This window comes from Ailuropoda melanoleuca, chromosome 15 (assembly GCF_002007445.2).
Source record: "Ailuropoda melanoleuca isolate Jingjing chromosome 15, ASM200744v2, whole genome shotgun sequence".
In the NCBI taxonomy this organism is placed as follows: domain Eukaryota; kingdom Metazoa; phylum Chordata; class Mammalia; order Carnivora; family Ursidae; genus Ailuropoda; species Ailuropoda melanoleuca.
The window spans coordinates 69,754,833-69,899,011 of record NC_048232.1 but is presented as its reverse complement, the minus strand read 5'-3'; the positions used below and the strand labels follow the sequence as shown (position 1 = coordinate 69,899,011).

Sequence of the window (144,179 nt, the reverse complement as noted above, 5' to 3'; positions counted from 1 at the left end):
TTAATTTGTTATCTGGTCCATTGATTTTTGTCCTAAGAGAATGCGATTCATTTTCAGCATTTCCACCTATTAATTGCTCCTTGTACCATCAGCGGATTCTCCAAGCTGACTTCTGTTGACGCCTAATGTATTTTCTGAGTCACGCAATATTCCTGTGGTTATTGTAGTGCTTGGTCATGATGGTTTCATTCTTATTTCCAGACTCTCTAGAGTGTTGCCAATATAGAAGCCAGAATATTGGCATTATTCATAATAGAAGCTCGATGGGAGGGTAACATGTACGGTATTAACCAAGTGGGGCTGCAGCCTGGATTGGACCATTTCAAGCACCAAATTCCAGGCAGAAATGAACCAGAAAAAAACCTCCACTCTCACCCACCCCCCTGCCTACCCCACAGCTTCTGCAATGCAGCTCAGAGTAGAACTTTACTCCCTCCCAAGAGGGATAAGGGGAGAATTCTTCCTAAATTTACCAGTCAGGTAAGTTGCTAGCTCCCCAGCGTGGCGTGGGGAAAGGGAGAGAGGCCAGGTGTCAAATGACTGAGCACCTTTCATGGGAAAGAAACATCAGGAGATGAGAACAAAAGCGGTCCCACTAAAAAGATGCACATTGAGAAGCAGTAAGAGGAACTGGAAAGCAAAATGTTTGGCATTAGTCCAGATTTGCCTGTTTTCCAGCCATGGGGACCTGAGCAAACAGCATCTCCCTGAGCCTGTTTTTTCACCTGGAAAATGGAAGTAACATCTGCCCTTCTTATCCTTCAAAGTGTTTATGAGATGACATAGAGTAATGCAACATAAGAGACTCTTAGCATGACGGTATGATATCAGCAGAGAAAAACTTACACACTCCTACCTGAAAGTCCCTGGATCAAGAGTTTGATCTCTCAATGGATAGTTTCCTTCTCTCAGCCTATAAGCAGCATGCAACTGTTTGTAGACTTGTTTCTTAAAATACTCCCAAGTTCCTTCCCCTTCCTCCTGTGCATTTCTCATTGTAACTCTAAGGTGACAAGAGTTCCCCAGGGGCCTCCAGGCCAGTTTCTCACTCCAGCCCCCATCTCACTCCCTGCACAGTGTGAGCATTCTGCATTCCCACAGGGTATGGAGAAAACTCTGCACTGGTTCTTGAATGAAGCAAAGGACGCGTCCTCCTGTTACACCTGAGGCTTCACAACAGCTTGCCTCTTCTTCAAGGATGGGCAGGAAATCCAAGGCAAATCTGTTCCTCCCCCAGTGTCACCAGCTCCGGAAGTGGCAGCAGCAACTCTTCAGTTACTCAGCCAGAAAAAATCTGGACTTCATTGCTGGCTCCTCCAGCACCCTCCACTTCCCACACGAAAATAATAGTTATCCCGTATTGACACTCTCTCTGAATTAGGCGTTCTTTTCAAGGCTTTATGTGTCTTGTCTCTTTGAATGCTCAGTACAGTCTCATGAGATAGGCCCCAACTTTTCTTCCCATTTCAGAGGTGAGGAAGTTAAGGCCCAGAGAGATAAAATAACGTATGCAGGCCCCACAGCTGGTAAGCAGTCTTGCGGACATTTGAACTTCCACATTCTATCAGTTGCCAAGTCCTGCACATGTGTTCTCCTGTTTTTCAAAATCTGTTCCCATCTCTTCCCTCTTACCATCTTTGTGAAATTGGGGTCTTTGTCATCTCTTTTCCAGATTGTTGCAGCTTATAACTGAAATGCCCTTCCCTCTCTCGGTGGCCCCTGCCCACCTCTTCAAATGTATCTCCTCGAACTCTACTCACCTGCATCCTCCACTCGTCCCGCGTGTTTTCAGTTCCCGGAATTTAGTATGTGGTTTCAAGTTTGCATGGTTTGCAACTTTTTCCAATATTTCTACTTGTCAAACACCTGCTCAATCTTCAAGACCCAGTTCACATGTCTTCTCTTCAAAGGCTCCCCAGCCATTCCAAGCACGGTTGACCAGTCCCTTCTTTATGGTTTATAAGTGTTTGTGTATTTAAGTATTTCTTTACCTGTTTGTCTTCCCAAATCAACATGATCTCCTGATGACAGCGTCAACTGATGATAATAGTAACATGGGGAGCTCTGATTTATTCAATGCCTACCATGTTACCAGATACTTCCCTAGGTACTTTTTAATCTTCATCTCTACTCTTTACAACTCCTTTGCATGGTATATACTATGATTCCCATTTTATAGATGCAAAATTAAGACTTACCGGACTCTGCATAACTACGTTTAGTACACTTCTGGGCTGAGGAATTCAGTAATTGTTGAATTCAAAATATAAATAAATGACTTCATAATCCCCAATTATTTATCTTTGTAGAAATATTGTACTTAAATACATAAACTCCAGCACAGACAGAACCTCAGATTTATATAGAAATGTCCTATAGCTATAATATGTTAATTTTTTTGTGTCCTGTTTAACTTTATCCATTTCATATATTTTTCAGTTTTATCTTCTCTTATACACTTTGATTTTTAAAAATCAAATTAATTGATTTCCAGTCACAATAGAGAAGTAAGAGGACATGAACTCTTTCCTTTCCAGCCCAGATACATCAAAATAATAGCTTATATATTTTTAAATTTAAAAATATAGTCACAATTAAAAATAAAGTTCTGATGGAACAGGAACAGAATCATCCATAGTAATGAGTGAGAACTGAGGCTACAAGCTTACAAACTAATCAGCTGATCCAAACCCATGAAAGCCAACAAACCAAACAAATAAGAAAGTGTATACTCAAGGAAATCGATATACAGCAATCCTCAAGGGATTGACTTTTAACTATGTTAAAATCTTGAAAGAGATAAAGGATGTGGGTTATAATCAAGAGCAAAAAATTATGAAAAACTACTAATTAAAAAAATTCTGGAAAATAAAAAAAGTAATCATTGACATAAGAAAGTAAAACAGTTTACAGTAAAATTCAGTTAAAAAAGCAGCGATTAAAAGTGAGGACATCATTCAAAATATAGCACAGAGAGATGAAGTGACAGGAAATGTAAAAGTGAAATAAAGAGAACTGACAGACAAACTGTAAGGCTCTGACATTAGTCTGCAGAATAAAAAGGTCTATCAAAGGTATATAAAAATGTATACCAAGGCATATCAAGTAGGACAACTTTTTTAAAAGCTTTCACTCTTAAATACCTTGTAGAAGCATAATTACAGAACATCAAAAAAGAGAAAATTCTTAAAAGCCACCATATAAAATTACAAAGAATGACAATTGGACTGATGCAAAACTTCCAATCAGCAGAAGCATACAAGAATAAACAGACCTGTCTCCAGAGTGCCAAGGAAAAGCAATACTTGATCTAGAATTCTATACCTGACTAAAACAACTTTTAGCTCACCTGAATTTTGTATCATGTGAAAGTATTCCTTATTCCCAAAAGTAAATATAGTAAAAAATTTTTAAAGAGAAAATAAATTATTATCAGGCAAAGACTAGTTTATTATCCAAAGATCTTCCCTGATAAAATTACAAAAAGAAGGAGGAGGAGGAGGAGAGGAGAAGAAGAAGAAGGAAAATCTCAAGTAATAAATCCACAAGTAAGGTGAGGAATACAATTATTGACTATAAAATAGAAATCGTTATTGGTGGCAAAAATAGAAATAATAATTATTTTTTTCTTATTTGGAGACAAGATGGAACCTAAAATTCTAGATTATAACATGAAAAATAACCACAGATGGGGCTAGGAGGGAAGATAAACGTAGCTAATTCCTTGTTTTCTTTGGTTGTTGTATTTTGCCCTGTGTTCAAATGTTTAATGTAACCCTTAAAAGAATAAAACCAGAATGTTCACAAACTGGGACAAAGCAGAAGGGGAAAAGAGAGCAGAAGGCAGGAATGGAGGAAAAAGAAATAGAAGAGAAAGTATGAAAATAGAAACTCAGAGTAAAATAGCAGAGATAGTCCAAATAACACCCCCAATCACAATAATGTAGATGGATGAAATTCACATCATAAAGAAACTCCTAGATTGACTGGAACCAGCAAAATAAGGTATCTGCGTGTGACATACTTGAATCTTTCCATTTCCTCTGAGCGGAGTGTGTATACGTTCGAGTCTGTGCTGTGTGTATGTGTTGGGGCGGGGGGAGAGAGGATGCTAATTCAGTCTATAGGCTCTTTGTAAAAGATTTTGGTGGCACTACAAAGTTTCGTGGACCCAGCAGCACAATTTTAACTTTTGCCTATGTTCTTTTACAAGATGTAATTCAGTTAATTACATTTTTTCATTGAAAGTTCATCTGAAATCTGCAGAATACTGAACGGGAAGCAGATGAAAGTGAATATTCAAAAAGGTGATCTCTATGAGAACAATTAAGAGACACCCCCAAATATCAGCTGGTTTATTCACTGTATGAGAAACAGGTCAACATTACCACGTTATTCTAAATACAGCCATTAAAATTCCAAGGAGGGAAAATTTCACATATTACTGTTATTCATTGGATAATTTTAGCCAGAAAGATCATTCTTTCCTAGAGCTTGTATAAATCAATTGTAACAAACTATGCAATTACCACCCTTGCAATGGACTGCTTTGTGGCAGATTTAAACTCCATTTTGCAAGTCTGCCAAAAACTCTCCTTTGCCTCCTAAGCTCAAAAGCCAGAAAGCAGCTGAAAGATGGTCACTGCTTTGTTCTTGAATGGAGCTAATTACAGAGATGTCTGCGGCAGGATGGGCGCTCTGCAGTCAGTGTGTAAATAGGGACAATTAGAGCTCATTTCAGGCAGACATCACTTCTAAAAAAAGAAACAGAACTTCAGATTTTAATTACTCTCATAGGAATTGTTACATTAAACAGAACCTGACCATTTTTTTCCCCTCACAATTTAGTTCAACTATCATGACAATTCTCTGTCATAAGAATGTTCTAATTTTAACATTTCTACAGATGGGTTGGTAAGAATGTGAGCTTTATTCCTTCCTTCTTTCCTCACAACATTTATTTTAATCCTACATCACAGTCAGTTTAAAATAATTTGCATCGTATTGAAATATGTATTTCATTCCTACACCTTTTTAGAGTCGTTATATTTTTAATTTTTAAAATTCAACTATTCTACCATTTATTAAACCCTATATATGTTTTCCAAGCATTGCACTCAATGCTTTGGAAACATTTTCTGTCTTAATCCTCATATGTACCTTATGAGTGTTATTCTAATTTTATTTTTTTTTAAAGATTTTGTTTATTTATTTGAGAGAGGGACAGTGAGCACAAGCTAGGGCAAGGAGGGGCAGAGGGAGAAGCCGACTCCCCACTGAACAGGGAGCTGGACGTGGGGCTCAATCCCAGGACCCTGGGATCATGACCTGAGCCAAAGGCAGATGCTTAACTGAGGGAGCCACCCAGGCGTCCCATGTTCTCATTTTATAATTGAGGAAATTGAGGTGTGGTATTTGAACAAGTTCACACACCCAGTAATTGGTTGCGCTGTGATTTAAATCTAGCTTCCAGGGCGCTTTCCTGCCAGCAGAATTTAGAAAGCAGTACCAAACATTGTCTGCCCCCAGGGAACTTGGCTAGGAAGACTTAAGATAGTATCAGGCAGTTTAGGAACCACTGTAGGAATTTTGGCTCTGTGTGTGTGTGTGTGTGCGTGTGTGTGTGTGTCCTTCTGGAATATGCAAGGTTATGGAGACCAGGACTGGGAGGGTACAGTGGTGACAGATGACGTAGCCTGTGCTCTTGGCAGTTTTTAGGTTGACCTTTCTTTAGGATCTGTTATGCTTCTAGAGAGAGGACTGATTTGAGATGCTCATTCTTTTCTTCATTTACTTCTATTCTGTGTCATGTTCTAAGCCTGACCATGTGCATAATCTCCTANTATCAGGCAGTTTAGGAACCACTGTAGGAATTTTGGCTCTGTGTGTGTGTGTGTGTGCGTGTGTGTGTGTGTCCTTCTGGAATATGCAAGGTTATGGAGACCAGGACTGGGAGGGTACAGTGGTGACAGATGACGTAGCCTGTGCTCTTGGCAGTTTTTAGGTTGACCTTTCTTTAGGATCTGTTATGCTTCTAGAGAGAGGACTGATTTGAGATGCTCATTCTTTTCTTCATTTACTTCTATTCTGTGTCATGTTCTAAGCCTGACCATGTGCATAATCTCCTAATTTTCTTCTCCTCTCTATTCTAACAGTATTTGTTATCCACATTACATGAGTTAGTGAATCTTTTTTTTTCTTTAGTGATTCATTATATACTGTTTTAGACTGTTTTATTTTATTCCCAGAGTGACACAACTCAGATGGAATCACCTGTCCTCCTTGAATAATTCATTTGGTGGAAACAACAAAACCATGTGCCAAACAAAAAACAAAAAAACAAAAACAAACCATGTGCCAGAATGTTCTCTAACCCACAAAATTCCTCTAAGGAAAGGAAAAATTTTATCATTCTGTTGTTCATTGAAAATTAATCAGTATTTCTTTTTCCTTTTTTATAGCCAGACTCTGTTTAGCCACACCTCAAATTCTGCGTAGCATGTTGGCTTGAGATTTTTAAACAAAATGGGATACAAGGAGGCGTAGGGAGGTGTTAAAGAAAAAAAATAGAGGCAGGGGGGTTACATTTACAATTGTGATCTCAGTCTATCTCTCTCTCTTTTTCCATCCATCTCCTTTTCTGGAAGGACAGTACTGCAGGTCAAGTTACCCAGGGAAATCAACTCCTAGGTGGAGACTTGCATGCGTCATGTTTAGTGGGGAGAGCTCTCGGGTTGGCACCTGTAAGGGAAGGGAAGGAAGCGTGATTGGGCGGAAGTAGTAGTTGGACTGTGATGATGTCACAACTGACATCTCAGCTGATCCCAAAGGGAGCTCTGGAGCCTGGATGGTCCTTCAGAAGGGTCTCAAATTAAGGAAAGAGGGATGGACCCTTATGCCCAAGTGTCAGTCACTCATTGGCCGCAGGCTGCCCCCATAGGTGAAGGGGTCTATTCTAACAAAGGCAATTGGGAATTGGGGAACTTCAAAACTCAACTGGGAGTCAGGTGGTGAACCTGCCAACACTCTGGGCAGCTGGAGGAGTGAGTGCTCCAGTCCCAAAAGAAAGGGGTGAGTCTGGGTGGCACACAACAGCAACCACAATAGGAGATTTTTGGGGTTTTCTTAATTATGAAATAATTCAGATATACAAATGGAGAATAATATAACAAACACCTGTATACCCATAATCCAATTTAAAAAAAAGAGAACATTACAAATTCAGCTGAATTATACCCAGTGTACTTTTACCCAATTCCACTTCCTTCCCTCCATCAAGAAGTAATCACCATTCTAAGCTTGACATTTCTCTTTTTCAAGTAAGGTGACCCATCGTCTTGGTTTGCCTGGAACTGGGGGCCAGCAGGCGGCAGGCGGGGGGGTGGTCCCAAAATATGAAACTTTCAGTAATAAAAGAGTAAGAGTTGCAGGCAAACTGGGACGGTTGGTCACCTATCAGACATATTTTATACTTTTTCTACACATGTATCAATTCAGAAATAATGTTTTATATTTCATGTTTAAACTTTATATAAATGGGATCATGTTTCCTTATCACTCTACAATTTGCTTTTTTAAAAGCTAAATATAATATTTGTGAGATTGAGTCATGTGGATAANAAGTTGCAGGCAAACCGGGACGGTTGGTCACCTATCAGACATATTTTATACTTTTTCTACACATGTATCAATTCAGAAATAATGTATTATATTTCATGTTTAAACTTTATATAAATGGGATGTTTCCTTATCACTCTACAATTTGCTTTTTTAAAAGCTAAATATAATATTTGTGAGATTGAGTCATGTGGATAATTATAGCTCAAGTTCATTCATTTTCACAGCTCCAGAAGATTCCACTGCTTGGATACACCACAATTTATTTATCCATTCTGCTGCTGATGGGACATTTTGGTTGTTTCTGGCTATTCATTTCAAACCATGCTACAAGCGGCATTATTGCAGGTATCCCTCTGAACATGTCTGAGATCTCCCATGCTAACCTGTTCTGCACACACATCTTCGCCTTCACTAATAACCAGAAAATTGCTCTCTGAAGCGACTGTACTAATCGTCCTCCCCACTAGCCACGTTTGAGGGTTGCTGTTGCGGCACATCTTTACCAAAGTTTGCTATTACCCAATTTTGAAAATGTTGAAATCTTAGAGATCTAAGATTCTTGTTCTCTTTTTTAAAAATCTGGATTGTTCCCTACTGATTTGGGGTTATGTTAAAATGTAAATATTCACTAGATTTTTATTCTGTAGAATAATGATTTTATTCTCACTTTGAACTTGAGGACATACTCCAGGTCTAATCAAGTTTTGATTACCCAGAAACCATCACAATGCTTGATCAAATTCATTAAGTGTTCTATTTCTTTTTTTTTTTTCATTACATGAATGAGATTTATTTATTTATTTATTTANGCAGTGAACAAAAAAGACAAAACCCCCTGCCCTTGTGAAGCCGGAGCTCCAGTGCCATGTACTTAACTCCGAGCTGCAGTAGATGAAGAGACAGCAGATCAGTCAGGCACAAAGTGGGCAGAGAAGGCTGCATGGAGGAGATGAAGCTTAAGCTAGCCTCCAAGCATGATGCACTGACGATCTCAAGGGGAAACGCCGGGGCACTGAGGCAGAAGGGAATGGAATGTGGTATGACACAAAAAGAGGTGAGCAGAGGGATTCAAAGTGGAAACCATAGAGTAGATCCAACAAAGGGCCCTGGAAGGCAATTTTAAAATTCATATTTGTGGAGTAAAAAACACTGACTCAAAGTTTTGGAGCAAAGAAGCAACATGGTAAAAGATCTGTTCAGGGAAGATAGGTCTGGTTGTCACCTATAACAACAGGATGTGTTTAGTGTGAAAAGTCTGAAGCCTGGGGATTGAATAAGGCTGCTTCAAAAAGCCGGAAGCTATGGAGATGTCTAGACTTTCCCCCCAACCCACACACACTACCTGCATCCAGGGAGTAGTTGAGTTCCTTTAATCCTGCCTGTTTCGTAGCTTCTGGAGTCACAGTGTTGGTGGATGGTTTTCCTAAAAGGCAAATCCAATCATGTCACTGCTGTTTCACATCCATCAATTGCCTCCATACACCTTACAATAAAATCCAAGCTCTAAAACATGGTCCACAAGGCCCCACATGACCTAGCTTTGCACACTTGTTCCTATGCCCTCAGAGCTCTGCGTTACAAACTCTGAATGATGTTTCACGTTTCCATAACTCAGCATCCTGCCACTCTTTCTACTCAAAGCATGTTTCCCCAAATATTGGGAAACTTGCTTTCCCTTTGAGTTCCAGCTACTGCATTAGTTTCTTAGAGGAGCTTTCTCTGGACTCTCATCCACAATGAACGCCTTCATACACTCATCACATTGTGTTTGTGGTCATAAGTTTGTCTTCTCCGCTAAAGAGGGAGCTTTTTTGACAGCACAATGTGTGCCAAACCGTAGACATAGATGACTTCCATTAGATGCAAGTTCCACGAGGAGTCCACCCATCTCTATTCTGTTCATCATTATCCAAAGATGAATACACGTAGACAATTAATCAATCTTTGTTGGATTCATGGAAGATAGAAAGTACTTAATAAACATTGAGTGGATGAATTGCAAGTATTATGTCATGGGAGGGGAACTGGACTAAATTTTCCAAACACCTAGGGATTCATACATTTTTACGTACTGCCTGTTGATTAAAAGTGGTAAAGCTAGCCGCCTATAGAAACTCAGTGGATATGATAGGATGTCCCCTTGGCGACATGCCTCATGTAATATGGCTCACAATCACACATTTAGTTGGTGCATCTGTGTTGTTGAAGATGACGATGATAAACTTAATATTAAATAGCAGTTTGTGATTAAAGAAATGGAAATGTCAAGGGGCTTAATAACTAACTCAATCTCACCCCACAAAAATGCACACTCTCCCCCTCCCCAAGAGGCATTTTCCTTTTCAGTCCACACTTTATACTTATTCACAGTCCACCAATATCAGTGGCAAATGAGCTCAAGCCATTTAACTTCAAAGCCAGTCAAAGCCTATGACCTTGAGATTTAAAACCACAAATGAGTACAAAGTGAACAACCATTTTTACCACAGATCTCTTTTCAGACCAAATGTCATTACATGGAGTGCTCTCCTTCAACTTCAGAAGGGAAATATTAGAATAGCCCAAAAAACGACTCCGGTTGGCATACTCTAAAACCCCAGCACAAGGCCCAGCTCACAGCAGGTCCTCACTTGAACGAATGAGTGCTCATTCCTAATTTCTCTTATAAGTATCAAAGATGGCAACCATATAAAAATTAGGAAAAAAGCAACTCTATTTGTCATCTTTATTCTTGAAGATTGTTTCACTTTGCACCTTGCTTTTGTTTGAAAAGAGTCCAAGCATTTCCTTCCTGTTTCTGACATTTTTAATAGCTGTAAATAAATTATCTTAACTCTTTCTTTTTCTTCAATAACTTCCCTTTTGCTTCCCAAACAAAGGCCAAATTCTTGAGCTAGGCCTTAAGACTTTACAGTGGGCATCCTATTCCCCCACTGTTCCTCTGAAAGCACCTTGCATTGCAGCCCAGGGGAACTCTCTGCTATTTCCATACATGTTCTAGAATTTCCCACCTGTGCCTTTGCTCACACAGATGCTCCACCTGGGATGCTCTTTCATGCTGGCTGCAGCCTCGGGTAGCAGGATCCAGAGCTTCAGCTACGGTTCAAGACAGGCTGCACCACTCACCGTGGTATGACTTTGAGTGAGTTACTGTGCTGGTGGTCTGCCTGTTTGTTCTTAGAAACACTCCTTCCTCTTCCCTGGCTCCCCCGCTGAGCCCTGCAGGCTGTGTTTCCCAGACTCTGGGGTCAGCCGTAGGGAGGCACCAGTGGAGCAGCCCAGGACAGGGAAAGGGAGAAGCTGGAGTATTTCTTCTCTCCAGCTGCCTTGGGCAGCCTCTCTGCCAGCAGCTGCACCTCCTCCTTGGCTCTGGCTACTGCCAGATGGGCCTGCCGTGATTTCAGCTTCCAGGATGGAAAGAGAGGGAAGGAATCCCAAGGATCTCACTTGAGCCCTGCATTCAGCTCTGCCTGAAGCAGTAGGGTGAAACCTCTGCAATTCTCATTTGTGTGAGCCCATGTGTTCTCTTTTAAAACTTCAGCCATTTGGATGTGGGGTTTTTTCACCATAAGCAGCAAATAGTGTTTATTAATTTAATCCCTCAAACTTCTCACTTATCAAGTACATAAGAGAAAAACTGTTCTTAAATCACTATGATGCAGGGTAGGAAATACCACTTGGTGTAGGAAAGATGTGAGTTTAGAAGAGGGAGAGTGACTTCCATCATGACCTGTGGGGGGTGGAGCCAAGGCATTCAGGTTGAAATGGGAAGCCAAGGAAGGTTTTTGAACCGTGGTTTGTCAAGGTTTAAGCTGAGCTGTAGACAGATTACTATGGGCACAGTGGGGCCTGCAGAGCCACTGCATTGCATGACACCAGGGGGTGCCATCCACCTAGAATGGTGCTCCCTGGAGTTGCACCAGGTGCAGCCTTGAGCCATGGAGAGAAGCTGGAAATATGGTCAAAGAGCTTCTGTCCTCCTGGAGAGAGGTGCCAGGAACTTGGGCAGTGATAGAAGGCAGTGGATGGGTTTAAGACACATCCTAAAATAATTTGAAAGTTTCAATGTGGGGAAAGGAAGAGGTGTCAACAGAAAGAGGGGAGTTGGGAGGAAGAGTAGATTTGGTGGAGATAGAAAGTCCCTTTTCAGACAAGAGACTTTAAGGCAGTTATGGGAGGAGGCTGGTGGCTGCTGACGATGGAACTGGGGCTCAGGGAAATGGGGCTGAGAATACAAATTTGGAAATCATTCACACGGAGATGGTACTGGAAAGCACAGTTTGGAAGAAATTGCCAAGAGAGAAAATATGTGTTAGAAGAGGGCCAAGGAATGTTCCTTAGGGAGTAGCTACATGGAAAGGGCAGAGAGGGAACATGAGTGAGAAAACTGGACTGATGAGGGAGGAATCAGAGAATCGTGAGAAAACTCAGAGTCATGTCAGGAGGACCAAGGACAAGTTTCAGAAAGGAGGGGCTGGACATTCCCACACCCCATTCTCCCTCCAACTGCTCAAGTGTTTGTCAAGGGGCACCTGGGTGGCTCAGTCGGTGAAGCATCCAAGTCTTGATTGGGGCTCAGATCATGATCTCAGAGTCGTGAGATCGAGCCCTATGTCCTGCTACTCACTGGGCTTGGAGCCTGCTTGAGATCTTTCCTTTCCCTCTCCCTCTGCTCCTCCCTCCATTCCCTTCCTCTCTCCCTCTCTAAAATAAAATAAAATAAAACTGAAGTGTTTGTCAAAATGAAGCTTCCATCAGCCTGGGTCCCTGAACAACTACGATGAGCAGAGACCCACATGACCCGGATGGACGTCTAGCATGAGTGAGAACTAACCTTTGTTGCTAAAAGCCAAGAGGAGTGTTTTACCGATTCTGTAGCAAAGCCCAGCCCATCTTGACCAACACATGGTTGCCACTTGGGGATGAAGGAGTAGGGAGAAAAAGCATAATCAGAGGTCATATAGCATGTTTGTAGAATTAGGGGGAAAACTGGTAAAAGAAACTGAAGATGTAAGAGAAGGTAGAGCTGGTTGCTCTTGGCTCTGGGGGAGGGTCAAGGGCTGTGTTATTCCTATGCATACCTGCATACCACAGACCAGGCTTGTTGGATATGTGGCCAACACACTAGGTCTTCCCAGGATGCCTCTGGGTTCCATGGAGCTATAGGCCAGCAGGGAAGATGCTGCAAAGGCCCAGAAGGTGTNGCATAATTACAGAACATCAAAAAAGAGAAAATTCTTAAAAGCCACCATATAAAATTACAAAGAATGACAATTGGACTGATGCAAAACTTCCAATCAGCAGAAGCATACAAGAATAAACAGACCTGTCTCCAGAGTGCCAAGGAAAAGCAATACTTGATCTAGAATTCTATACCTGACTAAAACAACTTTTAGCTCACCTGAATTTTGTATCATGTGAAAGTATTCCTTATTCCCAAAAGTAAATATAGTAAAAAATTTTTAAAGAGAAAATAAATTATTATCAGGCAAAGACTAGTTTATTATCCAAAGATCTTCCCTGATAAAATTACAAAAAGAAGGAGGAGGAGGAGGAGAGGAGAAGAAGAAGAAGGAAAATCTCAAGTAATAAATCCACAAGTAAGGTGAGGAATACAATTATTGACTATAAAATAGAAATCGTTATTGGTGGCAAAAATAGAAATAATAATTATTTTTTTCTTATTTGGAGACAAGATGGAACCTAAAATTCTAGATTATAACATGAAAAATAACCACAGATGGGGCTAGGAGGGAAGATAAACGTAGCTAATTCCTTGTTTTCTTTGGTTGTTGTATTTTGCCCTGTGTTCAAATGTTTAATGTAACCCTTAAAAGAATAAAACCAGAATGTTCACAAACTGGGACAAAGCAGAAGGGGAAAAGAGAGCAGAAGGCAGGAATGGAGGAAAAAGAAATAGAAGAGAAAGTATGAAAATAGAAACTCAGAGTAAAATAGCAGAGATAGTCCAAATAACACCCCCAATCACAATAATGTAGATGGATGAAATTCACATCATAAAGAAACTCCTAGATTGACTGGAACCAGCAAAATAAGGTATCTGCGTGTGACATACTTGAATCTTTCCATTTCCTCTGAGCGGAGTGTGTATACGTTCGAGTCTGTGCTGTGTGTATGTGTTGGGGCGGGGGGAGAGAGGATGCTAATTCAGTCTATAGGCTCTTTGTAAAAGATTTTGGTGGCACTACAAAGTTTCGTGGACCCAGCAGCACAATTTTAACTTTTGCCTATGTTCTTTTACAAGATGTAATTCAGTTAATTACATTTTTTCATTGAAAGTTCATCTGAAATCTGCAGAATACTGAACGGGAAGCAGATGAAAGTGAATATTCAAAAAGGTGATCTCTATGAGAACAATTAAGAGACACCCCCAAATATCAGCTGGTTTATTCACTGTATGAGAAACAGGTCAACATTACTACGTTATTCTAAATACAGCCATTAAAATTCCAAGGAGGGAAAATTTCACATATTACTGTTATTCATTGGATAATTTTAGCCAGAAGAACATTCTTTCCTAGAGCTTGTATAAATCAATTGTAACAAACTATGCAATTACCACCCTTGCAATGGACTGCTTTGTGGCAGATTTAAACTCCATTTTGCAAGTCTGCCAAAAACTCTCCTTTGCCTCCTAAGCTCAAAAGCCAGAAAGCAGCTGAAAGATGGTCACTGCTTTGTTCTTGAATGGAGCTAATTACAGAGATGTCTGAGGCAGGATGGGCGCTCTGCAGTCAGTGTGTAAATAGGGACAATTAGAGCTCATTTCAGGCAGACATCACTTCTAAAAAAAGAAACAGAACTTCAGATTTTAATTACTCTCATAGGAATTGTTACATTAAACAGAACCTGACCATTTTTTTCCCCTCACAATTTAGTTCAACTATCATGACAATTCTCTGTCATAAGAATGTTCTAATTTTAACATTTCTACAGATGGGTTGGTAAGAATGTGAGCTTTATTCCTTCCTTCTTTCCTCACAACATTTATTTTAATCCTACATCACAGTCAGTTTAAAATAATTTGCATCGTATTGAAATATGTATTTCATTCCTACACCTTTTTAGAGTCGTTATTTTTTTAATTTTTAAAATTCAACTATTCTACCATTTATTAAACCCTATATATGTTTTCCAAGCATTGCACTCAATGCTTTGGAAACATTTTCTGTCTTAATCCTCATATGTACCTTATGAGTGTTATTCTAATTTTATTTTTTTTTAAAGATTTTGTTTATTTATTTGAGAGAAGGACAGTGAGCACAAGCTAGGGCAAGGAGGGGCAGAGGGAGAAGCCGACTCCCCACTGAACAGGGAGCTGGACGTGGGGCTCAATCCCAGGACCCTGGGATCATGACCTGAGCCAAAGGCAGATGCTTAACTGAGGGAGCCACCCAGGCGCCCCATGTTCTCATTTTATAATTGAGGAAATTGAGGTGTGGTATTTGAACAAGTTCACACACCCAGTAATTGGTTGCGCTGTGATTTAAATCTAGCTTCCAGGGCGCTTTCCTGCCAGCAGAATTTAGAAAGCAGTACCAAACATTGTCTGCCCCCAGGGAACTTGGCTAGGAAGACTTAAGATAGTATCAGGCAGTTTAGGAACCACTGTAGGAATTTTGGCTCTGTGTGTGTGTGTGTGTGCGTGTGTGTGTGTGTCCTTCTGGAATATGCAAGGTTATGGAGACCAGGACTGGGAGGGTACAGTGGTGACAGATGACGTAGCCTGTGCTCTTGGCAGTTTTTAGGTTGACCTTTCTTTAGGATCTGTTATGCTTCTAGAGAGAGGACTGATTTGAGATGCTCATTCTTTTCTTCATTTACTTCTATTCTGTGTCATGTTCTAAGCCTGACCATGTGCATAATCTCCTGATTTTCTTCTCCTCTCTATTCTAACAGTATTTGTTATCCACATTACATGAGTTAGTGAATCTTTTTTTTTCTTTAGTGATTCATTATATACTGTTTTAGACTGTTTTATTTTATTCCCAGAGTGACACAACTCAGATGGAATCACCTGTCCTCCTTGAATAATTCATTTGGTGGAAACAACAAAACCATGTGCCAAACAAAAAACAAAAAAACAAAAACAAACCATGTGCCAGAATGTTCTCTAACCCACAAAATTCCTCTAAGGAAAGGAAAAATTTTATCATTCTGTTGTTCATTGAAAATTAATCAGTATTTCTTTTTCCTTTTTTATAGCCAGACTCTGTTTAGCCACACCTCAAATTCTGCGTAGCATGTTGGCTTGAGATTTTTAAACAAAATGGGATACAAGGAGGCGTAGGGAGGTGTTAAAGAAAAAAAATAGAGGCAGGGGGGTTACATTTACAATTGTGATCTCAGTCTATCTCTCTCTCTTTTTCCATCCATCTCCTTTTCTGGAAGGACAGTACTGCAGGTCAAGTTACCCAGGGAAATCAACTCCTAGGTGGAGACTTGCATGCGTCATGTTTAGTGGGGAGAGCTCTCGGGTTGGCACCTGTAAGGGAAGGGAAGGAAGCGTGACTGGGCGGAAGTAGTAGTTGGACTGTGATGATGTCACAACTGACATCTCAGCTGATCCCAAAGGGAGCTCTGGAGCCTGGATGGTCCTTCAGAAGGGTCTCAAATTAAGGAAAGAGGGATGGACCCTTATGCCCAAGTGTCAGTCACTCATTGGCCGCAGGCTGCCCCCATAGGTGAAGGGGTCTATTCTAACAAAGGCAATTGGGAATTGGGGAACTTCAAAACTCAACTGGGAGTCAGGTGGTGAACCTGCCAACACTCTGGGCAGCTGGAGGAGTGAGTGCTCCAGTCCCAAAAGAAAGGGGTGAGTCTGGGTGGCACACAACAGCAACCACAATAGGAGATTTTTGGGGTTTTCTTAATTATGAAATAATTCAGATATACAAATGGAGAATAATATAACAAACACCTGTATACCCATAATCCAATTTAAAAAAAAGAGAACATTACAAATTCAGCTGAATTATACCCAGTGTACTTTTACCCAATTCCACTTCCTTCCCTCCATCAAGAAGTAATCACCATTCTAAGCTTGACATTTCTCTTTTTCAAGTAAGGTGACCCATCGTCTTGGTTTGCCTGGAACTGGGGGCCAGCAGGCGGCAGGCGGGGGGGTGGTCCCAAAATATGAAACTTTCAGTAATAAAAGAGTAAAAGTTGCAGGCAAACCGGGACGGTTGGTCACCTATCAGACATATTTTATACTTTTTCTACACATGTATCAATTCAGAAATAATGTTTTATATTTCATGTTTAAACTTTATATAAATGGGATCATGTTTCCTTATCACTCTACAATTTGCTTTTTTAAAAGCTAAATATAATATTTGTGAGATTGAGTCATGTGGATAATTATAGCTCAAGTTCATTCATTTTCACAGCTCCAGAAGATTCCACTGCTTGGATACACCACAATTTATTTATCCATTCTGCTGCTGATGGGACATTTTGGTTGTTTCTGGCTATTCATTTCAAACCATGCTACAAGCGGCATTATTGCAGGTATCCCTCTGAACATGTGTGAGATCTCCCATGCTAACCTGTTCTGCACACACATCTTCGCCTTCACTAATAACCAGAAAATTGCTCTCTGAAGCGACTGTACTAATCGTCCTCCCCACTAGCCACGTTTGAGGGTTGCTGTTGCGGCACATCTTTACCAAAGTTTGCTATTACCCAATTTTGAAAATGTTGAAATCTTAGAGATCTAAGATTCTTGTTCTCTTTTTTAAAAATCTGGATTGTTCCCTACTGATTTGGGGTTATGTTAAAATGTAAATATTCACTAGATTTTTATTCTGTAGAATAATGATTTTATTCTCACTTTGAACTTGAGGACATACTCCAGGTCTAATCAAGTTTTGATTACCCAGAAACCATCACAATGCTTGATCAAATTCATTAAGTGTTCTATTTCTTGATAATGTTATATTTCTTAAATATCTATGGAGAACCTTAGCCATCACTAATTCACTCAACAAATGTTTATCAACAACCTACCATGTTCCAAGTGTGGGAATATAGCAGTGAACAAAAAAGACAAAACCCCCTGCCCTTGTGAAGCCGGAGCTCCAGTGCCATGTACTTAACTCCGAGCTGCAGTAGATGAAGAGACAGCAGATCAGTCAGGCACAAAGTGGGCAGAGAAGGCTGCATGGAGGAGATGAAGCTTAAGCTAGCCTCCAAGCATGGTGCACTGACGATCTCAAGGGGAAACGCCGGGGCACTGAGGCAGAAGGGAATGGAATGTGGTATGACACAAAAAGAGGTGAGCAGAGGGATTCAAAGTGGAAACCATAGAGTAGATCCAACAAAGGGCCCTGGAAGGCAATTTTAAAATTCATATTTGTGGAGTAAAAAACACTGACTCAAAGTTTTGGAGCAAAGAAGCAACATGGTAAAAGATCTGTTCAGGGAAGATAGGTCTGGTTGTCACCTATAACAACAGGATGTGTTTAGTGTGAAAAGTCTGAAGCCTGGGGATTGAATAAGGCTGCTTCAAAAAGCCGGAAGCTATGGAGATGTCTAGACTTTCCCCCCAACCCACACACACTACCTGCATCCAGGGAGTAGTTGAGTTCCTTTAATCCTGCCTGTTTCGTAGCTTCTGGAGTCACAGTGTTGGTGGATGGTTTCCCTAAAAGGCAAATCCAATCATGTCACTGCTGTTTCACATCCATCAATTGCCTCCATACACCTTACAATAAAATCCAAGCTCTAAAACATGGTCCACAAGGCCCCACATGACCTAGCTTTGCACACTTGTTCCTATGCCCTCAGAGCTCTGCGTTACAAACTCTGAATGATGTTTCACGTTTCCATAACTCAGCATCCTGCCACTCTTTCTACTCAAAGCATGTTTCCCCAAATATTGGGAAACTTGCTTTCCCTTTGAGTTCCAGCTACTGCATTAGTTTCTTAGAGGAGCTTTCTCTGGACTCTCATCCACAATGAACGCCTTCATACACTCATCACATTGTGTTTGTGGTCATAAGTTTGTCTTCTCCGCTAAAGAGGGAGCTTTTTTGACAGCACAATGTGTGCCAAACCGTAGACATAGATGACTTCCATTAGATGCAAGTTCCACGAGGAGTCCACCCATCTCTATTCTGTTCATCATTATCCAAAGATGGATACACGTAGACAATTAATCAATCTTTGTTGGATTCATGGAAGATAGAAAGTACTTAATAAACATTGAGTGGATGAATTGCAAGTATTATGTCATGGGAGGGGAACTGGACTAAATTTTCCAAACACCTAGGGATTCATACATTTTTACGTACTGCCTGTTGATTAAAAGTGGTAAAGCTAGCCGCCTATAGAAACTCAGTGGATATGATAGGATGTCCCCTTGGCGACATGCCTCATGTAATATGGCTCACAATCACACATTTAGTTGGTGCATCTGTGTTGTTGAAGATGACGATGATAAACTTAATATTAAATAGCAGTTTGTGATTAAAGAAATGGAAATGTCAAGGGGCTAATAACTAACTCAATCTCACCCCACAAAAATGCACACTCTCCCCCTCCCCAAGAGGCATTTTCCTTTTCAGTCCACACTTTATACTTATTCACAGTCCACCAATATCAGTGGCAAATGAGCTCAAGCCATTTAACTTCAAAGCCAGTCAAAGCCTATGACCTTGAGATTTAAAACCACAAATGAGTACAAAGTGAACAACCATTTTTACCACAGATCTCTTTTCAGACCAAATGTCCTTACATGGAGTGCTCTCCTTCAACTTCAGAAGGGAAATATTAGAATAGCCCAAAAAACGACTCCGGTTGGCATACTCTAAAACCCCAGCATAAGGCCCAGCTCACAGCAGGTCCTCACTTGAACGAATGAGTGCTCATTCCTAATTTCTCTTATAAGTATCAAAGATGGCAACCATATAAAAATTAGGAAAAAAGCAACTCTATTTGTCATCTTTATTCTTGAAGATTGTTTCACTTTGCACCTTGCTTTTGTTTGAAAAGAGTCCAAGCATTTCCTTCCTGTTTCTGACATTTTTAATAGCTGTAAATAAATTATCTTAACTCTTTCTTTTTCTTCAATAACTTCCCTTTTGCTTCCCAAACAAAGGCCAAATTCTTGAGCTAGGCCTTAAGACTTTACAGTGGGCATCCTATTCCCCCACTGTTCCTCTGAAAGCACCTTGCATTGCAGCCCAGGGGAACTCTCTGCTATTTCCATACATGTTCTAGAATTTCCCACCTGTGCCTTTGCTCACACAGATGCTCCACCTGGGATGCTCTTTCATGCTGGCTGCAGCCTCGGGTAGCAGGATCCAGAGCTTCAGCTACGGTTCAAGACAGGCTGCACCACTCACCGTGGTATGACTTTGAGTGAGTTACTGTGCTGGTGGTCTGCCTGTTTGTTCTTAGAAACACTCCTTCCTCTTCCCTGGCTCCCCCGCTGAGCCCTGCAGGCTGTGTTTCCCAGACTCTGGGGTCAGCCGTAGGGAGGCACCAGTGGAGCAGCCCAGGACAGGGAAAGGGAGAAGCTGGAGTATTTCTTCTCTCCAGCTGCCTTGGGCAGCCTCTCTGCCAGCAGCTGCACCTCCTCCTTGGCTCTGGCTACTGCCAGATGGGCCTGCCGTGATTTCAGCTTCCAGGATGGAAAGAGAGGGAAGGAATCCCAAGGATCTCACTTGAGCCCTGCATTCAGCTCTGCCTGAAGCAGTAGGGTGAAACCTCTGCAATTCTCATTTGTGTGAGCCCATGTGTTCTCTTTTAAAACTTCAGCCATTTGGATGTGGGGTTTTTTCACCATAAGCAGCAAATAGTGTTTATTAATTTAATCCCTCAAACTTCTCACTTATCAAGTACATAAGAGAAAAACTGTTCTTAAATCACTATGATGCAGGGTAGGAAATACCACTTGGTGTAGGAAAGATGTGAGTTTAGAAGAGGGAGAGTGACTTCCATCATGACCTGTGGGGGGTGGAGCCAAGGCATTCAGGTTGAAATGGGAAGCCAAGGAAGGTTTTTGAACCGTGGTTTGTCAAGGTTTAAGCTGAGCTGTAGACAGATTACTATGGGCACAGTGGGGCCTGCAGAGCCACTGCATTGCATGACACCAGGGGGTGCCATCCACCTAGAATGGTGCTCCCTGGAGTTGCACCAGGTGCAGCCTTGAGCCATGGAGAGAAGCTGGAAATATGGTCAAAGAGCTTCTGTCCTCCTGGAGAGAGGTGCCAGGAACTTGGGCAGTGATAGAAGGCAGTGGATGGGTTTAAGACACATCCTAAAATAATTTGAAAGTTTCAATGTGGGGAAAGGAAGAGGTGTCAACAGAAAGAGGGGAGTTGGGAGGAAGAGTAGATTTGGTGGAGATAGAAAGTCCCTTTTCAGACAAGAGACTTTAAGGCAGTTATGGGAGGAGGCTGGTGGCTGCTGACGATGGAACTGGGGCTCAGGGAAATGGGGCTGAGAATACAAATTTGGAAATCATTCACACGGAGATGGTACTGGAAAGCACAGTTTGGAAGAAATTGCCAAGAGAGAAAATATGTGTTAGAAGAGGGCCAAGGAATGTTCCTTAGGGAGTAGCTACATGGAAAGGGCAGAGAGGGAACATGAGTGAGAAAACTGGACTGATGAGGGAGGAATCAGAGAATCGTGAGAAAACTCAGAGTCATGTCAGGAGGACCAAGGACAAGTTTCAGAAAGGAGGGGCTGGACATTCCCACACCCCATTCTCCCTCCAACTGCTCAAGTGTTTGTCAAGGGGCACCTGGGTGGCTCAGTCGGTGAAGCATCCAAGTCTTGATTGGGGCTCAGATCATGATCTCAGAGTCGTGAGATCGAGCCCTATGTCCTGCTACTCACTGGGCTTGGAGCCTGCTTGAGATCTTTCCTTTCCCTCTCCCTCTGCTCCTCCCTCCATTCCCTTCCTCTCTCCCTCTCTAAAATAAAATAAAATAAAACTGAAGTGTTTGTCAAAATGAAGCTTCCATCAGCCTGGGTCCCTGAACAACTACGATGAGCAGAGCCCCACATGACCCGGATGGACGTCTAGCATGAGTGAGAAATAACCTTTGTTGCTAAAAGCCAAGAGGAGTGTTTTACCGATTCTGTAGCAAAGCCCAGCCCATCTTGACCAACACATGGTTGCCACTTGGGGATGAAGGAGTAGGGAGAAAAAGCATAATCAGAGGTCATATAGCATGTTTGTAGAATTAGGGGGAAAACTGGTAAAAGAAACTGAAGATGTAAGAGAAGGTAGAGCTGGTTGCTCTTGGCTCTGGGGGAGGGTCAAGGGCTGTGTTATTCCTATGCATACCTGCATACCACAGACCAGGCTTGTTGGATATGTGGCCAACACACTAGGTCTTCCCAGGATGCCTCTGGGTTCCACGGAGCTATAGGCCAGCAGGGAAGATGCTGCAAAGGCCCAGAAGGTGTTGTTCTACAATTTACAGCAAGAGCAGATTTCCTCTGTCATCTGCTGGGGCAAGGCACTGAGATGTCCAATCCCAGGAAGCATCTCAGAACCGCACACCCGGACATGACAGAGGTGGCTGGAGGGCGACCAGCCTTTTCCATGCAGCCGCGTGGAGAGCTCCTCTCTGTTCCGTGGTGCACTTCACACTGAGGTGGAGCTTAGTGGAGGGGGTAGGAAGGAATCAAGCACAGGAAATACTCCATAGGGTAAGAGAAGCAGCCCTGTGTCAAAGATTTGTTTCTTGATTTTAAGTAATGACTTACCAAGAAAAAGCTCAGGTCCCTTTCCATTTCCAATCCCTTGTTTAGACTTGATTCTTACTGCTCTATTTTTTTGAGTAACAGTTGATGGTAAATGACCCTTGTTCTTGAGGCTCAGGTGCAAATACCAAATTTCCATTTTCTTTTATAGGCTCCCAGTCTGAAGCAATATGAGAAGACAAGGTATTTTATCCCCTGGGTAAAATAAATCACAAGGAAAGAATTGAGTGGACTATAGTAAAAAAAAAAAAAATACAAATAAAAAATTTTTTAAAAATCACACTTTTTTTTTTTAAGCCACTTGAACGAAGATTGTCATCTCCTGGAGAGCAGTGGCCGGGCTTGTCGCTGTGTCCCCAGCCTGTAGCTTAGTGTCTGGCGCAGAGTAGGCACTGAGAAAAACCGTTCACTCATGGAGCAAATGAACGAATGAGAGTTTTACCTCATTGTGGTTGTTTAGATCGCTTTAGAAAAGAATCACAGTTACAGCTAATACAAGGAATCTTCTGGGCTGGACCCAATGTGTTTAGGACCCATCAAAGGGGCCACTGAACTGGGATAATTCATAGACCCGAGGGACAACTATCTCTGCCACTTTGACCTGACTCTGCAGCTCAGGGGTTGGGCTCTACCGACAACAAACTCCCTGGCCTGAGTTTCCCCATCTGCTCAGCATGAGGACTGAAGTAGTTGGCAGCAGGACCCTTGTTAATCTCGGTTACACTGAGTATTCTCCCACATCCCTGAAAATACGTGTTTTTATTTTTTTTATTTTTTTATTTTTTTAAAGATTTTATTTATTTATTCGACAGAGACAGAGACAGCCAGCAAGAGAGGGAACACAAGCAGGGGGAGTGGGAGAGGAAGAAGCAGGCTCATAGCGAAGAGCCTGACGTGGGGCTCGATCCCATAACGCCGGGATCACGCCCTGAGCTGAAGGCAGATGCTTAACCGCTGTGCCACTCAGGCGCCCCTGAAAATACGTGTTTTTAAACAAAAACCTGGCTAGTAGGTTGGGAAGTTTCTAACATTTTTCTTCTGTGAAACTGTAGCAATCTGTTGTTAACGTAATGAAAGAAATCCATAACCTCAAGGCCCCTCTTACTGCCCTCTTCCCCTCTCCTCTCCCAAAATGAGCAGGTCATGTCTGCAGACTTTTTCAAAGTCTACGCTGACATTTTCTCTGGCAAACCCTTTCCCAGTAGGTGAGTCTACAACATGAAGCAAGGGGTTCCCTTTACACACACGGATGCTTATTTCCCTCAGTAAAAGGGCATTTCCTTCCCTTCTTCCCTCCTTCCACAAACATTTAGGCATTAAATGCAGGCACTAAATTCGGGAGATGCAACTATGCATCCTAGGTTTGGTCAGGGATTTAGATAAGTCAGCGGGAGATTGGTGTTTGGTGCAATCTAATGACAGGAAAAGTGTGAGTTGGGAAGAAAGTACACTGGACACATCGCACCCAGGGTCGGAAGGTCTGCGTTTCTGAGTGAGTGATGCTTATGCTGTGACATGAAGGTTCACTGTGAGCCAGGTGGAGGGCTGGGGTGAGGGAAGGAGCGGGCAGTCAGAGGAATAGCTTCTCCCCTCTCTGGACACCGAACTATGCTCCCTTCTTAACTGGCTCTCTGAGCTTCACTCATCTCAAAGGCTGTAATTTCCAGGAGTATTGACTTTTTTTCACCTCTAAGGAGACCTGGGACTTCATGGACTTCAAAAACACTTTTGCTGACACCTAAGATAAATGGAAACTACTGCACATTGCTGTTCAAAGGCACTTGCCTTCCAAGGTGCGGAGAAATAGGAACCCTGGTGCGCTGTTGGTGGGAGTGCAAACTGGTGCAATCACTGCGGAAAACAGTATGGAGGTGACTCAAAAAATTAAACTATAACACCGTATGTTAACTACACTGGAATTTAAATTAAGTTAAATTAAACTAAATTAAATATAATAAATAAATAAAGGCACTTGCCTTCATTTTACCTCAGTGCTTGAGATTACAATGTAAAATGTCACATTCCACTCCTCCTCCAGTAAACACCACAGGTTGGCCTGTTCTTCCACAGCTACTTACTGGGTTCCAGAGCACCCAGCACAGGGCAATGAATTATTGGAGAGATGACTACATGATGCAACTTTGTCACACATTTGCGTGAGAGAGATCTATTTATTCGTTTTGGAAGAAGCATATGAAACCTGTTCATTCAGAGAACAATCACTTATTTTCAAAAGATTTTTTTTGTTGTTTCTATTTTTTTAACGGAGTTTAAGGACCATCTACAATATGGTATCTTTTACCAATATCTATTTCCCTTACACTGTCAGGAAATTGATTTTAATTGCTAGTTTTAGTATTTTGTACTAGATTAAACTTATTTTTCTTTTATTCATTCATCCAGCATTTACAGAGCACCCCTACTTCATCACATTGTCCTCCATCCAATGCTTTGAACATAGTCAAGAGCTTTACAACTATTAAACTAAAGACATAAAAATATACTAATCTCTAAATCTATTCAAGCTTAGAATACTTAAAGAGTAATCCAAAAACAATTAAATCAAGAAGAATTTTCTCAGAAGAAATAAAAAAACAAGATGTTATGTTTTGGTGGATTTTTAAAAAGACATCACCTAAGTCCTACTTTCTTTATCATATTAACATAAAGAACAAATGAAATTTATAGCAAAGTGTAAATAGGTAAAAATAAATTTATCCTTTAAGTTCAGTTAATCAATCCTAGTAGGTATTTTTTTATATTTACTGTCAGTTTTCTTGAACCTTATTTTCCTCATCTACAGAAAGAGAGTTCACTCATTAATTTACCGACAAACATGTACTGAACGCCTACTATGTGCTAGGCACTGTTTCAGGCTTTGGGAACACGGCAGTAAACAAAACAGACACAATTCCTGTCTATATGGTGCTAATATTCTCATGAAGATAAGAATACTAAGATGGGATAGCTCGAGAGATCAGGCATGAATGTAACTAAGTGTTCTGTGAGTTGCAAAGTGCTTTGTAAACCCAAGGTTCCTGCAAGTGAGAACTGCTTTAGTCGTTGTTCTATCTCCACAACTCAGTAGGTTTGCATAAGCGGTGATCTGAGTAGATACAAGTGCATCAACACTATCACCTTTGACCACTAGAGGTCCTCCACAGTCATACCCAACATTAATCCATTCTATTTCATTCATTCCAACTTAACCAAAAGTAATTTAAGAAAGTTGGTTATATTAAATAAAATGCAGTATATGAAACCCTAAGGGACTCTCCACAGAGATTAATTATATTAACCCAGATATAACATCCTATGCAATAAGAATTGTGTTATCCCTGGCTGAACACCAAAAATTAAGAAAATACTCTATGTTAATGTTTTATCACAGCAGTCTCGCAAAACAAACCACTTCACCACCATACATACTTCTTTTAAGATAAATCAATGTAGGGATGCCTGGGTGACTCAGTCAGTTAAGCGTCTGTCTTTGGCTCAGGTCATGATCTCAGGGTCCTGGGGTGGAGCCCCGCATCCGGCTCCTTGCTCGGCAAGGAGCCTGCTTCTCCCTCTGCCTGCTGCTCCCTCTACTTGTGCTCTCTCTCTCACAAATAAATACATAAATTTTTTTTTAAAAAAAGATAAATCAATGTCTACATCACTTTTAATGGCTATATCGTATTCTATTTTATGGTTATACCAATATTACTATGTGCTATAGTTAACAAACGTATTGCTTAATCTTTGCATGCATTATTTCTTCAAGATCAAGTCTTGTGTTTTCCTATAAGAACAAAATAGTATATGTATAGGAAAACAGCTTAAATTTAATAAAATATTTGTCTTTATATTTTCATATTTACTGGCAATTGTTTTTTAATGTTTTCCTAATATTCCCCCAAATTTCATAAACTCATGAATTTAAGTTTAAAATTTTACACGCAAATTTTCCCCACAAATAGGAAAATATAATAAGAATTTTGCCTTAGTAGTGTTTTCCTGTTTCTTTTTGAAACATCACAGGAAATACATATTAAATACATATTGAACTGCTTTTTATAATTGCTCTGATCATGAATATACAAAAACATGAGTATTTCAAGACTCTTCTCACCGTGTCTGAGTGTGAAATCAAGACAAAATTACAGGAACTGGAAATTCCTGTCAGGAGCCTTCCACGAACCCAAGACTGGTGTAATCTATAGAACTGTGTGTTCTAATAACGGACAAATTACTTCTATTATCTTGGTGATTATTAAAATGAGCCTTACTGAGACAACCTTCTAACAGATACAGCAACTTAGGGAACAAATACTACTACTTAATGGCAGAATCTCACAATCTCCTGGGAGCAGTGAATTCCACAAGTGTGAAAAGGGCGGTTTAAGTAGCAAAATCAAAACTATTCTCAAACTATGAGAGCTTAATATATGCAATTTCTCACATGAACCGAGTGATCAGAATGCATTCACAACACACAAAAAAGCACACTGAGAACTTGTTGCATATGTTTAAGTTTTAATACTTGAGAAAATAGAAGTTAAAATCTGATACAAACACTGCTGCACAAGAAAAGAATGTATAAAAATTTGGATTCCAATGGAGTCAGTATGTGAACCTGGATGTACAAATGTAACAAAACAACCATTTATTGAAGGCTTTTAAAGAAGTAATAGATTTTTAAATCACGTAGAGATTAATAGATTACAGAAGGAACAGTAATTGTTTCTCAAAAAATTTCCCTTATCCGTTAAGAACTGTAAACTCCGTGTGGCGAGGAAAGTTAGAGGTCACATAATTCATCAAGGTATTTTGAAGACTTAAGACATAAACGCCCGCTGTAAATCCAACCAATCTAAAAGTAACCAGTATTTCGTTTTCCTCCGAAGATCAGTTTGATACACCAGTTTGATTTTATGAAAAATAAACTTATTCCATTTTTTTTGAAAATACACGTTATTTCTTCCGCCAAGTGCTTTAGTAATTTAAGCTTAATTCATTTTGTTAAATATGAAACATGAAATATCTTCTAAGACCTTGCACTCTTAGTAAGAGGAAATGAAAACTTCTTTCCAACTTCAACAATGTTATTTTAAAATTTGTGAAAATGATTAGAAACACCAGCCCTTTAAGAGCATTTCAAAATATATTTGAAGAAAGTAACTTTCAGCTGTTGTTTATTTTTAAAAATCTTTATCTTGAAAGGGTAAGCTTCAAGGGTATCTTGAAAGGGATCATTCAACATCAATATAATTAGAGAAATTCCCTACTGATGAAGAATAGGGTCATTTATAAACTAACTTCCAATTTTCCAAAAAATTCTTGGAATTTGTGCCAGGTGCCTGAGGGATAATTTTATTCTTGCTTACTCTCAATACAAAAGATACTGTTTAATATTGTAAAATCTACTTTATTTCATGGGTTGGTTGGATTATCATTGCTTTTCAATTTCTAGAAGATACCAATACCTAAGTACCGTTTGATCTTATGACGGAATAAACTCCTTCTTGAAGGTTAAATTCTTCCTCTTTGAAAGATGCATTAAATACTTCCGATCACTAAAAATGTAAAGCTTCTAGCACTTCTTGAACACTGATTTCACTTTCCAAAAATGTAAATATTCTCTCAATGCCCAGAGCAACAGAACTAAACCAAGTATTTGGTGACTGTCTCTTTTAAGAAGAGACAGTTATTATTGTTATTATTATCAATTATTTCGAAAACTAGCCTGCATATATCTCTGATTTTAACTGTATTCCTCAGACAAAAGATCATTTTGTTTTATACAAAGTTTTCTTGCTTTATAATCTATAGAATGTTAGTAGTCAGCTTAAGATGCTTATCTTATAATTGCACACTTGTGTAAACCATTATTTTTCTTTAGAAAACACATTTTAGCTTAAAATAGGGAAACACAAACCTCAATATTGAATATAATAGCCTATGATAACCGATAATACTACAAAGTTATTAAACACACCCCTAAAAACTTCTGAAAGTACATTAATAATTTTTTAAATAGCCACAATTCCTTAAAAAACAAATTATTTACAAATACCTCAGAGCAATGGAACCTATGCAGTCGTTACATGATGTGGGCATGTTCCTCGGAGAATCTGCCTACAGAGAAGAAAATGCTGCATACATACTGTCCACTTGCCATTGGAAAACCGAAAGCAGCATGACTTGATTAAAGAAAATTAATGTAGTTGGAAGGATCTAATTAAAACTGGCATTGTGCTATCTAAAGAAAAATAACAATCACACGATAGAATTTTTTATATAGCACCACCATAAGATTCTTTAATAACACCTTAATTTTAAGATTGTTAACACATAATTCTGATGTTAAAACATTATTTTAATGTAAAAATTCATATCTGCACTCAGAGGAAACTATATTAAACATAGCTGTAAAATGCTAAAAGATACTAAATCAGTTTCCCCTTTCACATTGCACAATATCCATCTAAAATATAAGGTGTTCGTGCTTATAAATAATATATAAAAATTCTTTTTTTAACCAAATTTCAGTTTATATTTCAATATCTTGTGGTTTTTTTACCAAAAATATTACAAATTTTTTACAAAAAATATTACCAATGTTAATATAAGCCAGTCAAAAATCAGTTCCTTCTGATTTGGAAAGCTTAAAAAATTTTAAGTAACAGGATTCTACCAACCCTAGAGTAACATCAAGCTAATTAGCAGCAGCATGGGTACTTAGTATTGTTCAATCAGGTAATCCTGATCAAGAATTAAATTAGGTGCCTTTTGTAAGACAAGTGCCAAACCGTTGCTATTTTACTAAAATGCAATAACTAATATTACCTAACTAATACCATTGCTATTAGCCGGTATATAACCTCCATATTTAATACATATTCTGAAATACAGCAACTATAATTATAATTCTAGTAGTGTTATTTAACTCTACATTTCCCTTAGAGGGCAGACATTAACAAAGATGCTATGTACTGAAAATCATATCAATGTGCATCATTAATAACAACCTTATGGCGATTTTACAACTGTCTGCCTCAATAGGGTACCTTCCGGCGAACTCAGAAATGTGAATTCTGATGCACCCTCTACTCCCATCCCCAACTTCCAACCCCCACCCTACTGTGCCTAATGTCTGAACCTATTTGGACAAACACAAACTGGAGAAACTTTTAAGACATGATGCTAACACATTCATTCTCTTCCTTTCCTGTTTTCTTAAAATGACACATCTATATTTATTTTCTAGGTTTCTTACTTCCAGTCATAACAAAATAATGGTCATCGTCTTCCTTTTTCTTTGCAGTAGGTTTTTTATCTACACTCACCGCTTCCTTACCAGATGAGGGTGGTTTCCTGGTGGAAGCCGGGGCTTTGCCACTTCTTGGAGGCCCTTTCGCTGAATACTGGCTCTTAGTGGCAGTCTGTGCTGGCTTTGGTGCGGGTTGTGTCTTGACAGAGGACTGGGGAAGACTCATGAGGGACAGTGGGGTACGGCCAGGGGACTTCGAGGAGCTGGGTCCTATCTTCTGGGATGTACTTTTATTCTGAGGCTGCTTTTTGGCAACTGAAACCATATTCTTATCTTTTGATTCCTGTGCAGCTTTTGTGGGTACAACTGAGGATATGGAGAGCGGCTGGTTTACATTTAAGGCTGACTTAAGCTTCTGTGCTGGCCTTGCCCTGGCTTGTAGGGCTCCATCAGAGGGCTGAGACCACGTTCCTAGACTTGTGGGTATAGTTTTGGCACTGGATTTTGTTATTTTTGCAGGAGAATGGAGAGAGGGGGAAGGTTTAGACCTTACGTGTATATTTGCTTTAGGCGGCTTTGGTGATGAATCTGAATGTGCCACTGAGCGAGACTCTGCGTTATCCCTGGAAGGTACAGGAGTGTGTTTCAAATGCTTTGGTTCAGTTTTCCCAGAAGCCTTCTTTGGCAAAAGTGCAGACTCAGGCGCATCTCTGGGCCTCTGGGCTGTAACAAGCTTGGCCTTAGCAGTATTGGGTGATGAGATACGTTTTCTCAATGACTGAGATTCACAAGGTGGGGTTCTTGATGAAGCGGGTGAAGAAGTGCTTTTACCTACCGCATTGTTTGAAGGAGCCTGTGGCTTCTTGGCTATGCCTTTTGAAGATTTGAGCTTAAGATGAGAAGACGCTGCTGGAGAATTCGGCAATTTGGAACGGACTGACACGGAGCCCAGATTCCCTCCTTTCAGGGAAGATGCTGACAGCAACCCACCCGGTGGACGTATCTGCTTTTCTTTGCTTCTTGGAATACCAACTGGTGTGCCAGGTTTTGATTTTTGTTTCTGAAACATGCTAACGGCTGACAAAGGATTCATTTCAGGAGGCTGAGGTGTTCTGGTGGATGAATCAGGTACACTTTCGTTGGAAACTCCTTTTTGAAAGGCTAGAATTTTTTGTTCTAGTGTAGCAAATTGTAATATTCGGCAGGGATCATATTTAAGCAAAAATCCTTGAAGAGTATCCCAGCCTCCACCAACACGGACCATGACATGTTTTCCATGAAGCATCTTTTCCCCCAAAAGAAAGTAAAAAAAAACAAAAACAAAACCGTAAGGTCCACAGTTATAATTCATTGGCAGTCATAATTTGTGATGTTTATGATCTATGAAATTCAGAGCGTTTGCCAGCAGCTTCACTATAAATTGATAGCCTATTTCTTATATTATGAAAATAATCAATGTAATTCATATTGAATCATACAACTAAATATAGGTGCTCTGATTTTAAGAAAAAATTTTGCACATAATTTGCATCCTAAAAATCCAAATTACAAATATACAGAATTGCAAGGGCAATATTGTTCAATAAAGAGGAAGATAAAGGAAAGGAAAGGGGGAGGGAGTGGAAGAGAAGGAGAAATGAGGACTTACAGAAACTATGCCTCATAATAGAGAAAAAAATTATGGGGAAAGACAAAAACAACTAAAATTTGTATTTTACAATTTAATAAATTACTTTCACATATATTTTAGCAATTTAACCTTTCAAAAACTTTGATATAATTTACGATTTAGTTCCTCTTTGCAGACAAGAAAATTATGGCTCTGCAAGGTTGAGGAAACTGTCTCAAACCACACAGCTTTGGCCTGGCCTCAAACATACCAGACTGCACAACCCAAATGGCACTTTTGTGCAGACAGGATGCAGCCTGGGTCAGTCAGCACAACCCCAGCCGATCTTCAGGCCCCTATCCATTCAGCAGACAGCTCTGCCCCATTGTAGGAAATTGCCCTGCAAATTTTAACTCCAAATCCCACTCTGTGCATCATCATTACATCAGACTGCCTTAAAAAAAGAAAGCTAATTAAAAAATAGAAAGTCTTGGAAATGTTTTTATGTGAGTTGGGCGGGGTGTGATAATGATAATATATCAGTGTCATATTATCATAGGGAGGTAATGATAATATATAAAACTTAAAAATATGGATGGTGAAATATTTTTAAATACTTTAGTATTATATTCCTAAATTGGGAATAAAAGAGCTCTTGTATCAGAAGTGGACAGAATGCTGAACAGGTGAAACTTCAATCTCTTTACCAATCAAGGGTACAGTTAATCACCTGCGGATCACAGAAGGGAGAAAGGAAGGGAATGAACACGCACATCAGCACACTCCTAAACACACTGATGCTACGTCAGTGAAAGAAGTTTTATACTTAAGACCCAATCTATACATTATTACAAACTTCAATGTTTCCACCTCCTTTTCTGATTATTGATATTTAATCTTATTACACGTATTGTTTTAGCTTTTTCTTCTTATGATCGGAAATTATGCCTTTTCAGAAAATTTTAAAAATGGAATAAATTAGCTGAGGTATACAAACATTTTTTTCCACACAATGATATTAAATGTCTGAATAGTCTTAGCAAACCTTACCCAAACTCATTATATACTCATGAAAGCAAGTATTCCATATTTTTCCTGTACAGTAAAATTCTTCCACTAATAACACTACCTATTCCAATTTTTTAAAAAGTAAAAGGGAAGTGAAAGGAATTTGGTAAAATAATAAATCCAATTTCAAAATAAGATCTGTATGTACATAGGATAAAAATGGTGGACTTACTCTTATAAACAGTATTTTATCCCCAAGTCGGTACCGTCCTTCAGATAAGTACTCAATAGAGAATCGATGGGAACAACTACAAGGAGGGTCTTCAGCAATATGTTTAACCTAAGATTAAAAATAAACAAAATTTAGTGCTTGTGACAAGACATTTAACACTAAAATGCAAGGTTATTTGATAGATGGGAAAATCAAACTCAAAAGATAAAAATTTAAAGGCAGTTGAACCATTTAGTATCTCTCCTTGTTGACAAATACTGAGATTAGGATTTTTTTTTTTTTAAGTAATCTCTACACCCAACATGGGGCTTGAACTCATGACCCTGAGGATCAAGAGTCACATGCACCACAGACTGAGCCAGCATGGCTGCCCGAGAGATACTGAGATTAGACATTAACTAATCCAATCAAAGCTGACAGTGACAAAGTCTTTTTTTTTCCTTTTTTAAAGTAGGCTCCACACCCAATGTAGGGCTCAAACTCAGGACCGTGAGATAAAGAGTCTAAAGAGTCGCATGCTCTACTGACTGGGCCAACCAGGAGCCCCAGTGATGAAATCTTGAATCTTCTTCTCTCCCTCCCTACCCCACCTCTTCTTCCTCTCTCTCCCTCTCTCTAAGTGCAGTCAGGATCCTAGTGCATTCACTGACTGCTGGATGTCTGTGAAGGTCTGTGAATGTGTACAACAGGGAAGCCAATTCAAAACACATTCATTAAGTCATAGGAAACACATGAGTTCATTATTAAACTTTAGTAGAAATTCTCACTTGTCCCTTAAAACTATGCTAAACTAACATTTGGAGGGGGATATCTAGATTATTCCAAAGGTACTGTTAAAATAATCAGAGGCATATTATTTACATCTATTCACCCAAGGTTGGGTGAAATTTTAAAGAATTCAATTCAAGAGGCATTTTTCTTAAAGTGTTCACTTTGTTTCAATAGTCTGCTAAGGAGATGAGAATCGGAGAGAAATCCCTACTTCTATCCCTCAAGGAGCTTACAGAATCTGTAACTGCAGTAAACGTCTAAAAAATTATAAAAATGAATATAAAAAGAAATTCAGGAATTCTATACTTGAAATGTGGAAATTATAATAAACTGATTAAAAGTAAAAATATCAATTGAGATGTTTGACTGAAAAAAAGTTGTATATCAGTCACCATAGAAAATATTTTGTTTTCCTAAAATCACATTTTTGAAAAAGCAAGGCCATGAATATTTTTCTCAATTATTTGTCACACAGAGTATATCTACGCAAACCCATTTAATTTGAATTTGGGTATGATGCTAAACCAAAGTCTCTTCAGATATGCCTAATTTAACTAATAGAAATGCATGATTGTCTTATCTACCCAAAATGAACAGCCACAGGTGGATTCACCAGGACATGATCAGAAGGGTCCAGAATTTATCTCCTTACATCAATCATTTAACAAGATAATATGATCATAAATAGAACCGATTTTCATAAGACATTCAATTAAGCTTCTCTCGTTCATGGTCTGGTATATTTGCTAATATATGTGTACACGCACATTCACGCACACACGTGGCACATTCACGCACACACGTGGCACATGTGTGTGTTCTACTTTTTAATCTCCCTTCAATTACAATAAAAATGAAAGAGGAACATTTTTATGGATCTCGATATCCATTTGTCAACTTATTTTTCAAAAGTTTACATCATTTTCAATCACAAGTAGCAAACCCTAAGTATAGTTTTACCAGAATTTACCAGCACCACGTTTCATAATTTTAAAAAAATTTTACTAATAAGGCAAATTGTGTATCTTAAATCCTTGATTCTCAGCAAGAATCAGCACTGTATTTTCCTCTTGTTGTGAACAACACTCCTTGCCCATTTACCTTCTGGAAATGCTTTTCTTATCAAACTGTACATGGTCTTTCCTATTCAATAAAAAATACTTTACCAGTGTTTTCTTCTTTATTTAATTATCATTACTTTAGGTTATGTAAGATTTAAAGTAAGTTTTATTTTTTAACCTACTGCATTATCACTGTGTCACATACTGACATTGACAGTCATCATACAAATCATTAATATAATATAGATAAATATATTTTGGCCTAGCAAAGAATATTCAGGCTGACATTTTCTTAATCTGTCTTGCAAGGATATGCAAATCTTTTACTATAGACTTTTATTATGTTAAACAAAACAATCAAAGCAACACTTTCTAAATGTTTATCAGTAATGACTTAATCGTTATTTCTTAAAATAATTTTGTACATTAAGCACTTTCATAAAATGCAACAGTCTGAAAAAGACCATAATTCTAAGCAACAGTGGAAGCAGAAAAAAAAGTTTGCCACTCAGTTCACCTCCCTCACTCACTGGACTGTAGTCTCTACGGAAGACACAGCCGGGACAACAGCAGCTCTTATGACCTTTGCATAAGGACGACCAGGTAAAGCTCAAAGATTTCCCAGCTGAGACCCACCATCTAAAAGTCTGCATACATTCTGTCAGGGGGATATTCCCAAAACCCCATCAATTTGCTCTCACAACTTTGCCTCCTCCTATACTTTCCAAGTACCAGTGTACCATTTATTTAGAAACCTCAAAAATCACCGTAGGTTTTCTCCCTCCTTATCAGAATTAGGATTCTTCAATTCTACCTCCTAAATATGTCCTGTTATTGTTCCTTTTGCTCCATCTTCACTACTGCTGCTCTAGGTCCAGTTCTCATCAACTTACACCTGGATTACTATAAAAAACCAACATAACCGCTACACGACCATGAGAGTAAGCCTTATAATTTGCAGATTGGATTAGAACATTACCATGTTTAAAAAAAGAATCAATGAATTCTTGTGGCCTCCAGTACCCTTCATGACGGATTCCAGCCTATTTGCCTCCCCACTCCTCAATTACACATCCATTCCTCACCTTTAACATACAGTGCCCTAAACTCACCAGGGAGTGGAAGTTAGTGCTGTGTATGTTCTGAATAAGAAACAGTCTCTTTTAAACACAGCATCACCTGTGGTAAACTATGAGACCCTGACACATCACAGCTGACAGAAAATACAGAGATTACTTACAGCCTCATGCAGCTCTTCATGCTGACAGCATGATTTCGGAATGTTAATGGAATCTTCAGGCCCAGAAGTATTAAGTAAGGTCTCTTCCAGTTCAATTTCTTTCTCAAGTTTTACTAATACTGGTGGCTCAACCCCATATCTGAAAACCAGTTAGGAGATCTCATCATTCAAGAAAAGTCCGACCCATTCACTTCCCTGAATATCACAATAGGTTATGTTTATTTTTAAAGTGAAGTCTATTTGACTCTCTTCTACCAACCGTTTCACTGGAACATCTGGAAATGCTTTTTAATGTCCCACAGGCTGTGAAAAATTCAGGATATAATCTTCACATTCTAACATATATTGAGATTACCGGATGCTCCAATATTCAACCTGGGATCCTGAAAGTCAGTCACCTTTACAGTCAGCTTGAGAATAAAGATGGGCCTGAGCCAGGTATAGAGGACACTAAGCCTCTGCCTTCTTACCAGATCCTCTTTGCTTCTAGAGGATTTGCCTTGCCTTGAACTGCTAAAAGACTTTTACATGCTCTTACCCTATTCTTAGTCTAAAAAATTTAAGCAACCACTTTTACAGTTTAATACTAAATGATGGCAAAGTATATGGGGTGAGCAGATGTTGACACATGACACAGCTCACGCAAACAGAACAAAGTTAATTAAAAAACAAAAACAAAGAAAGAAAAGATAGGAAATTATTTTATTTGAATCAAGATTTTCTTTTATTTATAGAAAATAGTGTTCTATCTAAAATAAAACAGCTTTTAAAAAATCAATGACATAGAAATTCTGAAATAATGTGAAATACACACCTCGACACAATTCGGCCAATTTCAAGAAGACAAAGATAAACCTGTCTTGGATCTTTGTGCAAAACTGTGAAAAAATAAGACCACATATTTTAAAGGGCAACATTAAATAGGGAAATACATTTCTGGCATGGAAGAAGTAAAAAAAAAAAAAAAAGAATAATGAAGACAGTAGGTTTACTTGTTTGGAGACTTAGAAAAGACATTTTCTCTACTTATTATCATCATCCATAAATTAAAAAAAAAACTGGCTAATAAGAAGAGGATGAAAACTTAGCATGTACCCTAATTTATAGCATTTTAAATCTAAAAAATTAAGGGCTTAGTAACATTAAATAATTTGTATTTCAGATTTCACAACAGGAGATATTATTTGAAGAGATAATCATCTCAATTTTATTCTAAACTATCTTTAGCTTAGGACTATGTGTTAATGGCCTTCTCTAACTTTTTCAAAATCAGAAAAGAAGGAGTACTTCCTAACTCATTCTATGAGGGCAATATTACCCTGATACCAAAGCCAGAAAAATCTATCACAAGAAAACTAAAGACTAATATCCTTTATGAATACAGATGTAAAAATATTCAATGCAATACTGGCAAGCTGAATCCAGCAGCAAGTGAGAATAATCCCAGGAATGCAAGGTTGGTTCAACATCTGAAATCAATGTAATCCACTATATTAATAAAGGAAAAGAAACACACAATTATCTCAGTAGACACAGAAAATGCATTTGACAAAATCAAATACCCTTCTCGTGATAAAGAAAAAAAAAGACTCAACAAACTAGGAATAGAAGGAAACTTTATAAATCTGAAAATAGATATCTATGTAAAACCCATAGTTATCATCATTCTTAATGGTGAAAGACTGAGAATCTTCCTCTTAAGATTAGGGAGAAGACAAGGATGTCCACTCTCACCTCTTTTATTCAAAATTGTACAGGAAGTTCTAGGCAAGAAAAACAAATAAAAGGCATCCGGATTGGAAAGGAGGAAGGAAAAACTATCTCCACTCAGATGACACTGTCCTTTGCATAAAAATACCCTAAGGAATCTACAGAAAAAAGTATTAGGGCAAACTCCAGTTGAGCAAAGCTGCAGGATACAAGATTAATATACAAAAATCATTTCATTTTATACACCAACAAGAAACAATTTGAAGATGTAATTTAAAAAGCAATTCAATTTACAACGCTTCAAGAAGAATAAAGTACTTAGGAACAAATTTAACCAAAGAATTTTATGACTTGTTTATTGAAAACTACAAAATATTGTTGAAAGAAGTTAAGGAAGTTACAAATAAATGGAAAGACATCCTCTTCATGGACTGGAAGACATAATATTGTTATGACAAAACTCTTCAAACTGACTTACAGATTCAGTGCAATCCCTATCAAAATTCCAACAGCCTTTTTTTACAGAAATGGTTAAGCCGATAAAATTCATATAGAATTGTAAAAGACAGAATAGCCAAAACAAGAACAAAGTTGCAAGCCTCGCAATTCCCAATTTCAAAACTTACAACAAAGCTACAGCATTTGAGACAGTGTGTTACTGGCATAAGGATAGACATATAAACCAGTGGAATAGAGCTGAGTGTCCAGAAATAAACCCAGATGTTTGTGTTCAATTGATTTTCAAAAAGGGTGGCAAGAGGGGTGCCTGGGTGGCTCAGTCGTTAAGCATCTGCCTTCGGCTCAGGTCATGATCCCAGGGTCCTGGGATCGAGCCCCACATCGGGTTCCCTGCTCCACTGAGAGCCTGCTTCTTCCTCTCTCACTCCCCCTGCTTGTGTTCCCTCTCTCGCTGGCTGTCTCTCTCTGTCAAATAAATAAATAAAATCTTAAAAAAAAAAAAAAAAGAGGATACTAGCACAGTGTCCCTTAGAAGTTTAAAAAAAAAAAAAAGGGTGGCAAGACAACTCACTCAATAAGGAAAACAGCAGTCTTTTCAACAGACGGTGCTAGAACTGGATATCTACATGCAAAAGAATGAATTTAGACCCTTACTTCACAATATATACAAAAAAATAACAACATGGATCAAAGACCTAAACATAAGAGCTAACACTATAAAACTCTTAAAAGGAAAAAGAGGTGAAAATCTGTGTGACCTTGGATTAGGCCATAGTATTTTAAATATGACACCAAAAGCACAAGCAATCAAAGAAAAGATAAATGAGCTTAATCAAAATTTAAAACTTTCACGCATCAAAGGACACACTAACAAGAAAGTGAAAAGGCAGCCCAAATACTGGATGAAAATATTTGCAAATCATATATATGATAAGGGCAAATAAAAAACTCTTACAAGTCAACCAAAAAAGACAAAAGACCCCCTCAAAAATGAGCAAAAGATTTGAATACAGATTTCCCCAAAGAGACACACAAGTGGCCAATAAGCCATGAAAAGATATTCAACATCGTTAATCATTAAGGAAATGCAAATCAAAACCACAATGAGCCATCACTTCTCACATCCACTAAGATATCACTTAAAAAAAAAAAAAAAAGAAAAGGGGCGCCTGAGTGGCACAGCGGTTAAGCGTCTGCCTTCGGCTCAGGGCGTGATCCCGGCGTTATGGGATCGAGCCCCAATCAGGCTCCTCTGCTATGAGCCTGCTTCTTCCTCTCCCACTCCCTCTGCTTGTGTTCCCTCTCTCGCTGGCTGTCTCTATCTCTGTCGAATAAATAAATAAAATCTTTAAAAAAAAAAACAATAACAAGTGTTGGCGGAGATGTGAAGTTGTGCGTTGCCAGCGGGAATGTAAAATGGCATAGCCACTGTGAACAATTTGGTAGTTCCTCAAAAAAATAAACATAAAATTACCATATGATTCAACAATTCCACTTCTAGGTATATCCCTGAGAGAATTAAAAACATAAGTTCACTCAAAAATCTGTAAACGAACATAGATATTATTATGCATATTGACCAAAAAGAAAAAACAATCAAAATATCCATCAGATGATGTTTTTTAAAAATGTAGTATATCCATACATGGACTCATTCAGCCACATAAAGGAACGAGGTACTGCTGAATGCTATGACATAAATGAAACATGCTAAATGAAAAAAGCCAGACACAAAAGCCACATACGGTATGATTCTATTTACTTAGTGTCCAGAACATGCAAATCCATAGATGCCAGGAGATGCCAGGACTAACTGCTAAGAGCTATGAGTTTTCTTTTGTGAATAATGAAAATGTTATGGAATTAATTAGTGGTGATGGTTGCATAACACAGCAAATATATTAAAAACCACTTACATGTACATTTTGAAATGATGAATTTTATGTTACGTGAAGTACATCTCACATCAGAGTGCGAGCGAGAGAGCCCGCGTGCGCAAGTAGGGGGAGGAGCAGAGGGAGGGTAAGCAGACTCCACACGGAGCACGGAGCCCAATGCGAGCTTGATCCCATGATCACAACCCAAGCCGAAGTCAAGAGTCAGATGCTCAACCGACTGACTGAGGGGCCCCAAAGTATATCTCAATTTTTAAAAATGCTATAAATAAAACAAAACCTACTATGCTTAAAATGTTTAAGATGGTAGATTATGATGGTATATTTACGCTAGCACGTTAGGAAATTTTGTTTAATTTTTTTAAAGGAACTCAAATACTAATCTAATGATTCAAACAAAGATCTCTAATAAAAAATAAAGCCAGACAAACAAAAAACCCTGATTGTTAGAACTCGGCTAAATGCACCAATATGGTAGTTGTGATCATCTACCTTTCTGTTCCTGTCCTTAGAGTTAAAAGTTCTAGGAAACTTCGGAACCCTAAAAGAATACTGGTGTGTATGTGTGATGAATAACATGCACACTGACTCTCCCAGTGAAAATGGCAGTTGTTGTTTGATTTATGAATATCATCTATCATATACCCCAAGCACAAAGTATACCCTTCCAAAGCAATAAAAAGGCCTATATTTGACTTTAAATTTCATACCAAAAGGAATTTGTCCTGCAACTTTTATTCAACTTGTTTCTCTAAAAGTAGCTTTTAAGCATAATTTAAGCATAGCACTATTTGTTTTTTTTAATTACTTTGACTTCCTAGCAAAATGTAAAAATATAGAGGCTTATCTCTGAAACCTTCAGAAATTAAAAATATTAGCTCTTCAGTTCAATGCCTAGAAATTAATTAATGTTATTGGCTGTGCCTTATTTAGTCCTTCACTGACCTTCAGGACAGTCAGAAGATGCCTTCTACTGACAATGAGAAATATACAATTTTATATCCTTTCAGAAACAATAAACTGGAAACTAGAGAATTCAAAGCCTTTTTTCTTTCCTTTGATCTCTACAACCTGCCTATGCCATGAATCAACCTCATTGTCAATAACAATCAGCACACCTGGATTAAAATGAGGTACAAAATGGGAAGTAAAATAGTAACCCATTACATTTTTTTAATTGTATACTGGACAGGAATATCCAGAGGAGTATCAGATGGGTGGCAGTGGGAGCAGGCTAGCCTGTCCTGTGTGCAGGCAACAAGCATATGCATAGTCAGAGCATTTTATTTTACTTTGTTCTGTTTTTAGTTTATTTTCTTAGTTTATGTTTGGTACGGAACTATGAGCAGATGGTTACCTAATAACCTGAATCTTTGCTTAAGGCAGTGAACTAGTTAGTCCCTTTTTTTTTTAATTCAGAGAATTTTAGAACTATAATAAAACCACCTAAAAATTTGTTTGTTTTTTATTTTCACCATGAAACAGCAATTCCAAAAAATGTCAGTGATAAAGTACTTCTCTCTACCAGGGTACGGTACTACTCCCATGATCTCGGCCCACCCTTGGTATGTTACTGCTCCTGTCAAAACGTTATAAATTCTATGTGTGTATGTATATACAAATCTGAATGCTCTAAGGAAATATATATATATATATATAGTAGTCTAAAACTTAGCTAGCTTCCACGTTAGTCACTGTGCAGATGCTTCTATTGACCGAAAGTAAATGAGTCAATATGTCAATAATTCTTCAGTAGAGCATGACTTTTTAAAATGAATTGTCGAAAACATGAATCCGTTTAGATAATCAACTCGGCAGCTGCTGTGTACCAGGTAAATCTAAATACCATGAGTCTATGTCAATTGGCCTTCTGTTATTTCTATAATTATCCAGTTAAAAAGAAATTACTAGTAATTTAGACTTTGGTAGAGCAATTCTTGATGAAAACATTAATTAGCAAAGCATTAGTCCAGAACCTTTCCTTGGCCAACTCATTTAGGAAGTAAAACATTTCTAGGGTGTTCTAAATATATAAGATCTTTAACTATAAATGAAAAGCTAAATATATATGGTTTAGAATCTGATTCTCCAATTGTTTTACATATATTTAAAGTATAAATTTTTCTAGGAAAATGAGATATGGCATTTGAGTCCTTATTTGGAAAAAAAATCAGATGTGAGACATACAAAAATACCCTAATAAACAATTAAACACAATGATGACAACAACACTTACCTAAACCTTCAGATTCAAAGAGGTAAGTCTCATCGACCCCAATGTGCCTGCACCAGTGAAGGAAGTTTGCAGTATTGTCTCTAGCAAAGAATGAACCTGAGGCAGCATCCTTCTTACAGGGCACTTTTCTCATTGGAAAATTCTGGAAAAGATGAAAAAATAATTTCAAAAATTCCTATCAAGGACATTTTCATTAGATATCCATTTTAATATTACTAAATGTTTGGTCTATTGAATATGACTAAAAAGTACACAACATTAAGAGGAAAAGCTATTTTCAAAAATTTTGTTTGTTCCAGAAAATGACTCCTAGGAAATCAACCTAGTCAAAATTAGCAGTAGGATCAAGCATCTCTAACGTCTTTCTTCTTAAAACGACACAAGAGTCTTAATTAAAATAAAAAATGACAGTCTAATAATTCCAAAGCACATCTCTAAATGTCTCTCCATACAGAGTTCAATACAAACACAAAATTATTGCTGTTAAAGGTTAATGGACATGCTCATTTTTGCTTCCTTCCTTATTTGCAGATTCCTAAATATGGTTCTGGGTTTCTTGAGACTGTCAAATAAGGAAGTAGTACCCATTCTTAATTGAACTTCTTTGAAAATTAACAGTCTAAGTTTTATATAATCCTAATTTTTTAACTATCTGGATCAAGAATAGTTAGATAATCCTGCTGAGGCAGAGGGGTTTTAGTTCTGTTTTAAATTTTTACTTGAAAAAGCAATTTATGCCTAAGATTTTTTAAAATGCAATAGGCACAATAGGGCATAAGTCTGTCTCCCACCTCTACCACTCAGTTCCTCTCTCTTCCTAGAGATGACCACTATTACCAGTTCCTTATATACCTTTCCTGTTGTTGTACTTTCCAGAATTAAAATGGCCTTGTGAGTTTCTAATTGTCAGCTGAAATCTTTGCACTCATGTGTTAGTAAGCATCTCTAGGCACACGGGTACGCATATCTGCACCTACAGAATGCTACACAAATGTGCTAGCCCGCAATCTGATCTGTGTGTGTATTGTGCATACACACTTAACAACAGGCTGTGGGCATCTTTTGGGGGTGCAAAATAACAGATTAAGATAGTCCTTTCTAATGAATGGATAACACATTTCACTCAGTTTAGGTACATAATTAATTCTTAACAACTTCTTTATTGATGAGCATTTAAACTGTTCTTCAATTTTTCTGCACAATCATTTTTGTGAATTTGTAATTATTTTCTTAGAATAAATTCCTAGGAGAATTATGTTATGTATCAAAAGATGTGCTCTACTTTCAATGGAATATATATCACCCACTGTCTCCCAGAAAGATGATAGCAATTTATATTTCTACCAACACTATGTGAATATCCAGATGCTGCACCCACAGACCCCAGATCTCATAGGTGACCAATGTCTGAGGAAAACTTATCTAGTTCCAATCATGATTTCAGGGCCAACGGAGGAAAACTGCCTAAAAAAAATCATTATTCATTCAAATTATAGAATTTACAAGACAAAATATGGGGAATATAAAGATGGTGATGATGATGGTAATAATAATAGTAGTAAAAATAATAACTGTGCATCAGAAACCGTCACAAGCTCTTTTCTCATTTAACTCTCAGAACGAATGACAGTATTGTTCTCAAGGAGAGATAAATACTTACTGGATATTTACTTACATTAGGCACTAATCTAAATACCATCCATACATTACTTCATTTAATTTCACCAAATCTTTGCAAATAAATCTAACAATGTAAATGTTAATTCTCCCATTTTAAAGCAAGATTAGGTAAATTATCTAAGGTCTTATACATAGTTGGTGGAAGTTTGCAACCTTTCAGATACGATAAGAAATGTACATAAACAAATTAATATGTACCAAGGTATAAAATCGCCTACTGTCAGGGCGCCTGAGTGGCTCGGTCGGTTAAGTGTCCAACTCTTGGTTTCAGCCCAGTTCATGATTTCGCAGGCATGAAATGGAACCCCACGTTGGGCTCTGTGCTCAGTGTTGAGTCTGCTTCAGATTCTCTCTCTCCCTTGCCCTCTGCCCCTCCCCCTGCTTGCTCTCTCAAATAAATAAATACATAAATAAGTAAATTTTTAAAAATCACCAACTGTCAAACATGTTCTTACCCCAAGTTCTTCAGAGTCGCAAGCTTTCACCATGTTTTGAAGAACATCAATCAGCTGGCATAACAGTACTCCATTATCAAGCTCTTCCAATAACCTTTCTGCCTTAACTTCAATACCTAAAAACATAATTCAAAGTTAAGATTCTACTAGAAACAGTAAATTCAAACAATATGGTTAAAATTTAATAAATGTAACTAGATTTTAGCTGAAACACGAGACCAATATTAGATCGGACTCCAAGTATTCACTCTTAGAAGCTACAGTTAAAATAGATAATGCAAAATTAAGTAAAAGACCACTGAAACAAAAATGTCTGTGATGTAGAAGAAAAAATAAAATGACATTTTATTTCATTTCTTCAAAACCAGAATATTTTACATTTCAATTTTAACTGTTAAGGTTAAGTTTTGGTTCACTGCATATTACTACTGCTTGCAAAAGAAAAAAGATTCTCCATAAATAAGATGGACTTTGTTATGATTTTAAAATTAAAGATAATAGCGTAACAAACACCCTGGGAATACCAACTTTTTGCCCCTAAAACCCTTTCTTTAGAACCATTATTATTACATAAATAACTTTTTAAAAAATTATCCAACTCATCAAATTGATATGAGGTAATTAGAGCGTGCAGTGTTTTTAATTATCTCGGGAAGGCCATATATGAAATTCTGTATTTAAAAGAGAGCGTTTTTCTGGGGAGAAAGTTCAGAGCACTCCTAGTCTCTAACTGAGTAAAGAAATATGAAGGCAGATATTCTCCAAGCTGACACCTTCTCCTAGGTTTCACATGCCTCTGCTCCTCAAGGCCTCAGAAGTAGCAATCATATTAACTACGATACATATTCCACTCAGAATTTCATGCTTTACATGAGATGCGGGGGGTACATCGGTAATAGAGACCCCAAATCAGACCTATACACTTTAAAAAGAAAAGGTTTTAACATTGGCAGTGAAAATGTTGATTATTCAAAGATTACTACAGACCTCTTCTGTTAAGCTTCAAACTTCCTTACCATCCAAGCCCTAAGGTTCGGGGTGAACTGGAATATCTCCCCAACTGGAATGTGAGAACAAGGATATCAAATATTCCATTCACTAGAGTATCCCCAGCCTGGAACAATCACTCCTCGACAAAGAGTAAGATTCTCAATAAATATTTCGTAAATAAAAACTACAATTCTGAATATCTTTTCAAGCCTTACCTAATAAACCAGACAGCCAGATTGACAGATCTTCCTGCATGGGCAGCAGGGTGGCTTCATGCCTCACAGCTATCCACTCATCATACTGACAGACATCAGCCAAACCTGGCCCGTGTCTGGGGGTCAGAGGACTCCGTGGACTTAGAGGCAGGTCTTCTCCAAACCAAACCTAGAGAAAACACCCACTAAATGCATGCAACCTTTTTAAAAGTTAGTATAATCCACACTTATACTTAAATGAATTATAGACCATATATAATACACACATGTATAAAACTGCAGCAGTTCACAGAACGTTTATAAACTAGAAGCAAACTATTAATCTCGAAACTTGAGACACTTTCAATATTCAATACTGTGGTAAATATAAGTGAATCCCTAAGCAATGAATGGGTTCTACTATCAAACTAGAGGGTAACAGTCAACAAGTCATATTTTTCATTCATTTGCTAGCTAAGTTTAATAAATTACTTGAACCACAGCTTCAGCCTCGCAGCTATAAAACCAGTCAGTTACCTGCCTTACAAGATACATCCTTGTAGCATCTAGTATTGGGCCTAGCAACATTTGTTGTATAATGGATAAATGAATTAATGAATGCATAAATGGCATTTGATAACTTCTGATCATAATAACAGTGTTAGCTTAAAAAAAAATCTAAATAATCTGTCATGTCACCTGATTTTTGCATGTCCCACAATCTAAGAATGGTTTTTACATTTTAAAATGATTGTTGTATAAGTACCTACATAATAGCCTCAATTTTGCCTACTGACTTTCAAAGCCAAGAATATTTACTACCTGGCCAATCCCTCATTAAGAATAAAAATTGACATAAACAAGGGCGCCTGGGTGGCTCAGTCGTTGAGCGTCTGCCTTCGGCTCAGGGCGTGATCCCGGCATTCTGGGATTGAGCCCCGCATCGGGCTCCTCTGCTGGGAGCCTGCTTCTCCCTCCTACACTTCCCCTGCTTATGCTCCCTCTCTCGCTGGCTGTCTCTATCTCTGTCAAATAAATAAATAAAATCTTAAAAAAAAAAATTGACATAAACATACTATCAAACCAACACTTGCAAAATTTTGAAATACAATTAGATATGCTTTAATATAAGATTATTTAGAGAAAAGACTTTCACTTCTCAATTCAGGAAGGTGTATTCGAGCGCAGGTGAAGCGATGAGGGATGCTCACTGGAAGGAAGCTTGAAATGAAGGGTCAGAGCTTGAGTAAGATGAGAGAGTATGCACACATGGGGACAGCCTTGTGCACAGTATCAGGCCCTGAGTATGAGGAGGGTGTCCCCAGGGGACGATGGAGTAACATCCCAGTGCAGGGTGTCAGAGCCCAATTGAGCTGAAAAAGCCATCAACTCAGGGACGGGGTGGCAGCAACAATGGAAGACTGTGATATTGACAGGGATTATTGAATGGAAGAAACTGGAATTTTGACGAGGAATGAGATTTTTATATAGTTTCAAAGTACTTCCCTAAAAAATACTTATTACAAAGAGAAGAAAGAGTAATTTTATAGTGGAGAAACCTGACAGACAGCAACTTAACCAAGTGACAAAAGTAAACACCATCAATAATGGGACAAATCAAAATCACATTCCACCTGAGAGGATGCAAAGAGAAAACATAGTATCCCTCTGTGATATCCCTGCCAAAGATGCATAACCTGAACCTAATCATGAGAATATAACAGGCAAATCCAAACTGAGGGACATCCTACAAAATAATTGGTCTATGATATTCAAAAGTGTCAAGGTCATTAAAGAAAGCAAAGATACTGTTCTAGACAGATTAAGGGACGTGACAACTAAATGTGGCATGTAATTCCGAACTGGACATTATGGGAACAACTGACAATACTTGAATGTGGTCTGAGTATTAGGTGGCAGTACTGTACCAATGTTAACATCCTGGTTCCAATCATTTCATTGCAGTTGTGTAGGACGATGTCCTTTTTTGTGAGAAGAACACACTAAAGTATTCAGAGGTAATGGGGCATCAGACTGGCAACTTATTCTCAAATGGTTCCAGGAACAAATATCTATGTTCTACACTTAACAGCTACTTTGCAGGTTTGTGATTACTTTAAAATAAAGGTTTTCTAATTTTTTTTAAAGAGGTATGAGTACAGGTAATACCAAGTGGATCTATTCCCTTCTTGATTTTTAAATGTAGATAATTTTCCCTCTAAAATATATTAAACTTATTGAGGTGTATTTAAGGCAAGTCATACTACACCAAATCAAAATCCATAACACCATTGTTAATCCAGATAAACTCTGGAGGAAAAAAAGAAAAGAAAAGAAAAGAAAAGAAAAGAAAAGAAAAGAAAAGAAAAGAAAAGAAAAGAAAAGAAAAGAGCGGCTTCCAAGTTCCTTTGATGAGAAACAAACACATTTAAAAAATCCCAAATGCAAAGAAAGAATAGGAATACATACCACAAGAGGCAAGCAGGAGTAGTGAAACTCAATAACAATATCCAAAGATAAAAAAACAACAACGCATAACTTATTTGAGGGCCATTATTTCAGGAACTAAGGGTAGAGGCTAGGAAATGAACTCCTAAATATATAAAGATCTTATAAAGTTTTAGGAAAAAGACAAGATGTCTTTTTAATTTATTTCCCTGAATTCTCTTAAAATTATTTCAAAGGGAGTACAGCAAAGATTTACTATCTAAATTTTCCTTTCATAAGTATGTCTTACTTCTGTTCGTAATCCCAGAACTCAGTATAAGACATAGCACATGGTATTCAGTTAAATATTTGTTGAATAATTGAGGACATTAGCAAGTGACTCTTTGCACCATCAAAATCAAGATGCATCTTACAGTTGAAGGTATTTTATAGACAATAGAATGTTATTTGTCTTAACCATTTGGCTGAGCTGAAAAAAGGCAGAGCAGTTGCAAAAGTTTGTCAAGGAAAGATGTGCAAGAGTTAGAAGGGTGGTTTTGGAAAAAATCACATGTGTAAATGGAGAAGCGAACATTAAGAGAAGCCATTCTAATTTCTTGCCACATTATGGAAAAGAGTACTTGGATTCTCCTACTCTTGCCAACAAAAGACTCTATAATAACCTGGGCTAGTCCATAGCATATTAATGTTGTTAAAAGTTAGATGTCAAAGCAAAAACTGCATGTATAAAGTTTGTTCTCAAACATGTGAAAGCTGTCATATTGCAAAGATTCTTAATCCACAGACAGTCTATAGATGAACTTGAGTATGTACATAAACTTAACTTACAATTAGGTAAAATTTTATGCCTATATACAAATGGGTCTCTTCTCAGTTCATAGCTTTTCATCAGATTCTCAAAGGGGACTATGTATGGCCCAAAAGAGATCAGGAACTATATAGTTCATTGATTTTTAGGCTGTATGTTTATTTACTAATCAGAATGAATGATATTAAAAAAAAGGGAGACAAGGAAGATCTTAATGTATTTAATTAATAAGAAATCAATTGATAAGCTATCTACTGGATGGCTCCTCTCTACAAGGCACTTATGAAAATACATAACTGTCTAATATAATTAGAAAAGAAAGAGGTGAAAATCCTACAAAGTTTTCACACTCATCAGGGAGGAAAGCAAAACGTCCATGACCAGATGTCAAGAGTATTCTTGGAGAAGAATTAATAAAGATGGATCTGTAGACACTAGATCAGAGAAAGTTTCATGGAACTATAAAACAGAACTAAAAAGAAAGTCATCAAGTTAAGAAAATATTAATGGCATTAGGGTAGAATGAGAAAAACATAGTCAATGCAGAAATTATAAAAAGCACCCTATAAAGAATCAAGAAAATATAATTAACATGAAACTGATGATGTTTCTGAGACTTAGATAAAGAGAGGACAAATAGAAATAATCAGATAAAAAATGGTTTTGAGTAATAAAGGAGTTCTGAGCATACTCAATATGGATTTGAGAGGACCCCAAGAACAAGAATAAGACCTTTTGGGAGACTGCCATGTACTCCCAAGTCCCAAAAGGAAAAATGTATAATATATCTCTTTATTAATATAGAGGATATAGCTGCATAACACACATAGGACGGACTATAAGCAGGATTATATTCAGAATTGTTGTTAACATTTGATAAATAATCTTTAGTCTTCACTCACTGTCATCTTGATAAGCCTTCTTTCAAAAGAAAGAAACAAAGAAAGGAAGGAGAGAAGAAAGGCTTTCATGACACAGGTATAATCTCCAGTTTTATATGTGAAGAGTTTTGTTATACCAATGATACAACCAAATTTCTGAAGTGTCTACTATGCGACATACATTCTAGCAGGCACTTTGCTCATGTTCTCTCGTTGATTCCATTGATGTCCTGAACAATGACCCTGAAAAATAAGTGCTATTATATTCACCTTGGAGGTGAGGAAGGAGAGGTAAAATAAATTGCCAGAATCTCACAATCAGAGTGGCAGAACCCAAACCAGAAATGATTGATTCTAAAGTTCTCACTTTGCGAGGCAAATTTTATTATCAGTTGCTTACGTATTTATAGGTAGAATTTCAATGTGATTTTTATCTTTAAATTAAGATTCAAATATATTCTAGTTATATCAAAAGAAAACTTTTGAAAGAATACAAGAACAATATAGCGAATACCAATTCTGGAAATCATTCAAATGTAAGATTATTCTGGTTTATCTAATTATCTCCACCTTGCCTCCCCTCACCAAAAAAAACCAAAAAAACACTTCACATTTTAAGTTTTAATGCCTGGTCATTTATAGGCATTAGAGGCCACAGGCATAATTATCTAAAACAAATAATTTATAATTGTTTTCATTGAGAGTTCTTTTACTTTCAAATACATACTAAATTGTAAGGAAAGGAAAATGATAAAATGTTCCAATTCTCTTCCCAACGTAGTGTAAGTAAGATGGACTCACCAATTCTAAGGAATTTTTGACTCTTACAAATAATTTGTATAAATGAAAGCTTCAAATTAAAATCTTTTCAGAACTAGAAAGTTAAAATATAGTAATTCCTGTTATTAAAATCTGATGCTTAAAAGAACTAGTACAGTAAAAACATTTCGGGATACTTTTAGTATTCTACTAATTATTATAATTTTATATAATCTCATATAATTATTATCTCATAATTTAAATACATAGTTTTCCAAGAAAAACACTTACTTGAATTGCAGGTTGCATGGTTGTCATCTATATTGAAATGAAATTGCTTTTCTGAAAATAGAACATAACATTAATATGCAAATAACAGTAGCTTTCCTACTCCCCAAGCCCCCAAATTACAAGGAATCTGCTTTAGTCTGCTATTTGTCTGAAAACCCAAAACTTTTCTTCTATTTGGAATAGTGTGACTGTAGCTGAATTCAATAATCACTCCTAGCTTCTCACTTATGAAAGTACTCCTCATTTGGAAGAGGAAAACCTGAAACACATTTAATATGCAGTTTCTGGCACTAATATCAAGGTAATTCCGGAAGCATCTGGCTAGAAAAATAAAACTGACAATAAAACTTAGCACATATAAAAGTCTCCCCAAATTTTCCCCTGTAAACATATTGTAAACTATAATGCAAACACCAATAGCACAGCAACTGATACTGAAGTCAAGTATCTCTCATCTGATTTTTATAAAGAGATCACATAAGTTCATCTGGACTTTGTAGAAATTCACAAGCTTAGCCATTAGCTTCTTCTGCCAGACAACAAGGTAATAAAGACAGACGTCAACTTTAACTATAAAACAATACAATGCCTTTCCATAATAATTTTTCATAAGCTATTTTCTCCATTAGGTGCTAAAGACGAAAAGGAAAAGAAAAAAGAAAAGAAAAGAAAAGAAAAGAGCAATTTTAACTCCAAAGTACTATTTTTGAAATCTATAGAAAAAAAATACAATTTTAATTAATTAGGTTAATACAATTATTTAATGTTTTTTTAGATGGGGGGAAAAAGTGAAGAGTTTAAAACACTCAGAATAATAGAGACTATATAAAACCTAGGATTTTTGATTGCTTAAAACAGCATAATATAGTAGTCTATTTTCTATTATAAACCACCATTAAAACATTATAAGAAAAAAATAAAAATGGTCTATAATGCTGTCAATTTCCAAGGAAAAGTTACTTTCTCCTCTAAGTTATACCAAACATACCTCATGCACAGTATCAACTACATATACCACTTTCCTTTCAGGAACATTTCTTCTGGTCGAACTTGAGCTAATTCTAACTGAAAAGTCTAATATCACATCACGTTTTCTTTGCGGGAAGGCAAAGGACAGCAGAATGTCCTTTTTGATGTCATTTTTCCTTCTCTCTACCACAGCAAAAGGCCAAAGTACAATTGAGCATTACTAATGAGCTTGTTATGCTTCCCACGAGCTAATTCAGTGGGGAATACATTTTCCTTTAGCATAAATAATCCTTTGTCCTCAACAAAGATCCACAGTAAGAAGCTTCCGAGACCATTTTTTAAAAATGCAGCAAAGAAGCTGCTGCCATTAAAATAAGGAGTCCCACATAATCAGACAAGAGCTTTAACAGTTGGAACTGCCAACCCAAAACAAAAGAAGGCCTAAATTATAAGGCATGTGCAAATCAAGAACAGTGACATATTCACAAAGAAGCTATCACAAGAATGTTTAGTAGTTGCACTTTTTATGGAAAACCCAACAAAATCGGTTTTACGAAAGAAATGAAGAATTTGTGCACAACCTGCAGTCACTTGAACTTTTAGAAGAGTCTTTTATATACATATTTTTCAAAGCATTCTTCTTGTGTAATGCAAAGAACGACTTTAAAGATGAGAAAAATATAACCATCTGAATTACCTTTAAAAAGAAATTCTCTAATGAAATTGTACTCAGATAAGCTATAAATGTATCTTCATATATGAAAAACTATCACATATGCAAATATATGTTCTTATTGGGAAACCTCTATAAACTGATGAGATGGCATCAGTGAATCAATTAATTAATGATTACTCATCATGTTCCTGGATCCTGAGAGCCAGTTATTGATATTTTCTAGTCATTTTTGTGTCCTTGAGCATTTAACCCAAAAGAGTAAAATCTATTCCACAGTTATCCCAACCCCAAGTCTGCATCACAACCACAGTTCTTGCCTCTCACTCATTTTGTTACTACTCATTTTCCTCTTTTCTATCTTTCCCTAGAAGTCTCAGTCTCTATTTTTCTCACATAAACCAATTATGTTGAATCAGCAACATGTCATTTTTGGAGCTGCGTCTTAATCAGCAAATCATTGTCTTTTTTTTTTTTTTTTTTTTTTTTTTTTTTTTTTTTTTTTTTTTTGCTTTTGTCTTTCTCTCTTTTGGAAGGAGCCTATTTCAATTCTTTGCCAACTTCAGGTCTTTTCCCTTAGATTTGGGCAAAAAGACCTCTCATGTGACCAAGCCCAAACTATACTGTAACCCTGCTAGAAACCATTCACAAGACCAGGAGTTTATACAGAGATCTTAAAGGAAGAGTATATACTTAACTTATAAAATCTGAGAAAAACAGAAACACAGAAGGCATTCACTCATCCACCTGGAACCTGAACAGGATTTGGACCTAACCCACTCATCTCAAAAACAGGTTCAGCCATGAGGTCCTCAAGATCATTTATGGTTAGCCTCTTCGTACTAATTTGACTTCAGATCACAATGGGGGAAAATGCCAACCTATTGAACAGATCCTTTTTCCCATAGCTGTAGGCTTTGAAACTGAGTTATCCCGCATCCACATTATAAGATATGATGGGAGAGCATAAGGTAGCATAGCGCATTCCTGGTACAAATGGAGGGGGGGGAGAAAGAATGGCAAAAAAGCAAAGAAACAAGTTTTTTTTTTCAGAAAAATAATGACATTAACTGCCACTGAACCACATTTAGCCCTCAGACATGAGATTACTGCCAAAATACATAAGCTGCAGGGATATGATAAATGCCAAAATTGGGAAAGTGGAATAATGCTTACTGCTGAGGAGAAGGAGGAAGATGAGACTGGGAAGGAATGCACAGAAGCCTTTCAACTGTACTGGTAAGATTTTATTTCAAGATAAATGGTGAGAGCACAGGTGTTATTATACTAGTCTGTATGACTTTCTGTATGTCAAAAACCATTTCATCAATTTTTAATGCTTCATTTAGAAAAACAACTGAAGAAAATAGCCTCTCTGATTTACTTGGGGTTGGAGGGAACTTTATTAGTTTTAAAATTCTGGGTTAAATATTTCCTAATTGTCTAATAGGGAAAACAGAAATGCTATAGCCATACCAAAGATATTTCATTTTTTTAAATGTGTACTAAAATAACTCAACATAAAGGCACCAACTATGGTAGTAGAAAGTAGCAGACACATCCGGTTTGAAGTCCAGGTCCAGCATATTAGCTATATGACCTTGGGGTGCTTAACTTTTCTGATTCTCAGTGTTCTCATCTGTAAAATGGGATATCACCACCTCCTTCATATGGTTATTACAAAGATTAAATAAGATGATACACATGAAGTAGCTGACACATAACTATCACTTAACAAATGAGTTGGTATGATTAATGCTTTGATGAGATATAATTATAGTTCATTTAATATAACTTATCAAATTAAAAAGAAGTAAGGCTAATAATACCCAGAAATCATTAAACATAATATGGGAAGCTTCTTTTACTAACAGATAAATAAATATAGTTATAAGTGAAAGCAAAAGCTTTAAAATAGCCATGTCATCATGGGGAGGATACTCAGGTATGAATTTGTGACTCACAATTCTCTTTGCTAGAATACAAGTCTTCGGGAACTTATGTAACATCAGCCCTTCACTCCATTCAGCCTGTCTCCTCGTTGTCCTCCCTCAGTTTTGTTCATTTTTGTGGCTACATCACTGCTCAGGCTGTATGCTTTTCCATGGGATGTACACTCAGTCACTGATTCGACAAGCATCTACTCTTCCTCTTTAATGAACTAGCACCACAGCCAAGAGACACAGTAATGAACGCAACAGATATGTGCCTGCCCTTATGGAATTAATACACCAGTCGGAAAAATTTTAAAAAGCAACCACACAAATGAATACACAGTGTTAAATCATGATAATTTTACTTTGAAGGAAAGAACAGGGAAGGAAACAGCAGGGGCCTACTTTAGACTTAGATTGAATGATTAGAAATGGTTTTCCTGGAGGGAAAACATGAATTTGAAGAATGGTAGGAATTAGTCAGGGAATGAGAGGAAGAGTTCTAAGTACAGAGAATAATTTTTGTGGAGACTCTGAGGAATGTGGCCCATTCCTAGAATGGAAAGAAGCAGGTATGGCTGCAGCATGGACAGGGTGTGGCTTAGGAGGGGGTGGAAAAGTTAGGCAGCAGCCTGGTCACACAAGGCCTGCTGAAGAAATTAGATTTTATTCTAGCTGCAGTGAGAAGCCATGGGAGAGCTTTAACCAAGGGAAAGACAATCTAATTCCGAGTTTCAAAACAGCTCTTTGAGGGGGAGAGAGGAACACAATAGTGAAATAGTGATGGGTTTAACAGAGAAAGGGGGAAGGAAACAGAATGGGGATGGATAGAGATGCAGGGGAAAGAACCAGGGGAAACAATGAAAGAAGGAGTCACAGAGAGGGTAGAAACAGTGAGACCAAACAGGAAATGGGAGCATACAGGAAAAGAGATGGAGAGGAGCCCGGCAGAGGAAGAGTTAGAAAATCCACGGGACTGCAGTAGTTCGGTGACCAATGATGGTGACTGATCTAGAATGCCAACATTGTCTCCACTCAAGAGAAGTGGATGGAGTTTATATCCACTTCAGTCAGAACCAAGACCTGATGATGGTTATAGAGGAAGGGTGGAAGGGAAGGATGTAAGAGCAGAGTGAAATGTCAAGAATGACTCCCAGGTTTCTGGCTTAAGCAACTAAGCAAATACAGAGTGGGAGCATTTATTGAGCTGAGGATGATAGGAGTATGAACAAATCGAGGCAGGGAACACAGTACTGATCGGTCAAAAGTGCTGAGTTTTGATCATGTTTAATTTGGGAAGCCTTTAAAGACATCCAAGTGGAAGTGTCTGTCTGGCAGTTGGTAATACTAATCTAGAGCTGAGAAGAAAGTTCAAGAGGAGGTAGAAATTGTCGGCAAATACTTGGAAGGTAAAGCCATTGAGAAGAATGACATCTGAGGAAAGAAATGGAGAAAGCAGTGATAAGGGCCTAAGAATAAGTACTGAGAAAATCCAACATTTAAACATGAGAGGAGTTAGCAAAGGAGATAGAGAAAGAATAGCTGAAAAGATTCTTCATCATCTCAACTAACCCAGGCTTATAATTTATTTGACTTACCTCCTCCCAGTAGCCCTTCCTGACTGGCCTGAATGACTTCTGATTTTATCTTTAGCTCTTGAATTCAAAGAGCATTTCCCCAATCACTTGCCTTTACACTGCTTCATACCATTTTGTGTTATTTTTGTACATTGCTTTGCCAACTATATTGTAAGTTCCTGGACTGCTGCTGGAGGTAGTACTGAAAGAAGTATTCAAGTCTAAAGTTTAGGAAACACTTTTGGTAGGAGAAATATCAAACTCTCTAGGGAAAATTGGGTTGTCTCCCTTCTCCACAGTGTTTCTGCTCTGGAACAAAATGTGACAGCAGCTTGGAAGCAGCTACACAGTAGACAAGTGTCTACTAGGAGACCTTTTTTTGGTATTCTTTCTTATTTTTATTTATTTTGTGACATCAGTTGAAAAATGAAAAATTGGAAAGGATGAAATAAAACTGTCACTATTTGCACATTACATGATATTATATATAAAAAACCCTAAAGACCACCAAAAAACTCTTAGAACTAATAAATGCATTCAGCAAAGTTTCAGGATTTAAAAATCAATGCATAGAAATCTGTTGTTTCTATACACTGGTAACAAATTATCAGAAAGAGAAGTTAAGAAAATAATCTCATTTAGAGTTGCATCAAAAAGAATAAACTACCTGGGAATAAATTTAACCAAGGAGGTTAAAGACCTGTACAAACTGAAAATTATAAGACACTGATGACAGAAATTGAAGAAGATGCAAATATATGAAAAGATATTCCATGCTCTTAAACTGGAAGAAGCAAATTGTTAAAATGTCCACATTACTCAAAGTAATCTACAGATTCAATGCAATCCCTCTCAAGATTCCAATGGCATTTTTCACAGAAACAGAATAGAACAATCCTAAAATTTATATGTAACCACAAGACTCCAAATAACCAAAGCAATCTTAAGGAAGAACAAAGCTAGAGGTATCACTCTCCCAGTTTTCAAACTATATTACAAAACTGTAATAATCAAAACGTGTGGGGTAAATACACTTGTGGTAAACATAGCATAATGTATAGACTTGTGGAATCACTATGTTGTACACTTGAAATTAATGTAACATTGTGTGTTACATACACTTCCATAAAACAAAACAAAACAAAACAAAACAGAGGCACCTGGGTGTCGCTCAGTCCGTTAAGTGTCTGCCTTTGGCTCATGTCATGATTCTGGGGTGCTGGGATTGAGCCCCATGTCAGGCTCCCTGCTCAGCTGGGAGTCTGCTTCTTCCTCTCCCTCCACCCCTCCCCCTCACTCATTCTCTCTCTCTCTCTCAAAAAATAAACAAAATCTTTAAAAACACACATTATGGTACTGGCATGAAAACAGACACATAAATCAATGGAAAAAATTAGAGAACCCAGAAATAAACCCACACATTTATGGTCAATTTATAACAAAGGAGTCTAAAATATGTTATAGCAAATGGATAGTCTCTTCAGTAAATGGTGTTGGGAAAACTGGACAACCACATGCAAAAAATGAAACTGGACCATCTTATACCATACACAAAAATTAACTCAAAATGGATTAAAGAGTTGAATTTGAATGTAAAACCTGAAACCATAAAACTCCTAGAAGAAAACATAGGTGGTAAGTTCCTTGACATCAGTCTTGAAGATGATTTTTGGCTCTGACTCCCAAGGCAAAGGCAACAAAAGCCAAAATAAATAAGTGGGACTACACGAACTAAAAAGCTGATGCACAGCGAAGTAAACCATCAACAAAATGAAAAGGCAACCTACAGAATGGGAGAAAATATTTGCATATCATATATCTGATAAGTAGTTAATATCCAACTCAACTCAATAGCAAAACCAACAATCCGATTAAAAAATGGACAGAGAACCTGAATAGATATTTGTCCAGAGACGACATACAGATGGCCAACAGACACATGAAAAGACACTCAAAATCATTCATCATCAAGGAAATGCAAATCAAACTCACAATGAGATACCACCTTACACCTGTCAGAATGACTTTTATCAAAAAGACAAGAAATAACAAGTGTTGGTGAGGATGTAGAGAAAAGGGAAACCTCATGCACTGTTGGTGGGAATGTAAATTGGTGCAGCCACTATGAAAAACAGTATGGACGTTCCTCAAAAAATGAAAAACAGAACTACAATATGATCCAGCAATTCCACTTCCTGGTATTTATTCAAAGAAAATGAAAGCACTGATTTGAAAAGCTATACACATTCCCACATTCACTACAGCATTGTTTACAATAGCCAAAATACAAAAACAACCTAAATGTCCACTGATGGATGAAGGGATAAAGATGTGATATATGAATACAATGGAATATTACTCAGCCATAAAAAAGAATGAAATCTTGTCATTTGTGACAATATAGATGGACCTCAAAGGCATTATGCTAAGTTAAATAAGTCAGATACGGAAAGACAAATACTGTATGATCTCACTGAAATGTGGATTCTAAACAAACCAACCAACCAAGCTTATATATAAAGAGAACAGATTGGTGGTTGCCAGAGGTGGAAACTAGGGGGTGGGCAAAATGGGTGAAGGGGTTCAAAGGGTGAAAACCTACAGTTTATATGTCATAGGGATGTAATACATAGCATGGTGACTATAGTTAATAATACTGTATTGCACATTTGAAAGCTGCTAAGAGAGTAGATCTTAAGGGTCCTCATCACAAGAAAAAAATTATAACTATGTATGGGATGGATGCTAGCTACATTTATTATGGTGATCATTTTACAACCTATACAAATAACAAATCATGTATGTTATACATCTGAAACTACTATAATAGGATATGTCAATTATACCTCAATAAATACTTTTTTTTAAAAAGAGGGACGCAGAAAAGTCAGAGAATGATGTGAGAAGCATAGAAACAGATTGAGTTGCATCACTGTCAGCCTTGAAAATGGAGGAAGATGCCAAGGAACACAGATGCCCTCTCCAAGCTGGAAAAGGGAAAGAAATGGACTTTCCCTTGGAGCCTCCAGAACAAAGGAAGCCCTGATAATTTTTTTTTTTAAAGCTCATTTAGGGTTTGTGACCTCACAAACCATAAGATAATAAGTTTGTGTTGTTTTCAACCACTCAGTTTGTGGTAATTTGTTCCAGCAGTAATAGGAAAGTAATACACATCTTAAGTGGAGAAAGGAAGCTGTGCCCAGAGGGTCAAGACATTTGGCCCCAAGAAAGCAATATGCATGCAGAACATGATGGGAAGATATAGTGAGCCCAACATATTGAAACAACGAGAAAAATGGCAACAGTTTATATAGTACCCTAAAACATAAATAAAACCAACCAAACAAAAACATGCAAAATTTATACAGGTAAAACCCACTCTGCTGTGTGCTCTCTATCGTCGTCGTCATCATCATCATCTTCAAATGGCCCTGCTTTTGTTTAACTGAGATCATTTATTCATATACTCACTCATTTAAATATTTACAAAGGCTTCCTGTGTTTACTATTTCAGGGAACAGCACCAACATTCACCAAGTTAAATAGGTCATCCATGATTCCTTCCTCTCCCACATCTCCACTGCCTCCTTGCATCCCTCAGTCAAAACAGTGACCATATCTTGTTGTTTCTACCTCTAAATTTTCTCCTCAGTATCTGTGGCCACTCCTCTAGTTCAAGCCACCATCACCCCCCTCTAGGTTTACTGAAACAGCTTCCAACCAGGCATCCTTTCCCCAGCTCTGCAAGCCTCCAACCGGCTCTTCATGTGCGGCAGCCAGATTGATCCTTCGCAAACCCTCATCTGAGGACACCTTTCTACTTCCCTACTTAAAATGCTAATGACCCTCCAATGCCTTCAGGATAAAGCCCCAACTCCTCAACAAAGCTAACAAAGCCTGGTAGATCCCCTCCAGCCTCTTCTCCTGACCTCATACTCCAAACTTCTTTTAGACCCTTCAAGCATGCTCTCTCATCCCTGGGGCTTTGCACCAGATGATCTATCTACATGCAACAATCTTCCTCCTCCTTTCTTCCAGACTCATTCCTATTTATCTTCAGATTCAATTCCTCTAAAAAACTTCCCAAACTCCCTCCCTAATTTAGGTTACACAGCAATATATGCTTTTATTTTACTCTATACTTTCTCAAATAAGAACCTTACGGGGGTAACATTCTGCATTTCTTCTACTACTAGGTAGAAATTAGTGTTAAAATTAGTACCAGAATTACTCCTAAATACAATAAATGTTGCATTTATCACTAAAGAGAATATGAAACAATAATGAAGTAAATCTGTGGTACACTCATTTAAGGAAAAAGCAGCTTCCAAAGCAGATAAATATTTTCAAGAGAAAGAAGATTCTTACAGCTTCATAAAAACACCACATGTTATTTTCAAAATTATAGACTATTCATTTGTTGGGAATCTTTGTTTTTCTATTTGAAATTTTTCTCTTGCAATGTTTTGTAGTGATTCAACCTGAGTAACTTAATTTTTTGTTCAATAGAACTATTCATTTTTCATAAAATTTTTAAAGAGCTTAAAATCAGTTTGCCTTTATATATGATAAACTAAAAAACTCTATGGAAAACATACGCATACACAAACACTAATAGAAAGAAATGTAAAAACAACATAAAGCATCTATTAACAGGAAACTGCTCAAATAAGTTGTATTACATTCATACAGTGGATTCATTCAGCCACTTGAAAAAATAAGAGCTATAACTACTGATATGAAAAGATGCTATGTGACCAAAAACAATCTGCAGAACAGTATGTATAATTATGTTATTGGGAACACAATGTTTTCTAAATTGGGGGAGGGAGGTATAAAAAAGAAAAACTTCTGAACACAAACAAGTTTTTCAACAGTCAATTTTATTTTTAGAATCCAAAATAGTAACGTCATCCATCAAGAGAAAATAAAAGTCATTATGTTTGAAACTATATAAAGTGAGCTCTTCGACCATAGTTATTGTATACTGTTACAGAAAAGTATACGTTGTGCAATAATAGGCAGAAATCTCAATCAGTCAGCACTTCAGCAATATCTGTCATATGACTGATGGTCATAGTACTATAAATTCCTAAGATGCTTTCAACATCAAAGATGAAATTAACATTTAGTGCATATGCTACATTATATTACATTCTAGTTCTTTGGAAATTAGCAATTTATTGACAAAATAAATGGCAACTTTCTTTTAAAACAACGATGTATTAACATGAGAAAACCTTTTGTTTTTAGAAGGAGAAACACTAAAGAAATACAAATGCAATGACTGCCTTATCTTGTGAACATGCCCTCTGAGGCATTTCTTTATGGCAGTTAAATTTCAATTAAAAATTGTGAAACTGGAAGTGAGATAAACTTACTGACAGACTCAAGTTTCCTATTCTCTCCAATTCTATGTGATGTACATAGACGCACTGGCCAATTCTCCAAACACCATCAGACTTATTTAGTTTTTTAGTAATAGCATGTATATTGCTGACATTCTTCTCTTATCAGACACTTTAATCTACCATCAAATTATTTCTTACTATTTTTTTATTAAATATTCAAAAATAAAACTATGCCCATGGCAGAAATGAACCTGGGCCATACAAACAACTCTGTGCAGAGAAGTCATGTAACGCCATGAATATAAATGAAGGGCAGTGTGACACACAAAAAACGGGGGTGGACTGAATTCCAAGTGGACTTAGTAGGTTATTTGCTTTCTTTCTCTGAGCTAGTTTCCTCACCATAACATGCAGATAACACCAACTACATTACAGGATTACTAAGAGGTTTAACAATGTAAGTAAAGGACCTAAAACACATACCTGCACTGTCTAGGTAATAATGTGTTTGATAAATAGCAATAGTTACTATTTTTAGTGCTTACAGGTATTAAATTAATCAATGAATAAGAACTCATCACTGCCTCTGGCACTACCCTTACCTCTGTGCCTCTCAGTCCTTTGGGTGTAGCTTGAAACCTTTAATCCATATTAAACAGAATAGAAATAATAATAGCTATATGTCAGGCACTGTACTAAACTATTTACATGGATTATTTCATTTAATCCTCAAGACAATCCTCCCATCGATAAGGTAGGAACTATTATTAACCTTCTTTTACAGATTAGGAAATTTAGGCTCAGAAAGATTAAATAACTTGCCTAAGGTCACCGCATGGTAAAGCCTGATTTCAGAGCCTGCATGCTTAGCAACTTTGCTATGCTAAAAAGAAATATTACTTTTAATTCAATAATGTCAAAATAGCAGACACCTACTATCCAAAGCTGTTAATGAATTTTTGAAACAGATGAATCAGACAGACAACTTGTATCAGAATTTATGCTACAAGACTCCCACCAGTTTCCACGTTTTCATGCAAAGCCTCCCCAATCTCCTCCCAAGGAAAATCCGAGGTGGCTAGAATTCCAATTCCTAATAATTTAAGTACCAAGAAAGATGATCATATAGTTCACCAACTGCTTATCTTCTGATAAATTAGTTATTAGCGCTCTTCACACCAGTAAAACAAAATCCAAAGTGTGACTTGGATTGGGCTTGCAAAAACCATCTCTTCACTTAAGGACTAGATCAGCAACTCCGCCATGCATACCACAAGGCCCTCTTAAATCCATAAAATTCAATTTGAAAAGATTAGTTAGGAACCAGGCGTGACAGCGTGAGGAAGGACGCCTTCCGAAAGTTCCCCAGATTTCCAGGGCAATCTACAAGCCTTCCCTTTCTTTTACAATACAACCCCCAAGGCAGCCCTCTAAACTAAGGGGTGCAGCTGGGAAAGCAGAGCCCTGCCCGAATGGAGAAAAGAGAGAAGAGGCTGTAAACTTTCCCAGAGGGCAAAATGACCGTCTGTGTAGTTCTCTTTCCAAGGTCAGTGACTTCATTAATTCTTCCAAAGGGTGGTGTTGAGGACCTGAGTGACCCTATATGTGCTAGGCGCTTGGGAATCAGGGTGCCCCTGGAGATCTTCAACTAGCTTCAGGCTCTGATCCCTCTCTCGCTTCTAAAGCAGACCGGTAACGGCCCGATACCTCTTACCCAATCTACTACTTCCGCACCTGTCCTTCCCCCGCCCCTGCACACCTGTTGCCCCTCTCTCTGCACCAAGGTGGGCAGGAGGGGGCAGGCAAAACTTCACCTTGACAGCCCCAGGAACCAATCAGAGGACGCGGCTGCCGCGGCGGGCCAATCGCAGAGCGTCTTGAATCCCGCAGCTTCGAGACCCAACCAAACCAGCGCATCGACTCGGCGGAGCGTCGGGGGTCTTCGAGCCCGCAGCCTGAAGCGCGCGGCAGCCCCAAGAAGGCGAAGAAAGGCTCGCGAGGAAAAGAGAAGGCAGACAGGGAAGTACTCACCCGCCCTGGCGCGGGATGGTCACTTCTCCCTGCAGGGTGACATCTCGGTTCAATCTGTGCGAAGCCGGCACGCCCCACACCAACCGCCGCCGCTGCCGCCGCCTTCTCCTGGGTCTTAGGGCTAGCCGCGGTTCATTGCCTGTTTCGAAAGGACCAATCAGAAGGCGGAGGGAGGGCGTGGCTGGAGGCCCCGCCCCGGCCTCCGGGAGCACGCGACCCGCGCGCGCGTCTCAGTCCGCGCGCCCCGCCTTCCACCGCTTGGAGTCTCCCAAGTCTCGTGGCCCAGCCTCGCTTTCCACCGAAAGGGGAAGGGGCTTGGTCATGGGGCAAGTCCCCCCATTTGGCCCCTCGGCGACCTCAACAGCCCCGATATTTGTCACGATAGGCAGAAGAAGTGAATCAATGTCGCCTGTAAGCATCCTGGAGAGTTCCAGGGTTAGAGTTCAAGGGTGTTGCCCTGAGTCTTACCCTCATCTGTTAAGAGCCCCTCCCAACCGCAAACCACTGGAGATCTGGCTGTACTGAGGGCGCCACGGTTTCCGGAGACAAACTGTCACCCAGTAGGAATGGGAGTCCTAAGCAGAAACTTGCCCGACGTCCCGCTTCCTTTGAGTGTCGGTGTTGAAAGATGGAGAGGATCCTATAGCTTTCGGCCACAACTGGAGGCAAACAGAGGATGTTGGCTCTTACTTCAGGAAACACACGAGATTGGGGGGGGGGGTAAAAAATTAACCTCATCACAATGAGGGACGTTTACTAGCTCGGAGGGGTGAAATAGAGCGAGGACTGGACTTCAATGTAGCAGTAATTCGGTCTCTGATAACTGTAATGGGACTTGTTAATAGTGGGGAAACTCAGTAGCCAAAAGCCTGGAGGTCCCTGCCTCTTAGTTCGATTTTGTCAGATCATGTCACCACTCTGGGCCTCAGTTTCCCATCTGTAAAATGAGGGCATTGATCTGGAATGATGTTCTCTCTCTAGAATTTATTCCTTCATTCAGTCATCAAAAACAATGGGCGCCTGGGTGGTTTAGTCCATAAGTGTCTGCCTTTCGGCGCGGGGAGCCTGCTTCTCCCTCTCCCTCTGCCTGCTGCTCCCCCTGCTTGTGCTTGCTCTCTCTCTCTGTCAAATAAATAAAATCTTAAAAAAACAAACAAACGAACAATGAGGCAGTCCTGCTGCTGCTTTGCTGAGGAGACAAAAATGAAGACAGTCTCTGCTTTCAAAGTGCTCACCAGCGTGGTAAAGGTTCAATAGAGGTCTGCAAAGCAGGGAGCACCTAACAGGCTTGGAAGGTGATGGTCAGGGGTTTGAAAGGAGCTGAGTTTTGAAGGATGATTAGGAATCTGACAAGAGCAAGGATAATTGGGATTAAGGAGTACTTTCCAGGCAAAGAGAACACATGGTTCCAGAGATGTGAGAGCACCTGGAATGTTCTGGGAATAGTAGATGATTAAAGATTGAAGATTGGGAGATAGATCAAGCTGGAAGAGTAGGCACAGATGAAAGGTCTGGTAGATGCTGAGGAGTTTAGAATTTTTCTTGTAGTCGTTTGGGATTGGTTATAAAAAAGGAATGATATGATGGTATGTTTTAGAAAAAAATTTTTCAAGGATTTTTGAAAAACGGAGTGAGACTGGAGACAATTCTAAAAACTAAAAGTTAACAATTACCTAAACTAATTCAAAAGAGATGGAAAGGAAGAGGCCTCTTAAGAAGTTGACTTATCTGGACTCAGTAATCATGTGATAATGGTGTCACTCTAAGGAACACAGGGAAAATAACCATGGGGAAAGAAAACTGCACTTTGGTTTGGGGTGTGTTCAGTTGGAAGTGTGAGAGGAACATGCAGGTAGAGATGCTCAGAAGTGGTTTAATTGGTTGGTGCAGGAGAAACAGATTTGAGAATTTCAACAAAATTATTGAGTACTTGACCCACACCAGACTCTATCCTAGCACAAAGGGTCCTGTTCTCACAGAGCTTACATTCTGGGGTGGGTGGGTAAGATGGTCATCCAAAACTTGACATATAAGTGGGAATTGAACCTGATGCCCTATACTGGTTGCTCTTTCTTTTTTACTGAAGTTGATCCCAGAACCCTTTGATGCCCCTGACTACAATAGATCAATTTTCACCTGTTTTTCAAATAAATGTATGTTTTATAGTGTTTCTGTTTAAAACTAAGGACAATTTGTCATATTACTTCATGTAGCCAAATTTCAAAGTGGAGTTGTAGCTTTAAATTGGACTTATTGAGTACTAATATCAAAATCTGTACACTTCTCTACAGAAGTTTGATGAATCATTAGTCATTAGTTAACAATTTTTTCTTACATGCATACTATGTGCCTAACATTTGAATACCACTTACTAAAAATTGAAAGTATGCTATACTCATATATGTACATAAACACTGTGTGTGTGTGTCTCTCACACATACACACACACACCCACACACATCACACTTAATATTTCTAAACCATTTACTGAAACTTTGGCAGGGCATTTTATGCTTGCTTTCTTTTTATTCTCGTTGTCTATGTGGTTTGTCTTGGTAACTTCTGTACCTTATAAAGATATAAGACAGGAGGAAAGTGAATCTTCAGTCAAAAAGTCTAAGCAAATCATTTCTCTTTAAGCCCATATCCCTCACTGGTTAAATGTGTACATTGGGTAAGGAGTTCCCTTCTAAGTTCTTTGATTCTTGTTGCTGTTCCCTTCTGTATAATAAGTAAGAAAGTTTCTTGTTGCTTTCTTAACTTCATTTTTACATGAGTTCCCTGTTAGTACCCCCACTCCCTAAGTACACTCACCATCTTACCTATCTTGATTTTAACACTACAATTAGTAATTGAGGGTTCCACCTAATGAGGTAAAATCTACTTTCATGTGTAGATTTTCTAATTGGTGGTTAGGTTAATAGCTACATTTTAAAGGTTCTTACTTTACTTGAAATTGCCATGGTTGCAACACGCAGAGCAAGCCTCGCCGGTCTGTTTTCATCAGATGATAAAGTCTATTAGTTACGATTTTACCCGAATTGTGAAGATGTGCCCCCACTTTAAGAAAGCACTATGCTTGGGGGCGCCTGGGTGGCACAGCGGTTAAGCGTCTGCCTTCGGCTCAGGGCATGATCCTGGCGTTATGGGATCGAGCCCCAACATCGGGCTCCTCTGCTATGAGCCTGCTTCTCTCTCCCCCTCCCCCTGCTGTGTTCCCTCTCGCTGGCTGTCTCTATCTCTGTCAAATAAATAAATAAAATCTTAAAAAAAAAAAAAGGGAAGCACTATGCCTGGAAATCTAAATTTTAAGTCATTACATTTGGAATAATCATTTATCTGATTAATCAAACAGAAGAGCCTCTCAAAATCATATACTCCTTGGATGTTGAGATGTGGTTTGGCTTTTTCACAGCTCTGCAAGAATGCTCTACGTAGTTTTGTAACTACATACCGTAGTTACAAAAATAAACTCAAAATAGATTAAGGACTTAAATGTGAGACCTGAAACCATAAGAATCCTAGAAGAGAGCACAGGCAGTAATTTTTCTTACATCAGCCATAGGACCATCTGGGGTGCCTGGGTGACTCTGTCGGTTAAGTGTCCTGGGATTACTTACTATTATAAAGTCTTAACCACATGAATAAATTCACACCTGCAGGATAAACTCCTAGCTCTGTCTACAGTGCCCCCTCAGTTCCAGCTCATTTCCCTTCACTTTCCCTACAGATGCCTTCTAATCTGGGAAACACCAAACCACATCCAGTTCCTCAAACTGGATCTCTGCCTTGAGGCATACAGAAACTGGCTTCTCTGACGTGTCCTTTCTTTACCACCCCTCTCCCTTGGTGGGCCTGCAACTTCCTACTTTTCATTCATTAGCTCAATCCCTTGAGATGGAAGGTGCTGGTATCTTCATTTCACAATGGTGAAACTGAGGCTCAGAAAGGGTGGTGCTAAGGGTTGTCTCTCCCCAGATTACTGGTGCTTTTTTTTTTTTTAAAGATTTTATTTATTTATTTGACAGAGACAGCCAGCGAGAGAGGGAACACAAGCAGGGGGGGTGGGAGAGGAAGAAGCAGGCTCCCCGCAGAGGAGCCTGATGTGAGGCTCGATCCCAGAACAGTGGGATCACACCCTGAGCCAAAGGCAGACGCTTAACTGCTGTGCCACCCGGTGCCCCTACTTGCGCTTTTTTAACATCTGCACAACTCACCACCCTGTACTTTTGCTCCTGCCACTCCTCTCACCTTGAATCCCCTTCCCACTCACCCTCACCCAAGGAAGTTCTGGCTACCCTTCCAAGTCCAAGGGAAATGCCCTCTCCTCCATGAGACTTGCCCAGTGACCCCATAGAACTTATCTCTGCACTTCTTTGTAAACCCTCCCAGGCAGTTACCGTGTCTCTTTAGGGATCTTGTTCTTAGTGAGGATTCAAGTCTTCTTGTAGCAAGTGGAATCCAACTAATGCTAGCCCCATCTCATTCCCTTTTCCACTATGTTTAGGACTTTGGGGTTGCTCTAATATTTTAATACAAAAAAACTTTGCATGCTAAGCAAGCTCCATTTTGTCTGACTTCAGGAGAAAGGGACATATAAGTCCATTACTTATAGGAGGTGTTTTATTGTATTCACCAAAGGATAATGGGGAGAAGAATGCAACAGTGTAACAATGAATGAAGGAAATGAACTAATTCCTGCTTTGGGGGAAGTATACAACAGCTGTGCACCCAGCTGTAGGAGTGTTTTCCAAAAGCAAAACAAAACAAACCAAAAAAAAAAAAATTATATGCACTGAAGCCAACAGTGCTTTTAAGAGAGAAAAGGGAATATCCCATCATGGGAGTTGTCTGCATTTGTAAATGCTGCCTTGAGACCCTAACTGTGAGACCCAAATTGCTTGAGAGAATGCTTTACGTGAGAATCGTTAACTTTTCTATATGTTATCTCTTTGAACTTCAAAAAAAAAAAAATGATCCAAGGGCTATTACAAATAAATGAATATTCACCAGGGCTTTTCCAGGGATGAGAAAAACACCATTTGTGCTGTGAGAGTTCATCTTTTTGTAAATTACCCTTCACCCAACCCCCCCACACACACACACACCAGGCCCAATAGGGTGTCATTCACCATTTAAAGAAATAAGTTTGTATATTTTTCAAACTTTGTTCCAGAAGAAAATCCTGTTGCCTTTATGTTCAGTTTATTGCCAAAATTGAACACAACGCTTTGATATAATATATGCAATAAGGTAAGATGAAGAGCAAAATAGAAATTTTCCCTATTTCAACGAGAGAAGTGAAGAATGATCAATTTAATTAGGCAAACAGGGCATGCCAATTAGAATGAAAGAGTCCCTGAGGCCTTTCAAAATACAATGTAAAGAATGTAATCCTATCTAGCTCTATATTTACAACTGTGGAAGTTATGTAATTACTGCATAAATATTCATCAAAATTCTTTGTGAAACCAGGTACAAATGAAATAAAAGAAAGTTATACATCAGATTTATATTATGAGGAAAATAAAGAGCTAGATGCGGTTGCCCCTGCAAAGCTCATCACTGCACATCCCAGATTTCACAGAGAAGTGGGGTAAACTTGTGGTCATTTACTCTCCAAGACATCAGCATCTCTGCATGGTGATGATTGAATGTCCGCAGCTCAGTCAAGCGACCCAGGAGACAGGCAAAATGTTGAGGATTTTCAGGCTGAGAAATCTTGCACAGCTTTTGGAGCACATCAAGCAATGGTTCCTGAAGCTTCTCTACCGCCTCTCGGTCCTTTATGTATTGTCTGTCTGTTTTGAGGTTTCAAATAAAATGACAAAATTCAAAAGTGGAGAAGTATTTAATTTGGCATAATTATAGCAACAGTAACTTGCCTGCAATGTAATTTATAAATGTGCACTTTTAAATGTACAAATTAAGTGTTTAACTTGATGAATTTACACACACACACACACGCATGTGATCATGACTAGTTCAATATATAAAACATTTACTACCCCCCCAGAAGTCTCCTCAAATTCTCCTTCCAATCTGTGCCCCTAAAGGTAACCCATATGGTGGACATAAGCATCATTTCTAGTGGGTTTCTTCTAAGTAGCACACTTGCTGGGTCATAGAGTATATATGTGTGTAACTTTAGTATGTATGGCCAAAAAGTTTTTCTTTATTTTAATTATTTGTTTTGTTTAATGGTAAAACAAATAAAGTAACAACTAGCTTCTGCTTCGGTATTATGTATAAAAATGGTTTAAAGCTAACATTGAAATTATGATTTATAAATCATGAATGTGGCATCACTCTCAGATAATTAAAATAATCCAAAAATATAAGCAAATTTTATGCAAAGAGATATTCATTTTGACATTGTTTAAAACAACAACAAAAAATGGGAACATCCTGGATATCCAAACATGGTAACAAGTAAATGATTGTATGTCAATATGATGGATACATATATTTCAACAAATTTTTACTGATATAATTTTTTTTGAAAGAGGGAGGGGGCATGCATGTGCACTCAATCAGGGAGGGACAGAGGAGGAGAGAGAATCTCAAGTAGGCTCCATGCTCAGTTCAGAGCCTAACAGGGGCTTGATCTCACAACCCGGAGATCATGACCTGAGCTGAAATCAAGACTCAGGTGCTTAACGAACTGAGCCACCCAGGTGTCCCATTACTGATATAATTTTTTAATGACATGGAAAATAAACTTTTTAAAAAAGGTAGTATGTTCTCTATTCTGTTAAAAAAAGTATGTAATTCCATTTAGGTCCCCGTTCAAATATCAACCCCTTAGAAAGCCTTTCCTGACCAGTAATTATAGTAACGTTCTGCTACCACTTTCTTTCCTTATATCCTCATCTCTATATTTTTCTTTTAGCATTACCACCTCCTAAAAATAATTTTTGTTTCCTCATTTGTCTTTCTCAACTACTGGATTGCAAGCTCCATGAAGCTGTCTCCTGCCTGTTTCTTTACTGTTATAACGCCCAATGTCAGGAACAATGTTTAGTGCATAGTAGGGGTTCAAAGTGCAATTATTCAATGAATTAGTGAGATGTTTAGAAAAAAGGCCAAAAAGAACTACACTGAAATATTAACAATGATTCCATTTGAGTGGTGGGATTACAGGCCATTTTACTTTTTCTTTGTGTTGCTGTGTCTTCCAGATTTTCTTTAAGAAACGTTATCATTATCATACTGGAGAGGGAGTAGAACAAACAAATGGCAGAAAAATAAAAATGCAGCCATGAAATTACCTGGAGAGAGGATAACAATTGCTGTAAGCAGAGCATACTCTTCCTGAGTCATCTTCAATTCTGCAACGCTTTTATAAAAGCTAAACATAGGTGCTATGTACTCATCTGAGATACCTATGGGGGAAAGATGAAAAATTGCAGAGGCATAATCAAATTTCTGAATGACTGAAAAGTGTAAAACTACAAACACATTGTACATACATGCACATGTTAATATTTATGCACAAACGCATAAATAATGACTATATATTATGTGTCCAGTCAAAGGCAGGTCATTGTAAAGAAGGTCAGTTAACAAAACCCTCAAAATACCACCTCATCAGTGATTAGTGTGTCCCTGATTTCAGCAATACCTTTGTTTCAGTCACTACAGTCCGACAATAAATATAATGTTCTCAAATTGCCCAAAGAATCCCCCAACTTCACCATTTTCTACATGGGGTTTGGTTAATCTTTTTCATATTAGTATCTATAACCAAGGTATAGGTAGCATCTTAAACAACCAACAAAAAATTATTGTTCTTAAGCCCAGTAGTATAAACATCTCCACTTAATACATAAGCTAGGGTTCTTCTCAGAGTTCCATTGCCTACTAGGGCATAGGTAGTTGGCTGTTCTCTTCAAAGACAATATGTCCAAAATCAAAAATACAGAACTAAACTCCTCATCTTCCTCCAAATCCATCCCTTTCCTGGTATTTCCATTCTCAGTGACTGATGTCTTCACACATCCAGCTGCCCCTGCCTGACAACAGAGACTTGTCCCCCTAACTTGGGCAGGTGCCAAGTCCTATGATTCAAACTGCTACCTGTCCCTGGGTGCTCCCTCTCCTCTCCATGACACCCAGAATTGACTTCATTTAAGTCATTTCTTTTCATCTGGATTACTACACTGTCTTCTCACTGGTTTTCCTGTCTTCAGTTCAGTCCCAGAATCACAAAATTCAAATCACACCCTGTCCCCCCAATTCTTACAAACCTTCAAAAACTCTCAGCGGCCTTTGTCATAAATGTCCCCTGCCTATCCCACCACCCACTACTTACCTACATGATAATAATAGTAGGATCCACATTTATTAAGCACTCATTATGTATTAGGCATTTTTCCAAGCACTTCTTATGCTATAATTCATTCAATCATCCCAATACCCCATGAGATAAGCACCGAGAAGTTATATAATTTGCCCACAGACACACAGTTGGTGAGAGGTGGAAGCAGGATTCGAACCACAGCTAGCAGTCTCGAGTCCTGGCTCTTAGCTGTCACTAAGCTGCAGGACCTTACCATCACACAGTCTTTACTCCAGCCATGTTCAGCCACTTGGAGCTCCCTAAATAACTCACACTGCCCAGTTTTTATATTCTTTCTAGTTGGAATATCGTCTTTCTCCTTTAATCTAGCTTGCACCTCTTCGTAATTTAAGACTCCTTTAAGACTTCCTCCACTCATTCAACAAATATTAATTTTGTGCCTGTTCCATACATGGCTCCACTCCAGAAGAGATTTGACTAGGGAATTACAGAGAAAAGAAGGAGGAGGAGGAAGAAGAGGTGGGGAGGGGAAGGAGGAGAAGAAAAAGACCATGGGAATAAAAAAAAAAAGACTGTGATGTGATTTATGGATGAATTAAGATGAGGATGAATTTCCCAGAATTGATCCACACTAAAAAGACTGCTCTATTCTAATCCAGACCAGACCGAGAGCCATAAAGCTTTGGCCAAACCAAACTAGAATACAGTTGGATTCCAGAAATAAAGACTACAATTATCATCTAATATTATGCTTCACAGAATCAGAAAGCCTTCAGAATCAGACAGTCTAAATCCTTACCTTTAGAATAATCTAGAGTCTTCCCAAACTGAATCCCTGGACTTTCTCTCTTTTAGTCAAAATACCGCACTTTTCTTCCCCTTTGACTTTTGATCTTTTAATCAATCCCTGTGGGCTGTCTTAACAACAGTGTCTTTGTTCAGCAACTTGGGTATTACATCATATAGAAGAGTCCAGCTTTTACAGATTGAACTGAATACCCATGACTAGACTAGGTACAACTTAAAAATGCAGAAGGTTGAAGTATATGAGCCTGGAAATAACAGTCCTGGTTCCCAAAAACATAGAGGTTAAGAGTTATTGAGCTAGCTCTGAGTTTGAAATCTGACCTATGACTTGATGTTGGTTACAGTATGGAAACTTCCATAAGCCTCAGTTTCTTCATCTGTGAAATGTGAATTATAACAATAGCCTTACATGAGATAACATATGTGGAGTGCTTAGCATAATGCCTGGTTGATAGCAAACCCTCAATATATGTTACAGCAATACTATTATTGTTATTCAAGAAATTGGATCAATTTTAGTACATTAGTTCATTTTTATCTCAGGTCATCTCAATTTTAGTTAGATTAAGCTCACTTACTTTTGTGTTTACAAAGCTATGTTTTTGTTCTGTTTTTACATTCTGCACTTTCCTAGAGATGAATACAAATTGGCTGATCAGTGATTTGCCTCGGTATTTTTCTAGGTGTTAAAGCTAAACTAAGATCTATATTTTTCTGGTAAGGTTGTTCTTTTTCACTCTAAAGACGAAAAATGGCAGTATCTGGGCTTTCCTCGGCATTCAGGGACTACACCCATCATTTGTGACTACCTGACATAATAACTCATGACCATGCTGTTTTTTTAAAATAGTATACCAGGATTCGGAGATAATATTAAAGGCGGCTGATTTGAAAATATTTAATTTTTAGAAATCATCCTTGACTACCTAATTTCCTATTCTGTCTTTCTAAATCCCCATTAACCTTTCAAAAATGTTACCTCCATTAGCTATTTAATTATAGCTAATACTTTTCAGGACAAAAGAGATAAAGATATTTGTTATGATTGTTCGTGTTGTACGTATTGTACAAGCTAACAGTGAACATATTGAAAATGTAGAAAATAATAGAATTTTTTAAAAAAATACATTTCCTACAGTATAGATCAAATATAAATCTGCTTTTAGAATTGGAGTTAATAATCAGAATTAACCACAGCACCATCAACAAAGGGGTGTTTTAAGTGTTTATAAATGAGCAATTTCTAATCTAAGAAATGTAACAATAATATCATTCTGAAGGGACAATCTTTTCTTGTTTCCCTCTCTCCTCCTTTCCGGAGATTTGCTTCGTTTTTCATTTTTTTTGCTCTTATGCCCAATTAGCTAATTTTTGGCCACAAGGGGGGGCTATTTTCTAACTTAACGGCAAAGACTACTGTGGAAAAGGGCAAAGTTGTAAAAAAAAAAAAGTATGTTTCTGCTCCTCTGTTTCTTGTTTTGTCTTTTTAAAAGAAAGATGTATGTAACTGTTAAATTGTTCAATAACCATAAATAATCTTTGAAGGAAAAACTATTTGATAGAATTAACTCGATTCTATTTTAAGTTATTTTGAATGTAAATGTCTTTTGGTTCCTAATTAACTTCCAAGTTTTGATTGGGAACAAAAAATAAAGCAGAGGGATGTGTGTGTGAGATACAAGAATACATATTATATAAGACACCACTTCTGGTATTTTAAATACCTCTATCTGATTTATTATAATTGATGGGATCGAGATAGACCAAGAATCTTACTAAAAATGATCCTTTTTGCTCAAAATCACTTAATTTGACATTTTCCTAGAAATGACACCACCTCATAGCTAGAAGTTAAGGTATAAGTCTCTGACATGCCCTACAGAGCAATGTTTGCCTTCTGCTTTCCTTTCAAACTAAGCTCTCTCCATCCCAGTAGTTTCCCTATGAGCTAATGACTCCAACTCTTGGTTCCTGAAGCTGATTCACATCACTGTCTACACAACTTCTCTACCTCCCCCTCCTCCCCAGTCTCATGGCCAATGTACAATGGCAGAGGCAGACTGAAGCTCCAGCCCATTTCTCCTTTTTTTTTTTTTTTTAAAGATTTTATTTATTTGACAGAGATAGAGACAGCCAGTGAGAGAGGGAACACAAGCAGAGGGAGTGGGAGAGGAAGAAGCAGGCTCACAGCAGAGGAGCCTGGTGGGACTCGATCCCATAACGCCAGGATCACGCCCTGAGCTGAAGGCAGACGCTTAACCGCTGTGCCACCCAGGCGCCCCCCAGCCCATTTCTCTTGTCAGAGGTTGGCATAGTCAGCGGCAGTACAATTCTGGCCAATGAGACAAAGGGGAGTCTCCTCAGGAGGTCTCAAGGAAGATTTCTGTACTCAGGAAGTGGTCATTAAGTATCTCCATTAAGTTTCTTTTTCTTTTGGCCACCGTTGCATCTGGATGTGTTACCTAGAAATGCTGTGGCCAGGAAGAGAATCAGCTTAAGGGTAAAGCCAATCCACCAAGGATAGCAGAGCAGAAATTTGAAAAAGACCTGTCTTTCTGATAATGTGTTGAGCTCCTTCATTAACCAATTCTGCCACCATCTTTCCTCTGGGTTTCTCATTTGAGCTAATGTCCTTACTTTTGAGGCCATATTGAATTGGATTTTCTGTAATCATCAGCCAAGGGTATCCTAACAGATAGTTCCTCTAACAAATAAGATACATTTTTAAAGTCTTCCTGCTTTTCTGCCTGAAATATAAGGCAGGATCCCTGTTAGGCCAGGACACACCACTCATGTTTCAAGGCAACATTCAAATTTAGTTGTTTTCTTCTCTAGGTTCATTTCTATTGCATCTATCACAATTCATATCTCTCACTCCCAATAGAGTGTGAAATACCAGAAAAAATTCTATGAGAACAGGAACCAACGCTGTATTCCCAGTGCCTGACATACCGCTTGACCACTAAAGGGTGTCCATAGATGTTTCTCATTCATCTCTGTATCCTCAGTAACCAGCATGCTGCTGGGGACGTGGTAGAGATTAACAAATGTTTGTTAAATTGGGCAATATTCTGTTTTGCTAGTTCCCTGCAACAAAGGTGACATAGTTTTGAGACATGATGGGGCAAGGGATGCCCTTAAGACAATGGAAACATTCTCATGGTATTAAGAGATTGGACCCTATCCTCTATTTCAACTGCTAAATCCTACCCAGTGAATCATTTGTGCCATACTGATGGCCTTAAGTAAAAAGCTGCCATCAAATTAGCAATTCAAAAATGACTACTGGGGCGCCTGGGTGGCACAGCAGTTAAGCGTCTGCCTTCGGCTCAGGGCGTGATCCCGGCGTTGTGGGATCGAGCCCCACATCAGGCTCCTCCGCTATGAGCCTGCTTCTTCTTCTCCCACTCCCCCTGCTTGTGTTCCCTCTCTCGCTGGCTATCTCTGTCAAATAAAAAAATAAAATCTTTAAAAAAAAATAACTACTTATAATATAAAACATTTAATATGAAATATTTAATAAATAACATGCTTCCCATTAGTCTTAGTGGCTAAAGGTTATGTGGCTAAATTAGATCTCACTGGTGCTCACAAGTTGCCAGGGTTTGGATTGTCAAGTTCCAGATTCATCTCAACAAAATTCACCAATTTTTGTACCCCATCTGTGTCCCAGGCACTGTGATAATGCTGGGAACAACATTCTAGCAGTCAACAGATTAATGGAAGAAACAGACACATAAATAAATACATATTGTCCAATACTGGACAAGTATAAAAGGCTTAGGGAATACAGCTGAGAGCCAATGAAAATGCTAACTTCAATTTAATTCTTTCTTTTATTTTGAAAATGCCTTTTTCCTACAGTTTGAACCTCAAATTTGTCTATGCCAAAATTACATGACCACTTTGAAAAGCCAAATGGTTAAGAACTCCAAATTTTGACTTATGCATTTGCTTCTCTTATAAATATTCTATTATTTTTTCTTAACTTTTCCAACCCTTTTTTCAACATCAGTATCTGAACTGATAATCAGCTTACATCAGCTTCTTTAGAAAAGTTAGTTCTTAAAATTGTTTTCATTTGTTGCCAAAGCAAAAGCAATGAAATCGTGTATATTTAAAGAGCAGAAAAATAAGCACAGGATACGGCACTGAGTACACTGACCACGTGACTGTAAACACGCTACAACTCCATCATGCTAACAAGGGTCTCTCCTTTCTCTGACCTCCCTGATTCTATTCACTTTATCATTTACCTAAAGCCAATTTCAAATAGCTATCTGCTCCTTACATGCTCTCTCTCAAAGGACAGGAACTGTGTATTACTAGGTCTTTGCATTCACTACTAGCTGATAGTAGAGCAAATATTAGACCACGGTGAGTGACAGGTGCAACGTATAGAAAGACCACCAGGCTTTGAGTTGGATCACCTGTGTTCATCTCCTGGCAATCTGCTGATTAGCTGTGTGACGTTGGGCAGGTCAATTAGCTCCTCTAAGCCTGTTTCCTCATCTATAACATAGGAGCATAACACCCACCTCTAGGGGCCATTGAGAATACAAACAAGATGTTGTGTATAAAAGCAAACCATTGCACTGTCATCCTGATAAACACAACTGAATTGAATATTTCATTTATGTCTGTTATGGGAATCAAAAAAAGTCCAAAAAACATCATAAATTTCAGAAGTTATTTATATTTGAAGTTAACAGAACAAGTTGCATTGGTCTGTGAAGAGTTATTGTTAATTTCCTTAATGTTAAAATGTAAACTCATTCAATGTTAGCAATTTCAGTGCTGTCATATTTTATGGTATCATATGATTATTCCTAGTTTTAATAAATATTTAAGCTTTAAAACCTACTTTGCATAATAGTACATTAGGAATAATATAATTGAGGCACTAGAATTATATAGAAATAGCTCAACCACAGGTTATGTCAGACATAATGTTCTGAAGCCTCAATTAATATAAATAAACACTATAACCCTCATTAAGGAAATGTATCTCAGGAGACAGTACTTTTTGTGTATGTAATTGGGATTTAATAATAGCAAACAAAAGACTATGAATTTGAAGAACAAGAAAGGGAATTTCACGTTATATTCTTTAAAGAGTTCTGTAGGCATAGACAGGGCAAATTTGAGATGCTATGTTTCTCTAGAATTAAATGTACAATAGAAAGAAGAATGTGTTATATTTGCATAAGAATAAAAAGTTATTCTGAAAGGTCATCTTGCAAGATCAGGTTTTTATGTGGTGTGTGGAAGAGGCAATGTTCTGAAAATCCATTGGGAGAAGCAAATTCATAAATATTAATAAATGGAAGCATCATTATAGATAAAAAACACAAAGCAGCATGTGAGTTTGGATGGTTTTTATTGTCACAATATGTGGCTGATGTTTAGGTAAAGTAATGTACTTGCAAACTAGAGGCATGCATATTTATTTATATAGTTTGTATTCTGGAAAACTTCATTCTTGAACTTTTCTGCAACTTGCAAAATCACAAGTTCTGAAACCTATGTTAATCAAGCAAGGTTTTTTTTTTTTCTATTTTATTACCTGTATTTAACCTCAAGACCCTCACCACTTCTCACCTAGTTATTGCATTGATTTCTTTATAGACTTGTCTCAATCCCTCTAAAACTCCCTTCATATTACTGCTTGAAAGACCTTTCTATAGTACTGCTAAGGTCATGTTACATCTGCTCAGTACATTACAAAGCCTCCTCATTATACAAGAACTACATTAAACTATTTTTATTGTGTTCGATGTCCTTAAATATCTAGCATTTACTACATTTTACCTTCAGAAATACTATTTTTCAGCAATATCAACGTATTTGTGAGTCCAACACATGGACGCTCTCTCGCATCTCCACAGCTTTGCACCTGCAATTTCTATATTATTATTTAACGGCTATAGCTCTTGGAATGCCTTTCTCAGATTTTTGTGGCTTGACAAGTTCTTAACCATCCTCCATGATTCACTTGTCAACTTTGTAAGCCTTTTCTGACTCAGCAAGTAGACTCAGGGGAGGCAAGCACATCTTTCTGCTTCAATTTCATTTCATAGTCCCTGTTACACTGTACATTGTTTTGGAATCCTTTGCTTATAAATCTTCCCCATTAGTCTGTAAGCTCCTGGGGGACAAAGATCATATTTCCTCATCTCCATACCCTCAATTATTATACAGTGCTTGGCACAAATCAAGTATTCAATGTATATTTGTTGAACAGAAAGATCTTCTTTATTGTGCCTATTGATTAGTAACTCATTTCCCCCTCCTACTCAATGGGCATAAAGTTTCAGTTAAGCAAAGTGAATTATCTGCTACACAACATTGTTCCCTGTAGGCAACAATGCTGAATTGTACACTTAAAATTTTGCTAAGAGTGTAGCTGTCATGCTAATTGTTCTTATCACAATAAAAAAAAATCAAGATACTCTAGGAGCTGCCCAAGTGACTGGCTAAACCAGCAGTCAGAAAAATTGATTAGTTAAGAGAAGACAAGCAGTAAGACTAATAGAACTGAATGGTGCCTTTGAGGTTACCTGATTCAACCCTTCTCCCTCACCCCCAGCCTCCTGATGGATGGACAGATGAATGAACACACACACACACACACACACACAACTATACATCCCAGAACATGTAAAATAAAATTTTGTCCAGAATCAGAATCCATATTTCTTGATAATATACTGTCTTTCAAAGGGTGAAAATCTCCAACAATATATTTCTCAGACTCTTTCCCTTCTTTCCATTTCTTCCGGGAGCATGTCCTTGAAACCTCTTGCTCCTGAGAGGTGTCTCCCATCCTGGCTTATCCTAACATTGTTGCAAGACTTGTAAAACATGACTGATGCTTTTCCTCCCTTGCTCAAAAATTTTCAGTGTTTCCCCATTTCTTAGAAAATAAAGAATAAAGCCTTTAGCCTAGCATTTAAGGCCCTCAATCATTTGATTCTGACTTTTAAAAAATTCTATTTCCCTTTGATGTAACCCTTAATCCAATCAAACAACTATTCATTCTTCTTTGCCTGCGTAACCTGAGCTTTCTTGCCCCAGTCCTTTGTTTCTACTGGTCCTTCTCTCTCGTACCTCCACACTGAATACTCATACCTAATATCATTCAAGGCCCAGCTTGCCAATGAAATCTGTCCACAGCCCTACCAACTAGAAGTCATCCCTACCTCATTTCTCTTCCACATTTTATTATAACTATTAATGTACAGTTCATGTCTTCCTACTAGACTATAAGCTTCCTAAGAGAAGGAGCGTGCCTGATTCCTCTCTTTCACTACCTCCACAGTACCTTGCCCTTAAATATATGTTAAACTAATAAATCGATGGCTATATATGAATAATGCATCGTTTTTTAAAATGTGTATTCTTTAAATCTATCAATGATGATAATTATGCTTTCAGTGCTTATGAGAAGAAAACACAACAACTACGGGATGGCTGCTTTTAAAAAATAAATTCCAATTTTTCAATTATTTTCCTTATATTGCAAATGCAGGACTTCCTAAAAACTTTCCTTCCAATCTCTATTCTAAAACACTGATTTTGTAAGTATTTAAACTTATTCTAGTCATTCATGAAAGGATACTACTTTGGGAAGAAAGGAACCTGAGCCATCATTTCATCTCATTTCATCATTTCATCCCTCCCCTCCCAATCCACGTATAAAGTATCTCAGGAAAACAAAAACTTATCCTATTTTAATACTCTTCTAAGGTAAATTACACAGAATTCCTGGAAATTTATTCCAGTGTTTCTTAGCCCGTTCTGTCACAGTATTTCTTGATAATAAGTTCAACTCATACTACTATTTCATTTTGTCTCTTGAGAGGTCGTGTAGCATAGTAGTTTAGACACATGGCTTCTGAAGTCAGACTTCCTGTCTGTCTCGGGGAAAGTTATTAACAACTCTCTGTGTCAGTTTCCTCATCTATTAACTTTGAATAATAATAGTACTTATTTCATAGGACTTTGCAAGGATTTGAAGAAATCATATAGGTAAGGTATTTAGAACAGTGTCTAAAACCTAGTAAATGATGTATAAATATTGCTATTAATAATTCATTTTATTTTACTTTGAATAGAGAATGGATAATAGTTTGATCCATAGTCATTCATACATGAAGGTTTTGAACAAATGAATTTTTTTGACTGAATAATCTTAGCTCCTGTATACTATGTTTTTTATCAGACTAATTTTTCAAACTTTAAAAAATTCCTCCTTTTGCCCTTTATCTTAATATAGGGCAAAGAGTATTTTTGGTATTTGCTAATACAACAAGGATTTTTGAACCAACCCTCTAAAGATCTCGTCTATTTAACACATAGCTTTTTAGAGCCATTCTCTGTACTAGTCGCAATGGACACATAACTTTGCATAGAACAGGCAAGAAGCCTGCCTTCATGTCATGTACAAATTCTTACTTGCAGGAGCAAATTTCTTTTTTTTTTTTTTAAGATTTTATTTATTTATTCGACAGAGATAGAGACAGCCAGCGATAGAGGGAACACAAGTAGGGGGAGTGGGAGAGGAAGAAGCAGGCTCATAACGGAGGAGCCTGATGTGGGGCTCGATCCCATAACGCCGGGATCACGCCCTGAGCTGAAGGCAGACGCTTAACCGCTGTGCCACCCAGGCGCCCCTGCAGGAGCAAATTTCTTTACCATTAACCAAATCGCTTACCACTTTTCCGAATTCTTTCTTCCAATAGGTCAGTATGTCCAGCTGGAAGTTTCTTATTGAAAATCTCAGCTGAACGGAGGAACATAGCTTCAACTGCAGACCCTTTCAGCAAAGCAATCTGATCTTCATGGTCCAGAGTCTGAAATCCTGGATGAAGATGATAATCAAATCAGTATGAGGGAATTGTGAATTCTATATAACAATATTTCATCATCACTATCATCCCCATTGATAAAGCATTTCCATAAAGTGATTTTATAATTGTTTTAATATTGGTCAGATCAACACCAAAAATACATATTATGGCAGAACAGGCTGATCCAGATGAAGCAACCCTCAGAAATTACAAGCAAATAGATTCTCTTTGAGCCATTATATTAGTCACGTCTGGTGTCATAAGGTCAACTCTGCAGAATGGAAGCATCCACAAACCAGAAAAAAAAATCTTTACATGTATCCAGACATTCAATGGAATATTTGTCTGACTCATTAGTCAATCTGGAGAATGGGGGCATTAAAAAAAAAAAAAACACCAAACAATCAAGGTCATGTTAAGATGTCTGTTCTGAGCTCCGCACTGTACACGCAGGGTAGAAAAAAATCAGAGAAATATGGGAATGAATTGATAACCTGAAGGAACATAACACCACTTGGAAAATCCAAAGTCCTTATCCTGGCTTATATACCACAGTCCTCAGCAGCCTCTCTGACATCATTTCTTCCTCTTCCTTCCCTCACTCACTGTGCTCTAGCTACACTGACCCTTGACTCTGCTGTGAACATACAAGCTTGCTTTGCCTCAGGGATAAATGCCCTTCCCCAGCTGTCCCCCTGTCTCACTCCCCCACCGTACGCAGATCTCTGCTTCAAGGTAATCCTACTAAAATAATACTCCCAGAATTCACTGGTTCCTACCTACTTTATTTTTTATTCATAGAATTTACCACTACCTGACATAATACATTTATTTGCATATTTGTTAATTTTCTGCCATATTGTCACATCTAATAGAGTATAAACTTCTTGAGGGCAGAGAGTGCCATTTTGTTCACTTTTGTAGCCCCAGTGCCTGGCACATAATTGATATCCAAGAATTATTTGTTGAATAATTGGATAACTGAATAAATGGGAAAAAAACACAAGATCCTATGCACATGTATACACACATGCATACAACACGTTAAGGATAAACTATTACTATCAGGGTCCAAATGGCTTAGAAAAGTATTAAATGACAATGGGAGTTTAGAGAAGAAAGTAATGAGAAGGATTAAGAGTCTAATGGCTCCTGCAAGGTCTCCAGCACCCTGGACAGTGCCTGGCACAGCTCATCTCTATCTTTCACAACCACCATTTCATTTTTGGAATTATAGCACTATTATTACTATTTATAATAATGTCATTTCCATTATCATTGTTAAAATATTAATTTTAACTATATTGTTACTATTGTTTAAATTTCTGTCTCAGGAGTTTTGGGTCTTTGATTTCCTTCTGCATTTTAATTTTTTCCTTTTTAAAAGGTTTTTTTATTTTTTTTATTTTTTTAAAGTTTATTTTTAAGTAATTTCTACTCCCAAAGTGAGGCTTGAACTCACAACCCCAAAATTAAGGGTCACATGCTCTCTCAACTGACCCAGCCAAGTGCCCTTGCTTTACTCATTAAACACACATTAATTGTACTCTATCCTCCCCTCAGGAACTAGTCTAAGCACGGGGAATAAAGAGGTGTGTCAGTTATTGCTGTTGCCTTCACATAAGCTACCTTTTATGAGTAAGATTTTTTTTCCTTCTATTATTTTGTGTTTCAAGACCAACAGACCATTTGAACTGAAAAACTCTCTTTTCACAAACAGCCAAAAACATCATATTTCTCCCTTTCCCAATTCCTCCTCCCACACTTTCCAGTCTTGTATAATCTTGTTTTTGATCAAGATTGCCTTAATTAGCATATAACAAATTAAATCCTTCTTTCATTGTTAATAAAGAAATGAGAGAATATTAATGTTAAAATGATAATGAGAACTTTCTCCTCACATTTTATGAGTTTTATGTAGGCTTATGTCTACCCATGACACTTTAATAAAATAACAGCATAATGCCAGCCAAAGAAGACAAATCAACCTGTCTAATTAAAATCTTACATCAGAAGTCTCCTTCTATAATTTAATACTACAGGGCTATGCTGTTGTACAAGATATTAATTATACTCTTCTAGATCATGGAATTCTTTTTTTAATATATTTTTTAAACACTGAAACAAATGTATTGGCTTAGATAGCATTGATAATGTAACTGGAAGAGTTGGGAAGCTGGGAGCTAAGAATCTTGAATTCTAGTTTCTGTACTGGCACCAACCAAATGACTATGGATAAGTTCCTCTCCCTCTTTCCACAAATATAATTGTTCATTAAGCCCTATCAATTTTTGAATCTCTCTTCATTATGCTTTCTTTTCAGTCTTCCACTGTTATTGTTTTATTTCAAGCCCTCTGCCTTGACTGTAACAGTAGCATCCTAACTGATCCCTCCTCTTTGGTCCCTCCCCATTCAAATCCATCTTATATAAAACTGACCGAGTCATATCTGTATAATATAAATCCATTACATCCCTGTCAACACAAACAACAACAAAGAGACACCAAAAGTTCTCTACCATCCAGGAGATGATGATTAAATTCCTTAGTTAGGCCCTTATCAGTCTGGTACCAACTACCTATGTCTAACCAAGGAGCCCACCACACGATGCTGCAGTCACATTGAATTTTCCTCTCTCATCTCTAATAATCCTATTTTTGTTAATGTCTTACATTTTACATTTTCACAAGCAGATCTCTCGACTTGGAAGGTTCCTTCTCTTCTGTACCACAGGAAAATTGCTTTATCTTTTAGATCCAATTAAAATACTATTTTCTTTGAAGTCTCCCTGTCTTTCTCAGATACAATTAGCAACCACTTCCTCTCTGTCAAACAGCACTTTGTATATAATTTTTTATTATAGCCTTTCTTTAATCAGTCCCCTTGAAGGTAATAGGTAGGTACTTAGTATGAAATAAGTATCAACAAATGTTTATTAAATGAATAAATGGATGAATGACAACCTTGCAAAGCCTCGATTTCTTAGTTTATCAATTCAGAAGAACTATTATAAATGATTTCACATATCTTATCTGGTTTTAACATTTCGTGTCTGTAGTAGTTAGACACATTAATTTAAATCAGATGTAAAATAATCCCTGCTTTACAATGAACAGATCTGACTCGCTCAATGTCACAAGAATATCGCACAGTATAACAGAAAAGTATCTACATGTAAAAATACCTGGCAGTTTTTTTGTGAATTCTACGAGAATCTGTACATGACTAGTCGCCATTTCAGTTAAAATGAGAAAGTTTTCTTCTGCACTGAATTCTTCTTTTAACTAAATTATAAGGGAAAAAAACCAAATGATTAATAAGTAGATAAAATGATAAATCAGTACAAAATCATTAGACTAAAGAACCAGATTTGGATAATAAAATTTAAATTCCAGCTCATATTTTTTAAATCCTTGGAGAACAATTACTATAACCTAGATAGACATGAGACTTCTTATTCTTTAATGCTGCTAAAAGTTTAAATGTATAAACTAAATTCTCAGCTCTAATTATTTCAAAATAACAAATGCATATATGAATTCTTCCACCAAGGTACTAAAAGCTCCAGAAAATATTAACTTTAAACCTATGTATCTTCAGATATTTGTACGTACAATTTTATTTGTTATTTCCTGAGGCATCCTCTGTTTGCTGTATGAATCCATAATATAATGCAGAAGATTCTGTTGATCTGGGGTGAGTTCAGTTTTCTCCTACACTGGCAAAAAAATACAAGGTGTTAGGGAAGGTGGTTATTAGGCATTTTTTGTATACGTGCAAACTAATCTCAGAAATTATTGATAAAAGCCCTAAATACAGCAGGAACTAAGCTCTCTGATATAATGTGCACTGTAATAGCTTAATCTGGGTCCTTGGGCAAGCCATATCACATTTCACTAAATGTGTCCCAAGTTGTTCATTTTTCTTTCTTTTTTTTTTTAAGATTTTATTTATTTATTTGACAGAGAGAGAGACAGCCAGCGAGAGAAGGGAACACAAGCGGTGGGGGGGAGGGTGGGAGAGGAAGAAGCAGGCTCAGAGCGGAGGAGCCTGATGTGGGGCTTGATCCCATAACGCCAGGATCACGCCCTGAGCCGAAGGCAGACGCTTAACTGCTGTGCCACCCAGGTGCCCCTGTTGATTTTTCTATCTGTAAAATAGGGATAACAAAATATCCATTTCATGAACTTCTTGGGAATATATAATAGTCTGGATATGAAAGTCTGTCAAGCCCATTCATACAGAAGTCCAGGGAAAGTTCAAGGTTTAGTCACTAAGGAAAAGTTCCCACATTTAAGAGCATTCACATAGAGCAGGAGTTGACAAACTGTGGCCATCAACCAAATCCACCTGGTTTTGTGACTCTATTGGAACACAACCACACTCACTTGGTTATGTGTTATCTGTGCTGCTTCTGCACTAAAATGGCGGAGTTGAGTAGTTGTCATGGAGACTTTGTGCCCAAAGCCTAAAATATGTGACCTTTTACAGAAGAAAGTGTTTGCCTAGCCCTGAACTAGAGTCATCAATCTGGACAATTCAGATCCTGAACATCACTTTCTCCCTTACTAGCACCATTTGAAGAGTGTGGATAATTGCGTCAACTCTTTGCTTCCTTACACCAAAGTGTGACTGATGAAGTACTATGGCAAGATAATATGAAATTATTTTTTTCTGAAATGAATGCAAAATACTATACTTAGAAAACTAAATGTGGATGAGGAGTTCCTGGTCAGTAGTATAATAAGTATTAAGAAGAGCGTGGCTTCGGGGCGCCTGGGTGGCACAGCGGTTAAGCTCTGCCTTCGGCTCAGGGCGTGATCCCGGCGTTATGGGATCAAGCCCCACATCAGGCTCCTCTGCTATAAGCCTGCTTCTTCCTCTCCCACTCCCCCTGCTTGTGTTCCCTCTCTTGCTGGCTGTCTCTATCTCTGTCGAATAAATAAATAAAATCTTTAAAAAAAAAAAAAAAAGAAGAAGAGTGTGACTTAAACAATCATGGATTTTTATTTTCTCAACTAACGGCAAATTAAAGTTCCTCTATATACCCTGTGGCTTATCACCATGTGTTTAACCAATCATCCAAAATGCTGTTTCTCTGTTTTGTCTCGAGTTGTTCAAAGGATTTCTTGCATAATATGTGAGCTTGATGGGAAAGGCTTTTCTCTATTGTTACACATGTGTATCCACCCAATGTTACCCATTGATAGGGACTAATCCAAAAACCTTTACTGAATACACTTCTTTCCCACTTTACGCTTCTTTTCCTAATGACAGAGAAAAGAAAATGGTCATCAAAACTCAACCTGAGGGGCGCCTGGGGGGCTCAGTCAGTTAAGCAGCTGCCTTTGGCTCAGGTCATGATCCCAGGGTCCTGGGATCCAGCCCCATATCTGGCTCCCGGCTCTGCAGGGAGCCTGCTTCTCCCTCTCCCTCTGCCTGCCACTCCGCCTGCTTATACTGTCTCTCTCTCTGTGTGTCAAATAAATAAAATCTTTAAAAAAAAAAAAAGGCTTGGGGCGCCTGGGTGGCACAGCGGTTGAGCGTCTGCCTTCGGCCCAGGGCGTGATCCCGGCATTATGGGATCGAGCCCCACATCAGGCTCTTCCGCTATGAGCCTGCTTCTTCCTCTCCCACTCCCCCCTTGTGTTCCCTCTCTCGCTGGCTGTCTCTATCTCTGTCTTATAAATAAATAAAAAAATCTTTAAAAAAAAAAAAAAAAAAAAGGCTTAACCTGAAAAATCCATTTTCTACGCTGAGCTGTTTCTACTGGCAACCTCTTGGTAGTAGGATTGCAATGGAGCCAGGGAGACAGAGAGCATTCATTTTGCTTTATTTACTGCTATTATTTGAATTTCTACACAGGTATTACTTCCTCGATTAAAAAGAAGAAACCCACTTAATGCACAACTGGAATCAGGTCCTGCTTATGGCGGCTCTAATTTTAAAGCCTCCCAGCCAGGTGACTACATGTCTAGAAGCTCAGCTGCTATGGTCTCTAGCGGACCCATTGCATGTGATTACCCTGCATGACTTGGTTGTCGAGGTCACTTGTCTCAAATCCCGACCTTCGCTGTCTTCATGAATGGTCTGATCTGCGTGCTGCTTCACGTTTTTTCTTAGTCGTTTAGATTTACACTGAATTTCAGTTAACAAGCCTGGAAAAATAAAGCACAGAGATTTCACCCCAGAGTCCGAATGGGCCCGTGGTCATGAGGCAGCTGAGGTGTGGCTGGCTCCCATCTACACAATTTGGCACAGAGCTAATTCTAGCCCTTCTGAATTTTGAGACTCGGCCTTGAACAAGAAACTTATCTCTCTGTGAGTCTCAGTTTCTCCATTTATAAAATAGGAAAAATATCTACCTCAAAGAATTTTGTATAGATTAAGTATAATTGGGTCTTTTTTTTTAAAAAAAATGTACTTTGTGTAAAGAATTTGCAATACCAAAGCATTGTACAAATGCAAGGTATTCAGTCAATTAAAAAGTGAATGACACTCTCCCCATTCCTGGTCTAGGGGACCCTGAAAGCTACTGTTTCACAACATAGTGTTAATATGATTCCTCATCCATGTTTACAAAACTGTATCATAAAAAGTATATTCAATTTCACATTAAACACATAAGTAAACACATGCTGAGCAAAACAAATGTCAACCTCCTTTAGGGAAAATTCTAAATCTCCTTAATTTTCAGAACTGTATACATTATTGAGAACATAGTTAGAGATGAAAATAACTCAAAGGGACTTTGAAATTTCCTTTTGAAGAGTCATATAATATCATTCATTTATACTTAAACATGCTATAAAAAATAATGCAGAACAATCTTCCATATTTCCATTTAACATCCTTATTCTCTCAATGTTAAAGAAACTAAGTTCCAGGAATTTCTTTGTCCAGGGAATTTATTTTATAAGATCACACGAAACCTCTGCTCTGTTCCTGGACAAGTTTGCATTAACAGTAGTATAGATTCTTGTAGGTGGAATCACGGAAAATGTCCTCAGTGCTCCCATTGGAAGTAGTTCGTATTTAAGTGATGAGCAACATGAAACCCCCACCCCCATCAAAGTAACGGTTTCCATTGCAAGATTGGATTCCAGCAGTAGTCCCTACTGCAGTCTCTTGTTTCATATGCTAAGAGGAGATAGTGATCATCGACCATAAAACTTTCATCCACCCAGAGCTGGATTATTTACACTGACCTATTTTTCCCCCTCCTGCACACATTATTTCTCTGGGTCCATCCCAGTCGCCCGTACAGTGTGGGAACAATAGAATTGGAGTCACCTTCCAAAGGCTTTTATTCCTTGTGGCATTCCCTCCCTGAATGTTATCATCGCCTTGGTGACATTTGTTTGTCATTTGTGTTTTGAGGAGGAATAGGACATATCTCAAAATCTGAGTGGTCTGTAGAATTTGCAGAATGAAAAATTAATATGTTATAGACTAGCATGCATTCCAAATTGATGAAGATTGGGTTCCTCACAAAACCAGCAGTTAATACAGTGTCTCTTTATCAGATCAGAGGGCCAAATTATATTAAAACCCACAGTAGTTAATTTCCTGTGTAAACCTATACAAATTGGTTCAAAGCTGCACTAAGAGAAGAAGGACTTCTAATAAAATGACTTGGTTTAAAACTCTATTTAGACAATTCAGAGGCAGTTATACCTTATAAAACATGCTTAATCTTTCCCACAACTGTGAATTTTTATGCAAATTAAATAATAAGAAAGATATTAAATCAAATTTGGAGAAAATTTTTAGACTGTTGTCATTCTTGGTAGCTTATTAAAATGTGTTATTTTCACTGTAGATTAATGCCACTCCACATATGATTCCTTGCAACAATGAACAGCAAAAGCTACTTCTTTCAGGGGAATAAAATGCTCTTTTGCTGATACTTTGGACAATTTCAGTAGTTCATTACCCTTTTCAAGAACTTCGATGGCTTAGTAAATCCCTTTTTTAGTATGTGAAGTACCATTCTAATCAGACAAGTTACCTGCCATCTGCCTCCTTAAGAGATTTTTAGTGGAATTTAATTGCTTGATGTGAATACCTGTATACATACATTCAGCCAACATTCCCATCTCTTTGCATTTCCTTAGGCGACACTCTTGGCACTTTCTTCGCATGTACATGTCCATCACACAGTTGCCCCCATTTTTACACTTGTACACGGCATTTTTGGTAATGCTTCTCCTGAAGAAACCTGTGGAAGAAACACGGAAAGAAGTAAAAGGGCCCCTAACAATTTCTACTCAGAAAAACACATTAGAATTAAGGGATGCCAGAGCATTGTCTCAAGAGCCCCTGGAGAGCACCCAGACCATCCTTGAGTGTACAGGTGACAAAGGTACTTTCAACCGCACTGCATCATGCAGAAGGCTGCTCTGTTCAATTTCGCTGTCAAAGATAAAGACACATTTGACTTATAGCCTCTCTTAAGAAAAACCTTAAGTTTTGCAGGGGGTGGTTAAAGATTTATTTGTTTGTTTGAGAGAAAGAGCAGTAGGAGGGACAGAAGGAGAAGGAGAGAGAGAATCTCAAGCAGACTCCCTGCTGAACTCAGAGCCTGGCTGGGGCTCGGTCTCACGACCCTGAGATCATGACCTGAGCTGAAACCAAGAGTCCATCACTTAACCCATTGTACCACCCAGGCGCCTCCTTACTTTGTTTTTAAGATAGGTTACTTTCCTTATATCTTTATTGGGAGACAACTGCATGCCAGGGAGCTGTCGGCAACGGAGGTACAGAGGTGGGTAAGTCATCCCTGCCTCTTAGCGTTTATAGCCTGATTGAGGGCAAAGCCATGCAAACAACCAAACAAGTGGAATTAAGTGTTCCTGGGCTGGGCTAGGCTGAGCAGGAGAAGCAGGGAACTGGTCAGTTCTGGGTGAAGAGATCAGACTCGGAAGTAAGTGTTGAGCTAAGCCTTGCAAAACGAGTTGCTATTTACCAGGCGGACTGGGAGAGGTCACACTGAAGGCTTCAATTCAGTACTCGATATGCCCAGCCTAGTGTAATAATACAAATGTCAACCTTGATTTAAAAGCAAACACCTCCCCTGAGAGGGTGTAGCCACAGCAGAAGCCTGCTACAGTTAGGCTGTGGGCAGGAAGGAAACACAACAGCCTTTCTTTCTCTTTTTCCCCACTTGCCACTTCCACTCTTTCTCCTCCACCTGGCTAACTGTAATTTCTGACACTTCCAGAGTCAAGGTGAAGTGGTGAATAAGTAAGGATTGTGGGAGGCAAGGGGAAGAAGTAACAGGAAAGTGCTAAGTTGCCTGTACTGTTAGAAGCTGGCTTGTGCCCAGCAAGTTTCTGAAATTGACTCTTTCTTTTTTGGGTTGGGTTCTTTAGAGAATGCCCACCACTGGGATTTGTTCCTTTGCAATTCCTTGATAGGGGCAGATACATCTCTATTCTAGCCCATGACTTGTATCCCCTTCTTTTGCATCCAGGAATTTGGCAATTCACCACCATCCTCTTTACTCTGAAGTCCCTCCATGTGGCCTTCTTGTCATGAGCTTAAGATAACCCTGTGCCTGCTTTCTCTGGTCCAGCAAATTGTGGGGAGGAGAAATCTCTCCCATTTTTCCATAAGCAGCCACCATACCTCTTGCCCTCTCAGCTTCTCAGGTGCAAGTCCGATGCCAGTCTCCTGTGTCCCTCGGTTGTAGGGATACTTATCAATCTCCTCAAGTGATCCTGAAGACCCTTTCATTGGGCATGGGGCAGCAGGGCCTCCCTAGTGTATAGATTACACCTGGGGAGCGGGGGGACACATTTTCCTAATCCTCACAAAATTACCATACTTTCAGTGGTGGTCCCCATGGAAGATACCTGCATCCCACACCCCTGCCCCTTTGCAATGGGGATATGGGATTTATAGCACACTGGTCACATGCTCCAAAATATTTAAAGACTACTCTAGAATTTCCAATTCCTGACCACTTCATGCCCTCAAAGTAGGTGAGGTTTTAACTATTTCTTAACTACCCACTGCAAGATGGGCTCACTTTGGATATAGCAACTAGTGTCTTCATGAATGTTGAAATTGAGACAGCAAAAGTCCTTCCTATTTTAACAGCCTGTTGGAATAATAACCAACATTTATTAAATGCTCACTGGCTGTTGTTCTAACCAATTCACCTGCATTTAGTTGTTTAACCTTCATAACAATTTTATGATGAAGATAGTATTATAGTCCCCATATTATAGATGTGGAAGAGAGACACAGAGATTAAGCATCCTGGCCATGATCATATGGTTAATAAATGGATTATGAGGATTCATACTCAGAGAGTAATTTCATCACAGACATGGAGATTTGCACATTTGTTATGACAGTTTTTCCAGAAGGCAATAAAATTTGTTCTAGTAAAATAAGTATAACATGACAATGTCCCAAAAGCTAAAAATTGAGTGTCTTGAGGAAAAGGCATTATATGGCTAGGAATGGCCCTGATTAATTCTGAGTAGGGGAAATCAGAGAGAACTTCATGAAGGAAGTAGAATTTAGCCAGGCATTAGAGAATAAGTAGGGTTTTGAAACATGGACTGTAAGGGAAGAAGGACATTCTGGGAAATGAGAAAGTTATGGAAATGCCAAGGAAGGGTAGATGATCTATTTTGGTGGGAGGGTAGAGTATAGGGAGAATTAGTGGAAGGTGGGTAAGGGCATGTGGTGGGACAGAATATGTTTAATGACCTCTAACATGAGGCAAAAGCCATTGAGTTTTTACCATGCAGAGAGAAGTCATTAGAGGGTTTTGGCAGAAGAGGGTGTGACCTAACCTGCATCTTCGCAAGAATCCTTGGCACAAGGTGAAAAAAAGTGGAACAGCGGAGAGGTGATTTTTGCCTGAACTGGATGGTGAGAAGAGGGAGGAGGAAACAGGGGAACTCAGGACTTGGTAACTAACTCAACATAAAAACAGAGGCTGAAGAAAAAGTTAGAGATAGCAAGGTTTAAAAAAGTCATAGACTTGCTTGTGAATCTGTCAGCTGGTATAACTTTAGTAGGAAAGATCTTACCATTTTCCTAAATGTCAAATCCAACCACACAAAGTCTAAAAAAAGACTGTTTCAGATCAACATTGATACTGGGAGTGCAAATACCAAAGCATGCATTTTAAAAGAGTCTCTAGGCAAGTAAATGAAGGAAGGAAGGAAGGAAGGAAGGAAGGAAGGAAGGAAGGAAGGAAGGGAGGAAGTTTTTTTCCTTGTACGAAATCAATGAGCTCAATGATGTTTCTTAGTCAACCTGAGTCAATCTTCACATGAATATTCAGCCCCTCCCAGGAATGATTCCATTTAAAACCATAGTAGAGACTGATAGCTCAATAGTTAACAGAAATAAATCTCCTTATTCCAAGATGAATCAAAGGAACAGTGCTAGGACAATTCTGCTGGGTTGTTTTTTGGTGTTTTTTTTGTTTTGTTTTTTAACTCTGGTATTAACTGAGAAAGAAATCATTATCATCTCAATAGCTGAATTAATTAGCTTTCACTCTGAGATGGCAACACAATATTATCATTATATCACTTAAATATGGGTACATATACTGTATCTAAACTTATGCAAATCTATCCATACACATACCTCTGCCGCTATCTTGTGCATATTCAACAATGCTCAGAAAAGTCATTTGAAAATGAATGGAAAGGAAATTCACTGAGCAACAGAGACTCTCCCATAATGAACGATGAGTAGACGAGGGCTGGCATTGCCATCTGAGGAAGGTGTAGCACTAGGGGATTTCCTGTGGTGGGAGGAGAATGTCTATAATGGATCCTTCAAATATGCAGAATATTACACATCCTGTTTCTCTGCTTCTTTGTACAGATATAACTCACATATCATACCCTACTCTCAATGCATATATACATACGTGTGTGTGCACACACATGCACATACAAGGACACATGCATGTGCACACATCAGACTCCAGTGACTGACAATAACTACCCATTAGTTTCAAATCAATAAAATATTGGTTGTTTAAATTTTTTCAGGGTCTTGGGATGCCTGTGTGGCTCAGTGGGTTAAGCATCAGACTCTTGATTTCTGCTCAGGTCATGATCTCAGAGTTCTCAGATCAAGCCCGGTGTCAGGCTCCGTGCTCAGCAGGGAGTCCACTTGAGATTTTCTCCCTCTCCCTCTGGCCCTCCCCTGCTTGCTCTCTTTCTCTCTCTCTCTCTCAAATAAATAAATAAATAAATAAATAAATCCTAAAAAAAAAAAACTTTCGGGGTCTCCATACTTCTTAAACAGCAATGAATGCACAAAGCTGAATAACTAGTGATCTTTACATTCATTATAAACTCAATAGAATCAGACTTTAGGTCTATCTCAACACATTGTCAAATAAAAAGGACTCCACCACCCACTTAAAAAGAACTTACTTTGTATCAGGCACTAAGTACTTTGCATATGGTGATTCATTTAATATTCATATCAATCCTATGAAGTAGATTCCATTATCTCCCTCCTACAGCTAAGGAGACTGAGTTACACAGAGATGAAACATTTTGCTCAAGGTCTCACAGATAATAAATGGTGGAGCTTTGATTTGAACCCTGATAGGCTCAGTTCCAAACTCTATGCTCTCTTTTATTTTTTTAAGATTTTATTTTATTTATTCGACAGAGATAGAGACAGCCAGCGAGAGAGGGAACACAACAAGGGGAGTGGGAGAGGAAGAAGCAGGCTCCCAGTGGAGGAGCCCGATGTGGGGCTCGATCCCGGAACGCCGGGATCACGCCCTGAGCCGAAGCAAGACGCTTAATGACTGAGCCACCCAGGCGCCCCCCAAACTCTATGCTCTTAATCAGTACATTAGGCTGTCCTTCTAGTAAGGAGCTTACATTGTTAAACATCATCTGTAGACATTAATCTTTTCAAAACTTGATTACAGACTCCTGATCACCTGGCAGAGCTGTTTCAAACTAATATTTTCGGAAAAGCAACCCTCAAACTTCTGAGATGAAGTTGATGAAAATTACTATTTTTTAAGCTTTCACTTTAATTAGAATTAGTTGACACAAGTGTTATATTAGTTTCAGGTGTACAATATAGTGAGTGATTCAACACTTCCATACAACACCTGGTGCTCATCTTAAGTCCACTCCCTAATTCCCATCCCCTGTTTCACTCATCCCCCCAACCACTTTCCCTCTGGTGACCACCAGTTTGTTCTCTATGAGTCTATTTCTTGGTTTCTCTATTTATTCATCTCTCCCTCTCTCTCTTTTCCCTTTGATCATTTGTTTTGTTTCTTAAATTCCACATGAGTGAAATTATAGGGTATTTGTCTTTCTCTAACTTATTTTGCTTAGCATAATACTCTCTAGCTCCAGCCATGTTGTGCAAATGGCAAGATTTCATTCTTTTTATAGCTGAGTAATATTCCATTGTATATGTATACTGCATCTTTTTTATCCATTCATCTACCAATGGACACTTGGGCTGCTTCCATCTCTTGACTATTGTAAATAATGCTGCTATAAACATAGGGGTGCATGTATCCCTTTGAATTAGTGTTTTAGTATTCTTTAGGTAAATACCCAGTAGGGCAATAAGTGAATCACAGGGTAGTTCTATTTTCAACTTTTTGAGGAACCTCCATACTGTTTTCCACAGTGGCTGCACCAGTTTGCATTCCCACCAACAGTACAAGAGGGTCCCATTTTCTCCACATTTCTCACCAACACCAGTTGTTACTTCTGATGAAAATTATTATTGACTATTTAGTGCCTGCTAATAATTTTGAGTTTTCCCCTCTTTGACCTACTGGAGAGCCACAGACAGACAAAAAAAAATTTCACCTGACTTTTCCAACCCTTTTACCAACTATAATCCCTATTGATTTTTTTTTTCTTAAATACATTTTAAAAGAACTGACTTTGAACTATTTTGGGACGTTGGCTAACATCCTTTCAAAGTAGACAAATCTACAAACAATTTAGTAGTCAAAGGGCATTCATCGAGCTTCTATACTCCCTTCTGTCAAAAAATACCACAAAATAAGAGAAAAGTTCATGGAAACAGCATAGTCTTTAAGAGTTAGAATACAAATCCTTCAGTGTATCAGAAATGTTGATGAAACTCTGGAAATTAGGAAACAGAGTAAATTTATGAAAAACATTGCCCAAAACAGGTGCAGAGAATGCAGGATTAGAAGCAATGGAAGAAACTCCAAGTTCAGATACAAGATGTAAGCCAGGAGTTGGCTAACTACAACATGCAGGGCAAATTCTACCCTCTGCTGCTTATTTCTGCATGATCTGCAACCTAAGAGAGGCTTTTACATGTTTAGTGAGTGAAAAAAAGTCAATGGAAAATTATTTTGTGGTATGTAAAAGTTGTATGACATTCACATTTTAGTGTCCTTAAATAAAGTTTTATTGCAACACAGCCACACTCACTCATTTACATGCACATCTGTTTTCACACTACAATGGCAGTCAAATACTTGTGACAGAGACCCTAATAGCTACAAAACCTAAAATATTAACTATCTGACCCTTTACAAAAAGTTTGCCGTCCATCTAAGCCATGGAGAACGGTGTATTTGCATGCAGTCTTAAGCAATAAATATAAACCAGAGTGGAAAGGCAATGCTCAGGAGGAATGGGGAGTCCCCATGCCTAGAAGATAAGGACCAAAACGTTCTATCCAACCACACATCTTGTCCTTCCTCCAGATCTAAAAGCAGGCTGCACAAACACAAACAGCATCTCAGAGGGGTGAACAGGGAACCTTAGAGGCTACTTAACAAAACCGTTCTCCTTTCTAAAGTCACTAGAGAATTGCGTTTGTGAGAGTTTGCCTGGTAGGCAACTCTCAGTCTATTCCTACTTTCACCTTAACTTATTAATACAAGGTTCAGGGTCAAAGTATAAGACATTGCAAGGTAAGTTCCCACAAATACAATTCTTTAATTATATATTCTAATGCTCATATGTATCACAATTAGAAATGAAGATACTTAGATGACTCATTCTTTATTTTTAAAAGTGATATGAGTAGTGGTTGTCATTTCTATGTGTGAAAGGGGCTGACAACCCTACTTAGTTATTAAGAAGATGGTCTATTTTGTACACAAGTGAGTATTGTTCAATAATTTTTAGTTGTCTCCTGTTTTTGTAAAGTATGTTGGTAGAGAACACTAGGAGATCATTCTGTCAAACAACCAATGGGTTTGGATTCCCATCACCTAGATTTTGTTTGTTTTTCTCTTTGTTGGTGTGTTTTTTCCCTAAACACAGAACAAACTTTTTTTTTTTAAGATTTTATTTTTATTTATTCGACAGAGAGACAGCCAGCGAGAGAGGGAACACAAGCAGGGGGAGTGGGAGAGGAAGAAGCAGGCTCATAGCAGAAGAGCCTGATGTGGGGCTCGATCCCATAACGCCGGGATCACGCCCTGAGCTGAAGGCAGAGGCCCAACCGCTGTGCCACCCAGGCGCCCCCAGAACCAACATTTAAAACATTCATTTTCCTTGCATATGCTTTAATGCTGTCTTTGGAAAGTCATTGACAGAAGGATACAAGGAAAGACAGCACAGAGAATAAAGTATAGCTCAGGATTCCTGACGATTTGACAACAAGTCTACTCCACTCTTTCATAGCTGTGAGACCTGGACAATTTTCTGAGTGTTGGTATCTTTATTTGCAAAAGGGAGATGATAATACCATCTACTGGAAGCCATTGTAAGGATAAATGAAATAAACAGTCTATGGAGGGAATTGCTCTGCCCATAACAGAGAGTCATTACCTTCCCCAATTGTTTGAGTCCATTAATGTGTATTTTTTCAATAACTTTAGCAATGGTAATATGAAAGGATAATTTATTGAGTGATTCATGTATGCTTTGTTCTTTTTCCTACTGGTTTTTTTTTTGAGGGTTATCCTTTTCTTCCTACCCCACCCCCTTTATTTTTTTTTTTTGCTTTTCTTTACCATCTCAAGAGAGTAGCCATTTTTCTAGATTCACTTGATAAAACAAAAGCTAAAGTTGTCCATCTCTAAAAAGCGATAAGTCTCACATAGGGCTTTGTTTTCAACCCCTCATTGAAAGGGTTATACTGGGTCATTCAAAGATGATGGAGGTGGATGTCAACGCTTTTAGATTGGGAAAATGAGGGGAGGGGTAAAAAAGATGCTCTGCGTGAGCTTGATTTTACAGGTCTTTCAGAGCCATTCAGACTCCCAGGTGGGCAAACTCCCAGGAGCTGGAGGCTTAGGCAAACTAGAGGGTTTTTAGTCACTACTTTCATGTTTACATATTGCTTATATATTTAGTTTAAACATTTTTTCTTGTTTAAATGTAATTTTTACTGTCTTAGGTTTGTCTTGCATCATTGCTATATATTTCTTTGAAACTTCAATTTTTACCCACTGGAAATCATCCTTTTACCATTTAATTTTTCTGTATGTTCTTTTTAATACTATTTCATTGCTTCTATATTTTTTTATCTTTTTTTTTTTTTGGTCTTACTGTTTTCCCTTTTTGTCTATTTTAGGTCAGTTATATAAACTGTTTCCCTGCTTTGCTTTAAAATGGTGACTAAGAGAGCTGGAATTTTGTCTGTTTTGTTCACCACTGCATCTCCTAGGCTTAGAATAGTGCCTGGCATATGGTTGGTACCTAATAATAGTTGCTGGATAAAGAACTGAATTAATGAACTCAAACTCTCAGGAGCTGGAGGCTTACTTAATTAATAGGAAGAGAGATAGTTTTGAAGACTGCATATGATCAAAGTTTGGGAGGCTGGATGAACAGAAGAATAACAACAATAAAATAATAAGAATTCACTAACAAAGCGGCAATAATAATGCTTATTGAGCATTCAAGTGTGCCAGGCATAGAGCTAGATGTTTCAAAAAACAATGTCTGATTTTTTTCTTCACAACTATTCAATGATAATAGGAAAAATAATGGACATTTTTTGACGGTTCACCATAGGCAAGTACTATGTTAATTGCTTTACACACATTATCTTATTTAATCCTCCCACCAAACCCTAGGTACCTACCTCAAAGGGTGGTCCTGAAGATTAAATGAGTTATTACAGGTAAAGTCCCAGATAAAGCCTGCACATAATAGTCGTTAGATATATCTTATCTATCAGCAGCATCACCATCATTCCTCCTCATCTTTATTACTATCCAACATTACTATCGTCATGTTATAGGAGAAAAGTCTGAAGCCCAGGCACATTCAGTAACTTGAAACACCTGGGAAGAGAATCAGCGGTGGGGGAAGGGGGTGTTGAAATCTGGGTTGTCTGTCATCAGAATCTGATTCCTCTTGTGATTTTTATAACACTTATTACAAGAGGCTTCCAATGCAGTGAAATAGTTTAAGCCTTACCCCCTTGCATCCCACTCTAAGATAATTTGACCAATAGAATTCAGTAGGATCATTATCAGATATTATAAAATCAGACCTCAAAATCAAATAGGATTTGAGGAAGTTTATGTGGGAGTCAGGGCACCTCAGCACTGACCCATAAACAAAGGGCCCATTGGAAACATTCTGCATCTACTCCACAAACCAGAATAGTTTCAACAACTATGGAGTCTTTTCTAAGACTTCAGAACCAAGTCAGAATATGTTCAAAAGGACAAGAGGTCACCCATTTACTCATAAAATGCCTTTTAAGAATTCTACCATTCTCTTGTTGATAGGTGAAGGCTCTCCCAGCCTGGAGATGGATGTGACTGACATTGACCTATTTGGAAATGCGGCCATTTGAAATTGCGAGTCAAATGCAGATCAGTTTTGCTAGTTGAAGCTTGAAGTTTGAATCAAAATTCATCCACACTTGAGCACATTTTCATACGCACCGCTGAGAAGCGAGAGAAAAGAAAGCTCTTGATGTAATCTGGTGCCGAGCAAACGGCAGTCGCTGTCAGTGCGATATGCTTGTGTTCTTACAATTATTACTTTTAAAAATGTATTGAAATTTCTCTGATTGATGCCATAAATGTCGACAATAAAACATTCATTAAAATTAAAATTTTTCTAACAGAAACAGATATGAGACCAATGAAATCAGGATGTTTAACCATGATCATTGTTTTGTTTTTAAGTTTTAAAAAATTTTCTTGTGTGTGTGTGTGTGTATGTGTGTGAATGTGTGTCTGTGTGTAAGTATCACAGGTCTGACAGACCCGCAGTGAGGTCCCAAAGCAAAAGAGCTGCCAGGACCTTTACATATAAAATTAAGTTAATTCTACAAAGACCCTGTGAAATAGATATTACCCTTTTTCGTAGTGTGGGGGCTCAGAGAAGCAAAATATTCCTTAAACTAAGAATTGGCTGGCTGGATATCCATGGCACCTATTTCTACTCTAGTGTATGTTCTCTATTGTAAAGGCAGGAAAATTGGACATAATCTTTCCCAGACTCCCTTGCAGCTAACATTGTGGATATGATTTAAGCTCTGCAGGACAGATAACCTTGTAAGACTGCTGTTTCTGCCGGCAAGCAGGGCTCTGGAATTGTGCTGTGGCAGCACCTTGGTTTCCAGGTGCTAGCTTCAAGGGCATTGAAAGGCAAGACACAGGACATCCCTCATGTGTCTGTTAGATTTAGCTGGCAGCCATTGCTTTAGAGCCAGTAACTATGGTGGAGGCAACTTTCCCATGCTTAGGTGGCAGCTAAGGTGGTGTCCTTCTGGAGCCAACAGCTCTGTGTTCACTTCCTGTTTCCCCATCTTCTTGACCGTAGCAGCTCCCTGGAAGCCCACCTCTGCAGTGTGACCCTAGCATCTTCTTGGAGACTCAGCATCAAACCTGCTCCTCTGCCCTTCCAACTTCTCCTGTATTAATTCCTAACTGCTTGAAATTTTGGTTTCTGTTTTATTTCACTGAACTCTGCCCAATATATTAAGTGACATGCTTACTCAGCCAAGAATGACAGTCTAGATTCAATGCATGCCTGTGAAACACCAAAGTCCGCACACTTCCTTTGACGGAAAGCTACAGAGTTAAGATTCATTTTGAATCTGGTAAGCACAGATATCCGAGGGGTGTGGATGGGGGACCCAGTTGGCCAAGCTGTTAGGCCTGCCTGGCATGGGGTACCAGTTCTTTCCTTTGTACTCTACCCTGTGCTCTGAACCTTCTCCCTATTCACTAAGCTAGGGTAATTTTCATTTGTTTCCTCAAGAGGACATATACAAAGCACAAAGGAGCTGATTATTGGCTTTTTAGTCACCAAAGCCTAAGCCTCAAGATCCCAGACACTAAATTTCCCCAAGTTGGGGGAGATAGACAAATAAAGAGAAAGTGAAAAGAGCCAAGACGTGTTAAGTGCATGAGAAGGCGCTGAGCTCTGTCCTTCCCTCCTTCATGCCCAGACTGCACCCTGGGACGCATGTATTGAAAGATGATAGAAACGTCACGTCATTCGGGAATCCTAGGACAGAAAAGTTCTTGTGTCCTTTCCTGGAGACACCTGGAGAGACACCTGGGGTTGCCTGCCCTCAGGGTGGCATAAGAGCGATGAAATGGTCTCTCTGGGCAGCCAGGCAGGCTAGCACCACACTGGAGGAACATCGGGAACCCACGCACCTGAGCCGCGGGACAGCAGGCAGGCCAGACAGGAAGGAGAAGTGTGCTCAAGGCCCCAGAAGAAGCCTCAGAGACCCTTCCCACTGGCCACTGAAGACCAGAGAGAATAACGCCCAGCAGATGCTGTGCTGTGTTAACAGAGCTCCACCCGCAGCGCCCAACCCCTCCGTGACGCTGCACACCCATGAAATTTAGACAAAACCCCAGAGAAAGGTGGGGTGAGTAGAATAATCCTGAACTGAATGACATAGAGTTTCCATGAATTCAGTCCAGCTACACAATTCAATCCAGCTACACAAAATGAGTTTACGTGTCTCATATCCATGCCCTGAGTGTTGTACTCTCTTGCTACCCAGCTTCCAGTTAATTCTCACACTCACCCTCCAGACTCATTGGTCTAGAACAGGGTCAGCAAACTACAGCTAGGCCTATGGGCCATATTCAGCCTACTGCCTGTTGTTGTTGTTGTGGGTTTTTTTTTTTTTTTAATTTCCTTGCCTATTTTTGTACGTTAAATAAAGCCACGGCTCTGCCCCTTCCTGATGTGGGTGTGTTTGCGGAGTTGAGTAATCACAACAGAAACCGCTATGGTGCAAAGCCTGAAATATTTACTCTCTCTTCACAGAAAAAAACACTGCCAACCCCTGATGTGGAACACAGGCTCTTGTTGGCTCCATCTCAACTTCTCCCTGCACTCTGGTCCTTTTGCTTCCACCATGGGGGCAAAGTCTCAAGTCAGAATCAATGAAAAAGCTCCTCCTTTCTCTGCTCTTAAAAATTATATTTATACCCACATCCAGCTTTTCCTTCCTGAATTACCCCCCAGGATGGTTCTCTCTTGAGCACTTTTCTGTTCCCTTGTGTCCTATGATCCTGCACTTTCCTAGGCCCCTCCCATCTCTGGCTTCCTTCTATATCCTTTAGGGGCGACTCTTTCCCTGCTTGCTTTAAAAGTTAATGCTCTGGGGGGTTGTCCTAGACACACTGGTTTCACTCCAGTCACCCCGGATATCCCAGATTCTTTTCAGGAGGACCAGGTTTCACCAAGTGTTCACCTGTAAGAAGGTGAGAAGGACCAGATTACTGACTTCAGGGGTTTATTCCCTTGGCCCAGACAATACCAATACTTTGTCCATTGGTTTAGTCAATATTAGCCTTGAGCAAATAGCTCAAAGAGTAGAATGATCACTCAGTAGGCAAGGATTAAAGGACAGGGTAGTCTAGTGGTTAACCCCTGAGGCTCTGGAGTTAGACTATAAGCTGTAGATTTGAAGCTCTACCCTAATTAGCTTAAGTTCATTAACCTCCTGTGTTGCACTTTTTTCATCTGTAAAATGGGAATGAAGTATTAGAACTAGTAAGTTTACTACTGAGGTATAATAAATACATCACATAATAAAGTCTTATTCTCCTTGATCTCAGTTTTAAAAGAGATGAGTTCAACAGTTCCTCTTTCTTTTAAAAAACAACGGGGGCTCCTGGATGGTGCCGGATTCTTAAGTTTGACTTAGGTCATGATCTCAGGGCTGTGGGATCAAGTCCCATGTCAGGCTCTGTGCTGGGCGTGGAGCCTGCTTGGGGTCTATCTCTCTCTCCTTCTCTCACTCTCTCTCTTTACCCTTCCCCCTGCTCGCTTTCTCTCTCCCCAAAACAAACAAAAAACCCATAATCCATAAATTTTTTTAACCATATGTGAGGTTGTAAATAGACAACAGTTTACTTCTATATAAGCGAAATACACTAAAAGGGTTTTCCTAGAGATTTATAGCAAGTAGGAGTGGAGGAAGAGAAAATGAGAAGTTATCTGGAAAAAGGGAAGAATCCAGTCTGAGGGATGTCAACAACCAATACAGTAAAACCTCAAGGAGAAAACGGCCAACCAGAGATGCTTACCTTTGCACCCCTCACAGGTCAGCGCATTGTAATGGTATCCAGATGCTCTGTCTCCACAAACAACACACAATTCATCCCCTTTTATTCTCCCTGCTGACACACCCATTCGGGCCTTTTTTGTTACAGGAATGTCTGCTACCTCAATCTCTCCCTGGTAGAGAGTCTCCGCTGGCATTCGCCTGAGTTCATATATTCCAGGAGAATACCACTCCTCAGGCTGCTGGGGGTAGAAACCCAGGTTGGAATAATAGGATGACGAGGAAATCTGTGGTTGAACTTGTGGAAACGGAACATTGTTGTATTGTGGGTATGGTTCCACTTCTAGATTCTGTCCCAAAGGTCCTGCTGCTTGCTCTGTTAGGACACCTGAACAAGAGTAACAAAACTGAATTAATGTGTAAGAAAAGACCAAAATCCAACGATATAAAAATTGACATTTTTACAGCCAAAAAAAAAAAAAACCCTGTAAAAAGGGTTTAATGGTGAATTACAAGCTCAGAAAAATATCTGCAACATAAAGGACAGACCAAAGACTCATATTGTGGATAGGAAAAGAGCGCTTGCAAACCAATAAGAAAAATTACAACCTCATGGAAAAAAAAGGATAGAGGATATGAATGGGCAGTTTTTAGAAATACAAACGCAAAGTGTTTTATAAACATACAAAAATGTACTCACCTTTATCAACAATTAAATTTAAATTTAAACCGCAACATAAAATATGACCATTTTCATCCTCAAATGAGTAAAGGTTAAAAATGCTAGACAGAACACTCTTAGAAAAGCAACCGTTCTCAGAGGACAATTTTTCAATATCTTTCAGCATTTGAAAATCAAATACTCTTTTAACCCAGCAATTAGATTGCAAGGAAATTTACTTTAGAGATAGGCATGTATCTGTGTGAAAGGCTTCTGTAAAGATGTCCATGTGTAGGAACATCTGTAAAAACTATAAATCAGGAACAATTTATCCATCAATAGGAGTCTGGTTAAATAAATTACATTATGTCCACGCACTGAAATACTATGTAGATATGAAACAATGATTCACATCTATATGTACTGATAAAGAAAGGTTTCTATTATATGATGCTATTTGAAAATATTAAATTATAGAATAATGTATATATGTATGCGGGTATTAAAAGAACTGTGTGTGTGTGCACACGTGCGTGTGCAAGGCAAATTTCTCCATGATACAAAAGAAACTGGATGATGGTGACTGGAAAGTGAGATTGTTGCATTGTTTTCTGGGGTGGGAGGTTGCACAGTTTTTATGCTGTTTGTAACCTTACCATGTAGATTAGTATCTTAATCATGATAAAACAAAGAAGGAGCTTTTAAAGAAAAAAGAATGCAGTGCCTGGAATTGTGAGTGTGGTTCAAATCCCAGTCCTATTACTTATTTTCTGTGTGCATCTTGGCAATTTATTTAATGTCTTTAGGGATCAAATTTCTCTTCATGAAACAGGAAATAATAGCTACCTCATTAGGTTAATGTAAGAATTAAACAAGGTAATGCATGCCAAGCACTTTCTAAATGTTTGGCATGCAAGGAGTGCCTGATCAATTACAGTTGCTATTAAAATAGTAATTATTATTATTCCTACTGCCATTATTACAAAATGAGCCTTTAATCTATAAAACCTCTAGGTATTAGAAAGCTATCAGGTTGTGAAAATGCTTTTATTTCCTAGAGACACAAACAATGACTCTTTAGAAAATAAAAATATTTAGGGGCTCCTGGGTGACACAGTCGTTAAGCGTCTGCCTTCGGCTTAGGGCGTGATCCCAGAGTCCTGGGATAGAGCCCCGCATCAGGCTCCCTGCTCCACTGGGAAGCCTGCTTCTTCCTCTCCCACTCCCCTTGCTTGTGTTCCCTCTCTTGCTGGCTGTCTCTCTCTCTGTCAAATAAATAAATTAAATCCTTAAAATAAAAAAAAGGAAAGAAAAATATTTAAACTATGCAAAACACTAAAAAATTTAATGAACAAAAATAAGACCTAGGAGAGTATACAAATGTGTCTGATTCTTCAAAGCATAGTCAGGCAACGCTAGACCGAAATTCCAACTCCACCTCCAATGAACAGCGGGACTTTGGGCAAATTACTGGAACTACGGATGAACCCCAGTTTTGGTGGCAGCAAGCCTGGGGTGAAAATATCTATATCAAGCGTTCTGCTGAGGATTGAATGCAATAATACATATTCACAGTTTCTCATCTGAAACCTTGGGGTCGCATGTGTTTTAGAATTAGGAATTGATTGTTTGTGTTTTAGAGCACAATGTTATTTCTTCCCGCGTGGTCTGGGACAGAACTCAGAATCAAACACAGCAGACTTTTCCATGGTGAAATGTATAAATATTCATACGACACAGAATAAATAAAGGCCATAAATATCCTCGCATCCATTCAGGTCAGGTTTTGCCACCAGAGAAGTTTGCGTCAAACTTTGGATAAAACGTTTAGTGTTTAGAACTTTGGAATTTCGACCTGTCAGTTAGGGACTGTGGATCTACACATCTGTCCATTTGCAGTGCCCCCGAAATGGTTGTGGTTGTTATTGTTGCTACCACTGCTGTCAGAAAACTCTTAGAGACTCCGTCCTAGTGCCAGGTACTTGTGCATTTTCAACTCTTTCTCACAAAATCTTCAGAGGTGGGTAACATTCATATCCTCGTTTACAAAGGAGTAGCCTGAGGCACAGAGAAGTGAGGCAACTTTACTCCTACATAGCTATGTAGCTGAGATTTGAACTTTGACAGTCGGACTTCAAAGCTATGTGCTGAATCACTCCTCTCTGAGATCATTTCAGATACGTGATGCTTTAAAGCATAAAAGTAAGTGGTTTTCTCTTCCTCCCTCTGTTCTTTAGTCGGGGAGTCCCTTCAATGCCTCTGCTTGCAAGTATGCTGCTACCAGGTGTGTGAGGTTCCACATGATCCTACCTTTTCTCTTCCGCTCTTTCTCACGTTTTGACTTCTCTAATCCTCAAATGTGCATTGTTGCGTCCAGACTCTGCTCCGTTGCTTCCTGAGCCTGGAACCTTAGCCATTTGCTCACAGAGATTCATCTCACTATTCTCCCCTTGCCTATCTCTAAATTTCCTTTGAAGTATTGTTTCTCTTGGGAAGTCTTCCCTGATTCTAGGTCCCCGGGCATCCCGAATCTCGTTACATGGTCCCTACCTATCCTCCCTGGGCTGCCCTTTGCTCCTCCGTAAAGAAAAGACTTCATGCTAGATGACTTACAATTCTTCTTCATATCTAAAATCTCCATAAATATATGACTAATAGACTCCAGGCATGACAATTCAGGGCTCTTGCACAATGGCAAAGTGGAATACACGCTCATCAAAAGTTTGTTGAAAAGAATGCTTTCTGCATTGATCCAGAAAAAGATTGTTGAAGCACAAAGTATACACTATCTGGGCAGAAATTAACTTCCTGTCTTTTATGCCTGACTTCTCCATATAAAACCAGCATCGAGTCAGTATATCTGACAGACATAGTTTTCGCAATGGTGCTTTGTCTTATTTCCACAAAAGGGAAGAATATGAAAAAATATGATTACAGCAAAAAGAAGAGATAAAATATAAGCAAAATCCTGATCTATTTCATAACCACATATGACTAAAATTTGTGGAGTGAATAGGTTTAAAAAGAATTGAAAAGCATTAAAAACATTAGTTTCACTTACACTTATTGCTGGATTTTATTCCCCAACTGATCTTACCCCATCAATTACCTGTTCCCACCCCTGGCCCCGGACTCTCTCTGCCGCACATACAGCAAGGTGAAGCAACTTCCTGGAGGTCAATTAGTGACAAAATCTGGATTTTACAAAATCCAGGGAAATGTGTAATTTTTTTCTCCTCACGTGACAATTCCCAGATCTCAAAGCATTGTTTCAATAAAATTGGCATTCTTGTAATCAACAGACACAATGTAGTCCCAACTGAAGTCAGATCATGGTACCAATATCATATCGGTCTTTGGAATCATTTCAAGCAAAATGGAAAGCTTTCGCAAAGACACTGATAGTATTACATGCAAACAAGAAAACATGGTAAGAATATGAGAACAGCACATAATATTATTAAGTAAGGCTTCTATCCTCAGAGCACACCTTCCTGTAGTACCTCAGTGTCCCCACCAAATCTCCACAGCATGCAGGCAACTTGTAATAAAAAACCCAGCCTGGTCAACATCACCCAACATAGTGGAATCAGAACAACTTCCATCATGAACTATGAGACTTTGAACGACTGCCTAACATTTTTCTGTTTTAATTTCTTCTGTAAAATGGGACTCTTCAGCCTTGCTATCTCCTAAGGTAGTTCTGAATATAAAATAAAGTAGTTGAGAAAAGGTTTTGATAAGTTGAATGCCATAAAAAGACATGTTTCCTAAAGAACCTAGCAAAATCCTGATTTTAATAGTTAAATGATAGTTAATTAGTGATTATTAACACTTAGTCTGTTTTGATAACATGAGTTATAGGATACTTCTTTCATTTATAAATAATACTGAACACTTGCTATTTTCCAGACAGTGTGCTAGGCTCTGAGGATACAGTAGTGAACAAGACAGATGGACTACAGATACAAAAGGCCCCAGTCATTCTCTATACACATAAGCATGTGTTTTGGGGGGTGGACAGGGGGAGAGATATCAAGAGCTGGGACAAAGACAAGCAAACAAATACAGAGCCCATGCAGGGCTCACTCTCACAACCCAGGTACCATGACCTGAGCCAAAATCAAGAGTTGGGCAATTAACCAATGAGCCACCCAGGCACCCCTAGGAAGAGCTTTTATTTATTTTTTTTAAGATTTTATTTATTTATTTGACAGAGAGAGAGCACAAGCAGGGGAGAGGGAGAAGCATGCTCCCCACTGAGCAGGGAGCCCAATGCGGGGCTCAATCACAGGACCCTGGGATCATGACCTGAGCTGAAGGCAGTTGCTGAACCAACTGAGCCACCCAGGGGGCCCTAGGAAGAGCTTTTAAATGGGAACACATGATTGGAAGGATACCTGGGGAGTCTGAGACCCCCTCCAAAGGAAAGCAAAATTCTTCTGGGCAGAGAGTATCTAGCATTCAGTAGTTTCTCTAAAGGAGTACCAACTAAGGGAACTTTCTGAGGTGATGGAAATGTTCTATACCACCAATATGGTAGCCACTAACCATATGAGAATGTGGAACACTTGAAATGTGGCTAGCGATATTGCAAAACGGAGTTTGAAGTTTTAATTTTAAATAGTTAAAATTAAAAATTACACAGCCACATGTGGCTAGTGACTACTATATTAAACAGTACAGCTCCAGGGAGTTTGTGATCAGAATCCCTGTGTACCCAAATGCGAGAATCAGGTTCCTGGAGTAATGAAGGCACTCTCCCATGATCTCACAGTTCGTTTCTGATGAGCGTGGCAAGGGTTTACATAATATCAATTTTTTTGCCCCTGGCACAATGCTGACCATAGTAAATGTTTCATGACTGTTTGTTAAAATGTTTCATGAATGGAAAAACTGCTTTCTCCGCCTTCCTTTATTTCCTAATCCATAGTTTCTTTTTTTTTTTTTTAAAGATTTATTTATTTATTTATTTGACAGAGAGAGATAGCCAGCGAGAGAGGGAACACAAGCAGGGGGAGTGGGAGAGGAAGAAGCAGACTTAGTGGAGGAGACTGATGTGGGGCTTGATCCCACAACGCTGGGATCACACCCTGAGCCGAAGGCAGACGCCCAACCGCTGCACTACCCAGGCACCGCTAATCCATGGTTTCTTAACTAGGTGATATGGCTTCATTTGTAAGCTGTTTGCCATTCCTGCCCTTTTGATGTTGGTGCCCTTCCCTGGCTTGCCAGCTGACCACCTCCTCTGTGAGGCCTGTCCTAGCTCCCCTTGGTTGATCTCACCTACTCTCTGTCCACACCCCTACTACAGCACATAGAAGCATATACAATTGTTTGGTCTGTTGGCAGACTTGTCTTCCAGGCTAAAGTTGGAGTGGTATGACATACTGGTTACAAGGGCCCTGCTGCATAGACAAATCTGGATTAAATTCATCTGCAACTTGCTAGATGAATGAACTTGGCAAAGACGCTGAACTTCTTTAAGCTTCTCTTCCTTCCTCTATAATGTGGAATAATATAGTACCTGGTGAGAGGTTGTAGTACAGATAAGCTAAGGCAAAGAATGTAAACTGCACAGTGCTGGGCACAGCATGAACATTCAATGCATTTTTTTTATTGTTGCGGTTAGCCTGTGAACTCTTTGGGGAATATATTAGGTTATACTCCCCCCCCCGTTTTTTTTTTTTTTTTCCCATGCCTGGAGCCTTACACAAAGCCTGACAACAGTGTGCTTAATAAATGTCTGTTAAATCAAAATGATGGGAAAATTTGCTTCTCTTGCCTTTCAACTAATTTCCTAAATACAGTGTCAGTCACTTTTAAACACCATATTTAAATTAAATAGTATGCTGCTAAGTCTACGATCAAAAATAGGTTCAAAATTATAATTATTGTAAAAATGATTAGAGCTTCTCTTTTAACTGAAAATTTAAAAGGTAAGATTCTATTTTGAAAAAAATATTAAAATAGACAATATTACATTATATGGTCTATGTTTTAATTTTAATCTACATTTTACTTCAGAGAAAACAGTCTAAACCTGAAGCTGAACTCTTTACTCGTCTGATTTTCCATCGATTTGGAAGAAATCTGCTATGAAACTAGTTCAGTAAATCAGGGTTTCTCAACCTCTTTTTATTTTTCTCGCCACAACCCATAGTTTGAAATACATTTTATAACATAACTCCGGTATACACTTAAACATATGTAGAAGTAACTGAAACAAGATTTCCATGAAATGACACTTATCCTTACTTCTTAAAGTGCACTCTGACATTTCTATTCTACTCTATTCTATTCTATTCTAGTTTTCAATGGTGGTCATAAGCCACAAATAGACTTCATGACCCACTGGGATCTGAGACATGCCATTTTTAAAACTCTGTATTAAGTAAAGTACTTCGAAGTGTTTTTTCAAGTGTCTACAGGCATTAATGTTAGAATTGCCTAGTGTTTAACTTGAAAAAATCTTGCTAATTTTACATAATATTTAATGAAGAATTTTAGAGAAAACATACTTAGATTTTTATCTCAATAAGATACTCACCGGCCTTGAATCCTCAAAAATCACCCCACCCCAACTTCTCACCCCAGTCTTCTGGTTCTGACTGAGGCATCTTTGACAGAGATCTGTCTCTAAAATCTCAAACAAAAGCCCCCCCACTTCCTCCGTCCGGTTGCAGAAGTTCGGCCAAGAGCACCTGTGAACAGTGTCTTACCTTTATCAGGCTTCATGCTCATCATGTCCATGATAAATCCTGATGATGTGTGCCTATGGCAAGGACTACTTTGAACTGGATTTTCTAACCCCTGAAACTGCATTACCATTCTTAGCTTACTCACAGCAACTGAAAATGAGACCAGGTAAGGAGCAAAGAGGCCAGAGGTTGTATGGTTTACTGATTAACTTCATTACAGAGCAGAATATTTGTAAATGTTTATGAGAAAAGTCCTCGATGCCAAGTTGCCTAGTAAGCTGGAAACCAGTCTCTTAGCTAAATATTTTTGGGGAGCACTTTCCAGTTTTAGAACTTAATATGTAGAGTAGATTTATGTTCAGTGGCTCTAAAAGTGGATTTGGGTCAAGTGTCATACTCTGTGTCTTGACATTTGTTCCTATCAAAAGGCTACAGAATAACATAATTTTGTTATGTCAGGAAGCATTAGAGCATAATGCTTAATGATATAAGGCCAAATGATCTGGGTTTATAACTAATGTTAGAGGAATTGTATACCCCCCTCCAAATTGGTATGTTGAAGTTCTAACCCCCAGACCTCAGCATGTGACATATTTGGAGAGAGGGTTTTTATAAAGGTAATCAAGTTAAAATGAGGTCGTGAGGGTGATCCCTAATCCCATATAACTGGTGTCCTTATACAAATGGGAAATGGAGACACTGAGACAGACAGACATAAAGAGAAGACGATATAAAGAGATAAGGGAAAAGGCAGTTATCTACAAGCAAGGAGGGATCCAGGAATAGACACGTCCCCCACAGATTTCAGAAGGAATCAACCCGCTAACCCCTTGATTTTGGACTTCTAGCCTCAAGAACAGTGAAACAGTCCATCTCTGTTCTTTAAACCACCCCATCTGGTCCTTCATCACCACCTCCTTAGCAAACTAATATATCCAGACTCCCTTGGTACTCACTAGCCCTGTGGACATGGACAAATTCCTGAACCATTTCTTCACCTGTAAAATGGGCTGATAACCATACAACTTCATAGAGTTACTGTAAGCATTAAATAAGATAATATTTATAAAATGCTTAGTACAGTAGATGGCTACCCACCATCATTACATTGATGTTATGATTATGCGGCTTTGGACTGAGGTTGTAGGGTGGCTTGCTTACTGAGTAGGAATGATTTCTGCAGCATAACCTGTGGATATCAAGCTTGTGACTGTTGGTTATTTTTTGGAAGAGGAGGCTTTAGAATAGGATTCAGTAGGCCCAGGGTTAAGCTCACACTTAATGCAACCAGACGCCCTGTATAACCTTAGGCCAGTCTCTCAGCTTCTGTGGGCCTCATTTGTCTACATCAACAGATGGTAAAACATAGATAACAACTCTTGCCCTACTTCCCTCATGGATATGTTATGAAGATAAAAACACAATAAATACGAAAGCAGTTTGAAAGGCAAAAGTGATCTATATAAACGCAATCATCATAGCCAAGTCATTTCTACAGCATTCACACGTTTACAAGTGGTTCCATAAGCATTACATCATTTGATCCTACTTGCGTCCTTTGAGGAAGGCATTATTTATGATGCCCCCTCTCTTCTACCGTATTTTACAGACTCTACAAGGAAACTTAGTGACGCTAAGTGATTTGTCTAAAGTCACACAGGTAGGGAGGCATTAAGTTAGAACTTTAACCCAGGTCTTCTGACTCAAATCCCGTGGTTGAACACTAAGGCACACTTGCCCTCATTGCCAAGAAAAAGAAAAAGAATGATGGTCCATGGTTCTATTTCAGTTTGGAGTGCTAAATCAAGACTTACCGTTTGCAAAGCTGTTCTCAATCCTCAGTCTACTGCTGACCTCATTCTCTCCTCCTCACAACCTCAGAGCTAGCCTTGCCTTGAGAGGATTGTGGGTGGGAGAGCTACCCAGAGGATGTAAACCAGGACAAACTCTCTCTGAATTTTCTATTTTTTTTTAAGATTTTATTTACTTATTCGACAGAGAAAGAGAGAGAGAGAGAGAGAGCACAGCAGGGGGAGCGGCAGGCAGAGGGAGCGACAGGCAGAGGGATAGGAAGAAGCAGGCTCCCCACTGAGCAAGGAACCCAACGTGGGGCTCAATCATAGGACCCTGGGATCATGACCTGAGCCCAAGGCAGACGCTTAACCACCTGAACCATCCAGGTGCCCCAATAAATCTTTTTTTTTTTTTAAAGAGAACTCTTTACTGACTTTCTCAATGGTCAAAGAAATGGGCCTCTTGCCCTCAGAAACTGCTATACTAACAAGGAAATGAGTAGGACAATTTAGCTGATCCACGAAACTGTTGTTGCTGAGTAAAGTTCGCACAGGATATACTCATAAGGCTGACTTGACCGCTTTGCTTCTCTCTCAGTGATGACCAACTGCCTCCTGCTACTTTTTTTCTAAAAATACATTTTCCCCTGTTCTGTGCATTGACATACTAGCCACTAGCCATATATGGTTACTTAAATTTAAATTAATTTAATTAAATTAGAGTAAATTCCTCAGTTATGCTAGTCTTATTTTAAGTGTTTGATAGCCACATGTGGATAGCGACTACCACATTAGATAAAGCAGATCTAGAATATTTCATCATCACAGAAAGTTCTATCGGTCCTGTTGTACATGGTACTTGGGAGCAATGTGAATGACGTGTCATTCCTGGTAAGTGGGAGCATCAGCTATGAAGCCATGGAAAAAGGGAAGTCCCAGAACAAATGTTGGCAATGCTTTTCTGAAAACTATCCTTGAGAAGAGAGTTGGCCAATAGACTTTGGGTGATATAATCTCATTGGAAAGTCTTTCTCCGCTGAGAAGGTGAAGAAGAGTGTTCTCTTTGCCTGGATCCTTAACCATCCAATTCAAACTGCTTGTCCTGATTATATCTTTAGATGCCACATATTACCTATGGAACCTTAAGCAGATTATTGAACATCTTTGAATCTCCACTTTTTCACCAGTAAAAGGGGAATAATAATGGTATGTACCTCACAGGAGTGTTGTGAGAATTAATATCAATGGCAGATAATTATAGAGCATTTATGATGTGCCAGGCATTTTTCTGAGAACTTGATTAAATAAAGTAAGCCACTCACATAAAGTTAAGGAATTTGCCTAAGACCACATACCAGTAAACGACAGAGATGGACTTGAATGCAGGAAGTCTGCTAACAAATCTAAAATGTACTTAAGCATGATATTCTGACATATAGAAAGCACTCAAGAAATAGTAGCTGTTACCATTATCACAATTTTTTTTATCCCTCTAGATGTATAAATTTGCAATCTGATTTTATAGTCAACCTTTCTCAGCTTGGTTATTCTGAATGTCCTTGAGATCTGTTTCTTAGCCTGCAAGGTTGAGAGCAAGGACCTGGATGGCAATGGAGTTGCCCACCAGCTGGCTACTTGTCTATAATTCTTCATCTCTCTCCATGCTTTTTCCAAGCTATTCATGCCTTATCAAAAGAAGCAGTAATACATTTTGTCATAAGTCTCTGTGATAGCTCTTTACCTTCTTCCATTTCTTAGCTCCACTAACAAGGGTTACCAGATCTGAGATTCCTGGGAAAGCATAAACCAAGCCATAGTAAATTAATAAGAATCTTAGATACCGCATAAATTTGTGAAAAATATTTGGGTAAGAAACACTATTTAAATTATGCTAAAACAAAGCTCCCATTTTGTCTGAGCCAATGGTATCTTTCCATCTTCTGGAAACTTTCTGCTGTGATTTACCCATTAGATCAGAACTACATTCACTTGTGCTAAACCCAGTGAGATAAACCCAGGGACTTCAGATACCTGAAGTCAAATTCAGAAACATTCCACAAAACTGCATCTCAAGACCTTTCATTGTATTTTAAAACATCTGGCTGGTTCTGTAACATCTGAAAGATTCTTTTAATTTAAGCAAAAAACATGAGCAAGAATCAGATTCCAAAGTGAATACATTCTAATAAAAATAAAGCTTTACCCAGAGAAAACAGGCATAAGCAGCTGAAAGAAGCACAAAGTAATGAAAAATAGCTAAAGGAAAGGGATAATGGGAGATAGGCCTCCTGCCACTTGCTGGGCCTCATTCAGAATGGGTCTTTGGAAAGACTATAGATACGCTAACAAAAAATAATACAAAAACATGGATTCCACAGCTATTGTGAGCAATGCCATAATACCAAGGTGAGATAGAACATGGGTTTCCTTCCTTAGGGCACCCAGACATTTATTTCCATACCGTCGGTTTTTGTTGGCTCTATGAAGATTCCATGCATTCAACTACGTTAAGATAAATAGAACTTCCTTCCCTTAATAAGTAGAGTGGTGTTTGTCATTTCAACAATTTGTTGCAAACTCTGTATCTGATGCCTTCAGATTTACAGAACACTTTCCCACACAGCCATTCAATTCTTCCAACAGGCTGTGATGTGTGATCATTATCCCTGTTCACAAGACACAAAACTAAACTTCAAAGTGTTTCCATGGCTTTCAAGACTATTTCTTTCAATTTCATTGCTTATTTCCACTCACATTCAGTGAACTTTTCCCAATATCACTGAGCTAAGAGAACCAGGACTCATTGCACTGGGAACAATAGGTATGGGAGCCTAAGACAGTACATTCTCTTTCTTATTCTGTCCTACTGTTAGAATGCTTTCCTGTGAGTCTGAAATTCTACAATTTTTTGAGTTCTTAAAGCACAATTTGCTAAAAGAATACACAGGTTGTATTTAATATACCATCTCCTACCCTATTCACCATACGAAACCGTGGGAAGCTGTGGACTTTGCCATTATTACCTTTTATTATACATGAATTCCATAAAGACCCTGCCTTCTTCACTCATCAGAGAAGCCTTTCTCAATTCACTAAATTAACCTTTGACCAAGTTTCCTGGCTTGCAGGATGTCCCAAAGGAAAAGAGACTTATCCTTTTTGGGTCACCATGTCCTTCCATGCTGAGTCCTGTGTGTGGATTGAGTTACCAATGAGCTAGATTCCCATCTGGATTTATCAGGGACGCTTGGCAGCAGAATAAATTAAAGGACCTCACGAGGTCATTCCAGCCCCATCTCTACAATTCCATTCTGTCTTAGGCTTCTTTCCTTCTTTTCTGCAAGGAGCAGCCTAAGAAAACAGAACTATAAAGCAAATCTGCACCATACTCCCCTCAAAATCGGAGCCTTCCTTTAAGTATTAAAACTAGCTTGGGGGGAAAATCCCATTTATATTGTGTGGCAAACCCCCCTGGTGGCAGTATCACATCCTCTAGCCCACCCCTCATTTCAGCTGTAGCCATAACAAATGACCACATGTGAGCTCAGACTCACTTCATACTCAGTCTGTCATTTCAGGAGCACGCCACACATCTTTTTGCCTTCTGCCCAAAACTTCTCCAGTGTCACAGGAGAGAGACCACTTGGCCTAATTCAACTGGGAGTAGTAAAAGCACAACCCAAATGTGCCAGAGAGCTCATACTCCCAGGGGTGACCTTCAACCTGTTAGTAACTGCCCAAGTCCATGGTGCCTCAGAAGACAATTCTCTGTGCTACTTCCAGGGGAGTCAAGTCCCCCCGTCCACAGCAGTGACCCTCATAACTCATCTCGTGTTGGTTCTCTTCTTTCCCTGTCTCATGACCCCGGTCTTCTGCTTCCAAAACCCATGGTCACCTCTTACATATATTGCCTGCATATAAGTCCTTGCTTCGGGCTCTTCTCTTCAAGGTAACCATTCATACATGTGGAGCTGCTTCCCCTTCACCTGAAGCAAAGCCTTCAGAGAGTGAGGGGTCCATAGCCAGCTCTGGAAGACACTGAAAGGCCTCACTCCAGAGGTCATCACTGTCTCTGGTGCCCATTAGTGAGTGCTCGTTAGTATTTGCTGAATAATCATCATATCACCATCCCAATGTCCTAACATGGATTTCATTATGGCCCTTATAGTTACCTGCAGGGAGGAGGACCATAGCCAAGGCCACCTTAAAAGTCACATTGTGTGCTGGATGAGTGCCAGTGAGTCCAAATCACCACTTTCTGGCACAACTCCAGCAATTTGTGGACTCAAATGTTAAAACTAGACAGTGGTTCTAGAATTCCCAGTCTAATAATCTCCTTTTACTCATGCTGGTTAATGGGAATGCAAGGTCCAGAGCCAGTTCTCTAGACCCTTTCAGCTGCCCTAAATAAAAATGAAAAGACAAGGCCCTTCCGAGTCCATCCAGACTTTGAGCTTTTGCATTTACTATTTCCTCCTACTATTACATTCCACCTAGAATGCTCTCCTTGGCTTCTTGCCTTTCAGTCTCAGCTCAGTTGTCAACTCCTCAGAGCTCTTCCCCAACCACACGAGTTAGAGCAGTTACTCTGATATCACCCTGTCTTGTTGTTTTCATAGCACTCACCACTACCTGATGTTACTTTGTTTATTTATTTATTTACTTGCATGTTTATTGTGAGTCTACCCTCCACTAGGATCTTGCCTGTCTTATTCCCTGCTTTATTCCAATGCCCAGTATATAGTTGGTACTCAACCTTTGGGTGGAAGGAATGATAGCCATCCATATGCTATACCATAAACCTTACTCTCCTATGCTGTAACAACATGATAGCTGTTATTCATTACACAGACCATTAATCCCACTCTCCAGCTAGTTGAGCCCATGCGTTAACACTTCCAAGTCTCTGGCATATCTCAAGATCCAGGAGTGGTGAGTTAGGCACTGCTGGTTACTCATCCATGGGCCACAGTGGTTTCCCTGGTGTTCTGCATTCTAAGCTCAGTGTGGGAAGCCCAAAGAATCCATCAGTGTCATCAGGACACAAAAGAAGATGGGGAGGAGGAATAAGGAAATTGAAATGCACGTCTTCATCCATCCCTTTGGCATACCTTTGGCATACCTTTAGCTCGGATTTGTTAAGTACAGCGAGACCAAGGGCCCGGGAGGAAAGAGATGTAATAAAAATGCTTAGAGCTAGCTCTAGAACTTAATGCATAAAAGGAAAAGGTGTCCCAGTGATCACAACGGATATTAGTTTACCAGGAGAGAAGACCAGATGAAGATTCGAGGAAACTGCTCCAGCCAGGACTAACAGCTGTGCTTGCAGCTCATTCGGCTTGTACTTTCAGAAATCTTATAAATGACAGTGTCAGGAAAAAAGATGAGAACGTGATCTAGCAAAGGAGAGCTGAGGGAAAAGCAACACTGAAAGCATGAGTCACTGTGCTTCCTTAAGCAATCATTCCCAGATGCTTCTAACTTGACAGCACCCCCACAACTTTTTCTCTATCTGTTCACATCTTTTTCACCTCATGGCTGATGAGGTCAGCCTTTGGTCTAACATGCTTGCTTGGAGATCTTACCATGTCATCATAAAATTTCAGTGAGGTGAAAAAAATAATCTTATATGAAATTTTCCTTAGTCTATGACATGCATTCACAGTTCTAATTATCCTGTGAGTTCTGATTATTAGGCAAAAATTATGAAGATGTGTATGCATTGATTATTTTAAGGACTAATAGAAGGGTAGACCAGAAGCAAGTGGTCAGGAAGCTGGACATGGAGGTAGGGCCCATTGGCCTTGAATGCACACGCAGGATGAAGAAAAGCCAAATGGAAGAAATAAAACAACAAGTATGTCTGAGAACTGGCATTCCGTAAATAATTACTACTACCTTTGGTCTCTCTGAGAGTTACTGATAAATATCTCTTTTTTCCCTTAAGCCTCTTTTCTCCTTCCCTTTTGTTATTTATTACTTGATTTTTATTTATCAAATGCAAACTAGGGTTAATAAAATATGACTGCCCTTAAATGTTCTTACACTGCATGGGGCAGGTAGATATGTAAATAGGTAATACAAATAAAGACCTTTCCTTGGAAATGACCCACTAAGATGCTAATGACCAGTTGGTAATAACATAAGCTATTAATTAATCTCTTTCAAGGATGTTTGCAACCAAATAGGGGCTCATATCTTTAAACATTGAATTTTTTGGAATTTCAAATGTTTGCATTTTCACTATCATAGTCTACCATGGTCCATGCATTAATGGAGAGTAGAAAACTGGGAGCATCTAAGTCTCCCAACAGGGCTATTATACAGAAGGGAATTATTTTACGAGTGGCAGAAGGCTCTCTGCCTTATCCCAAATACTGCTGCTGTTGAGTCTATGCTGATGTTTTCAACTGAAACTCTTTATAATGAGAAGTTTTTTCATAAATGCATAAAGTGAAGCAATATATCATTTTATGGTATCATCTAGTTACAGATCTACTGAAAACAACTTAGAACAGTTTGTCCTCAATCCAATTTAAATGACTAATCATGACACTGTGCCATATATCCCCCAGCACGAGATGAAGAGTGGAAAGGAAAGTATAATCTAAGTAACCTCAGTCTTTTATAGGTATAATATTAAACCATAAGAAGCATGATTTCATACTTTAGCACATGCTATAATAATATCAGAATTAGCCTGTAACAGGAATCCATTTCTATTCCCAGCTCTGTTAATTATCTAGCCTCATGGCCTTGGGCAAGTCACAAAGCTTTCAGTCTTACAGTCCTCGTCTATAAAAAAGAAGACCATTAGGTTCAATAAATTCAAGGTCTGATCTACCTCTAACCTCGCATAGTAACTAATGTTTATTGAGTACTTAGAAGGAACAAACACATTTGCCAGGCTCTATTGGATTCATCATTTAGGCTTTTTTCTCCTATATTTCCAAGTTTCACTTTGCATTTACTTATATTCAAATGAACTTGACAACTTACCAAATAAATTGTCAGAAAGAGAAAATTCTTCTGGGACAGGTAAGTGGGAGTGTTCAATGAGATTCATTTTTGATCCCATCCAAACTGTTCTATTTGAGAATGCCCCTTCGTTATGGTAGTCTTCAAAAAAACAAAAAACAAAAAAATTCTGAAAGACAAATAAATAAGTAGAGAGTTTGAGGAAGGGTTGGAGGTGTAGATAGTTGGTTAAGACAGAGAGGGAGGGAGGGAGCAAGCTTATACGCAAAACAGCAAATAGATCCCTTTGTAGACATTTTGCCATAGCCTTTCTGTACAGATCTGTTTTTAATATTTATCACTTTTACACCTCACTTGGACTCACAAATGTCCAGGATATGTGCCTTCAAAAGAGACACTCTCTAATGTATCTGGGGAAACACCATATGTCTTTATTTACATTTCAGCACTTGAGAAATTTGGGCAAGATTTGATGAAATTTTGGTTATGTCTTTATTTCTTTTACAAGTAGAAAAAAAGCCAGAAAGAAATAGAAAGGTATTGACTAAATATGGGATAAATCAATAACTTATTATCTTAAAACTTATTCCAAAGTTGAGCAGGTATTTACAAAGACATAAAAGTGATTTAAGACCACTTCCTGCTGGAATCTTCTTGAACAGGCACTATGTCAGCAAATCAAAAATTCAGAAAGTGTTGTCTCAAGATCTTAATTTTTGCTTTTTAGAGAAAATTTCAGGGGCTTGCATTTTCACTCTCAGGGTATACCATGGTCTTATATTTATGTGGGCTAAAAAAAAAAAGTTACAGTAAAAAGAAAAATAATGGTAAATCTCACCAAAGTGTCTGAAGTTTCATCCTAAGGAAATGTCCAGAATGAATCCAAGAGCCCAAAGAAGCAATGTCCACTTTTAGTTAAATTTTTAGGTCTTCTTTTCCTCCTGCCTTCCAATATGTCTCCTACTTTCCTGAAGAGGTAATTTGAAAGGTCAAGTAATGAACAGTTGTGTTATCAGAATCTCTTTTCCAAGGTTGTTTTCCGAGAATGATTTTCAAACCTTTTTATCCTGTCTCTACCAAGAAATCATTTTGTTTACAAATAACTATTTATATTTGCTATTCAGGAAGAGAATATAGGGCTTCTGTTGGACAAATATTTATTTCATTAGACTGTCCCTACTATTTATGTCTTTCTTTCTCTTTCACTCAGCAGAATGTTCCAGTTCAAGCAGAAGTGAGTTTCGGATACACCGGGCTACTGGCAATGTAGTTTATCAAACTATGCTGTTGCATTCATTCCTTTATTCATGCTTTCAAAAAACATTTATTGAGAACTTATTCTGTACTAAGCTCTGGGCTGGATCTTTGGAGATAAAACAGTAAAAGGAAAAAGAAATGTCCGTGACCGATGACATCAATCTTAATAAAGAAGAGAGCACTAAAAAATAACCAGATGTATACACAGATGATTACAGACTGTCATTACATATGAAGCTTAAGATTAGGATGCTCTAACAGAGAGGTCTGGGTGTGAAAAGGAGTCAAGATAGGGAAATAGCTGATGAAGGATGTGGTTTGAAGGGCAATTTCTAAAGATGGTCAAGACCAGGGCACATGTGAATTAATGAGAAGACACCAGAGAGGGAGTGGTTGAAGAAGCAAGAGAGAGAAGCTCCTGCTACAGGATACAAACCATGCCCACTGTGGGAATGCAGACAAATTTGGGTCCATCTAGTGAACCAATGGCATGCCCCTACCAGAATCTATTCTCCGGGAAGCCAAGGGGCCTGTTGGGAGTAAACCCATTCGTGATAGCATCAGGTGGAGCCAAGAACCATGACCTTCACCCTAAAGCAAACCATAGTAATTTGAGAAATGTGTAATTCTCACTGTAGTACAGCATTTGGCTCATACCTATTGGATTCAAAAGGCCCTCCTACCACCGTAAGGTGAGAGGGAAGGTGATAAATAAAAATGAAATCTAGAAGCATTGATGTATAAAGTAGAGGTAGATACTTCCAACAGAATACTTCCAACAAGTAGGAGATGGTACACATTTCAGCGCCACCCTCACTCTCACACAACTCTGCCACATATCACAGTGGAACTTTGACCCCAAGAGGACCACGGCCTTTCTGGGGCAATTGTGTAATAGTAGCAGCATGCTAGGTATCACCATAACGCATGGAGATGCAGAGGAATCGTGACCACTGGTCGGGCACCGTTCTCACTCATGGACACGAGAAATAATGGAAGCAGCAGCCAGAACAAACCTGATCATGAACAAACATGAGGAGACCCTAAGCACTTCTGAAATGCTTGGACTTTGACAGAAAGCTAAAGGTCCTGAGGAATAAACCAGTAAAAGTTGAGTCGTTACTGTTAATGAGACCTCATTCCTACCCACAAGCTGGTTGCAGACTAGGGAAATTCAACGTTCAATATGTGTACATGAATTATATAGGCATATATTCACTGTGTATATATTAATATATCAATTAATTATGTATAATAATTGTGTATACATGTCAGCATATTGTATAATAAATGGGTTGAAAAGCCTCCCCAAAATTCAGACAGCTATTACTCTAAGTAGAGTTCCCCCTCTGGAATAGGAAATTCCACAGTTTCCCATAATAATAATTTCCAGGAACCCGCAATGTACATTCAGGAATTTTTCTTATTATTAAATCCAATTGTTAGATATGTTCTGGGGGAGGAGGTTAAGATGGCGGAGGAGTAGGGGACCCCTTTTTCAGCCGGTCCCCTGAGTTGAGCTGNTCTTTGACTCTTCCTTTGGGTTTTCTTCTGTGCTTTTTCTCATATTTGTCTTTTTTAATCTTTAGTCATGTTCATCAAGCTCCCTATTATTAACTAAGTAATATTATAGGCAAACTATGAATAAATATAATGATTGCCTTGGGAGTATAAACCTATTAATATACATCTCATAATAGTAGGGTCTTTACCTATTAGCAGCTCCTTAATAGGATTGATGACTTTAGCCTTACTTGGCTTGTCATTTAATGAGCGCCTACCATGTCCCAAGTATTTGACAAGTGTTTCCATATATATTATTTCTTTAATTAGGGTTACTTCTATGTCCTCCTTTCTCTAATATTCTTCACCCCTTTGTTGGGGGAAGAACTAGGGAAGACTAACTCCCAGGAGACTCCATATGTTAGTTCTGGAGGCTTTTTTCCCCCTCAAATCCTCCCTTCCATATAAAGAGTCATTTTGTAGGTTGAGAATAAGCAATGGGTATTCTCTACACTAGTGGCCTTTGAATACTTTTGTTCATTTACTTCCTACAAAAAGTTTGAAAACCAATGTACTCCATCAATACATTTTTGGGTTTATATCTGTAGATTTTCATTTTAAAAAGTTGCAAAAAAATTTACTTCTGACATATTATAAAAATTGACATTTTACATGCTGTTACATTACTCTTTAATCTATTCAATTACTGTCCAATGTACTCTTAAATACCACAGCAATTTAATAGTCTCCTTCATCCTTCAAAGAAATGCCAAAAAAATGTTCTTTAACATCTGGAAAAAATTTTTATCATTCCTATTCCTCTGTGAGTTCACATTTCATTCCACTTCACTGCAGAAGTTTAATAGAGCACATTTTATTACTTGAATGTCAATTATTGATCATCATATCATATTTTTCTACAAAAAAATTTGGATTTAAAAAAAGTCTATTAAGATTTTTAATGTTTAAATAAGAAAATATTCTGGCTTGAGTGTATTAATAATTATTATCAGTATCCATTTCATCAAAACTATACATTGCCCCTTAGGCTTTCTCTATGAATAGCATGGATCATTCCCCTTGGTGTCAAAGAGCACAGGTAGAGAAAGCAGTCCGTTGTGGATGAGGGAGCATGCAGATGAGAAAGGAAGTCACCACTGTCAGGCACCAGCCACAGCCAGCGTTGACTAGGTACATGCACCAGAAGAACATCTCCTTAGAAATACAGTCAAGAGGTTCTGTTTAAATACTGAACGTTGAGACACTGTAGCCAGAGAGCCTAAAAATTCTCCAGAGTTAGTCATCGAAGCCCAGATCACAGAAAGCCATCATTTCTATTCAGATGAATTCATGTGTGTGTTAATACACAAAGTTTAGAATCAGAACAAAGGAAGAAAAATATCGAATTTGCACACAGACTTCCCCACCTTCATGCCCTGTTTTCCTGAAAAGTTGTTAAATTTTTAAATGAAACTAGCTTTAAAATAAAGAAAATTGCAGAAAATTCAGACAATGCAAAAAAACATTAAAGAATGCCGAATTGCATTCTATAATTTTTTTTCAATTTACACTCCCACCAGCGTGGGATAAGGGTGCCTTTCTCACCACACTTTCATTAGCATTACTTTCAATAATCTTCTCTAATTTCGTAGGTGACAAATCCTATCTTACTGTATTAAATTGCATTTCTTTGATTGCTAGTAAAGTTGAAAAAAATTTTTTACATCTTTATTGTCTATAAGTGATAGTTTCTTTCCATTTTCTGTTTATGTCCTTTTTTTCCTACAGAAGTGTTCATCTTTTCTATTGACTTAGAAGAGTTCTTCATATATTGAATGTATTAGCATTCTGGAATATTTACTACAAACATTTTTATTTGTCTTTTAATTATCTTTACCCGAAAATTTTTTCATTGTAGTTAGTTAAACATATTCGATATTTTGAAGCTCATTTTTATTCTTTTTTTATTTTTAGTTTATGGTACAAGGTGAGTTTTGTCAGAATTGCTTGTTGAATACTTTTTCCCATTGATTTATGCTCCTTTTATTGACACTGAATTTAGTTTCCTACTGATCATACAGCTCTATCTTGTACCAATATCATCCTTCCCTATTATCATTCATTCTTTTTCAGTATTTCCTAAGATATTCTCATCTTTTTATTCTCTGTAATAAATCATCACATCTTGTGTCACATTCTGGAAAAAAAAGTAAAAAAATTTCTTTAGGAGTTTGAGATGGTTCCAAACCTAAATATTTAGGTAGGAAGATTTACATCTTTATAATATGTTATTTTGCCTTTCGTGGGCAAGGTATGTCTCCATTTACTCAAATGTGCTCTTAGAGCTCTTAGTTCTTTAGATTTTTTTCCACATCTGCCCCAACTTCTTCATGACGCTCCTCCATCGTTTATCTTTCTCCTCCTCTGGTGGTAATTAATGATTTCACTACATCTGTCATCTTCCCCACTATAGCACCAGATTATAAATTCGAAGAAGACAGGAATCATAATTATTTATGATTAAGTATCATATATTTCTTCTGAATCCCCTTATTACACCTGGCAGTGCTACACGTACACAGAAACAACAGCTGTGGTCTAGTAGAAATGTCATGGAGGATGAGACATGAGAAGATTAAGATAGAGAACTGTGCTGACCTTTCATAGCTTCATGGATGACCTAGGACTATTCACTTAACACTCCCGTCCCCATACCATATAAGTTTTTACACATTTGAACAGGTGACATGGACAAAAATGCTCACTGCATTGTTACCAATAGTAAAAAATTGGAAACGGTATAAATGCCCATCAACAAGACAATGGATACAATAAAGAAATAGTATATGAAAATGCTCTAAGTATATTCATAAGTGTTATGCAGTGCTAAGTGAATGAAGTAGGACTGTATGTATTCATATGGATAAAATTAAAAACATCACATTGAATAAAAGAATCAGGTTGCAGAAAAATACAAGCAGATTGATAAAATGTAAGTTTAAAGATATACAAACAATGCTATATATTACCATTGATACTGTAATACACGGGTCAGTGAACTCTGATTCATGAGCCAAATCCAGCCTGCCAAAGGCTAAGTTCGCCCTTTTGCTTACCTACCTATGGCTGTCTTCACCCAACAATAGCAGAGTTAAGTAGTTTTGACACAGTCCACACGGTCTGCAAAGCCTAAAATATTCACTGACTGGCCTTTATAGAAAACGCTTATGACCCCTGCTCTAACCTATAGAGACATATACGGAAGTGTTAAACCCACAATCTGAATAGTGCTGCAGAAGGACTGGGTGGGTACATGGGGCATTTCCATAGCATCTGTTATGCTCTCCTTCTTAAGCTGGAGGGTAAATACAGGGAGGTTGATGATATTACTCAATTTTTTTTGCATGTGGGAAATATTTCATGATGAAGAAGATTGAATGAAATTATACATGTAAAAATCTTCCTCATCTGTAAAGTTACACAAGTTCATACAGGATTCTGTCCTTCTTACACATTCTTAAGGCTCTTAATAATAAAATGAAGATTATTTATTTATTTATTTATTTATTTATTTATTTGACAGAGAGACAGAGAGAGCATAAGCAGGGTGGAGGGAGGTGCAAAGAGAGAAGGAGAAGCAAGCTCCGCACTGAGCAGGGAGACCTACACAAGGCTCGATCTGGGATCATGACCTGAGCTGAAGGCAGACACTTAACTGACTGAGCCACCCAGGCGCCCTGGAAGTATTCCTTTTCATAAAATGTTTGGGGACTCTAACTGTGGTCAATGAGGCACTACTAGAAATGTTTAGTGGCACAATGAGATCTATGTTCAAGAGTACTCTAGTGAGAAGATGGAACGGGGAGGGTAAGCAGTGAAAGGCGGAAATTTGTGGCTGAAGTGAGGGGATCTCGCGATTCGCATGGTGGTATCTGAAGAGATGGAAAAGAGGAGCCTTGAATACAGTAGGCATAAAGGAGGAGGGCAGAAAGAAAGAAGCCTGGTGATTCATAGGTTTAAGCCCGGGGTATTGGTGGAAGCAGGAACAAAATGTTTATTTTACTTTATGTTTATTTGTATGATGCTGTAAGCTAAGTCTTAACTTAAGGACCCAGGAATAGTTTCAGAAATGGTACACACTGTTTGTTTTTAATGTGATAAGACACATAATGACTGGTAACTTAGACTCCCACTTTCTGGTTATCAATTTTACTTGTTTAGATACTATGTGTCACTGGAAGTTCATGGTGTGTGGAGCTTTTCTGATGTAACATAAACTATTTGCAAATAGAGACCTTGGAAAGACCCTGTTCCAATTAAACAGCTTTGACTCTGATTTAGAAAACATCTCAGTTCTCAGAAGATGAAGATAAAAACCAGTTACATGTGCTGGTTCTCTATAAACTTTTCACACCCAAGGACACCATCCTTGGTCACAGTTTTCTCAGATGAACCCAGTTGTTGATGACAAAGTTAAATATGTAAATGATTCTTAAAGAGCAGGAAACAAGTAGACTTTTTCTAGCTGTCATTTCATGCCCAGTGGAAGCTCTTGTTTCAGCCCAAAGTCTGGAAGAATGTTCTTAAGTGAAAAGAGAAAGTAACTCTTAAAAAAAAAAAATTGGTCTTCCCAGAAGCACTCAAACTGAAGTAATTCTTTTCAGGGCAAAAATACAAATTTAAGGTACATAGATCCTTCCCAAAGTCCAAAGAGATGTATAAGACAATGTTTGGCCAGTACCAACCACAGTAACGCGACCACATTACTCTGAGAGCGGTGTCCTATAGTAATCAGATATTATTTATTACTATCACAGTAACTAGTACATATTTTGGGGGAGATAGATTAAAATAAGATCTACCATTTTATGAGTCCTTACTATGTGACAGCATCCAGGCTACGTTATCTCATTTAATCTGTAATAAGCCAAGTAGGTATTAACATACACACTTTATAGATGAGAAAACTGAGGTTCAAAGTGATTCAGCAAACTTCTCAAGGTCACACTGCTAGTGAGAAGCAGAACAAGGATGTAAACCCACATCTAACTCTAAATTCATGCTCACTAATGCAGCTCTCCTACAGAGACTCTCACTAACCACTCACCAATCCCTAGTGAGGGCAAATTGGCAGTTCTGCAAGGTCACTTCTGCCTAAGGCAGTCAATGTGTTCCTATGCACAAATTAATTAAGCCTGTACCGGGTTTGCCTATTATATTATTTTGTTTCTTCTTTTGTGTTTCTCAAGTCTCCATTTAAAAGTATATTACTTTCAGGCATTGTGAACCAAAAATACTTAAGCCAACCAGACCTCTACAAATCTTTGAGTTTCTGTGTGTGGGAGGTTACACAATGGGGCCTACAGAGCGGCTGAGCTTTATTTCCAACTGGATATAAAAGTTGAGGCCCCTAGGGCCATGGACCTGACAGTGAGTAATCCTTCTATTGCTCAAGTCCCAGCCCAGCTTCTCAAACACCTTGACTAGGACTAACCTCCAGGAGGTTTTCATACCAATGGGCACCTCTTCTTGTCACAGTTTTAGTTCTATCTTTGTTTTTGTGGTGATTGGCTGTCTATCTCCCCCACTGGACCATCGCTCCAGAAGAACTCACACTGGATCTCCAGTGCCTAGCAGACTTCCAGGCACACGTTCTTCCTTTCTACACGCCCTTTTGCAAGGTGAGTTTGTCCCTACCCATCAATAGATGAAGTCTATTCCCCAGCCCTTGAATTTGAGCTGGTCTGGTAACTTCCTTGACAAGTAGAATGCTGGATGCAATGCTATGAGACATGTGAGTTAGGCCACAAGAGGCCTTGGAGCTTTGCCCTGAGACTGACACACACCAAGACTTCAGACCTATTAGTAAGGCCATCTTGGACCTTCCATTCTAGTTGATCTTCTATCTGAATAAGCCACATGAATGAGTCCATGCAAAACTAGTAGAGGGACTACTCAGTTGACTCATAGAAATATGAGAATTAATTACGATTAATTATGAGAACTAATTATGAGTAATTACTGTTTTAAGTTACTATGCTTTGGCATAGTTATTACAAAGTAAAAAATAACAGATACAGAAAGCAGTACCTGGAAAAGGGAGGATGTTAAAAAAAAAAAAAAAAAAAAAGCTAAAATATGGCCAAATGGTTTGGGGATTGGGAATTGGGCAGAGCCTGGAAGAGCAGTAAGGAGACTACTCTGGAAATTGGAAAAACAGTGAAGAAATTACTATAGGAAGCTGGAAAGGGGATGGGTCATATTTTGTAATCATGAAACAATTGGTAACACTGTCACCTGTGGTAACTCAGAAGATGGAGAGTTTCCTAGTGAATTTGCGGACCTGATTAAGGAGATTTCCAAGGAGCATAATGAGTGTGTCACTTGGTGTATTTAGCTGCACGTGATAAGCTCCATAAAGAAAGAAATGAATTAAGGAAGACACAGTTCATTTTGCAAACAGAATTTAAAGTAAATATGAAGGGTTCAAGACCTGCTAAGTTGAAAAGTAGTACTGTTTTGCATTTTTGGTCTCTCCATCTGCAGAAGATTCTCAAGTAAGAAATAGCCCCAGGGTAAATATCACATCATGAGTGTGGCTATAAGATCCTTTGCTAAGAGCTCAAAAGACTTAAGGAGGTGCCTAGTAGACATATGCATCCAGGTAAAAGGGCTTCTAAGAATGTCAGGGGCATTATCCCATAGCATTATTCCACAATAACTTGATATGTCCAAAGTAAAAAGGAGTCTGTCTCAAAATATTATGGATGTAAGTTTTCAGGTACAGAGGGAGTCCTAAAAACGTTCATAATAAATCCAGAAAGAGTTACACAAATTGTTCTAATGAGACCAATGCCATCTTGAACCAAAAGCTGACTTTGCAATTTTTCCCATTATGCAGGGAAGTCTCTTTCCCCACCCCTTTAATGAGTTATTATTATGACTTGCTTTGACCAACAGAATTGTTCTACTTCTGAGGCTAAGCCTCAAGAAACCTGTGGCTTCTGTTTTCACCCTCTTGGATTGATGTCCTGAGACCATCATGCCATAAAGAGACCAGGAATTAAATACTCCAGGCAAGAGACTTAGCCATTCCAAGCATCCCAATCAACAGCAACATCAAGCACCCAGTCATGGGAGTAAGATCTAGTTGATCCTCCAGTTGAAATCAGTTGCATGATTGAGCCCAGGAAAAACCAGCAGAACCACCTAACCAACCCACAGAATTATAAGAAATGATAAATCATTATCTTTTTAAGCCATTAAGTTTTGGGGTATCTAATAGTATTAGATAGTTGATTATAATCCCCCAAATGAACAATATAGCATGTTGGCTATTGTCTCACTGGAATCTAAAGAAAGTATTTTCTTTAAAGTAATATGTTTACTCTTTAAAAATGGCATCTCAATGTTAATTTCCAATGTCATGCCAAGTGAATTCATTTATTCACTTATTTATTCAGCCAATATACATTTATTGACTCCATGTCAGGCACCAGACATACAAAGACCAAAAAAACCACGATCCTTCAAGAAGCTTAGTGGAAACATCTGGCAAGAAAAACCCAATTAAAATAGTCTGGGGGTTGTTATGACAGAGGTAAGCACAAGTCCCTTTAGGAGCATAAGCAAGGACATTCATTCATTCAACATTCATTAATTCCCCACTATGTATTAGGCTTTGATCTAGATCTTGGAAATAGAGTGATAGATGAGACAGAAAAAAAAAATCACCTCTGTCTTCAGAGATTTACATTCTAGGGCAAGACATGGATAATTTGCAAATAAACAAAAAGCAAGATTTCCACTGGTGATAATAAGAAAATAAAGGGGGCAAGGGATAGAGTGATGCTATTGGACACTATTTGGGACAGAGTGAACCAGGAAGAGCTCTCTGAAGAGTGAACATTTGAGCTGGGAAGTGGAGGATAAGGAGTATGCCATGCAAGAGGGAAATAAGACCAAAGGCTGAGTGGTCAGCAAGTGCTAAGAGCCTGAGCTTGGAATACAGGAGGAACAGCAAAAGCCCAATGAGGCTGGAGATGAGGGAGCAAAGGGACAGTACAGGAGATGAGGCCTGAGAGAAGAGAGCTTTCAGATGGCCTTGTTGACTGTGGGAAAGAGTTTTGATTCTACTCTAAATGGGCCTCATCGGTGGGTGTCAAGCATACATGTGACTAGGAAATCTTCCTGAGGGTGGAGGGCTGCCTCTTGAATTTGATCTTGAGTAGGCATTAGACTAGGCAGAGAGCATGCATGGGGATGGCTATAGGAAGGGAAATAGTGTGCTGTGTTCTGAGAAGCCATATGTTGTTCTTTACGCTGTACCTGGTGGATTCAGCAGGAGCTAGTGGGGGAAGGATGACCTATTCAAGAAATAGTGCCCAGGGGGCGCCTGGGTGGCACAGCGGCTGAGCGTCTGCCTTCGGCTCAGGGCGTGATCCCAGCGTTAGGGGATCGAGCCCCACATCAGGCTCCTCTGCTATGAGCCTGCTTCTTCCTCTCCCACTCCCCCTGCTTGTGTTCCCTCTCTCGCTGGCTGTCTCTATCTCTGTCAAATAAATAAATAAAATCTTTAAAAAAAAAAAAAAAGAAAAGAAAAGAAAAGAAATAGTGCCCAGAAAATTGACTATTCCCTTGAGGAGGAAAAAAAATTAAAGATGTTTATCATACATCATTCTTGAAAATGAGTGTCAGATGGATCAAAATTTTAAAAATTATAAAATTATTGGGAGAAAATACAGGAAAACACATTCATGACCTTTGTGAATGAAGGGGTTAAGAAGAATTTCTTGAACAAGAAATAAATAGGAAAAGAATAAATTTGACTATATCAAAATCAAAAAGAAATCAAGACAGCATAAACAGAGCTAAATATATGAAACAAACTGGGAGAAAATATTTACAACATAAATAGTAGCCAAAAATTAGTACAAACAATACATAAATAACTCCTATAAATAAAAACAGAAAGGATAAACAATCCAGGAAAGAAATTGGCAAAGGATATAAAGAGGAAAATTCACCGAAAGGAAAAGTGGTCAATAAACATACAAAACATTTGAAACTAATTAATAATCAGAAAAATGTAAATTAATATAGCTAGATACCATTTCCACCTACCAGATTATCAAAAGTTTTTTGCATGGTAATATCTATTCTCACAGACTGCTAGGGGGGGCATAGTTTTTCTGCCTTCTGGAGGGCCCTTAAGCAGTGTGTATTAAAATAAAATGCAATTCTAACTGTTAAATATCGTCCCTGGATAAACCTTGGCACATGTGCACAGGATGTTCACTGCAGCATTGATTCTATTTAGAGCAGGAAGTAAAATCTCAAAGTTTTATTAGGATTTTATCTTGAAAAATAAAAATTAATAAAAATTTATATTATACTCACGCATACTAATTTTAGTCACCAGAACTCTGTTGTAATACTTACATCTAACAAAGTAAAAATATATTACTTTTTCTGTGCAGTATTTCACTTCACAATCAAGTTGTGTTATATTAGCATTGTATTGACACAAACTTACAGAAAGGAGAGAGAGGAAGAATAGCAGACACTGCTTTATTACCAAAATTGGAAAGGGGCAAACTGAGGGAGAAAATAACTCCCTGTAGAGGGCACAGGGGTTAGGGAATTGCACAGTGGGATGAGAGAAGAGAGAGGGGGATGGATATTTTTATAAAAGGACAACTTTTGCCTCCTCATGCAGCTGGGTAACTAAGGACACGTGTATAGTGATACCTTGTAACCACAGTTCCACTGGCAGTAAATAATACTACAATAAGAAATACCTGGGAAGAAGAAAATTGTTCTTATTTCTCTTAGCCCCTTCATGATCTCTGTTACTAGGATGAAAGAGGAAAATGACTTTTAGCCAAAAGAAGGGGAAATTCTCCCTATCAAGAAAAAAACACATACCTCCATGCTTTCCTTCATCCACCCACCTAAGGACACCGTGAGCCTTTTCAAATCAGTCGCATGGTAATGTGTATTCTGACTTTCATAACCCGCAGACTCTGTGAACCACAGCAGTGCTGAGCTCTTCTTGGACATCCCTAATCATAGCCCCACAGTGGGTTCATGGAGTTTTTCATTAAAATGTTCATAACTGAAGTCTCCCACCCGCGCTCCCAGACTAATCTCCAGGTTAAAGCAAGTAGTGTTGAAAGTTTCCACTTTCCCTGCTCATGGAGCAGTCACTAGAAAATGCCCTACGAGGCTTTAGGACTCTTCACCACCGGGCGAGGGCTTAACACATCACGCTGGCTGGCTGAAATGTTTGCAAGCTGCTCTCCCTGCTCTCCCATTAGCCCAGACTGCAAGTTTGCCCAGCTCCCAGCAATGCCAGGGTAGCAAGGAAAGGACTTTGGAGCCAGAGAGACCTGCCCTCATGTTCAGAACCTGCTACTTCCTGACTGTGTGACCGTGGATAGGTCATTTGTCCTCTCTGGAGGGCGCCTGGCTGGCTCAGGAGACAGAACATGTGACTCTTGATCTCAGGGTTGTGAAGTCCTAGCCCCACATGAGGGGTAGAGTCTACTAAAAAAAAAAAAAAAAAAAAAAAAAAAGTTGTCTTCTTTGAGCCTCTGCTCATCTGTAGAATGAATATAAAAAAAACTCCCAAGCAGGCTTATTGTGAGAAGGAAACAGGCAGTGTAGGGAAAGCCTGTGGAACGTTAGTAGACGCTCAAATTCAGCGACCTCCATTACACACTCACGGACACACACATTTCTTTCCTTACAAAGTACTCAGGGCCTCACAACTGTTGGGTGTTCCATCACAATCTGGCCAGATTTGGGAGGTGTGGAAGGTGTGGGAAGACCAGAGTACATTCCTTTCCCTCTCGGACTCTGAGAGAGGGCAGAGGAGCCCGGAGGAACACACAGTCGCTGCACCTCCACGTTGCATCAGTCACATTGCAACATTCTCAGCAAAACAGAAAAGTCCACGGTGCAAATGGCACAGGTCCATCATTTGGAGGAGGGGGTGACTCCAAGATCAAAGTGTTTATTATTTCATAAAATCACAGCTAGAAACCCAGCGATGGCTCCCTCAGTATCTTTCTCCCCTTCTCTTGTCGATACTGCTGACGTCCCTCTATCTGAGGCAGCACCCCTGGCAACATTAGATTTCTTTAAAACTCAGGTGAGTTTCCCAGAGAAAGAATCCAAAGTGAGTCATGTGTATCCCCTCCCCCCTTCTAAATAAAAGCTCGGTTAGGAGAAACAATCCAGGCTCACCTTAGAGTTAGTTAGTTGCCTAATTCACTACGGCAGTAAGCAGACAAGGTGGTGCCTTATCTGTAGATTCAGACCTTGGACAATTTTAGTATCAAAGTTCTTCCTAACATTTTCCCATCTTTTTTTAACATTTGATATTAAATCTGATATTAAAATGGTAAGTGGAAACCAAGTTTACAACCGAACTCAGGAAATGCTGTTTTTAAACCTACTCTGCTTCTAGGAAAAACTTTTATTTCAGTTATGCGTGGCTTAAACGGTGTCCTGTCCCTAGGTCCCAAGTCATTTGCGACTGGCAGTATTCCCAAATTCATAGCAAGATTTGATAAATCACCAAAATAGAGCATACTGTTCAGGTCAAATTGTCTATGGAATCAGAACAGAGACATTTCTGAAATTCACTGTCTCCGGTGATTCTCTTGGGTAACCACAATGTTTAAAAGATATCCCTAAATAAATTGTCAATAAGGTAAGCAACTGTTAGACCCATGAACTCCTGCTTCCTCTTGTTTGTTTTTAGAGTTTCTTTTTCTTTCCGTTCTTGTTTTCAGGCTTTTACATTAGACTCTACTAACTTAGAATTCATTCATTGACCAAACTTCTTGATGTTAAAGAGAAATTTTAAATGACAACTTCCCCTCTGCTGCCTTCAGATAGACACCCGGTCCCAGAGGAATTAGGTACTCACTTGGATTGTCTCAGGTTGGAGGTGAACTTTCAAGGTCCTGGGAGAATTCTGAGTCCAGTCTTCCTCTCCAAATCACAGCAATTTTGCTACAAATGCTCAGAACCTGGGTTTGCATTGGGGTGAGTCCAGGAGACGGTGGTGTGAGGAGGAGATGGTGGAGGAGGAAGAGGAGGGAGTTCTAGTAAAAGCTGTGGATGATCACAGGCGGCCTTCCGGCTAAGCGACATCTCTTCCTTGGCTCCGTGCCTCATGAACGCAGATTAGTCATTAACAATCCTTTCCCTGATAAATGATATAAACATAGAAAGGAACCTTGGGAGGGCCTCGAGATTCCCAGGACAAACTTCCAGAGCCGCAGAGTAGGGAATGGGACCGGGCTGAGGAGCCCTGAAGCTCGCCTTTTACAGTACTTCTCCCCAGCCTTCTTGGTAGGGTTCTGAGTCCCCAGGTTTCCACAGGCATGCTCTGAAAATGAACTGTCCTCTCCCCTCCCCCCAATTTCTTTTAATAACTCCACCACCTCCCAGGGACTGAAGTTAGCAACTGAGCCTTCTTGACCCTTCCCTCTCCTGGGCCTCCCATAGCAAGTAATAACAGATCCATGTGGATTCTATCCTTGGAATGTCTCTTATTTCCAACTCACCCTGTTCCTCTGCGAATTTGGGCCTACCACAGCCTCGTTTCTGAAGAACAGCATTGGCCTCATATCTCTTTTCTCTTTCCTTTTTTTCCCCTCTGTTTTTGAAGTTGCATAGCAGTATAAAGTGTGGGCTCCAGTCACATGCCTATTTGTTTGGCACAACCCTGGGCAAGACACATAGCCTCTCTGAGTCTTAGTTTCCTCCTCCATAAGGTGGAGATAGAGTATCTCATGGGCTGTGGTGAGAATTACATGCATAGTTAAAAATGCATAAAATGTTTGGAAAGTGCCTGACCTACAGCAAGCACCCAATAAATTTCAGCCATTATTATTTCTTTGCTTTATCAATTGAACTAATATTGAAATAGTCATCTGCATACTATGTACCCAGCAAGCACCTTGCTAGATGCTGTCCTAATCAAAATCCCCCAGTGGGTTCCCACTGCTGAAAAATAAATTTAAAATGCTTTGGTCTGACATTTAGAACTCCTTCCACCCTCTGACAATCTAGCCCTAACCTATCTTTCTAGCATTTTCTTAGATCCTGTCTCTTCAGGGATCTTAACCTCTTACCGATCTATGTCAAGCTCTCCTGGCTCCATGCCTTTGCATAAGTTACCCCTTTTACCTAAGTCACCTTCCTTTCATATCCTCAGGTCTGCCAGGCCCACCACAAGTGCCAAGCTCTTCCTGAAGCCAACCCCAATTCTTCTTCATTGGCAAGAGCAGTGGAAAGTGACGGGTGAGGACACAGACTCAGGAGTCTATCACTTGGGTTCAAATCTCAGCTCTGCCACATATAAGCTAAATGACCTTAGACCTTAGGATTTTACTTAACATCTCTATGTCTCCTGATCTGTAAAATGGATGTATAATTACTACCTATTTCACAGGATTATTTTAAAGATTAATCAATTAATATGTGCAAAGTGCTGGTACATAGAGAGTATCTGATACATAGACATGCTTTTTAAGCATTAGCTACTGCTGTTTTTTCCTGGGCACTTCACACTATCATATCTGCCTCACTAGACTAGATCTGAAGGATCTCAGGGATTGGGAGTGAAAGGTATTGAGGAGGAGAAAATTTCAGAGTAAGGAAAAGGCAACAGCAAAGGCTCTGAGCCAGGAGGTAGTTTGGAGAAACTCACGAAGGAAAGAAGGCCAGTGTTTTTCAACTAAGAGCATGGAGGGGGTGTGAGGAAATAGGGGTAGGGAAGTAGGGACAGTGGTGTACTGGGGAAGGTTTAACAACCAGCTCTCAGAGAGGGGCTTACACACACACACACACACACACAAGTTCACATGTTTCGACTTTTTAGGTATTAGAGGTGTGTAACATGTTTCACAAATAATAACAAAACACAAAGTTTTTGTGTATTGCAAATTCCACGTAGCCAACTGACCCTCGCAGAATGCTTTCATTTAGCTTTGCTGAACTCTTGCATTGCTAGCCGATTTTCAACCATGATTTGATCAACGGAACTGCATTCTGATCCACGAATGCTTTTCCCCATACATTTGTCGTCATGAAGTCACATGTGTGATATACTGTTGAACTGCTACCCTCACACAAGTTATATTCATTAAACCGCACCCTCTTTCAGTTCCAACACATATGTCGGAAATTCATTTATTAACCAGTGACACGAGCAGCTTCTTTGTTCAGACACTGGAAGACATTTCCTCATTTTTGTGTAGGTATTCCTCACAACTCAAAGCTACAAGCAGGACACGCTTCTAAGTTTAATCTCTATGATTAACATTTTCTCCACCACCTAGGCCAGAGATCGCAAACTTTTCTCTCAAGGGTCAAAAAATAAATATTGTAGGTTTTGCAGCCACATCTGGTCTCTGTCATACTTCACAACCTTTTAAAATTTAAAATCTCTTCTTAGCTTGTAGGCTGTACCAAAATGTCCATGGGCCAATTCTGTCCGCCGGCCCCAACTGCCTTAGACAATCAACAAAGCAATAAATCAAATCCTGATTCATAGATTTTTTGCTCATTTCTGTAGTGGAAATATTCTCATCATGACCAAACTATCAACAAGATGTTACTTAACACAAGGTTGGGAAGAGATATAGGGTGGTACACCATTACTTAGTATTTCCACCTTACGGATACAATAGATATGAATAACGACAGGAGCATAGATAATTGTAAAATACAGTAAGATAACTAGGAGGTGATGAGTTTTGAATATTTATTACATCTTTTTAAAAAACGTATTTAGGGGCGTCTGGGTGGCTCAGCAGTGAAGTGTCTGCCTTCGGCTCAGATCATGATCCCAGGGTCCTGGGATCGAGTCTCGCTTTAGGCTCTCTGCTCAGCAGGGAGCCTGCTTCTCCCTCTCCCTCTGCCTGCCTCTCTGCCTGCTTGTGTTCTCTCTCTTTCTATCTGTGTGTGTCAAATAAATGAATAAATAAAATCTTTTTAAAAATGTGAGTATATATACTTTAATTTTTTAATGTGGCTATGTTTACCAACCCACTCAGAAGTTCCTGAATATTTAACAAATGGCTCTTGTGAGCAAGCCAACTCAGCACCCCACTGAGGGCATGAGGGCCTCTTCCATCTAGCTCTTACAAGTTAGAAGCTGGGAAGTATTATCTCCATTGTACAAATGAGGAAACCTATACCTAGAGATCAGTGACTTGTCAAAGCAACGAAGCTTTAAACTTAGGTTTGTTTTCTCCAAAACTAATATAGTTCCCCCTATACTTTATTCCACTAGTAAGCCAGGCAAAGTGAGATCGACATATTTATGAAAGGCTTACCAGTACTGGGATATTTTAATTAATTGCTGAATCGGAGAGGTGACGAAAGTCATTCACATACTGTTAGTGATCAACTCTAGTATACTATTAGATGTGTAGCATAAAGCCACTCTGCCAAAAAAAAGATCTCTATTCCTAGAAATTCATACTTTTTAGATTAATGCTTTGGCTTTTTTATCTTCTTGAGATTTCCTCCCTTTTTTAATTGAAAAGTCCCCCGCCTACCCTCATGAATGAGTTCATCATAGATCAAGACAATAAAAGATCCTGAAGCAAATGGGAAGCAGAACAGGTAAATTTTGAATGTTAGAATAGCAAAGATGTGACCTAACCGAGGGGCAGGAGGTGTGGGTGACCACCACAGTCAAGGAACAGAGACAGGACATTCAGCTGCTCAGGGCAGTGACCACAAGGGGGACCCTAAAATAGGAAGGGAGGGAAGGAAAGAAAGCATGGCTAGTTGAGTTGGTCTCTTTCCCCACTGGCTCAGTCCTGGCTATGAATGAATCTTTGTCCCAACCCTGAGTTTTATCAGAAGTTTGCCTGCAGGGGTCCTTCTACTACCGCCGTAAGTACCATCTTGTCTCTGGTTAGGCACCACGACCCTATAGAAGTGGCACTCTCAAAACTGGAGAAGATTTGTCAGGCCTAGGACAACATGGGAGGGGCGGTGCCCAAAGTGTGGGTAGTAGAGTCAGGGACCTGGATTTGAGTCCTGACTCTGGTCTTGTCGTATGACCTTGAGCAAGTCAATTTCTGGGTCTTAGTTTCCTCCCCCCAAAATAATGTAATAATGGAAAACAATGCCCACCTCATAGGATTATTGTGAATATCAACACAAAGTACCACATGAAAATGCATGGTCTAAAAACAGCAGAGAAGCTCTGGCAGGCCCCGTAAGTTGTGAAATCTTCTGGGAGCTAGAAACCATGAGAGTCTGACCCATCGCTCTGCAATCCGCTTTTAAGGGACTCACTAAAGTCACGGGGTCTACACTGCACAGATAGCCGTCCTATAGATGGTGAAATACATAGCTGGACATTCATCTCAACCTGGACAGCCAGTCTTAATGATCAGAACCTTTTAAAAATAAAATAGTCACAGTATTATCCAGCCATCAAAAAGAATGAAGTCTTGCCGGGGCGCCTGGGTGGCACAGCGGTTAAGCCTCTGCCTTCGGCTCAGGGCGTGGTCCCAGCATTATGGGATCGAGCCCCACATCAGGCTCCTCTGCTATGAGCCTGCTTCTTCCTCTCCCACTCCCCCTGCTTGTGTTCCCTCTCTCGCTGGCTGTCCCTATCTCTGTCAAATAAATAAATAAAATCTTTAAAAAAAAAAAAGAATGAAGTCTTGCCATTTACAACAACGTGATGGAACTACAGGGTATTATGCTAAGTGAAATAAGTCAGTAAGAGAAATCAAATGGCACATGATTTCACTCATATGTGGAATTTAAGAAACAAAACAGATGAACGTAGAGGAAGGGAAGGAAAAATAAAATTAAGACAGAGAGGGAGGCAAACCATAAGAGACTCTTAACGATACAGAATAAACTGAGGGTTGCTGGAGGGGAGGTGAGTGTGGGGATGGGGTCACTGGACAATGGGCATTAAGGAGGGCATTTGATGGAATGACCACTGGGTGTTATATGCAAATGATGAATCACTAAATTCCACCTCCAAAGCTAATAATACACTATATGTTAAGTAAATCGAATTGAAATAAAAAACTAAAAGAAAAAAAAATATTGGTTCTTCAAATCAAAAAATATATATATTCACAACCTGTTTTAACATGTGACCCATGAGATAGAACATTACTATATTGTACTTAGGAAGCTAGTTTCTCCACTCATCCTAGATCAAATGCACTTTGCTTTCTGTATGTTCTCTGCCCCTCCCTTTTTTGGAGGGGTCCTTTATTTTTATTGTTTTTAATTCATAAGTAGTAATGGTCAGTGTAGAAAAACAGAAAATACAGATAATCATAAAGAAGGAAATAAAATTTATTTATATTCTTACAATCCATAGGATCATAGAATATACTATTAACACTGATGTATTTTCTTCTTAATTTTTAATGCAAATAGATATATCACATCTTCACTTTTCATAAAAAAATGATACTGTGTGGTATATACTGTTCTGAATCTGCTTTCCTCTTTTACTTTGTCTTAAATATTTTAATATCACTAAATCTTTCATTACATATATAACATAATTTAATGGCAATATAATATACAGTTCATAGATATAAAGCCCTCATCGATCAATCGCCTACTATTGAAACTTTGACTTATTTCCAACTTTCCTCCATTATAAATAATATTGCAGTGATCATCCTTTGTAGCTAAAGCCTTGGCTACATCTAAGATAATTTCTTTGGCCTGTTTTTCTAGAGGTGGAATGAGTGACTTGGAGTGAACACATTTTTAAGATTTTACAGTAAACTTAGCAAACTACTTTCATAAAGATTGTGCCAAACTATATTCTCCCAATAGGATCTCAAGTCTATTTCTTGCCTTTCGCCAGCACTTGGGGGCCTTGTGGGTGCTTCTCTTTTCCAGAGGAAATGTCCTATGAGATGCCTTTAGTCCTCACTTACCCTACCCAGTACTGAAGCAACATGAGTATTCAAGCAGTGTCTTTTGAACTGTGTGAAAGGGCTCATTAGTGGTTCATAAAATCAAGTTAGTGGGTCATGACTAGCATTTGTTTGTTTTCAATGAAATACTGTCTGTTTTAAAATAGCATAGCAAATATTTCTGTTGTAAGTAGAAAGGTATGTACCAATTAATGGAGCTTTTGTTTTACTTACACGTGTGTGTGTTGATGAGGCCTAGATTTCAATATGACACAATATAACTCAGCACTGGTTAGATCTAGACTAAGCACTGCTTAGTCAAAAGATCATAGAACCCAGGCGGATGAGGCTTGGATTCAGGGTTTAATTTGGTAGGGGAAGGAAGCCAGGGGAACAGAGAAAGGACACACATCATATTTATATTCCCTGGTAGGAAAATGCTATTGATGGAAATGTGATATAACTCTCAAAGGTACACAAAATTAGCTACTTTCAAAAAGTATAACATAAGTCATGGTTTCAAGTAGGTGAAACTATAAACTTGAGGGTGTGACAAGTAATCGGGTACCTCTCTTCTCCTCGTATTTTAGGCACATTATGTCTACAGTTATAGATCTGCCTCTGCTTCTCCCTACCAGTCTTTGGGGGGCAACTCATCTAATCTCTCTAAGCCCCAGTATCCCCACCTACAAAATGAGGGTGTTCACCCAGATGACAGCCAAGGTCCTTCCACATCTGTGGCCCCAGGGGTCCGTGCTGTGCCTATCCATTGCTGATCCTTGCAGTCCATTAACAGGGCTGTTTATGAGCATGCAACATTTGCGGTCACAAGGGGTCCCTCACTTAGAAGGCCCTGTGTTTGGCTGAATGCTCTATTGTCATTGTTTTGAAAATTCCTAATAATTTTTTAACAAAGAGTCTCCTATTTTCATTTTCCATGGAGCCCCACAAATCATGTAGCTGGTCCAGTCTATTAACTCAGACATGAAGTCCTCCTGATAGGAACATGGCATTCTTTCAACCTTGGTGGATAAAGTACGAGCTGCTTAGAGGGTTTATGACATACACTGTCTCAAAAGTCTGCTATGCACTAGGAAAACACATAAGGGATGCTGTTTAGAACTTTTGTTCTGCCCGAGGCTTGCATTCAATTGTTCTAGCCCCAGCTGGAGTGGATTGCCCAAACTGCATTCAACTCTTATTTAAAAAAAAAAAATCTTAAAATAGGATGACCCATTTAATGCAATGTGCTGCTATACGGGTTAATTGGATGTGAAACATTTGCAGCAGGTTCTCAATAAAAGATATAATAGAAAGATGAAGGTCAATGTTGGGCCTGAGTGTTATATCATGCCCAACCTGCATTTTAAACCCAAAGGCTGTTAAAAAGATTATTAATAGATAGAACAAATAACACATCTGGGGACATGGCCCATTTTATATTTGAAAAGGCCCCCATCTGTTGGGGAAATTCAGCTGATTGCTCAATGATAACCTATCTTTCTTCGGTGGGGACAAGGCTACTTATCAACAAGAAGGCATATTTTCAGAGCTTTACAGTGGTGGTGATAATGTATTTACACTACTCCTTTTGTGTTTTGGGGGCTGAATATAGGCCACAACTATGGAGCAGAATCAGATATGATGAAAATCACGATGATGGTCTCCTTAGAAATGATTCTGAAACACAGGAGCCAACCAGGTACTTAAAACATCAGCCTTTACACATAGAACAATCATTTATTAAACACCTGCTACTCAAAGGCTTTGTTTACCCTTTGCAGAATTCCCTAATCAGCATGGTCCCTATGAATGTTCTCTCTTCTCTGTACCCTCAAAGCACCCCATGTTCACCCCTCTCAACGTACTGTTTATTCATTATTGCAACTGTTCATTTCCTCGAGTGTGTCCTTCCTTCACTAGCTTGTAAGCTCCTTGAAGGCAAGTCCTGTAGTGGTAATATTTTTAATCTCTTTATCTCCAGTCCTAGCACAGCACCAAGCCTACTACAGGTGTTCAAAAAATCTCTACGGGTAAGTAAAAGAATGAATGACATATAATATATGAAGAGCTCCTACAAGTCAATCAGGAAAATCAAGAAAAAGATTAACAACATGAAAGAAAAATGGGTAAACACGTGCAAAGATGATACATAGAAAAGAATGTACACATGACCATTACACATATAAAAAGACACTGAAACTCAATCATAATAAGAACTGTAATAAAAGACAAAAAAAGACATATAAATGGCCGATAACACATAAAAAGATATCCACAGTCATAAAAAGAGAAATCCAAGCTACACTGAGATATCATTTTTCACCCATCAGACGGGCACAGATAAGTCTGCTAACATCGTACCAATGAGGATGTAGAAAGAAGCACTTCCATCTGTTGCTGATGGGGATGTAAATTGGTACAATCTCTAAAAAAGACAGATTGCAAGTGTGCATAACCTTTTGCCCAGTAATTCCATTTCCAGGAGTCTATCCTAAAAGATAGACACGTGCATGTGTGAAATGACACTTGAACACAGAGCTGAATTCACCCGGTATGCTCCAGGTGTGCTGTACTGATTGTTAAAATATTGAAATTTTTCCTGATGTATTGGTAAACACAGCTGTCCTGAGCCCACCCAACACCCTACTGCTGCCCTGTCATCCAGCCCCTCCCTCCAAACCCCCAGACCTTGCTGCAACCCGGCAACTCAAGAGGCCACGCCTGATACTGCAGGGGCCACCAGGACCATGCTTCAGCACTGTGGCCAACCTCATGCTGACTGAGCAGTGCTTGCGCTGTAAGGGCTGTCAGATACTTGGATCTCACTCCTATGTTCAAGGCTGTTCGCTGCAGCATAGAATCCAATAGCAAAACTTGGGAAACAACCTAATCAAAAGCTAACATTTATTGAGAGCTGACTATGTGCCACACACTGTTCTAAGCACTTTACATTGACTCTCATATTTAATCCTTACAACAGCCCTAGGGAGGAGCTACTATTGCAATTCCCATTGTACAGGCAAGAAAACTGAGTCATGGAGAAGTTAAATAATTTACCCAATATTATAAAGCTAATCAGCGATGAGCCAGAACTCTGTCAAGGTAGTCTGATTCCAAAGATTATGCTCTTAGAACAAAACGTGCTTCAGTAGAGACTGATGACATTAATTAGGGTCTATCCATGGAATGGAAACTTATACAGCCATAAAGAAGATGGGGAAGCTCTTTATGAACTCATAATGAAATGGCATCCAAGCTAAACTACTCATTGAAAAGAAAGTACAGAAAAATGTGTGTAGTAGTTATCTAGTTTGTGGATCCACACACATGTGCACATATATGTATTTGTAAACATATATGTATATGTATGCATATACACACACACACATAAAGACACAAATTGGATACATAGGATGTGTCTGGAATGATATATAAGAAACTGGTAACACTGGTTGCCTACCTCTGGGGGACAAGGTATTAGGAAAAAATGTTTTGTACCTTTTGAATCGTACACTATGTGCACATACTGCCTGTTTTAAATATTAAACTGCAAATTAGTGCTTTGAATGATATATACATAAAGATTCTGAAGCAGAAAGTCAAAAGAACTTATAGAGAAATAGCAAAGGTGTACAGCTGGTCAGAGTTGAGTGAGAGTCCAACCTGCAGGTCATCAGGCAGAGCGGAGCCTTTAAAGAAAAGGGAAGTTGTGAGGATATTTAGAAAGCAGGGGAGGGCTCCCTGGGGGTGGGACAGAGGTAAGGAGACCTTGATAAACGTTAGCATACAATGAAGTGAAGATCCCTGGAGGTCTGTGTGTCCTCTACGGTTGTGAATGCATGCACAGGAAGCCAAGATCTGGGTGTGGGGGGTCTGGGAGGAGCCCCTGAGGTTGAATGCAGATTAGAAATCAGTCTTGTGATGCCCATTTTAGGGAAATTCAGAGGAACATAAATTAGAAGTGTCCAAACCTCATCCTGGCTCACATCCAGGGCTGGTAAAGAGTTAAGCTGTGGAGCCATTCTCAAAGGACTGAACAAGAAACAAAGAAGTAATTGAAGGGTTGGTGGAAAATGGGGCTGAGGAAAAATGGTTCAAGGAGCTGACATTGTTGGTTCTGAAGGAGGACAATTACTGTCCCCTACTTGTCCGCACATCATTGTCAGTGGGATGGTGACCAGCTGTTTTCTGCCGCCACAAAGGAGACAAAGAGGGAAAGGGCTTCAACTGCAGCATGAGCAATCTAAATTAGATTCAGAGAAAATCTTTTCTTCAGAAAAAAAAAATGAAGTTGTTAAACACTGAGGGAACAGACTCTGAGGGAAGATAAGGTATCACTATCTCTCCCTCTAAATTAGACCTGATTGTGTAGACACCAAGCTGTGTCCACCCTAGTCATCCTTTGTGTCTCCCACGGTCTTCATCTGAAGCTCTGGGCAATAACACCAACCTCATAAAATTGTTTTAAAGGTGAAAAGAGAGCCTGTGTGTAAAGCATTTAGAACAGGGCCTACTACGCAGTAAATTCTGAACAATAACAGCTATTGTCCTTTATGGTAAAATAGACAGTGTCTACTAATCATGAAGGTCTTCAGTAATTTCGATGATTACTTGGGATGGTCCCAGATGGTCTTTTTAATTCAAACAAATATCCCAAGTACTTCATCAATAGTTTTATGTCCACAGCTTTATAAGGACATTCTAACTTTTCTGGAATAAATAGTAGACCATTCATCTCATCTGCTTTGGTTGTAAGGAGTTCTGATGTCAGCCATGTTCCTAGAAGTCACATTTCTAACAACCTTATTCTCTGGGGGAGTATAGACAAGTTTTTCAAATATTTTTGGATTGCAACCCATGGTAATAAATAAATTTCATACCACAACACAGTATACAAATGTACACACACACACATTCACACATGTGTAACTGAAATGAAAGTTTGCAAAAAAAAAAATGCTTAGGCTTTCTATGTGTTATCTATTCTGATGTTTTCTATTTTATTTTATTCTAATTTTTA

At 38.7% G+C, this 144,179-nt stretch overlaps 2 protein-coding genes across 8 annotated transcripts; both read right to left on the bottom strand.

The window, feature by feature from the left end:
- Positions 1–28,963: 28,963 nt before the first annotated feature.
- GAS2L3 (growth arrest specific 2 like 3) lies at positions 28,964–63,049 on the bottom strand. Of its 3 annotated transcripts, XM_034644007.1 has the most exons (10): positions 62,886–63,049; positions 50,351–50,401; positions 49,482–49,543; positions 45,185–45,353; positions 43,980–44,095; positions 41,845–41,986; positions 36,359–36,422; positions 35,545–35,683; positions 32,473–32,580; positions 28,964–30,908 (listed from the first exon to the last, which is right to left on the bottom strand). In XM_034644007.1, the coding sequence occupies exons 4-10, from the start codon at positions 45,222–45,224 to the stop codon at positions 29,610–29,612; spliced, it is 1,908 nt and encodes a 635-aa protein (XP_034499898.1). In that variant the 5' UTR covers positions 45,225–45,353; positions 49,482–49,543; positions 50,351–50,401; positions 62,886–63,049; the 3' UTR covers positions 28,964–29,609. The 3 variants fall into 3 exon arrangements, with proteins under 3 accessions (XP_034499898.1, XP_002928528.3, XP_019664803.2); XM_002928482.4 differs by lacking the exon at positions 49,482–49,543 and having other exon boundaries at positions 62,886–63,038; XM_019809244.2 differs by lacking the exons at positions 49,482–49,543; positions 62,886–63,049 and adding an exon at positions 62,669–62,865.
- Positions 63,050–68,068: 5,019 nt separating this feature from the next.
- Positions 68,069–133,897, bottom strand: NR1H4 (nuclear receptor subfamily 1 group H member 4). 5 transcript variants are annotated; one of them, XM_002928483.4, is made up of 12 exons: positions 133,796–133,897; positions 133,153–133,434; positions 119,293–119,422; positions 118,476–118,623; positions 102,344–102,709; positions 88,928–89,068; positions 86,872–87,005; positions 84,462–84,560; positions 84,032–84,131; positions 80,711–80,857; positions 70,157–70,270; positions 68,069–68,686 (listed from the first exon to the last, which is right to left on the bottom strand). In XM_002928483.4, exons 4-12 carry the CDS (start codon positions 118,552–118,554, stop codon positions 68,448–68,450), a joined length of 1,419 nt encoding a protein of 472 aa, XP_002928529.1. In that variant the 5' UTR covers positions 118,555–118,623; positions 119,293–119,422; positions 133,153–133,434; positions 133,796–133,897; the 3' UTR covers positions 68,069–68,447. The 5 variants fall into 5 exon arrangements, with proteins under 5 accessions (XP_002928529.1, XP_011234665.1, XP_002928530.1 ...); XM_011236361.3 differs by having other exon boundaries at positions 68,448–68,686; positions 88,916–89,068; XM_011236362.3 differs by having other exon boundaries at positions 68,448–68,686; positions 88,916–89,068; positions 118,476–118,595.
- Positions 133,898–144,179: the final 10,282 nt, after the last annotated feature.

Bases quoted from the DNA above. Each gene is read 5' to 3' on its own strand.
- GAS2L3 (XM_002928482.4), bottom strand. From the start codon at position 50,377: ATGACAACCATGCAACCTGCAATTCAA. The intron at 45,354-50,350 runs GTAAGTGTTTTT...TGTTTTCTCTAG, and splicing joins CCATGCAACCTGCAATTCAA to GTTTGGTTTGGAGAAGACCT. The intron at 44,096-45,184 runs GTAAGGCTTGAA...TTATGTTTTTAG, and splicing joins CTGGCTGTCTGGTTTATTAG to GTATTGAAGTTAAGGCAGAA.
- NR1H4 (XM_011236363.3), bottom strand. From the start codon at position 109,813: ATGGTAATGCAGTTTCAGGGGTTAGAAAATCCAGTTCAAAGTAGTCCT. The intron at 84,561-86,871 runs GTAATCACATGC...TTGCCAGTGTAG, and splicing joins CGACAACCAAGTCATGCAGG to GAGAAAACTGAACTCACCCC. The intron at 70,271-80,710 runs GTAAGCGATTTG...TTTCCCCCATAG, and splicing joins AGAAAGAATTCGGAAAAGTG to GTATCTCAGATGAGTACATA.